We start from the raw sequence: 105,324 nt of genomic DNA on the forward strand, positions 1-105,324 counted from the left end.
CTGCTATTCAAAGCAGCAAGATACCAATGCAGAAGCTGTTACAAAGCAAGCCAATTTGACACACAACAGATGGATAGAAAGAGACCCAAACAGGCATTGCTGGCAACTGTTTTAGTGATACAATATAAACGCTACATCTTCCAGTGTAAAAAACCCCAACAGTGTTTTATTATAATCCCCAGATGAAAAAGGAACGGCACAAAATAAAACTTCGTTGTGATGAGAGACCCCACAAGGATGTCTTCAAGTGTATGATGGACTAGATAAATAGGACCATGGGGCTGCAATCTGGTGGGTACCACTGCCACCTCCCGAAGTCGCTAGGAGCCGGGGACCCCCAGTACCCACAGCCATGATTTGCCGGGGCTCCACACCAACCCCCGGAATCCAGGGCTGGTGCTGGTAGTCTGCCTCACACCAGCACGGCTGGGTGGCCCACACCAGGCGCTGCCGACAGAGCCGGGCTGGCTGGGTGATGCTGCGGGTTCGTCCCGCACGTAATGGGGAGAGGAGTGGGGGCAGGAGGCACGTTGGGTGTGCAGAGCTGCACGGGGACACGTGGCCACGCGGCAGAGGACTGTCAGCAGGCAGCGGCTCTGCTGGGGCAGACGCTGGGTGCCGGCACAGGGCTCTGCACTTGCTAGAGCTGGCCCTGGGGAAAACAAAACACTTGACAGCACCGAAGGCGAAACAACGTTTAATCTACCCATAAACTAGGGAGGGCTACCATAACTAGACCTTGTGTTACCCTTTCACGTAAGCATCTGCTTGCTCAGTATTAATGAGTCTTGCTTTTGTCAACATTTTCCTTTTTTATGCACATTCTGTCATCAGAAAGAAGTTCCAGATTTCAGCTGCAAAGGGAATCTGTGACGAGAAGAAAAATGACCAGAAGAAAAGCAGCCTGTGGTAGAGTGGTAATCTCTTGTCAAAAAGCACCTTTCATTCAAGTACAGCAACCTTACAGGCATTTCCATCTATTTCAGTAGAGTCCTTTAAATGATGGAAAAGGAAGGTAGTTTATCCCTAAATGGATGTTCTTCACAGTCTACTTGCTGTTTATATTCACATTCACACTGTGCCAAGAGTACAGCTGTGCTTAAACTCAGAGACCTTTAAACATCCCATTCTCCCTGTATATGGCGTAATTCTCTCCCACATGTTATAAACTGGTGGGAGAACCTGTCAACATTGGCCCAAACATAAACAATGCTGAAAGCAAGGTCAGAGAGGGGAGTGGGCAAGTGTTGAAGGTAATTATACAAAGTGCACTATGAAGATCATAGAGTTACTTCTAAGAAACCTTCCTCTCATCCTCCATTGACTGTCCGTATGCAGGTTCATGCTAAGAACAGTGGTCCCATGGTCATCAGAGTCCTCACCCAGAAAACTGGGGAAAGCAAGATTGGACCAACCTCCTAAAAGGTTTCAGGTGAAAGACTGTGCCCAAACAGCACTCCATCTAGCAGCTTTAGAAATCTGGAAGTAATTTTACATACAGAGCCTGTGCCAGGTTACAAACATGAACTACACAAGCAGGTTCCACGTTTGCTGTATCATTGCAGGATGGTCTTAGACACAACCTGCTAATCTCAAAGCCCTTCCTGTGACAGAAGCAACGACAACTCACTTTACAGAAGGGAGGAGTCCTTATCAAGGGATTTTTAATGTTTAGTGCATGTAATGTCCTCTGCTGGGGACAAATAGAGTTTGGGAAGAAACACAGAAGGGCCATCCTTCAGGACAAATACAACCACGGGTGGAGACTTTATCCTGAAACCTTATGCTAGAAAAAAAATGGCATACGAAAGATTAGCCACAAGAGTCCCCTTAAGCTTTTTAACTCAAACCCCGAATTTAGATTTACAGTGGTATGGGACTTCCAGATGCAAGAGCAGATGCCTTTAAGCAAATGTACTACAGAAGCACGGAAGAAAACCAAAACTGTTTCTACAAGCAGGCATAAAGACAAAAATGACTGCCAAAATAACTTTTACTAAGTTAATGGAGAGGTTCCAAGTTTTTAGATTTTCCATATATCCTAAATTGACATGGTGAAGGTTTCCCTGGGGACAAAAGATCCCTGCCCACACACTATCCCCAAAACTTATACCACTTTTTTTATATATGTACGCCAAACAAGGTCTTTCTTGCTGTAGACACAGATATTTCTCACAGTGAGTGAACAAACCCACTCTAATTGCCTGGACCACCCTGTTAACTTTCCACAATATGAAGATGCTTGAGTTTCAGGGACAAGACCTTAGCGATTGCTATCAAAAGCTAGAAATTGTGGTGACTGCATACAGGAATGAAAGATGGAGTGACTACATCAGCGGACATCGAAAGGGCTACAGATGTCGTCTATCTGGACCTCTGTAAGGCCTTTGACACGGTCCCCCACAACATCCTTCTCTCTAAACTGGAGAGGTATGGATTTGATGGGTGGACTGTCCGGTGGGTGAGGAATTGGTTAGATGGTCGCATCCAGAGGGTACTGGTCAACGGCTCAATGTCCAGATGGAACTGGTGATGAGTGGCGTCCTGCAGGGGTCCGTATTGGGACCAGTCCTGTTTAATATCTTCATCAATGACATAGTGGGATCGAGTGCACCCTCAGCAAGTTTGCAGATGACACCAAGCTGAGCAGTGCAGTCAACACACCAGAAGGACAGGATGCCATCCAGAGGGACCTGGACAAGCTCGAGAAGTGGGCCTGTGTGAACCTCATGAGGTTTAACAAGGCCAAGTGCAAGGTCCTGCACCTGGGTCAGGGCAACCCCCAGTATGAACACAGGCTGGGGGATGAAGGGATTGAGAGCAGCCCTGCCGAGAAGGACTTGGCGGATACTGGTGGATGAAAAGCTGGACATGAGCCGGCAATGTGCTCTCACAGCCCAGAAGGCCAATTGTATCCTGGGCTGCATCAAAAGAAGCGTGGCCAGCAGGTCGAGGGAGGCATTCTGCCCCTCTACTCTGCTCTGGTGAGACCCCACCTGGAGTACTGCATCCAGCTCTGGAGCCCTCAGTACAGGAAAGACACAGACCTGTTGGAGCAGGTCCAGAGGAGGGCCACAAAAATGATCAGGGGGATGGAACACCTCTCCTCTGAAGAAAGGCTGAGAGAGCTGGGGTTGTTCAGCCTGGAGAAGAGAAGGCTCCAGGGAGACCTTATTGCGGCCTTTCAGTACTTAAAGGAGGCTTCTAAGAAAGATGGCGGCAGACTTTTTAGCAGGGCCTGTTGCGACAGGACAAGGGGGAATGGCTTTAAACTAAAGGGGGGTAGATTTAGACTAGATATAAGGAAGACATTTTTTATGCTGAGACTGGTGAAACACTGGCACAGGTTGCCCAGGGAGGTGGTGGATGCCCCATCCCTGGAAACATTCAAGGTGAGGTTGGAGGGGGCTCTGAGCAACCTGATCTAGTTGAAGATGTCCCTGCCCACGGCAGGGGGGTTGGACTAGATGACCTTTAAAGGTTCCTTCCAACCCAAACTATTCTATGATTCTATAAGTAGAGGAAAGAGAATTTCGTGGGCACGTGGAGTAATTAGGATGCTTAATTCCTCACCTTCTGTAGTGCCCTCAGACTGAGAGGGACAGGGTGGAGGCTCCTGCCAGATAACCTCATCCTGGTATCAGGAAAGTGTCCGAGAGGTCTCAAAGACAAGTGCAGGGAAAAAGACCTTAACCTCCTAGCTTTCAGAGAAATTGATATGAGGCTATCCCCATGTGGAAAATGATCTTTAGAGTATTGTGTCATTACCCATTAACGATCTGATCGTGTAAAACATAAGGCTGCCTGCTAGGTGATGACAGACAGGAGGGTTTGGCTCCAGCCATGTGGCGTCCAGAGATTCACTGTCTCAAAGAAAATACCCCAGAGTCACTGTTGAGTTGGCTTTGCCATAAGCATAAGGTAGAGCCTTCCACTCCGCTTGTACTTTGAGGACATTTATATGCAAACATTGATGTATGAGCAATCAAACATCTGGGCTTTTAGGTGACTGAAGGAGGCTAATTTTAAACAGCTTGGTTGACCAGAAGAGCATGACTAATAAGTCAAATGACACTATTCTTACTGATTTTTGCATGATCAAGAATTTTGCAGGATAAGGATGACTTCAAGTCATTAACTTCATTGTTGTCTTCTGGTTTTTCATTTAAAGTTCTTTCAACTACTTACTCAATAAATCCCATATATGGCCTTGGCATTTACTCTCTTTCAACAAGCTGGAAAAGAGAGACAACATTTATTTTCACAACTTATTTGATACAAGCTTCTATTCAGCCCTGGATCATAAGACAATAGGTGGGAAGTAGTGAATACTGTTTCCACAATGCTGAAAATGAATGCAGATCTTGAATATGACAATTTGGCAGAGAGTTGTTCAAGCTGCTGTCTGCCAGTACTTACGAGCACACACAGAGCACAAGTGAAACGAAAGTAACTTTTGGAAACTTCCTAATCAATTTTGTCGGGCTAGATGGATTCCTTCCCAGAAATGACAGACAGAAGGGCCTTATACCAGTCGCTAAAATAAAAATTTTGAACTTCAATCATGCAATACCTACATAAAGGCCTTCTTTTCTGATCAAAATGATATTGGCAAACTGAAACTGGCAGCCAGAATTAGAAACGCTGACTGAGGAGCAGAAGTAGAGGTAAACATAATTCATGTATCAGCCAAAACTTTCAAATCAACGATACCCTACACATGCAATGTGCAGATGCTATAACAGTCAGTTTACTGAAGTTAATGTGCTCTAGAATCATAGAATATCTCAAGTTAGAAGGGACCTATAAGGATCATCAAGTCCAACTCCCTGCTCCTTGCAGGACTACCTAAAACTAAACCATATGACTAGGAGCATCGTCCAGATGCTCCTTGAACTCTGACAGGGTTGGTGCCATGACCGCTTCCCTGAGGAGCCTGTTCCAGTGACCAACCAGCCTCTCAGTGAAGAACCTTTTCCTAATGTCCAGTCTGAACTTCTTTGATTGTTGTTAAATCACCTTAGAGGTTACTAACAAGAGTAACTAAGAGAGAGAGGATTTTTAAGATATATTAGCTATGAAAAAAAAAATTTAGAATTACATTTGTATTTGCATCAGAAACCTTATTACACAACGTCTTCCTGCTCCGTCAGGAAACAGAACACATATCATTTACTATCTAGTGATTTCTCTTAGACTAACCACAGACCAACACTTAGTGATTAAATTATTCAAGCAGTAATTTCAAAGAAATGTTTCAGAAAAACCAACATTCTTTCCTGGACGTATTCACATAGTTGGAATGGCAAGGAATAAATCTTAAATGGATCCAGCTTTAGCTGGGATTCACCTTAGCTCACATTAGGAGTCTGCACTGTGGCACTTGCTTCTGAGCTAACTTCTTAGTCTCATCAGTAGGGAAAAAACAACTGCTTCTGGAGTACAATTTATTTGATTTACATTGTATGCCTACCTTAGGATGAGATGAATCATGTTGCAGAATTCTGGAAATCCCTATTTTCCTCCTTTCATTTAAATGGTGGTCTACCATCATTGTTTAGAGAAGTTTGATGCTATGCATCCAACATATGTCTTCAGTAAAGGAACTATAACATTTCCTCATGCATGGACTCCTTCGTTATTGTCGTGGTTTAATCTCAGTCGGCAACTAAGCACCACCCAGCCGCTCGCTCACTCCCCCACAGTGGGATGGGGGAGAGAATCGGAAGGGTAAAAGTGAGAAAACTCATGGGTTGAGATAAAGACAGTTTAATAGGTAAAGCAAAAGCCGCGCATGCAAGCAAAGCAAAACAAGGAATTCATTCGCTCCTTCCCATGGGCAGGCAGGTGTTCAGCCATCTCCAGGAAAGCAGGGCTCCATCACGCGTAACGGTTACTTGGGAAGACAAACGCCATCACTCCAAACATCCCCCCCTTCCTTCTTCTTCCCCCAGCTTTATATGCTGAGCATGACGTCACATGGTATGGAATATCCCTTTGGGCAGTTGGGGTCAGCTGTCCCAGCTGTGCCCCCTCCCAGCTTCTTGTGCACCTCCAGCCTTCTCAGTCAGTAGAGCATGGGAAGCTGAAAAGTCCTTGGCTAGTGTAAGCACTACCTAGCAACAACTAAAGCATCGGTGTGTTATCAACATTGTTCTCACCCTAAATCCAAAACACAGCACTGTACCAGCTACTAGGAAGGAAATTAACTCTATCCCTGCCGAAACCAGGACAGTTATGTAGCACCAAAGAGTATTTGAAAAGCAGTACCTGGCATATTGTAGAAATAACAGCCAAAAAAACCTTCTCTTGCATTACAAAGTTATGAGTGTCAATATTATTGAAGTGAGAAAAAAAGAATTGAGTGGTAGCTAAATTTTACATGGAAATAACAGAAAAAACTACAGGCTACTTAAGAACAGGTTATCCAATGTAACTATACATAGACCATTAGGAATAACTACATATTCCTGTAACAATACAAGGTTATAACTTAAAGGATTGCCACGTAAAAAGTAATCTTCTTCAGGCCAATTCAAGGACACTGCAGACAAAAGCTAGGGCACTCTGATGGAAATAACTCTGTACCATTATTAGGATTTTTTCCTTCACTGCAGCAGAAACATTTGCATGGAAAGAACATCTCCATTCTTCCAAAGTTCATAATCTGTTTATTTCCTAATAATTTGCTGAGATATCATAATTAAGACTGTTAACTTTAAGGCAAAAATAAACTGCAAGACACAAACTCTGTTCTGAAGCAGGTACTAGCCTGGCCAACAAGGTTTCTCCTTGTTGCAGTCTGAAGGGAATGGGTGTCACGCATGCTCTCTGAAGAGTTTGGTTTTCAACAATTTTAACAAGAGATAACAGGCACAAACTGAAACACAAGAGGTTCCGTCTGAACATCAGGAAACAAGTTTTTTACTGCAAGGGTGACCAAGCACTGCCACAGGTTGCCCAGGGAGGCTGTGGAGTCTCCATCCTTGGAGATATTCAAAAGCCATCTGGACACGGTCCTGGGCAAACAGCTCTAGGTGGCCCTGCCTAAGCAGGGCGGTTGGACCAGATGACCTCCGGAGGTCCCTTCCAACCTCAACCATTCTGTGAATTTTAGAAGTTCTGGGAGCTACTTTGCTTGTTACTATTCCTAACCTGCATTGGGTCTCTGCTGCTTAGGCTCTAAGATGTATTTCTTCTTATTCAGTTTACCAGCTGTTTTACATCCATGAAAAGTGGGTGCAGCATTTGCCAATATCAGTCATTCAAGTCTCAGAAGTTACTTTTTCTCTGTCATGCCTATGTTCAATCAGGATATTAAACCATTAGAAGCTGGGGGAGGGAGCGTTCTTCCTTGTGTCTTTGTATTGATCATCCTACACATGTACAGGCAACTTTTTGCACAAAACGAAGACAATGGGGTAGAGGGCATTCATTTTTTGTTTGATTCAATACCACAGCACAGCCTCTCTCAACCTTGTAGCATGACCGCAAACGGAATAAAGGACTGGGGAATATCCTCTTTTTGACAGGATGTCAGACTCCAACACACCTCCAAGACATTAGCTCTAAGATGATATTATGGCATCTGCACTTGCCAATGTGAGCTGACTTGAAAGAGCCATTTACCAGGCAACGCTTCTTTCCATGCCCCCCATTCACATCTCCCTTCCTCCTGCCCACAGACTATAGCAGGCTTGAAATCTGTTGATTCTCCTGGGGGAAATCTCCTATACCGAGTTGGTTAGTCTGCTTCATATTCTCTGTTTGAACACACAAGGTCAAAGACTGGAAGCAAAGGCATTATCTTCTGGAATAGTTCATGAAAGTTTCGTCAAACCTGGAGGTGAAAAGACACCGAGAGTGACTGCAGATACTCCAGCTTTGTCCAGTACTCCATCTGGCAGACAAGCATCTTGCAGAGTGACACAAGAAGATGGTGCCAAGTGAAGTTTCAGCAAGATAAAAATAACAAAAAGGCAAAAATTAGAAATCACTAAATTATGTAGGAATTACCATAATATTCATATTGCAAAATTGAGATGCATTACCTCTAGGGGGGAAAAAAAAAAATCCCTGCAGCTGACAGAATGAAGAACTAAGAATACAATGCTGTAATTTTTGGAATAAATTAAGAACAAAAGAAATAAAACTGGTTTCACTACTAATGATAATGTTGCCAATAATGCAAAAACATTCAATTAAGTCTTCTGCATTCAGAAATAAAATAGGTTTGTGTCACATGAGGATGTTGAAATACTTGCTTGTCCATTAGCAAACCGGAAGAAAGTTAAACAAACTGATTTCAAAATCAGCAGATCTAGACAATTTACAGTAGGAAACCATGAAAGAATTTCCTGAAGAATGCTGCTGTTACTAGTTCCAATAAAACTTAGCATTTTCAGAAAATTCCAGAAGATAACCTAAATAATTTTAGTATTATTCAAAATACTAAGTTACTTGTAGTCAGACTACTACGAGACTATTCCCACATAAAAGTAATGACGAAAGTTGCAACACAATTAACTGGAAGAGAATTAAAAGAAAATACTACAATCAGAAGTAATCAATGTGGTTTCCAGGAAAACAAAGCTTGTCAAACAAATCTGATATCTATTCCTGAATATATTTTTTTGTTCCATGAAGTTGAAATTATGCTATGCAGAGAAAAACCAGAAACGTCAAGATCTTGCAAGATTAACTGGCCACTCTCAACAAATAAGCTTTTATAGAAAAGTGTTATCAAAGAGCTGTTTCCAGTGATGTTATAAAGGACATAACATTATTAAAAGCTTTCATCGGTGATCTGGAAGTAAATATAAAATCATGGCTGATGAAGTTTGCAGATGACAATACCTGGCAAGATGATAAACAGTGACGACGACATCAGTTGCGCAGATGAATCTGCATTACTGTGGTGAGATGGCACCAGGCTGAGCATATTTTAACAAAGACAAATGCCACCACATCGAGGAATGTAGATCTTACCCCACGAATGGAAAGTAAGCTAACATGAGCATTCAATGTATAAATTCAGAAAGGACTAGGAAAATTTTACCTATGTATTAAAATTACCAAGTCCTTAACTATACTGAAATCCTGTATACCGTCCTGGTGCCCATATTTTAAGGAGGACTCTGGAAAATTGGTGAAGGTAGAAAAAAAAGGAGCCACAAAACTTGAATGACACATATGTTTTAGTGAAAGTGTGTTCAATTTGTTTGGCTTATCCAAAAGGAAGCTGAGAAGTGATTTGATTACAACATCTAAGTACCTCCACAAGGAGAAACTGCAGGATATTAAGGAGCTCTTTACCCTAGTGGAGAGGCATAAAAAGAATCAATGGCTGGAAGCTAATGCCAGAGAAATTCAAATGAGACACGAGGCACACACTCATCACCGTGAGAACGGTGAACCATTGCAACAAACTGGCAAAGGGAAGTATTTTCCCTCTTCATGCCTTCAAACCAGGACTGGACATTTCTCTGAAAGGTATGATTTAGCTGGACACAAGTTATGCTTTAGTGAAACAAATTACTGGGTTCAGTACAGAGGTAACAGGGAGAAATTTAATGGCTTGTGATATATGACAGATGAGACTAGATGAACTAACACACACCCCAAGGCTAAACTCTATCAATCGATTTATCAGTGCTTTATGCTGCCATCCATTGCTACAGTATCTGAGCACTTTCATATTAAATCAATAGCAATAGCAAAATCCCTCGTGGACTTCAAGGAGCTTCTGGAACTTTTGCTTTTAGGAGTAAAACTAATTAGGGGAGGATTTTTGAGGTTTTCTAGAGGAGGTCAGAAGGTCTGTATTTATCCTTCTTATTATAGACTGTATATTACTGTGTTTCCTTTCTGCTAATATAGCATTTTGAAGCAGTGAGCTAGTGATTTCAGTCAGGCACAGTACTGCTAAATGGTTCTGTTTAAGAAACAGTTACATTTATCTCCTTCTAATGCTTGCAAAAATGCCAGTGGGTATCACGACAGAACTGTCTCGAGCTCTGCTTTTCAGTGTCGTTTAGGGTAATGGACACTTGCTTTGCTGATACTAAGAAAAAATGCCTGCATCCTCAAAGAGTCATAATTTAGATGAAAAGGAAGACTAGTAGTAGGCCCAACATACCATATAATCTAGTCCTTAAAAATTACGTCTTTTCAGAGACAAGATACTGCTCTAAGAGGATAACGTGTCTGTTCTACAACAATTCTCATTCCAAAGCAATTGGATTTTTATATCTAACAATTATAGACTTATGCTACAGGATGCGCTGTCCTCAAAATACATGTATTTTGCAAAAAGGTATTAATTCAACCTTAGACTCTAAAAATGATAAAAATACAAAAGTATTTTTTGTACAAAAGTACAAAAGTTCTTCCCAATGTACTATTTGACAAGTGTACTTCAACAAAGCAACTTCTAATTAATTTAGACACTGCTTGAGGTCTAAAACACCAAGAATAGAGCAAATTCTCTAGATGTTTCATTTTTCTTACGATCGCAAACTGTTAACACTTTATTCTTCAAGCTAAATCAATTTTCATTAATTACACCCTATCCTTCTGGCCAAAGAAAGATCAAGTTGGGCAAACAGGATTACTGCAAAAATACGATATAGATCTATTTTTTAAGCAATATCCTACCATTACTTATTTTTGCTGTTTTATTAATTGTTTTTATGGACCAGTGAAGAAGGTACTTCTCAAAGCCCTGTGCATTCCAATGGGCTATTTGCAGCCATTAATTTTTCAGCTAGAACAATTTTACATACTGTGCACTCTCTATTGCGTTCTGTAGTCCCTCTAAAACTTTGTTTGGGCTTTTTGAAGTCATAAGTCAATTTTCTCTCTTTGGACGTGCACAGAAAGCAGAGTTGACTGAAGATTGCTTTTCCCTCAGAGGTTGTCCAGCACCTACAGGAACAGGGCAGAGACCAAGCCCCTCACTGCACACCAGGTGCCCTGGCTCTTGTCTTTTGTTCACGCTGTTCTCTGAAGCCCTGCTGAGCCTGTCTGCCTCAGGCAAGCAGAATGGCTCAGATCCCCTCTGTTTAATTTAACTGCTTCATCGGCCAAGCTTTCTTCCTGAACGCACGCCTCTAGTAAAAAGCCTTTATCTCTACAGAAAATATAGAAGATTAAAATTTTGTAATAGTCTACACAAAGCTGAAAAAAAACCTAAGTTTATTCCCCGAGCTACAGCCAAGAAACACACAGCACTGCTTAGGAACTACTTTGGGTCAAGATCATGCTTACGTGCCCAGACATGTGCTCATCCATTAGCACTGTGGAGAAAGCAGCACGTCTTCTCCAGGGCACCCTTCTGGCTTGAAATGGTACAGTTAGCTTATTACTGCAAACAGCCCAGTTCTGAAAGCACATACCTATTAGCAGAAGCAATATTGGCTAATGGGTGTAACGGCCACCAACATCCAGAAGGATCATCATGAGAAGAACAGATGGAGTGACACCAACTCCTGGAAAAGACAGGCAGCAAGGAGACCGGAGGGGTAGTGGAGAAAGGAGCCAAGCCAGGAACAGCAAGCAGGAAAGATGAGCGCCCATGACAGGCAGTAAACCCCCAATACATCTAGTTTACCCACTAGACTAGTGAAAAATACCAAATCAAAAGACAAATCTAGTATATAACACAACCTGGATAGCAAAAGTGGTTTTTATTTCTTGGATTTAGATCTGCAATCCCAATTCACCTTGGATAACACTAACCATGGCATAAAAAACAAAACAATAAAACATAGCAGAGTATTTTAAAATTAGAAAATAGGAGTACCAGTGACTAGTCAGAAACTGCATGACATCATACTTCTGAAGTTTCACGATATCCAGCAGGCAAGCGGAATGTCTCCTAAGCACCAGCTGCTCAGTGAGACACAGTACATTAGCATTATAAGGCTAAAACATCAACTTTAATTAAATTTAATTTCCTAGTCTTAAATCAGGAGTTAAAACTGATTATATTGCTTTCATTTTCTTGGAAGCCTAAAAAAAAAAAAAAAAACACATGCCCTAAATACTCAATTCAGCCACAAAGATTCACAGTTTAGGATAACTTCTACATCTTCTTTTGTATTTCAAAGCAATTCATATGAATATTAGACTGATTTAATGTGAATTGCTCCAGTAAAATGTGTACACAAATGACTGGCAGAACATTAAGATTCTTAAGACAGACACAAAAGAAAAAAATGAACCTGTTGTACCCAGATTATAATTCTGAGAATGAGGATACGATATTACATGACCCAAAGGAAAAACAGGAGAGAAAGTGACCTCCCAGAATATGAAGGTAGTAGAAAATGCATTAGGCTATTCTAATGAATTGTTCATCTCAGTTGGTTTTAATAATTTAATACAAACTAGATAAAATAGAAAGGCCATTTAGGAATACACAAAAAGCGTTTTTAGCAATCAGTGTTCAATGCTAGAAATAAGTGAGGAAATTAAAGACAGCGCAGTCTAGCAGCACTTCTCCAGGCAGTGAGGAAGCCACAGGCAAGTTCCACGTTTGCACTCCATGACCTTATAGAAGCCTGAAGTGCAGAAACGATCACTCACAAACAAACTTCACAGTCTCTTTCCTTCCCTAGCAAAATTCTGTTTGGTTTCAAGGGGACATTTGTTAAAGCAAACTCCCAGATTTTTGCTTTGCTCTAAGAAGACAAACAAATCAATAAACTATCTGTGGAAAATAGCACAGAGGAAAGAAAGGGGAATTTGAGTGAGAATATTAGTTCAACAGGTACCTTGAAAAGCAGGCACAAGTCTTAAAAGACTGTGGACTTAAGATTTATTATATTCTTACAGGCTTCTAATGGACTTACTCTGGGAACATAGTATGCCTGTATCTTACAAGTTTGGCGCTCTTAAAACAGCAATAAACTATATCAAACCTGACGAGTCCTGCTCTTGCAGACCTGTTTTGATAAACAGTGCAAGGAAACCGTCTTGACTTTTAACCTGTGAGTAAGGCCCGTGACCAGTGAAGGCATGTTCCTAAATGAAGGTGTTAAAGTGCCAGGAGAAGCCATCAAGTTTATTCTCCTCTGGCTTTGACCCAGATGCAGAAAGTTGGGTTTTGGTGGGTTTTTGTTGTTTTTGTTTAAGCATTATGTGGAATTCTAAAGATAGCGGGGCAGGAAATAACCGAGAGATCCCAATAACCGCATCTTTCCCCCTCCCCTTTCAACATGACCATTAGAAAAACACTAGAAACAGTTTCACTAAATAGCAGCAAGTGGGCAGTTATGACTGGTATCACAGTGATGACTTATGGTTCCTTTCCTTGGAGTTCACAGTAAAAAAAGAACCAGTCTTAAGAGGTACCTGCCCATCCCTCCACATAAGGGGCTGACACAGAAAAAGTCAAATGATTTGACTGAACCAAGGACGCTAACCCTTTCATCTACCAAATCAGAAATTGGACTCAAGGATAGAATACTATTTCAAAATTGTTATTTATTTTTCAGAAATCTGTAGTTCTCTAGGCTGTTGCAAAAAATTCTGCATTCCTTGTTATCTCTCTATTTTAACCCTACGGGTCCAGTTGGAAACTGAAACAGGGAAATGAAATCAAAGATGGACATCTAAAAGTGGAAACAGACTAGATCCCTGGTTTGTGCAACTAAGGTGGCACCCAGATACGGGATGAGCGTTTAAAATCCAGATCTAGAAGAAGTGACAGTCACTGCTTTGATTAAAGGAACTTGCAATCATATAGATCAAGTAGGCAGAGAGCAGCCGAGCATCTATCATAAGAGAGGACAGGGATAACATTAATAGATTCAGGGAAGAAACTACCAGACGATCACTCAAGGAACGTAACGACTTTACTAAATGCTCAAAAATTCCTCCTACCCGAACATCCTCAAATAGCAATCTGAAGGGGGGGGCGGAATCCAACCGCAGTAGGAGTACAGGTCCTCCTTTAATTACAGGTCTCTGCAAAGAGACGTGTAATAATATCTCCCGTAATTTTTATAAGCATTCAAATGAAAGAAGAGCTGAGTGATTATCTTTTAAAAACAGTGCAGGGAAAAGGGGGAGGGGAGAAGAAAGAAGCCTTGCAGAAATTTGCTAGCAAATATACAGGAAGATGCACATTCATAAGTTTAAATGAGGACTCTCTAAAGAATTGAACACAGCTACGCATAAAGCAACAGCAAAACTGAAGAGACACAACTGAACTTCTTCAACGCAAGAGTTTCCGATTACTTAATATTCCTCTAAGAAACTTAAAATTTTAATAGGCCCACAAAGGCTTAAAAATGCATTGGAGAACCACAAATCTTAAATTTTATGACAACCTTGGAGGACAAGCTGTTCTTATATAGATCCACTAAGTGGTTACAAGAGAGAGATTTGAGAACTACTTTAAAATGAGATTTTCTCCTCACTTCCTGAAGTGGAAAATTCACTATTATCTCTGCAAACACCTTCTGTTTTTAAACCTGACTAATAGTTTCTAGTAGTCTACTAGGACTACAAAGCAACTGTGAGGCAATCTGCCTTTCTATAGAAAATTATCCTGCATTATTTAAGATTTGGCAGTTAAATACAGAAAGCAAGTTTTAAGTGTTTCTCTGTAGAGCTAAACTTGGATCAAACAACATTTTTCTTTTTTCTAAGGGAACCTAAAGTATATACACTAGTGTTTAATTTTTTAAAATTTGACTTGCTGGGTTCATGCTTTGCCCACTTGGGCAACCTGAGGAAATAACTTGGCTGTTATTTGTGCAAAATTTTGTAGGAATTTAAGTTATTCTTCTCAAACATCTACAGATAAATTCAGGTGGACAGAACTGAGGTATCAAAAAAGAAACGGAACAGAAGATATCCAAAAAGATTAGAAACATGAAAGAAAAATACTTAAGGTTCCTTTTGAAAAATACAAGTTATGACATCTGAGTGTTTCTGTGCACAGAAGTGCTCAGACTGACAGCAACAGCCACATAAGACACATCTAAGATCTGTTCCAAGATCCATGGTGATGAGAAGTACCTTCCCATTACTTCATATTTCTACTGTCTATGCTACAAAAGAATCCACTCCCTGCTAATAAAGAAAAAGCCATACCCTCGCATTATAGTTCTCTGATATTTATTTTAATACACAAAGTTACTGGAGCTATTCCAAATGCCATCCATTCACAGAACAGTGAAGCGGGCAGGGAAGCTATGATAATTATGGTGATACCACAGCGGAGAATGTAAAAATAATAACTATTCAAAATGGATAATTTATTAAAAAAAAAAATGGAGACACAAACACGCTACACATTCATTTAAATTATACAGGAGTATTCCACTTAACCAGGTAAAAAAACAATAATAATTATATAGTCAGCAAATGCATATTGTTAAACCTGCTTGATAGTTGGAAATCTTTTAATTTCAAACAGAAACTAGACAATGAAAAAGAACTTAATACTTCTAAGAAATGGGAATTCTAGATACGTCCATGCATCTGGAGACACCTTCATAAACCAGGTAGGAGAAACCAGAAGTCTAGTGTTTTCCTACATATAAGCTAAAAAAGACGACTGATTTTACCCCTCAGTTTCACTCCATTTAATCCACCACAAATACCATCACATCCATAAATGGGAGTAAGTAAACAGTGGTGCTTCATTCCTATTTTCACTCAAAATAAGAGAGCCCAATAATGCACATATAGATAATTCATTACACCTGCAGCTTTGCCTCTTACATGTTCTGCTTCTAAACATTCCAAGCAGACCCAGACCCTTCCCTCCTCCAACCACTACATTGCAGTTATTTCCTTTTCCATGCTGTCTAGATGGGAAGTATAATTTGGGAGGAGGGAAAGAAAGACGACTGGCTTCTCAGTCATCCTGTTATGGAAAGGGCACAGACGGAAGTGTGGAAAGCCTGTGTGGCTGGAGTATGTCTAGTATGGACAGAAACCTGGTACAAATTAACAAAAATGTTGGCAGTTCAGTTTTCCAAACAACATTTTGCCAGAAGTTTATAGCTTGACCAAATTTAGGGCAAAACCAGCAAAAGGCAACTCCATATTGCTTTAAAATTTGTTTAAAATCAGAATAAGGAAAAATATTTTTTTCTTCTAAATATCTTTTCTTAACCTTTCTAAATTTAAATCAAAAGCTTACCAAAACCAATTCAACTGGCATTAAGGTCACCTTCAGTCTAAATTTTGGCAAAACTACAAATAACTGGAAAGACATTTTCATAAGGCTTATACAGCCTTATTAACAGGCAGACATACAAGTACCATACCTAAGGATGTTTTGGTCTCATTAGGGATAGATGGCCTTTCATACAACCTACAAAGAGAGATAGAATTTCATCCAAATGAGATAACACATCTTCAAACAGACCTCTTCTACCATCAGACTGTGATCCCTTTAAACAGAGACAGAATAACAGTACCGTGATATAGAGACAAATCAAGCATGATGAAGACAGATTTATCTTAATTTAACATGAATGTACATTTCCTGACGTTTACAGTTTTCTATGAAACTTTACAGTTCTATTAGCATTAAATAGTTTTATAATAAATAAATAAATAGGTAAAAAAATGGGATTTCTAAAGTTCTGTAATTTGTCAGGTCCTATTTTTTGGTTACTTACTATGTCTGCAGAAAAAGCAATGTTTCTAAAACTAGACAGCAGTAAAGATTTGCAGGCTAGATGTAAGTTTCTACACTTATGTGCATATAACCTTACAAATCTGGTATTGAAATGATTGGAGTGTAACTAGTTTCTATCACACTACTTGGTTTACCAGTCTTCTTACTGTCTCCAAATGTTTTCTTTGTAAGTCAGATTTGTTTTTAAAGGTAGGTCTTTCTAAATTTAAGACATAGGGATTACAGAACTAAAAATTTATTCGAAACAGACAAATACTCTGGAGAGTTACTTAATGGAAGCTACTAAGCACTTGCTGGTTTTTACGTTTTCTAAAGTGTTCATGAGTTAACACTCATGGGAATGGATAGTTGAGGTGAGCAGTTTAAGTTTATATTAATAAAATTTAAACAAAAACTATGGCATAAGGCAGTATATTCTGCTATTTCTAATATGCTAAGTAAACATCTCTTGAAATAAGCACAAAATAAGAATTTTTATCCTATGATAAGCTTCAATATTAACCCTTTTCGTTCTACTCCCCCACAAAAACTGAAATTTAAGTGGAAAGGTTGCTGCTAATGTTCACATTCCACTTTTTTTCTAAAATGGCTCACTGGGTTTTAAGCAGTATCTTCACATGCATACGACATACTAAAAATCAATTCAAAACTGAAAGTTTCTGCAAAGACAAACACAAAAAACAGGCCAAAAGAAAGAATTTTTAAATACAAACACACAGTACGAGTAAAAAAAAAGCTGAAGACAAATTGATATAAAATCAGTATTTATGTAAAAAAATAATGCATTGCATATTGTAAAATCAGTCAATAACAGTATTCACCTTCACACAGATTTCTAGATTTTCAGACTTCAAAAGGTTACAATGCAAGGAAAAGAGACCGTAACTACACGCGAGGCAGACTGCTTTCTAGTTTCCATCCCAGAAATTTACGCCCTGAGCCAGCAGGGAGATTAGGAGCAGAATATAAACTCTGCTTACAATGGAGTGTGTTTTTTTTTACTGCTAAAGCATTCATCCAGCTCACATGCATCTGAGAGTCAGAGCCAGCCTGCCTTTGACAAAGAAACAGCCACAAAAATTAAGCTTCTAAAACGGGGCTGGGATGAAGGTGCAAGTCAGTGAGTGGATCCTCCATGTTCAACACACAGGAACTTTTCTGGAATCCAAAAAACTCACTTTATGAAGACTTCATCTCAGTTAGGCTATCCAAGTTCAAATATACTTTACAAATATGTTTCATACCATGCAAGTTTAAATAATATTTTACTGTAACACTAGAACTCAGCCTTTTTCTTTGTGTTTTTCTCTGGAAAAAAGTATGTATTACATAAACAGAACTTTTTTTTTTCACTAAGATAACTAAAGAAAGCCTAATCCTTACCTGTTGTAAATCACTATCACCCTACTGACAGTAACGCATTCATGTAGTTGAGAGTCTGCCCCAAAACTATTTTAAAGCCATGTTATTAAAAAAATATGGTAACAGGATATATTCTCTAAGAAACCTATCTAATATACAGTCTGATGAAGCATCAGAACTCTTATTACAGCTCTTCACTTTTAGGCACTAAATACTCTATAATAATCATCAGGTAATATCTTAGTAAGGAAATACAACAGCAACAGCTTTCCACTGGTTTTTTTTTTTCCTACTTCCGAAATGCCCTATAAAGCTGCAAAACCATGTAATTTTTAAAAAGTATTGTAAGACAGACAACTTCAAACTGAATTTTTGCTAAAAAAACCCTCAACTCTGCTCTATCTTTTGGCCATGATGGCTCAACAATGTTGAAACAAATGCTGTATATCAAAACATCTCCATATCTACCAGACAAAACTAGTATCACACACTAGTTATTCATGTCTCAGAAAATCGTATTTATAGTGTGCAGTTTACATCTAAGATAAGTGAAACAAGATTGTCAAAACAGTACTTCAACATGTAAGAGATGAACATATAAAGGCACATACAGATTGTCAACGATTATATCACATTTCTTTGAAAACAGAGTATTTTCTGCACTTGTAAACAACTTTGTTTACATAAAGGCTCACATCTTTAAAGTGAGGTTAGTGCTGCTGACTCAGTTATTGCTACATTCACAGTTTAACAGAATTTTAGACAATATGAGGTACACTCCCAAGTAGAGCCATCTTCATTTCTTCCTTGTTCATTTGATCATTAGATAACTGAATTATGCAGACTAAAACTACTGACCATAGAAGCCAGTAACACCCAACTCATCGGATCCAAGATAAACATTAGCAGTGATTAAACTTCAAAAGAGCAAAAAGTCACCTTTGCAGAAAAAAGTTCCTGTTCTTCATTACATGACTATTTTCTTCATTTTTAAGTATGCTAGTAAACTTTTATCTGGACACATTAAGAGCCGATTCAAGCCATATTAGAATTTTTGCACCTTTCGACCAGTATGTTAATTCAGTCTCTTGATTTAACAGCCTGGAGTAAAAATCACCTTCCTTTTGATCTTCTGGCATACAAGTCTCTTATGCTTTTTGTTAGCTGCTTTACGAACACTTTGTATACTCTTCCACAGTATGTATGCATGGTTTTCCGTAATTCCAGTTCTAGGGGCTGCAACAGGGAATGAACCAGATCATCTCCAAATGAATACTGTAAACAAATTAAGAAAAGAAGATTTAAGGTCAATATGGAAGAGTGTCATTATTCAGAGTTATTAAAGAGTTTTATAAAAATGCCTTTGAACATCGTATTTGCTTTCTATAGCTTTAGTAAATGTTTTCAAGAACTTGGAGAGCTTCTGAATGCAATATTTGAAAGCCACCTCTAAATAGCAGAAATATTCTCTAATGCTTTCAATAAGTCTAACAAGCGAGGGTTTTTTAAAAAAAAAAGTAAGCAAATTAACATATCCAGAGAGGCAAGGAGGAAATTTAAAATTACCTTATTAAATTAAAAATGTACAGATCTAAAATGATTTCTGGTTATTTGTTTGTTGAACAGTAACTTTCTTGAATGACATATAACTTTTAAGGAATACAATTCTTAGCAAATTATAATGAAACAACAGTGTGAAAAGTGGTACTACTGAAGTTTCATTAAACTGAATGATGGTCAAGCACGTACTATGTTTAACATGGACATGAAATAAAGAAGTCATTAATTCAACAGTGCAATATTTTTATAAACAAATGATAAGCTAAAACAACATTTCAAAGTAACGTAATTTTGTTCATCTTATTACCACTGAATCAACAGCATTTTACATACTTTCTCTGACATATTCATAAACCAAATGGGATCATAAATAAAAAGAAATAATTTTTTCTTCTGTTTTTGACAATGCTCAAAGGAAACAAAGAAATTGTATTTTTATGGAAACGCATTCACTTTCCCTGCAATGTATTCTCAGACCCCCAAAAGTACTTTTCTTCATTTTTATATCCATATGACATGTAATAAAGCACCATTAAAATATACTATTGATTTTTGAAGGTTATACACACACAATAGCCTGCTACATTAAAATGTGCATCAGTGCTAAATTTTACAGCTCTTCAGTGAGTATACTGATGTAGTGATAAATAGTTTATTAGATGACTTATTTGCAGAATGAAGAGAAGTCACTGGGCTTAGTATTTAAAGGAACAGCAACATATTAATGCACTGAATCTCTAGAAAAGGTCAAAACACAGTATAAAAAAATATTTTCTACAATCCAAATCTAGCTACAATTAAATGTTAAAATGTTGCAGTAAATACACACAAGCTTTGGGAAGAAGGGTTTTTTTTTCTGCATTCTAAAATCTCCAGAAAAATGAAGCTTCTGGTGATCTCCAAATGCTCATACAAACAGTTTACTAGATGTATTTATTAAAGGAATGAGAATAAAGGCTTTTAAATAGACATTGACAACTACAGGCAATGTTTTAGAATCCTAAACTAGACATAGTCTACGCCATGTTTCAAAAGGTGCTCATCACAAAAGGAATACACTGGAATTCTTATCCAAGCAGTAAACGAAAAATTGGTGAAACACTTAACAACACTTAAAAGAGAAAAAAATTACTTTGTTGCAATCAAGGTAAGCATCAACAAAACCTACAAAATACATGCAGCACTGCAGATAAAAATACATTAAAAAAAAAAAACTTTGCGCAAGTACAATGCTGAAAACACTTACATTTTTTATTGCTTCATAGACAGCCCTAAAAGTCGGTTGTTTATCATCGTGGTAAACACCTCTGTTTCCATGAAGAATAAATATCCCTTCTTCTTCAGCTTCCTTACAATTGCTTCCATAGATGCAGTGGTCAGGCCGGTAATTCCATTGGCAAGGAAAGACATAAAGACTTTCTGTGCAGAAAAATGAGAACTCTGGATTAAGTATCAAAATTGTTTCAGAAATACATAAATCTTCTCTCTTTTTTTTTCCTTAAGGCTGTTTCATAAATTTCTGTACAATTGTTTTGAAACAGCTAATTACACTCTAGCAAGCTCCAATGCTGTCTCTCAAAGTAAACACTTTCAGAAAACAAAGGAAGTGAAAAGTCCCTTGAATACTTTCACTGAAAAGTCTGCTGAAAGAGTATATTCCTGGATTTTTGAACATCATAGAAAAGATCAACTTTGTCATGTTAGACTTAGAATCAATGTGGATTTACCTGGATTGTGAAAAAACATAATGTTCAATAGATCCTGATCACCCCATGTTATGTTCAACTTGTACTTCTTCAGCAGTGGCATAAGAATTTCTCCCCACTGTAACCGGACTGGTGTCATATCATTCTGTTAAACAAACCAAAGCAAAACAACACAGAGTCAGGACAATTACACCTATAAAGAAGGAAATGCCCTAGAGAATCGCAGTAATTTGCTTTTCAAAGTCACAAATCTCAAATGTATAGATGATTTCTTCCTTTTAAACAAATGAGCACATCTAAGGAAAATAGTTACGGACATTTCCAATATGCTTTATTCCTCAATTATTATCTTACAAGGAAAATTATATGCGTCTCCTATTTAACTGCCACATTAAATTTTTGTCTTCAAGATTTCCCTCAAACATCTTAAACCAAGAGTTCTAAATACCAAGGTTTTTTTTATACAGCAGTAGGATCTAATACAAAAACTGCATTTAAGTGATGCGTGCAAGTAGATGGGCACTATTTAAATATTCATACTTCATGCAATTTCTCTGTCTTTATCACAGAGCGATAATATACACAGGTTTTAAAGTTAACTTCAAAAATTCAAAACAGATCAATGTAAAATTAATTATTAAATAGTTCAAACATACAGCTAAAAAATATTGGCTACAAAGTAGTGTACAAAAATATGGAAATCCTTCAAAGGTTTTCAACAGATTTTTCATTGAGTTGAACTAATTTTTTTAGTTACTGAACTTGAACTTCCACAGCAAAGGCACAACTTTTCACTAGCAAAAGGCAGTAAGACTCTAAACCAACAGCTGTTACTTAATTCCCAAATTCTTGATTTAGCAAAATCACTTCAAAGGAAAAGGAGGAGGAGTTCTTCTAAGGGTTTAGCTGAGGAGGTGCTACTTGGAGTAAGTTGGCCTACGCTGAATTCCACATTACCAAAGGGGTTACCATCTGCAGCGTAACAGGTTACATGTTCTAATTTCTTTTCCTTGCACCACGTTTAAGCTCAACTAGAACAGAAAAGGAACAAGGCTGCTCACTCTGTACCTTCTATTCAGTTGGGAGAGTGAGGATGGAATAACAGTAAGTCCCAAAGAGAGAAAATTCCCAAACAAGTACAGGATTGTACCCTTGATTCTTTTTAACCAAGTTGCCAAAAAAACACACTAAATTAGAACTCCAGTATGGTTTGGGATCTGTATACAGAAGCACCACGTTAAGAAACAGAAAAGATTACTAGGAGCATAATATTCAGTATTAGAATTATAGTATCAAAGACTTTCTTCTCCGAGCTTTCCATTGACAAACTAGAAAGTGCAAAAATTAGTAGTTCAGTTTTTAGTCTTTCCTCAAATCATTTCAGCTATCAAATATGGAGAGCTTTTAGAATTGAAAACTAAAAAAAGAAATACTATCAGATTTCAGACAAGAATTAATAAAAAAAGATCTATAGCTTATATTATGTAAGAAGCCAAATGGAATATTACAGTCCCTTCTGTCCTAAAAAATTTATGACTATGATTGCTTGCAAGTATTTGATGAGAGCAGGCATAAGAAACGCACAAGAGAATTCTTCTCTAGCAAGGATTATCATTAGGCTCAGTGCAATGTGATTAAACAAAAGAAAACACAGGCTTAACACCAAGCTAGAACCTTCCAAAAAGCAAATCAATCGGACTGAATCACAGTATGTAAAGATCACTCCCTCACCTGAACTTTGCCAGCCACAGAATATTGACCTAAGGTTTAAATTTAGTCTCAGTGCCAAGAATTAAAAACAGAATTAAATTAGTTCACTGATACTAGGATAATCATAAGAGAAAATACAGTAGTAAATAAAGTTTTAGAGCAATCCATAGAAATATTACTTTAAATTGCTAAAGTCATTATTTCATACAATTTTCATTTAACTGTATAGTTTTAATAGCAGTGAAATCCAGAGTATATCCCAAGGAGATGCAAAGCAGGTAACAGCATACATCACATTGCCAGATGTCTAGGAGCAATACTACTTGACAAACAGTGCTATCAAATTTAAGAATTGGAAATTGTAATATTTCAATAACCTTTGCATAAATAGAAAAATTAATTTATTAATACTGATGTATAATGAAGCTAGTATAGGAATCACAGAGCAAGAGAAACTATTTGAATAGCTATACAACCTCCTTCTTTAAAATTCTACTGTAACTTGTAGTGAGGTCAAACAGCGTGAGAAGTAGAACGCTCAAGTTCAATTAAAATTGATGATAGAATTGCTTTTCAAAAGTTACTCAAGTAAATATGAGAAAAATAACTCTATGATAACTTAAGGATTTCCAGAATATAAACCTCCTCTCCAACATTCAATAAGTTGCAAAGAAGGTTAAAGAGGTTTAAGGAAAAAAAACCCACAATGGTAGTGGGCATTTCTGTGATGCCATCAAGCTGATACAGACATGCTCTTATGAACCCTCAAAACTCCTTTTTTTTTTTTTTGAGTGGAAGAAAATGTGTAAGAACAAAATATACATAAGGACATTAAGATATTCTCCTAAATGTTTTTTTTGTTTAGATGCTGTGCTTTAATTAGTTTGGTCATTACCGATTTCTGTCCCAGAAGACTTCTGCCTGGCCAAGGCTGAAGTCAGACTTACAAAAGCTGTCACATTTAGCCTGTAGCAACGTAGTGATACCTCTCTCAATCCTAGTAGGAAAATATAAAGTTGAGGAAAAATACTCAAATCATACAGCAATATCTAAAGAAACTGCAGCTGCGTCCCACAAACAGTTGGCCAATTTAAATTTCCTTAATGCCAAATGAGAGCAAGCCCTCTCCTTTCTTGTTACATGACTCTCCTGTTCTTGCATTAACAGTGTAGTGCTAACACTTACTAGATGTTTTTGTGAGCTGATTTACTTCACTAATCCAGCAGAAGGATTTCTTTTTTCTACTGCCACCAAATTTAATTGAATCATTGAAGGGACCAACAAATACCAGAGGCTAGGACAAAGTAAATACGAAAAGCAAGGAAAAGCAGCTGTTAAGAGATGGGAACCTTCCTTTTAGAAGCAATTAGCTTTTGCACAGGCTCACCATATTTCTTTGAATTATAGACTTAAGCAATACTGAACGGTAAAAAAAAAGTGTATAATGGCTTAGGTCATAGAAACTCTCTGAACTTTGATCTTTTTTTGTCTAAAGCATACCCATGATCCACTCCTTTGCACACACTATCTGGAGTTATTTTGTTTGGGGCTGGTTTGATTTTTTAAGAGCTCGTTCCTTTCCATGACTGCCCACGTCTCAGGCATCACAACAACTGTCTTAATAAATTTGACAAAAGTAACCGTTCTCTATTCACAAAGCCTCACTGGTCTAGGACTTTTTGTTAAAACACCGTATCTGTGGTATTTGCCACATCTCTTAGAGTTTAAAAGTATCTATATGTATACGAATATTAAAAAAGTCACCTACTATTACTTCTTCCACCTCCTAAATACTCTTGCATGTTTTCTAATTGCTGCTTAGCAAAGACAACAGGCAGGCGCTATCCATCAGAAGCTTCATTACCAATTCTAGTCTTATGTCCAGTTATGCACTGTTTAATGACCACACTATATTCAATAACATATATGTGCATGCATATGTATCTGTATATATGTATACACATGTGTGCATATATATGTATATATACAGTGCATATATTTGTACTGTATATATACACAGAGTCTCAAAACACACAAGACAAATAACATAGGACCAGGAGTGACAACTTCCATTAGGCACCATAGATAGCCAAGTAGCTAGGATGCTTGTCTGAAATGAATAGACCTGACAGTCCTGAGAAGATTGAGGCTTGGATAAAAGACGACTTAATCCTGGAGCAATACATGGAACTACAGGTTCTCTGCTACCCAGGTGAGCACTATAAACATTGGCTAAAGTCTCCGGTTCTCCTTTTTCATTTATTCATCTTCTGGTTCCTCCTGACTCTTACAAATCAACGTGAAAATAGAATAAAGATGCTTAAAGGCCTCAAGCAGCTCAGCCTGTAATTTTGGGCTTAAGAAACTACAACATACAAAGAACGCACAGTTTTAAATCCATCTTACCGGAGGAATATCCTGATCCGAAACTTCCACTGTTTAGACAAGCACTCTAGCCACTAGATAGTCATACAAAAAGGTCTACACGCAGCTTTTTAAAGATACAAAAATTCCCAGAACATATATACTCCTTGATGAATTTGTTGAGTCTCCTGAATGAACATAAGCAAATTCGGACCTTCCTGTAAGACAATGAAGCATTTTCTAGTTCTACTGTATTTGACTGGAATAGTTAATGGGACATGACATGGGACAGCACCTGTAAGGTCCAAAAGCATCTGCAGTGTTGCTGGCAAGGGGTATTAGGATAGTCTCTACCACTGAATTTGGTTTACCTCTCTTCTAAAGGCTTGAGACTATTAGCTCCTTTGCCATCAGTAACAAGGGAAGCCACGCTCTCTCAAGCCTACCGTATATGGTCTAAACTATACTAAACCCTTTTCAAAGTTTTGCTGTGAGGCTTGCAATTTTTCATACTGACCAATCATCCTTTTAAGACATTCAAGGAACCTGAAGATGAAAACAAAGTCTCTGCAAGTCTCCACGAACAGCAGAGTTTCTGTAACAAAGCTTGTGCATCTTAGAGCCCTGTGATGCTCCGCAAGCTTGTGGGACCACACTCTAGGTACTAGGGGAGTATAAACTAAATGGTTCCCCTGCTGAGTGTTCTCTAAGCCAAGATCTCAAAAATCAGTATTATGTAAGAGAAACTCATTTCCTGCTTAGTCATTACCCAGGCTGCACTATCTAGCTATGATGAGAGGAGAACAATCAAGCACTATCATTCCTAAGTTTCAGGTAATTTAGTAGCTCTCTGATTAGACATCCTCAAACTGTTCTGACTGGGCTGAGCATGCCACCACAAGCCTGATACTATATGACACTTCTCCAGTGTGTCCAATAGGTAGAAGGACTAAGTCAGCAGCAAGGGTTAGAAATCATGAGGTAGTCTCCCGTCAGAAACAATTCTGAGCCTTCCAATACCAAAAAGTCTCCACTGATGAGTATGTTGGTCACCGGCAATAAGGTCTAACGCAGAGTCTTAGCAAGCCAGTCACGCTGGAGAAAGTATCTATCTCTACAAATTCAAAGCCTGAACAAATAACAAACATTACACTTGCCAGAAACATAGAAAGACAGAGGCAAACCACCTGGATGCTCAACTAGATGCTCAGCATTTGTTATACAAGGGCCTGAAAGATACCGGGGCAAGGTTTTAAATCAAGAAGGGTATCCAAAGAGGGCATTTCAAAATGATTCAGCTGAACCAGAAAATCTGTATGTGTCAAAACACCATGCATCCAAACATTATATCTGTGCTTCTTGCTCAAGATAACCAGACTACGACTCCAGGAAAGATGTACAGGATGATGAAAGCAGGGGGAAAGAAGGTGTAGGAATGGAAGGAAAAAGATGAAATTCATACAAGAAATAAATTCTCAGCAACCATGTTAAAAGCTACACACATTAAAAAAAACCAAAACCACCAAAAAAACAAACCACCCCCAAAAAATCCAGGTATACAGAACATACCGTATTTTTTATTTCTTTTTTATGTCTTACTATCAAGCAAGAGTGAAAGAATATTTCACGTGCACCACTAGTCTCAAATGTTTGAGGAATAGCCACAGTGCGCACACAAGCATTCCTGGACAAGTATGAAGTTCAGAAGACAGGCGAAAGCAAGGGCCAGAAGTACATACGCATCAGACACGGAAGGGGAAGTCTAAGTTGGAAGTGACAATAAAGAAGGATGCCAAAGATGATGACTAATGATTAAGGGCAGAAAATGCTGTATTTCTAACATTTAAAACAACTGAAGTAGAGCAGGGGAATGGGTTAATTGCTTTTTTTAATTTTTGTTAACTAAAGCCATCAAAAAGGGCTTTGAATCATGTGCTTTGCTATCAGGAAGCTTTGCTCTGTTTCTGCCTCCCCTTCTCAAGTGCCCTTTCATAATTCTGAATATTTAGTATACTTGCACAGCACTGGGTAGCTCACTCTAATCTCAGTTCCTTTCCTTTAACTGTATGAATGCTAAGCCTGCAACTCATCAAGCAGACTTGCTTAGTACAGTATATACTGAACAATTTGAGAAAGAGCATTAAGATGAATGTTTTCAGGACAACTCAAGACTTTTTTTGTTCTGATTCCCCATACGCGTTATGACGCACAATCTTCCTCACTACAGAAAGAAGTTCAGTGGCCCACCTAGCCAGAAACTGTACATCATGTTAGGTGTAATGAAGTTTGCCACCAGGATCATGAGAAAAGCGTATGGATGTGTGCCTTGCCTTACAGCTGAGGTTTTATAAATTACAGATATTCACCCCCATAATAAAGAGCAATTATTAAAAAAAAAAAAAAAATCACTTCCTCCAAGGCTGGTTTTGGTTCAGCAATCTGACATGTTTCATTGCATAATAAATATACAACATGGCAACAACAGGAATATGTAGCAGGTATTTTCAGGACCCGGAAAATACTCCAGCCCTCTAGTACCAAGGGAAAGCAGCAATATTCCATTTTGCATTTCCAAATATTCATGAATAATCATTCATCTACTTAAATCTGTATATATAGCCTTGAATTAAGAAACTACCTGTTTCAGGTGTTAATGAGAAAGGACTTTATATTGTCCTCTAGAAAACTGCAGGTAATTTGAAAGACAATTTTAGTATCCTACATAATCTGTATACTTTTGAAAATTTTAACTCCTATTTTAGTAAAAATGCATAAAGTTTCCAATAAATTGATAACCTAGGTTGTACTGAGAAGCCCAACCAAAATTCTGGCACAGTATGAATAAAAGACCAACCTTATCTCAAAGTTTACCACACTAAAAATAATTCAGTACACAGAAATGCATTGTCAGAGGTTAAGATACACGCAGTTTTCAGCCCCATATTTTTCTTGTTATACTTTTCAATATTTTCATTTCTCCAGATCAGGAAAACAAATAACGAAGTAGACAATGCAAGATTCCACTGATGATATATACAGAGAAGTTTTCTTCTTAGGGAAACTACAGCTATATACTATAACTACTATAACTTTCTACTTTAACTACAACTGAGATAATCCATTCTCCATTTTTCTTAATTTGTCTGTATTTCCATAACAAAAATACATAGCAAAAATGTTAAGATGAAAACTAAGTCCTTCTTAAATTGGAAATGGGGGAGAAGTAATGTCTACTGCAAGTTTATGTTACACCTTTTAAGGGTACACCTTCTAATAGTTTTTGACTGCATGATTATTTTTCCATAATCAAACTTCTCTTAAACAGAGAAGTACTTTTTCCCCTAGCATAATCACACAGCACTGCTTTTGTACTTGAGTTTCAAGTACATAAGAAAAAACTTCCCATCTGTGAAGCAATGACCATTTCTGCTGCTGCACACACTGCTTTAGTAAGTACTTTCATGATTAACTTAATTCTCTACAAAAACTACGACTTCAAAGTAAATCAAAAGATATTTAAGGTGATAATCACCTGGTTACAATGTAAAAGATCAAAATTTGGAAACTGTACAGTTAAAATAACTTACTAAATGTTTTAGCACCACCTCCTGGTCATACTATTACACACATTTTTAAAGTTAGTTTGCAGTATACATTAACTGTTTTCTGGGATCTCTACAGTGAAGAAAAAATACCAGAATATCTACTGACAAATGTAATTTACAGCAGACTGTATCAAGACACAGGATCTCTCAGGACTAAGAAAAATTAAAACAATCAAGCACACTTGAAATTCAGGAATTCCAAGTCTTACAGTGAATGACACTTAAAAAACACAAGTTAGATACCATTTTAAATACAGCATATTTTTAGAGCATTATTCCAATTACAAGAAAAATATTTTGAAAAATACTGTCCCACATGAATTTGAAAACAGGATTAGAATTAAAAGATGTAAAACCACAGAAAATGCAACAAAGGCAACACACATACCTTGAAATACTTTCTTCTGATACGTGTCATATTCATTAACATGACTCCAGAATTTATCCCAGTTGCTCCATAATAGGGATGTCTAGCAAAGCGATTATACCACCCGATACGAGGCTCTTCATGTTCCGGTGCCATTGCAGCAATTTGTGTGGAGTTGAACTTTCCCAGAAAAGACCAAATGTCATCAACAGGTCTCAAAAACAGGATGTCAGTATCAACATACAATAGCGAATCCACATTTTTGAGGATTAACTGTGAGGGAAAGAAATTTAAAACCAAACTTTTAAGTTTTATTGAGCTTCTCTTCATAAAACAGAAGTTGCTGCCATTACACAATAAAGTTTAATAAATTTTTGTCATATGCAAATAAATTCACTTTAGACCGACAGTTTGCAGTCAATAAATTTGCCATCATTCCCTCTTCTCTCATTTTAGAGAATTTTTGCAGAGTGAAACAGAGGTTTTACATAGAATAGTAATGCAAAGGCACTCAGTCTACATTTTATATCCTGGGGCTCCTCAGGAGCAGGTTGCAGGCCAGGTGAAACATTACCGTAACAGGAGCGCCTATCTTCCCCCTGTTCCCTTGCTTTCCTATGCATCTAATCAAACAAGGGAGAGGTGTGAGGGAGCCCCAGAAGAGACAGTATTTGGGAAATAGCTGCCACTGCTATGATTCACCTAGCCTGAAGTATGGTTTCTGAAGCGTCTTAGATGAGCAAAGAAAAGGCTGCACAAAACACTCTGGCAACAATAGCCCATTTCTTGTTTCATTTTCTCTAACACTTCTCAGACCCACGCATGCAGGAAACTTTCCAGCTAAATGAGGAGATGAAGTGCGATAAATCCTTCTTACCTCTGAGAGGATGACATGACCTGTACCCCTCACTGAGGATACTGTGCCATCATGCAGCAAGTGAGAAAGAGACTTTTATTCCATGGTGTATTAGTGCCACAGAAGAAGGTTAAATTCAGAGGGTTTTTTTAGGATGTCATAAAAGTAACTTTTAGGAGTAGCAGTAGTTCTTAATTTAAAACTAAGCAGAAATTAGATTAACAAGGACAGCTTGATGCTTCATAAACAGGCTTCCGTATTGTCCTATTACAGAATAACTTACTGGCAAGAATAGCCTTTGTGAAGCACATGGTTTAAACAATTTCTTCCATTCTGCTGCACTCTCAGTTGGAAATGTTATTGGATATAATGTGTAATTAACTTTTCCTTCATAGGGGAAGTCATCAAGCTACATGAAAAGAAGAGATCACAAAAATTACTTCAGTTCAATTCTATTACAAAAAAGAAATCAATCCCCCATTCAAACTGATAATTGAACACAACTGCAACACCTCTCTTCCGTAACAGAAATGCTTCCTGAACTACAAGAATCTGTCAACTATTCAAAATGCTTGAACAAAAAGTGGCACCTGCAGGCCACTATGAAGAAAACACATCGTATCAGATCATATACAAAAGTAAGAGCAAGTAAAATAAGTTATTTACAAAAAGTAAATATATCAAATAAAACTTTTTCCCCTCTTAACTAGTTTCCACAGTAGAAATACCAATTTAGTCTTTCTCAATTTAAAATAACCTTACCCAGTTTTTGCCACAATTACTGTTCACATGACATTAGTGTATATATATTAGTATGTATAACATACTAATGTCATAGTTAGTATGACATTTTAAGCACAAAAATAGTAAAACCCTCCACAGCTATATACTAGTCAGCTTCTAACACCACTACTCCAGTCATAATGTTATATGCATTAACTGGAATTTACTAAAATTAGACATAACCATATCCACCATTTTCAAAGACTGATGTTTCACTTTGTTTAGACAACATAAGGCTGACTCATACTGTAAGCACAGGGACAAAAAAGGACAGATCTCTATTTTCTCTTGTAAAACCAACTTTAAATAAGCTCGCACAAGATAACTGGTTTGTGTTCAGAACATCAGGTTTGTATTTAACAGATTCAAGGTGACAAATCAGGAAGTTTTGGTCTGTCTCTATGAAAAGCTTTGATATCAGCAACTGGCATTTTTGCGCAGGAAAAAAATTCAAAAATCCACATCCAACATTATGAAAGACTTGCATATTACCTTATTTTTAGGTCCCTGCATTTCTGCCACTATATGCAACTACTACTACCCAAGAAGCAGAGAAATTGCTATATATTACTCTATTTGTACTACAAATTGATTAAATAAATTATTTGGGTACTTACTATGTCTTTGAAACTCTCATGCAATTGGTCCTCAGCAAAAATATGAAACTGGAGGGGTTTGATGCTGAAAATAATGGCTGATCTCAACATAGTAACAGTCTCCTCCAGTCTCTCACCACAGGCAACCACTGCTAGATGCATTTTCTCAGAAGGATGTGTTTTCATGTAATCATATCTAATACAAAAATATTTTTTCATTTGACATTATTTCTAGCACAGGCTTAAAGAAAAGCTCTACTATTTACTGCAGCATGTAATTTAACAAAATATCCTTCATCAATATTTAAACCAGCAAAGGATAACTCAAACAGAACATACAAACTACAGCATTACAACTCATATGTAGGCTTACATTTAACCTGAACTATTCTCATATTCACTCCCACCATCCCAGCCTATGAGGGAAAAAGCAAGGCATGGAAGAACTATACAGAAACTAAACAAACAAACATTTATTTTCTTAGTAATCTTACTATCCATTACTAGCAAGGAATTCCATCAAAATAGCTATGTTAAAAGAAAGATCACATGAAGTTACATCAAAACGCAGAAGGCTGACAGCACATTAAGTCTATGCATTAGTTCATTTTCTCCTCTTTCCCTGGACTCAGTAGAGATGAGTAAACATGATAGAGTTAAACTCAACAACAAAAGTGAGATAACCCCTATTTTTAAGAAGTTCTGTTAAAAACAGTTTTGAGTGATCTAGGCGTTTTGTCCATTTTCTGCTCCAGTAAGTCCTTTTATCACAAGCCATACTTCAGGACTTCTCCTAAACACTGGCAAAATGCAAAAAGCTTTCTCCTCTCCTTCCATCCTGCTGGAGTACAACTCGGGTTGGAAGGGGGGGAAACTAATAGCTCAGATGGCCTTGTGGGATGTCCTGGTGCTCCCAGTGGTTCTGGAAAATCCCTCAGGTACATTGACCACATGCACTGCCTGTGTCCTTGGGGCTAAACCACTGCAAGGTGTGGGGATCGGGAAGTCCTTTCTTCCTGAAGACAGCTGTCCGACAGTTATGGTGAGAAGTGCCTGGTATGTATTATACATTTAAAAGTTATTTCATTGTTTTAATATAATAGCCTAAAATTATCATCGGGTAAATACCATTAGCTTGGTGGCAAACACAGTGGGCATACTAAACCTAAAACCATGTTCTCCTGGATTTCATATATTTAATTGGTCAGAAAAGCTTTCAAAGGTTTTAAGCATATGTCAACCCAAAGTCAATCTTCAAAACAATATTCTGCGCTTGAGCTATTCACACGAACTATGGGAGGAGGGGAGCTAACAGAACTAAGAGTATCTGAAGGTTTAAATTACAAGTTTAATTCCAAGTTATGCAGACAAAAAAAATTCTCAAGTTAGAAAAGACTTTCCCAAATTAGTAACAGTAGGGAAACGCTTGGCAAACATACCACCCATTCTTAGAAACTTGCCAAAGAGAGAGACACCTCAAAACAGAAATTAAAAGATGTGATTCTTAGCACATAATCTCCACCCAATCTATATAACTAAAACAGTTAGATGCATACAAGTTTTCCTTTAAATTGACAAATATACTATGCTAATATGCCTTTCTTTTCTTTAAGGCACAGAAGAGCAACACACATTATTTTGAGTTCCACGAGGCAAAATATAAGCAAAGATATCACTGTAAAACTGCTGAAGTTTAATGCCATAAATAATGGCTGCATTTAAAAAACATTCTGAGTTTTGGAAGAGTTTAATGCCCTGGAACTAAAAATCTCCAGCATTCCAGGGATGTAAGATTAATACAATTGTAATTAGAACATGCAGTCAGTCTTAAGTCAAGGTTTGGGGCATTATTAAAAATCACATGGATGAAAGACCTCATAGGTAGGATTCAGATCCAAAATAGGACACCTAAATGAAGATCCTGACATACGAGATTGTGTCCAAAGTCTCATTAAAGCCAATGGACATCTAGTGAGCACGGTATGGAGCATAGACAGCAATTCATCTTATTTCAAAGTACCCAGGCTTAATTTAATTTTTTAAAATAGGTATAGTGCCATTTAATAAGCTCTAGAATATCCCAACTGACCTCCAGGCGCCAGTCCAAAAGGACTGGGTGTCTCAAAGACCATGTTGTATCTACTAGTCCTAAGAAGACATCTAGGATACCCAAGTGCTTCTCAATTAACACCAGCCATTTATTTCTCAGCAACTTAATGGCTAGTCACCTGGATCATTCTCTATGCTCTTTCAATTTTAATGACCGCTTAAGACCTACTTGACATAGACACCTATATGCAGACATCTGTATTCAGATGATTTAATCCACAGACTGAAACCTTTTGTAAGTCTTGCAGCAAAACCTGAAAAATGAGTTCAGGTTAACAGGAGGAAAAAAAAAAAAAAAGAATCTTTAAATGTAACCGAGGCATGCCCATTCAGACCTTTATACAAAAAGCTAATTTAAACATTACACCATGTAGTAAGTAGCTGATGTAAAAAACACAAAGCAAGCTGAATGTGATGACGGTAGCTGAAACCCACAAATAAGTACACTACTGCAGTCTGAACAAGCTGCAAGCAGCAGATTAGCCTCATCACTAATCCGCTGAAAAGGGAATTACAATAATTAAGCCCTGAAGTCATGAGAGCCTACAGTGATACTGCAAGGTCATGTGACAAATAAGGGCACAACCTACACAAACTGCACAGCTGACAGCCAAGTTCCTGAACCACATGTAACACACATGGCTTTCCATGAATAAGGTATGACAAAAATTATGCCAAAGCAACTCTAAAATACATTGAGATTCAAAGACTGTATTTTATTATTTCTACATCTAGTGACATCTGTGAATAGAAGAACATTTCAAGCCACACAACAAAAATCAGACTGATCATATTACAATGCTTTTACAGTCACTCTGTTCACACAATCTCTGTTCTATGAGTTTCTGACTTCATGACTTCAATTTTTTAAATCTGTGCTTAATTTTTTGAAAAGGCAAAAAAATATTTAGAAAAAGCTAACAACAACAGAATTTCAGATTGCACAATATGGGGAACAGCTGGACTCAGATCCGTAAGTCCACAACAGAAAGCTTTATCCCTGAAGCAGATGGAGCAAGAAGCTATTGGAAAGAACAGGCCACCATTGCATCTGGGGACTCTCCACTAAGAAGAGGATGAGAGATTTTAGGTCTCAGAGACATATTATGGCAGGAGAACTTATGAGACTCCAGAATTGTGGTTCTTACTCCAGACTCCATAAAGAGACATCCTTTAGTGATTATAAGCTGCATTTGACTTCCCTGCATACAGACCACTGGTAATCACAGCTTCCTTTTTAATAATCAGGCCTCAGTGCTGCTCCTCTCCCTACATACACATCTCTCTCTACTCCCATAGGGAAATCATTGCCCCATCTTCCTTCAGGGACACTAACTACTTACCTCTTGTGCTAATCCTCCAGTGCCAGCATCTTTCATCACTTCCTGCTCCTCCTCCCACTAGAAGCAGCATAAAGTTTAAGTTATCCAGCAGAGCTTATCAGCTTCAGCTCTGCAGTCTCACCTTCAATATTAACATGCCCCACCCACAGAGCCAGTTACCTATGCCATGACTTGTCTCACTCCCTTCTTCAATATTATGTCTACATGACTTTGGTCCTTCCCCTAATTCCGTTCAAAATTATCTGTTAACTGCTCCCTTCTCTACTTCTCCTTCCTGAACTTTCCAGCCTCTGTTACGCTTTTCCCCATCTTCCCTCCACTGCTCTCCACTGCAGTTAGTCATGCAACTACCTCACCAGGAGACAGGGAAAGGAAAGCCTCGTTCATTTAGACAGCCCTGGGCCTGGTACAACCTAATGACACAAGATTTTTCAGCAATACAGATTTTTTTAGCAGTTCAGTAGCTGAGTTGACCATGAGCAAAATAAAATGTATTTTACAAGAACTGTAACTTGTCTGAACCTGAGCAAGCTCTGGTATCAGAGCAATATCCTTAGTGAACCTCAAATCCAGGTTCTGAAAGTGTTAAGACACTTTCAAAAGTGAGGAGATACTTTCAAAAAAATGGAAAACACAAATACAAATGCAGATTTTTATATGCACATTACTAATTACTAGCGGCCTGGCATTTTGGTGTGGGAGAACTTAGTGCATAAGCTGGAAAGAGCAACAATAGAGTGAAATATAAACTGTATTTTAGTAAGGCTTTTGGATAGACTAACAAGGAAAACTTGACAGCCCTAATTTCTAAAGCAAAAAAAAAAATTTCAATAACGTGGGAGTCCTAGCTCCTGTAGAGGGAAAAAACCCTCTGGTAATAAAAATGGAAGAGCAAAGAATGCACCTGTAATCCAACAGGAGATCCCGAGCAGGAAGCCATGACAGGATTTGAGTGTTTAGGGACAAACAAGAGAACTTCATTTGTCTGAGGATACTAATTACACATGGTAGGGACAGTAAAAATAAATTAAATAAAACACTTGAGAGAAAGCATCACACATACTCCCATGAGTTTAGAAAACACATTTAAAACAATCCACTTTGACACTGTGAGAGCAAAAACATATACTTTAAAACATGCTGCTCAGCAGCAGCATAAGGCCAGGTACAAGCCTTGCCCTGAAGTATTTCTGTGTTGAAGCGTAGACCTTCATTCTGTACTGATTACTTCTGCTGTGGGGTTAATAACTTCTGACAGAGGAACATAGCTGGATCTGCTCAATCAATCTGCTACAACCAGATTTTCCAGAGGCTGTCTGTCAAGACACTGCCTTATGTTTAAAGACGGATACCATGACACACCGTATATTAAATTAGCATTTCTAGGTCAGTTAAAATTATGAAGCAATAATTTGGTAGTAAGATACAGAGGTATGTTTTGACGGGTCATACTCTTCCAGAACCTTCACTGCATCCCAGCTGAACTTCTTGGAAAAAACCCAAAACCCAGATGATATCGTCGCTAAAATACTCATCAGCTCCAAGAAAATCTTAGCTCTGCCCTCTAGACTTGGCACAAGGTACTGCAGCGGGGGGGTCTCCTGCATACGTTTAAGGTAGGATTCTATTATTCTTACATAACGCATTAAGAGCACAGGTGAGAGGGTACTAAACCCTCAGGAACACCCAGACATAAGGAATCCTGTACACAACTCCATCTAATTTGTGATCATTAAGCCTGTCCCAATCCTAGCCTGCTTTACTGAGGTCACAGTACAACAGCTTCTGCTGCTGCACACACACACTGCCGCCTTCCAAGCTCCAAGCCTTCCAGAGCTGCCGCAGTGTTACAGTATCTAGTATGACCCGGGTACCGTTCAAAGAGTTGTCAGTGTGACCGAGGGCAATTTTATTTTTCTCCCTTTTTTAAGCCACATTCAAGTACAGTGGCACTGTTATTACGGAAAGCCACGAAGGAACCACAGTCAGCCTTAATTCTATGTTAGAAACCTTGTTCATTAAGAGTTCCTTTTTCCCATCCGTCAATGTACTACTAAGAACATGCCTAGGGATCAACAGGAAGCTCCCTGCCCAACTTCACTGGCAATCAAGCTGTCCTCTCCTATTCCCTTAACATGGCTGGGGAAGCCAAGGAAAGAAAGATTAGCATCCAGGTAATGAGAGCACAGTGGTATGAATAACTGAAGCAATAAATTGACCTCAGTTGTCCTTTCAAATTTTACTCTGGCCCATTGAGGAGTTACCATTTTTAATATAATTGCATGAGTTTTGAACAATGTAAAAATATTTGTTATTTTCTGAGAAAACTGCTGTCATCCTAACTTGCACCCCTAGTTTTTATGTACAACCACCACCGTATTACATAATGGTAATACAAGGATGTAAGAATTATTTTGTAGGTTACGAAAAACATTTTTAAAATTATTCTACACCAAAACAAGTTTTCCTACACTGGTTCTGATAGAGCTACAGCCTTGCTTTTCTTTGATCTTTTCTCCACACCGGCTGTAACACACAAGGCATGCAATATTTAGCTTCCTAAACAATGTTGCTTAATAAAGTCTCTCAGTTCTTCCACAACATCATCAAACTAACTTTCCCTGATATTATAACCAAATGGACTAGGTTGCCAGGCTCAGCTGTGTTAAAGTTGTTTACACTTACAAAAAGAACAAACAGAAGCCTACTGCAAATGTATTTTCTTCTTCAGTATAAAAAGCTAACCGCATTATCACTGCAAATATTTTACCCACACAAGTTTTTTGACAATTAGCATGGAAAATGCAAATTATATTCATTAGAATATGCAGGGAAAATATCTTCATATGATCAACCTGTATTATTTCCAACCTGGCACCACGATGTGCCTCAGAAAAACAAGTGGTAGATATGTAAATACAATACAGATGCCTTACTTATCGCATCCTTTTTTCTTTTAATGCTTTGTGTTTGATCTAAATCAATCAATCATTAAGGAGCCTAACTCAGCAGCCTTTAGTCACCAGAAAAAGAAAAGGAAATAGGCAGAGTGAAAAGGCAACAAAGCCTACACTGATTAAAATGCAACTGTTAAATCATTCCCACACTTATTAGATGTAGGGTCAAGGTAGCTACAGAAATTATCTGGATTTGAAAGTGATGAAAATTCTAGTTTTTACTCAGCTTCTTAACTTTCTACTACTGCGCTGAATTAAAAATAGGCCATAATCAGAGCTTACTTTACAAAAGTATGGTACTGATACCAGTGCATATGATGTCCAAATGTCATCTATTCAATTACAAACTCAATTAGTAGATTAGGTTTGAAGTTACAATATATTAGTCATTTAAAAATTGACTACAAAAGTCCGAAGCCCCATCCTCCAATGAGCTAGCTAGTTTAGAGGAGAAGTCCTGTTTTTCAGGACTGTCACAATTCATCTCAATATATTCACACCACCAGGACCTCAATATACTCAAAAAATAGCAAAACTTGTCTTTTTAATAGGCAACAGAAGTTAAAACCCACTTAGAAGCAACATCCAACAACTGAAATCAGGCAGGTCAGATAGCCATAGTAATGACCCCTAAGAATTTCTTCTTAATCAGTCTCAGTAGGAGATAAGCAGCCATACCAGCTAGATGACACTGAGCACCTTAAAAGGTGTATTAGAAAAGATACGCATCATCTAGATCATGAGAAACCCGAGCCTCATGCTATCTTTACCAGCATTTTTTAAGTTTTTGATAAAATCTATACCACTCTATGTAGAAGTGATCTCATGCTTCCTCTATCAGTGTGAAAGCTAACAAATATGCTGTACCAAAAGCACAACACAAGACATTCTGTCTCAGTAATGTTGATAATCAGAATGGTGATAAAATTGTGGTGGCACAATAGCTCCAAAATCCTTCCCACATACAGCACAGGCAACAGATCCTACTCTGACTAACTTAAAGAGACAAGATCCTTATTATCCATTATTAGAATCAGCAACTGCTCAGAGCTCACCAATTTCAAATGATGCATTTCAAATTAGCTATAGCATGAGTCATACTGAAGTCTATATATACACCTCTCTCCTAAGAAATTTCCAGATTCCTCTATAGGTCTCCAACACTTCTATTATACTAACTTGAGTCTTACAAATATACAGAACATTAGTTGTCACTTCACACTTTATACATTTACAGCTACTCAGAGGAAATGACGTAGCAAGCTGCATTTCAAAAATATCTAATTCAAGTTCTTTCTCTCACGGATAAACAAATCCCTGTGGTTCTCTCATACAGGAGAAAAAAGCCAACTGGAGTTTCAAGTTAGAAACAGAGAGAAAACAAGCTAAGTTTTTTCAAATAAAAGACTTAAAAATCCAAAAGCTGAAGGACTACCTTCCAATGTTTGAAAAACTTCACTGGTACAGGGAAAGGAGACATTCTAACATTGAGATAAATTTTATGAATCTACTATTGGCAAAGAAATTCTGGCTATATGATCTGCTCCTTTGAACAAATTCATTTGCTTAGTTTATTGAAACAGCAAGGATAGAACACCAGAATCTTCATTCACACACTGATTTATGATCTGGATAGAGAGTGTTGTTCTCTTTTTATGGATTAAACCAGGCCAAATAGAAGATTCAAGGTAAGTGTTAGTGCAGTTCAATGACCAGACTGCCACTTCTATTAAAAGCAAACTCACTGGCATTCCCATTATTTTGTTGGCACATCTATAGGCAGTGGAGTTAGCTATGCTAAGATTTCAATCAGATATGTAACTCTTAGGTTTTTCTCATATCCCTCTCCCTATCCCAGTCTCTTCAGAGGCCAGCTTTATTCTGCACCTCACTACAACAACTGCACTTAAGAAGAACACAAAGGCTTAGTCAACCCAGGATCAAATTATTTGGAATAAGACACTATGGTAGAACTCTTACTACTTTCTATTTCAAAAGATACCCAATTTAGAACCACATGTTGCCTCTTTACAGAAAAAGCTTTCAAGAGGCTTCATCTTCATGAAGAATCTTGAAGTGGCCCTACACATACAATCTCAGAAAACAAGAATGGTAGACTTCATTTGCTGTGGTTAATAAACTTGCATGGAATTAAGTTCATTCCTCTGCCTCCAAAAATCTGACTGCAAACTTGACAACAACTATCAAGTATCACGTTCGAAGCATAAGATGATATCAAAGGTCTAAACCCTTCAGCTTCTCAGTGCACCTAGTACAACGCACATAGTTCGTCTGAGAGTTAAACAAAATTATAACTCCCATCCAAAGCTGAAACTGCACTGCAACTATCTTCTGTTATTCCAGCACATACAAGGAAATGAGGCTTAGGCAGCAGGTTCAGAGGCTGAGCTATTGTAATTGCTTGCTGCTATCCGAAGAGGGAGCACTTTCTCCTCCTCTCTGCCGTCTTCCCCACCTCTCCTCTTGCACAAACTCACTGCACCTCTCTGAAACCAACTGAACTTATTAAACAGACCAAGAAATAAATAAAGTTTGGGGGAGGGCGAGGGGGCCCCCTCTGAAGTTAGAGCATCTCACTGAGGAATTCAACAAGCACCAGAGTCAGCACAACATATGGGGATTAATTTAATAGTAATATATTGATAAAATAATCAAACTCAATCTGAAATTATTAATCTGAACACCACATCCCCTTTACACATTTAAGCAGCTTTTTTTCTTTCAGTTTCAAAATGTATAGACATGAAATTCTGCAAATATTGGGGGTTCACCATGATAATTGTTTCACCATGAAAGAAACTGCACTCGCCCAGTAATGTGATAATCAATACATACTTCAACAGACTTGTCTTCACAGCCACTACGGCATTCTTAAAGAATAATACAAGTTACAGCTTAAGGTATGTGCAAAGGAACTGCATGGGGTTTCTCTGCTTCCGGTTCCAAGGTCCCACTTGCCTTAAGCCTGGCAGAAAATCCAGAAAGGAAGTTTTCTGCTATTTTAGTGCATTACATTGTATTGTGGAGAGTTCATGGACATCATCACGGTCAATGGGGTCAGAATACAAGCGAGACCTTCTCCTCTCTCAGCACTACACAACTGTTAGACTGGCTCAGTTGTCCATGGATGAATGAAGCTTACAATCACATCCTGTCCCTCCACTAAGCATAGGCTAAGCCCCTATGTGCTCCACCACAACAGCACTCACATTTGGTTTACCCCCCTGTGCTAAACTTCATAAAGCTAAACTCCCAAAAGCTAATCTTTAAGGGGAAAAAAAAAGTGAACTGAGTCCATTCAGACAGCTACATTTGCCAAAGGGAGAGTCAGATGGAATCCCTGTGGATTGACACACTGGCTACCAAGGACAGCGAGAAAGACTCAGCAGTCCCAAATTACAGGTGCAGTTCACTAACAGACTAAAATCAATCTAAGCCATCTCTTTAAGTAACTTCTTGGCAACTGATGAGCTTAAAAAGCACTGACAGCACACAAGCAGAGAGTAATAGGGGACAGATCTAAAGTCTTTCCCACAATCATAATTTTCAAAAATACATTAAGTCTTGTGAAGCTAATCTTTTTTTTTCCTTTGCTTCCCTAGAAATATTCAAGCTTCAGACTAAAAGGAAGAGATAACCATATCAAAGGATGATCAGTAAAATTTTAAATATAAGAAAAACTGACTTACAACTTTAGTTATATACTGAAGAGAACTATGCAGGTTAGAGAACATATCTGTCAAGCAGCTTAAGGCTTCTTCCATTTCTTTTCAAGCTAATTCCATCACTGACAGCCTAAAGCATCTGCACAACCACATCAAAACATTTAAACTTATTGTTAAAGATGCAACTTTAAGGACACAGTCTATGCTTTAACGTACTGTATCTTACAGCACATTCTAAAATGGTTCTTTCAGTGCTTTCCGATGAAGTACCCTCCTCAAATTCGGTAAAACATGTAACGAATAAAAAAGTCTCTAAACTTAACTACTAAGCATATCTACCAGTTTTTATTGCAAGTTACATCATGGGTATTACTGTGCAGCAAGTTTTATTTATCAAAAATAATTAATTCATCAGTAACTTTTCAGACAATATTTGGATAGACTTTATACCAATGTTGGCAAGTCTCTGTTTAGTGAAGCAACATAACTGAAAAAATCCACTCTTTGTAATAACACTTGAGTCTACAATTTTAAAAACATACTAGAACAGGAGAAAGCCCAGCTAAAGGCAACCATAATATAAGCAGGTGAAATACATGTGAAGCAATCAAAATATTTTGCTTTGTCACCTTGCTAAATAGCAAAAAATACTTATCAGCTATACCTGTCTGCAGTCAAATAATAAAGTACTATTTAATAATAGATCCTACCTAAAAGCAGCTTCCCAAAAGCAGTTCATTCCACAAACATCAGAGGGCAGCATCCAATAGGAATTCCAGAAAGATACAGACAAATTCTTACACCTAACAGGATAAGACAAAAATAACCTATATAAATGTTACTGATTATATGGCAAAGTTAAATGGATTATTTTCTAGCTCAAACATAACTTGAATATTTAATTACCTGGCAGAAGACTGGCTATGTAATGGAACTTGGATAATACAAAAGAGGAGGTATTAGGTGCCAACCACGAGGATTCTTTTAAGGAAGAACGGTCCCCATCCTTTAGCCTTTCCTCTCCATATATTTTCAGAGTGAGAAAAACAGAGGGACTGGGATTTTTGAGGGTCATTCTATGCCCTTGGCTTAGTATAAGTCCACAGGTAATAGAGTGAATGGCAACATTTACTGCTGGAAAGAATTCCTTCACCTTTGCAATACCTTTGTCTACTTCAAGGAGAACAGCAAGTAGAACATTTTATTTTCAAAGTTACGTTGTCCATTTAAACACAATCCCTATTCATCCATGACTCTATTCGGTGCAAGCCTGCAAAGCTGATTTTTAACAAAAAACAGGGCTTTGCAGCACCAACGAATTCCATTGTTTCATAACAACAGGTTAATGCAATACAGAAATAATCACCACATCTGGCAGGTTTTCCTTCTCCATACTAATCACAAGACTAACAACTAAAAAAGCAGGTTTTACTAGTCCACCACTACATTTTATGCAACAGTAATACAGGAAATACTTAAAAAGAGCAACAGAACTGTATTTTCCAAGGTTCTGGTGAGGAAATCAACATCAAGACTTAAAATCTTAAATGAGCAAACAGAATTTTGCAAAGCAAGGGGTATACTCTTGAGTGACCTCCTCTGCTCCGTCTTCCTGCCCTGGTGACACAATGCCAATAGTGTCTATCCTCCTCTGAAAGTTGGTATCTGTGAACAAAAGACATGTGCAAGAAGAAAACCCACACAAAACCTTGATGATGAAAAGGTATTTGAGGACTACAGCTCAGAACTCTACTGGAAGTTGGCTTTCCAAGTTTGAAATGAATTAGCATCACCTTGGTAGGGTTATCTGGTACCTGGAAAGGCCAATGTTTTGCAAATACCGGATTTAATAGATTAATGTAGCATCAAAAATGGCAAGCTGTATAATTTCTTTTTTTCAACACTTGAGAAAAATGACCTAATAAACACAGTCTCACAAAGCTTTATTAAGTGTTGGGGGGGTGGAGCAGTTCTTTGGTAGAGATCGCAGGAAATCCTCATATCCTGTAGAGACATGCGTTTGCAAGAATTAGTCAAGCAATTCTATCTCATGACTTAAGAATGGTCTCCACAAACAAATATCCAGGTACAAAAAAAAGGATAATGTAGATTGCGACTGGGATATCTGCACTCCTCTGAGGAAAGTAAATGGTATAAAACCACAAATTCTCTCTGCCAGATTCTTTCTTACATTAATCTTTGTGGCTTTTGAAGTTTCTTAAAAACTTCAAGGCACATTAAGACCATGCGCTTCTCTGAAGAACAATCTTTACGATCTCCACCTTTTTATGATCTCGTACCTTTTTGAAGTAACTGTTTCTCATTACTTTTAGGATAAATTAATAGACTATCTCTCAAAAACAGTTTCCTGGTTTGGAAGATTATTATCATATTAGTATTATTATTACAGGGGATTCCTCTTCCAGCTGTCAAGAGCTGTGTTTTTCTTAGCTGCCTTGAGCTACTATCCTATCCAGACTACCAAGGCAAGAGGCAAGCTTGAATTAATGCCTAAGTCATTTCTCTGACACATTAGGCCTTTCCAATATCCCATTTAGCACGATGATAAGGTTGTCAGCCTTGGATTTGATTCATAAATTTCATGTTTGAAACAAAAATGTTACTAGGATACATATGTATGTAATTTACCTAATGTTAGACTACAACTTTTTTCCTGCCAACAGAAGTCGCTCTCAACTGACCATATGCTACCATATTCCATAAAGCTTTCACACACAAAGGATTAAGAGACTGGAATCATCATTTTCTTCTTGTTAGTCACAGTAAGATCATACAAAATGCCATGCATGAAGATTTTTTTTTTTACTTGAAATAAAACTTGAAAAAAGCTTAGACTACAAATAAGTGTCACAAATGCTTTACAAAGCTAGGGAGATGCATTGTATCTGTTCATCAAACAGGCACAATCATTGTTACCTGAGCGAGGTTACTAGTCAGACAGGAATAGTCACCTTCAGCATTAGGGAGGGATATTTTGCTCACATCTATTATAGGTTATGTGATTAAAGGCCAGTCTCCACAAATAGAAAGCAGAAAATAATGTCAGGTGAAGGAAACCCAGCAATTTTAACCCACACACATGGAGCACCCTGACCCAACCCCAGTGCAGGAGAGCAGTCAGCCCACGGGCCAGGCAGAAGATCCACCAGATGAGACAACAGGAGAGGCTCTCCAGACCACCTTATCAACTGCCTACAGGGGTTACTGCCTGCAGGGGTGTGGGGCTCACTGTGGAATCAAGGTGGACTGGGGAAGAATGAGAATCCAAAAACGGAGAGAAGATAAGAAGGTCCAGTCACGTGTAAACAGGTTGGCAGTCAATACAATTGGCCATGTTGTGTGCCTGATCACCGGTCTTATTAAACTCAATTTCTATTTTCCTGGATGAAGGGGGGCTCCGTTCTGTGTGCATGTGCAGAGGTCCAAGTGCCAGCAAATGTAAAGGTGGCTACAGATCATAAGGGCCCAAGAGCCTGCAGTGCCAGAAACTGGAGAGACGTGTACACACAGTGTGTGGGTGTGCATGTTGATGCACATAATCACTAGCAAGCATCAAGGCAGACTAGCCCGCAAGTAGGAGCAAGAGGCTTGGGAGCCAGGTGTCAGACAGGCCATAAGGCTGGGCCAGACTCTGCAGAGATCAGAGGGTCTGAGCTGCTGAAAGAACCTCTCCCTTAACCTAGCCACAAGAGACTAGGGTCTGAGGGATGGCTACTGGAGGGACCAGAAGGTCCAAGCCAGCCACCAGAGAGGCCCTGGGGTTTGAGGGCTGGCTAATGTTAAGGCCATAGGTCTGGACCAGCTATCCAAAAGACCCATTTGCATGAGGCAATCCCATGGTCAGCTGCCATACAGACTAAGGCCAGTAAGTGGAAGGATCCATAGTGTATGCATCTGTGCACGTGTGTGCATGTCTAAGAGGGTCTGAGTACCAGCAACTGAAGTGGGGCTGCAAGCCTCGTAGGCTTGCATGCCCAGGCCAGCAACAGGGAAGACCAGAGGATCAGGAGCCAGTCCTGGATAGAGTGAGTATCTAAGGTCCGTTACTGGAGGGATCCACACTGTATACATTAATATATTTTTCACTAAAAGCCTTCCACCCTGATCAGCCAGAGAAGGGAACAGGATCAGGTCACTTGTGTTGTTTGTGGTTGTGCAAGCGCTGTTTTCACTGTGTTGATCTCTCTGACCAGCCACGTATGTATGCACTGTGGGCATGTGTGCCCATTGGGAATAAATGCTTAGCTTTGCTACTGGCTGGACCCAGGGACATGGAGCTGCAGCAGCCTTGCCTCCATCACACTACTGGGTTGGACAACTCCTAACACCAACCACTGTCAACAATATAAAAACAAAGAAATACAAAGTTTTAAAAATCACTGGTATGATAGGCAAGCATTCTCAAAGATCTGTTTGCCAGTTCAAGGTATCTCTCCCTGAAGTAACCAGCCATTTAATAATTACCTTTACCAGGTAATTTAGCTTCAACACAACTGGATAGTAAAATTTTCAGTCTTGCAGACATAGCACAGGTGTCTGTATTGTGACTCGAAAAGAAGAATTCTTTTCAGAAGTAAAGGACAATTTTAAATTTGTGTGCAAAATATATAGCAATGCACAAGTCACATTCACGAAGACTGAGGCCTGGTGCTCAGGCAAGTCAAGCTTTAACCATAAGGAATCCCACAACAATCAGTGGTAAAAAAAAAAAAAAAAAGTCCTTTTGTTAAGCACACTGGTAGGCTTACTGTTAATGGAGATCATAGCTTTCAAGTATACTTTTCGGTCCATGTGGCATCTTTTATACTACTGTAACTTCACAGCAAATTTAGCAGTATGTCCAAATGGTGAGGGTTGCAGTCAACTACCTTGAGTAATGACTATTGCCTTCCTGTCAGTATTGCATTAACAACCTAAGTCTAATCAACTGCAAGAATCAACTAACGGAGCCAGACTGGTGTCTCTCCTACAGCATAACCCACAACATGCAGCAAAACAGGAAGGATGCATTTTTTAGTTCCTTCCTCTCATAATCACAGCAGTAAAAATTTGGGAAGATAAGAGATGCTCAGTTCAACTCCCAAATGCACTGGGAATTTCTGGTTCTTCTGAATAGCTTTTCCTGAACATCTGCAGCAATATCACGAATTTGTTACGATGTATTTTGTCAGAGAAGCAATGGCTTTATGAGATAGGAGACAGCAGATGTAATGTTAAATGTCTGACACAGGACAAACTTTTTAACTGGAAAAATCTTGATAATGTTTCATTAATTTACAACATTTCTATGTAAAATAACATTTGCTAGTCAACTGCTTGACAAATTCAGATTTTTTTTTAAATGAAGTTTCAACTTCAAATTGTTCAATGTTTCATCCTTTTAAAAGTTTTACTCATATTTTGAAATTATTAGACAGCTTCTAGACCAATGTCTTGGGGCACGAGAGTAGCTGAGAAGCGTTCTGGTGAAACTGCTGGTTAAGTTCTGACACAGACGAAAACAGCTGCGTACAGTGCAAGGAAAGAACAAACTACCTATTACAACGACCCTCCTCTGCTGTCTAAGCTTGTGGGTATACTTCCTACACTTTTCCATGCACTGTAATCCACTTAACTCTCCCTTTGCCAGGGCAGTTAGAGAGCAAGAGACAGATACAGTCAGATATCAGTGTCACACGTAACAAAACAGTATGGCTGGCTGCACAAAAATGCTAAACTACAGCATAATGGAAAAATGTTTCATTTTACTAGGGTCAAAGTCATTGACCTCACGGAATTCACGGAACTGACGACAGACTGATTCCTGCTCTATTTCTCAAAATTGCCATTAGGATAGCACTTTTTTTGGATCTGAATAGAAAGATGAACGTTATCTGCCTAACTGAAGTGGCAATATTGATAAAATTAACTGAAGATTCACTTCTCATAGGCACAGTCTGCTAATTAACTGCTCTGAAAGCATGTAGAGAAAGACTGACTTGAAAGAATACTCCACAGACAGCAGATTATAGTACTATTAAATGACATACATGTAGCAAATATGCTTTTATTAACTCTGTTTTTTTCATTTTTTCACAGCCTTCTTCCTCATCCATAAATCATACTAGCAAAGGAAAAAAGGCTGACTACATATACTGGCTTTTGACTGACTTTGTATCTTCTGGAAGTAGACACTTCAATATTTTCTTTTTTTCAAGTTCAGATCTATTGTTCATTTAGCTCCTATATATGACAGTACTGACATTCATTACTACTTTTCTTGCTGGAATGAATAATGAGGAAGACAATTTACCTTCAACATTAATCTTTCTTCACAACTAAAACCCAACCTTAGGATTTAGCTAATAAATTCCTGAAACGTTTTTCAGCTATTTATATCAAGTTTCAAGATACAAGCCTTTAGTTTCCAGTCATCTTGTTCCTCAGGCTACTGTAGCCTTTGAAACAAACAACTTCTTACCGAAGTGATTACCCAGCAAGCTCCCCTGAATTATTATGTTTATTGGAGGATCTTGCCTCAACCTGTAATTCTAGTTTCAATATGGTACTTCCTTTTTAATTAAAGATTTTCTACTTAAAGCGTCATCACTATTGCAAAATTCTTCCAGGTGTGGTATGCTTAAGCTTTATTCAAAGCTTGCAGTTTTCATGTTTGCATGCTTCTGAAAACTACCAGAAATCTCGACTTTCTTGGCCCCCCCCCATCACAGAGTATGACTGAGCTCTTTCTGCCCTATGTCATATACTAAACTAGATTATTCAGGCAAAGAAAACCCTTCTTGGCTAAAGAGAAGAGGAAATCACTGCTGAGTGCGTAAATGCCTTCAAATGGCAGTTACATTTGCTTTGCCAAACTGTATTTTAAAGCTATCAGTGAAAACAGCTGAAGCAACCCATTACAGAAAGTTAGTATTAATGCATACGAAATGTTAAACTTCAAGAAAGATTAGAAGGTTATCTGAACACAATTTACTCTATGAGGTTATGAAAGCTTTAGGATATTACATGATCACAAGATAGTCAGAAGTGGGCATAAAACAGCCATGTGGCCATCACGCTCAGTCTCTGCTAAAGAAACAGCTGAAGTATAAGAACTGAAAAAGGCCAATACGTTCACCAAGATGTGTGTATCAATTACACAAGAGAATGTAACACGATTTAATACTTGAGAATAATTGAAACACACATCTAAAGGAACATTCAGTGGGGCATTTCTTACTGCCACAGGACACATTTTTTTCCTTAAACGAAAGCCTTTTAGGGACTGCTGTAAGGGACTGACTTGCACCTGAGTTTTGCACACGCTGTTTCCACAAACAGCATATAAAACTTCAACAATTTACAACAGGATGATGTTCATCCTGAGCCTTCAGTTTGACAGCAGTTGATAGATAAAGGACTCCCACACAGGTATCAAACAGACACTGATTTTGCAAGGAGATACGCCCCCATGAAACTGTATGCACAAGGAATTATTTACAGCACTTAAGACCTTTGGAAAATAACTTTCTCAGTTTGTAAAGCTTTTCCACATTGCAACACAGGGCAGACATATTCCACCTCACTCCAGCAAGCAAGAAGCTTCTTGCACCTCGTTGGGGTTCTCCCCCACCAGTATCTTTGACTTAAAAACTACACTTTAGTACAAATACTAAAAAAGGAAAAAGTACAGCTTTTAAAATAAATTTGGTTCTTCTTTTGCTAACCAGGAGCATGATGCACCTGAAAGTAATTTCGATGTTTACTAATACAATTTATTTAGATTATCATCTTTTACCCAACAAAAGTTTTCTTCATGTAAATTGCGTATTTTCTTTAGTAAAACAAATATTACACATATGATTTTTTCCTCACATTTAAAACTGATTTATTAAACCAATGAAATCTTACCTAAAACTGTTAACTCTTTTATTCCAGTTATCGTGTTCTTTAAAACTAGCAGATTTCAACTTCTCACAATGAGTTTTTAATCGTGAACTAGAAGTGAGGAACAAGCATCCCCACGTTTTTTCAAGTCATAATCTGTATCAATGTGAACTAAAGCAAAAGCATGGGGAAAAAAAACATTCTCTGAAGTATTTACAGAAGCCAAAAGCTGGGTTTCACATTTCAGCTGACTCCACCCCTAGCAACTCAGAATACTGTTTCATGATCTATTAAGATCATTAACTCAGAGCTTCTGTCATACTGCCATCCTCCCTAACTCCTTTGCACCATCACCAACACTTTTGTAATTACATGATGAGCCAATTCAGAGCGCTGAGCTGGCCAAACACTAGGTAGTTTTCAGGCAGGTCAGCATGCCAGATCCATTCACTCGCCTGATCAGAGGAGCACAAGCAGAGCAAGGAGTGGGGGGTGCCAGAGCGTGCGCAGCACTGGGAAGGAGGGTCAGTCTCCAAACCATCAAACTTACATTGCTTTAAACTGCTGTGGAACCTAAACAGAGTTGGAGGTAGGCTGGCCTAGAAAGGCCCGGTCCTAATTTCTCCTCCAGCTTTAGTAACAGATTTCTTGTCATCCCTTTTTTCCTGGCATTAGCATTCTGGTAGCCACAGGTGAACAGGATCATGAAACTAATCTAAAGGAAAACTAGTATTTTTTTCATTCTGTAATCTCACTCACTGCTTGACCACATAAAAATTTCTGCTGACAGGAGGCAGGCAACAGAAACATGCAGCCATGCAGAGTGCGAGCTGTTCGGATTTACACCACTTTAACTGCGGAACTGAACTCACAGTTCACTGTGAGAAGACTGGCTTTATTAAAGTATCCCATAATAAATATTTTTGCCTGAAGTTATATTTGATAATCATAAAGTTATCAAGTTTCAGGACCGAGTAACACCCTAAAAGTACCTTAGCTTGGAAGAAGAAAATGCACCCTCCTCACCTCATCTACCCTATTCCAACAAGGAAGCAGCCCGATTTTAGCACGGGACGACCGTAAAGTCGCAGGCCAGCTCCCGAAGCAGCACGCCAGTTCCCTCCAGTTTTGCTGTCGCCCTGCCTTGCAGCGTACATGCACGCAGAGGGAGCGCGGCCGGCGGGCAGCACGGCCCCTCCCGCGGCGGGGACGTGCACGGGGACCGGCTTCGCCCACCGGCCGGCCTGCAACACCATTCTCTAAAGTTTTCTTTCTTTGTTTGTTTTTAAGGCTTTTTTAATCTCTGTTCCCCAGTAACCGGCCCGCGGGATGCCACAGCTGCTCCGGAGGGAGCACACAGCGACACCACCGCTCCCGCTCTCTCCCGAAGCGCTTTCCCGGCCCCGCGCCGCGGCGGCAGCCTCGCCTCCGCCCCGCCGCCCAAGCGGAGCGGACGCGAGGGCGCTGCCGGCCGGCACCGAGCAGCCGGGGGCGCCCGCGGCCCCCGCGGGGGGCGAGGGCGGGCGCCGAGCCCCGCTCCGCCCGCGGGAGGGCGGCCAGCGCGCTCCCGCGCCTCCCCGGCCCTCCCCGCAGGAATGCGGGGGGAACCACCGCCCGCCCGCGCCCCCCGCCTCCCCGCCCGGCCCCGGCCCCCGCGGCCCGTACCTGCCGGCCCCCGCCTCGCCTCGGCCCGCGCTCCCCGCCGCCGCCGCCCGGCCGCCGGGCGCGGCGGGGTCTCGGGCCTGCCGCTCCCGGCCGCCGCCGGGCTCCTGCTCCAGGGAGAGGGCCAACTGGCTGAAGCCGTAGAGCAGCGAGCAGACGCCGCAGCCCAGGCACAGCAGCGCCACCCGCGCGAACCGCCGCATCCTCCCGCGCCGGCCCCGGCAGCGGCGCCAGGCGGCGGCCGGGGCCCAACCGGCAGCGCGAGCCCCAACGGGCGCGGCGGCGGCGCGAGCCCCGGCATGCGATGGGCGGGGCCGAGCGGGGGGCGGGGCGGGGTGAGCCCTGAGGCGCCCGGAGGGAGGCAGGTGCTGCCGGCGGGGCGGGGCGGGCCGGGCCTCGGGGGGCGGGGCGGTGTCGCAGTGGTGGATACAAATCCCCGTTTAATTGCCCCAAACGTGAAAAGAGCTGGAAGTTCCCTTTCACCGCTGTAAAGAGCCCGGGAGGTGGGCAGGGAACCCGGGGGGTGCCGCTGCTCTGCCTCCCTCGGCGTGCCGGCTGGGCCCGGTCCCCTGGGGAGAGCCCGGGAGAAGCTACTTGCCTCCACCGGGGCCCCTGTGGTCAGCCTGGTCTCGCCGCTCGCTCAGACCTCTGGAAAATGCGTCCCTGGTTTCTGCGTCCCTCAAGGTTTCTATTGTGGTATCTTCGACTTCCCCATGTAAAAGTTTCACAGCCGCCTCTTCACAAGGATATTCCCTCACGTTCGTTAGGCAGCTGGGGTTACACAGGCGTCCTTTCTCCTTGTAGAGACACAATCAGCGTGCGAATCGTTTTGGACTCTTCCAAGGCCCTTCCCTCCTCCGGCCTTGGCACACGGGCAACCGCACAGCACCCTGGCCTGGGGAGCAGGTCCCGCGTGGGCGCTGGGCCAGAGAAGCTCGGTGAACTGGGCCTGAAGGATTCGTTTGTGGTCACTAGCAAAGAGAGGGTTATCTTGGCTCACCAAGTCAGGCTTCTGGAGAACAAGAAGTAGGTCTGGGAAGCGGCGCACAGGGGAGAAGAAATCATAGGTGTGCGTCCTGCTAGACAGGGGGAATGTTGGTTGGGTTTCAGCTGAATCCAATGCAGTATCGCAACTCCTCTCTGTGGCCCAGCCTGCTGAGCAAAGGCCTAACAGCCTAACTCACTATTGCCAAGGTAAGCGTTTTGAAGTCATCAGTCAGTGCTTCTCCCTCAGCTCCTGACACTGGTTTAAAAAAAAGACAAATTTGAAATAATTCTGCTTAATTTTTGTCCTTATGGTGCATTTGGCTCACATCTTCTCTACTGACTGGACTTTTTCTCTCTACAGACTTTTTTAAAATAGGCGATGACGTCCCCGCTTAATCACATGAATTCAGGACCCTGCATTTTAAGAAAAATGCCAATATGATTTACAATAAAAGCTTAAAAAAATAGTTCTATTGTAGATTCTGGGGCCTGAGGGTGTATGTCATATGTGAGTGCCCATAAAACCTGAGCTGTAGCTTGCTGCTGCTCTTGGCTGTGTTTAAAAGAAGGGGGAAAACGGAATGCCAGCCGGCAACTCTAGTAGCTGGAAGAGACGTAATGACATAATTGTCCTGCCAAAATTGTTCATCGCCTCTTCTTCAAAACAAAAGTAGAAGTAAGGAAAAAGGTGGCCCTCAGAAATACTGGATACTCAGCTATGTTTGCAGTGCAGCTACCAGGATGATTACTAAGAGATACAAGCAGGGAAACTGGGACTGAGAAAGAAGAAGTAGCATCCAAGAGAAGTAAGGAACTAGGGAGGATGAGGATCAATGATGAGAATTCAGGGCCAGTGATGGCAGGGTGATGATAGGAGAGTCATAGATGAAATGGGGGAGGATTTGTAAAAAGGACTCTCTAGAAAGAATTTGCTTAATGAAGGGAAATTTATGTTAGCAAGATTCATGGGCTGGCATGCAGCACAGAAAGAACCAGCTCTGAAAGTGCCACTCAAAGTCTTAGCTGGGCTCTCTGCCCCTGTTTTCTGTTCCTCCGTGCTTTCTGCCACGACGGATGAACCCGCCGTTCTGCCAGCTTTCCTGAATTTATGTTTGTGTTCAAAACCTGGCTTATTCCTCTATTGCATATCTGCCTGCAGACCTGTATCATGAATTCGCTCACTGTCGCATTTCACGACCCCTTACATATACTACCAAGTCCATATGGCAGGGAATAAGTAACATAGCAATAGGAGAGTCAGAGTGGAGAGATACAATGGAGTGTTTACTGACAGTGAGCATAAAAGCCAAGACCAGTTGGTCCCTACTGAGGTGTGAAGCTTGCCTTTTGTATTGAAGAGTGTTCCAGTCAGGGAAAACGAGGTCTGAAGGGCATTACAGAGGGACCAAGAATGAATGTGGCAGCTGGGCAGCAATAATGCTTTCATGCTTCAGAAGAAGAAAGTGTATTCTTAGATGAAAAAAGGAGAAATCTGGAGTGCTAAGAGAGATGACATAGGGAGAAAAAAATTTTTTTTGTATTATCAATCATACCATTTCCCAAATAGGAATTTACAGGATTCTCTTCATTCAGTTCTGTCCAATAATGCCTGAATAATCAGTGAGTGAGAATGTACCTGCAGTGCTCTGAAAATATAACTGAGGCAAGGTCAGAGAGAAAGTATCCTTTGTTAAGGTATCCCATGCAATTTGGGAGAAAAAAAAACAGATAAACTTACACACACACACACAAGCCTTTTTTCACACTGCAAAATCTGTCCATTTAATCTATCAGGTCTGATAAAAGATAAAATGCTTCTCACTAGAAACTCAGCCATGTGAATAACGCAGATAACCAGAAGTGACTGAAATGTTCTACCTGGGTTATATCACTGAGAAAAAACCCTATCGGACGGTATCCAATTAGCTAATTCAGCTTTTAAAATTCTTTAAAGAGAAGTAATTATGTATCTTTATTACTCACCATAAACAGTTAATGAACAATTTATAACATTCTATGCTATAACATTTGCTAGTCTTTAATAAACTTAAAACATGAAGAGGTACAATTAGATGCAAGGTTCTCTCCATTTATTATCAATTTTAAATCTTGAAATCCTTTTCTTGACTGGAATTTAGTTACTTAGCCACGGTAACTATGTATCTTTAGGATTCAATTCTATTTACTATGTCCAGAAAATAGCTGAAATCCAGAAAACAGTAACCTTAGTGAACTACAGACGTTAAATAAGTAGTTAGTGACAATTGATTTTTTAGAAGAACCAGTATCTTGTACTTTGGCAAGTGTGTTCAAGGGTCGTAAGAGCAGTCACTGTATGCCAGAAAATGAAACCAAAATTCTAACAACTCATTAGATCAAGAGATAAATCAGATCAACTGGAAAAAAAAAGAATTAGTCACAATTACGGAAGAGGATTATGTGATGCAACAGAGAGAACAAAGAGAGAAATCAATTTCAACTCCAACTTTCTGCTAATTAAAAAACCCAGTCCTAATCAGATGCATTTGTATCATTCCTTCTGGTTTTGTTCTTTCAGGAAGTTAAGCCATTAGTTAAGTTGGCAAAGCAGTAAGATTTTGCACTGACAGGTTTGTGTCAATGCTGCCTCGTGTGCAGACCAGTTAAGGGTTTTTCAAAGGCAAAGATGCTTTCTTTGATGTTCACGTGCCCTTTCGTACGACCCGCAGTGTCAACACACTGCTACGATGGATTGCAAGGTTGGGTAAGCACGGGGAAACTGCTTTACACCATGTGTTGTGCATATGGTATCATCAGACTTCTTGGTGCAACGTCCCTTTTCTGTTGCTGCCATTGTTTTTCTTTCCTTCCAATTTATTTTTAAGACAAGGATTTAGCTTGTTACAAATACCTTCTACTCTTATTGTATCTGCTCTTCAAATTGCCCTACATCAGCCCCCAATGTTAAAAATGTTCATAAAAATTCTCAAAATCAATTTTTATTGATGACCAAAATGTTATTGCCTTCCCCCATTTCTTCCCTTTTTAGCTCTCATTGTTTTGCATCGTAGTGTGCGTTTAACCTATTTAGACTATAAGCAGGAGCTTGCAATATTTTGCAGTTACTCTTGGTATCAGCAATATACACACCCGAGGACAATAGTACACAAAATTAAATAAGCTGCATTGTAAGCAGTTTGGGAAGTGGTGTGATACTTTGCAAAATTTCTAGTTTCTTCTAATTTGAATCAATTATTTTTTCATCAATAGTACAATTCACTTCAAAATTTATTTAATGGATCCTCTGGGAACAATTATAAGTTATTAAACAGCAGAGAGTCAAAATATTTGTGTCGTTCCTCTTAAGAAAGTTCAACTTCCATGTCCTAAATAAATAAATATGCATCTATATATGTAGACTTGCATAATTTTTAGTGCTTTACTACATGAAAAAAGGGGAAAGAATACTTTCTAGGAGCATAAAGAGAATTTTCTTTTTATCTCTTTTTCTGTATTTGTGTCAAAACCTTTTTTTTTCCCTGTAAAGATTTCTAAATATGGAGCTACAAAACATCATTGGGTTCATGAGAGGCAGGTCCTGCTTGACCAACCTGATCTCCTTCTATGACCAGGTGACCCGCCTAGTGGATGAGGGAAGGGCTGTGGATGTGGTCTACCTGGACTTCACTAAGGCCTTTGACACTGTCTCCCACAGCATTCTCCTAGAGAAGCTGGCGGCTCACGGCTTAGACAGGTGGACTCTGCGCTGGGTCAAAAACTGGCTGGATGGCCGGGCCCAGAGAGTTGTGGTGAATGGAGTTACATCCAGTTGGCGGCCGGTCACGAGCGGTGTTCCCCAGGGCTCAGTACTGGGGCCGGTCTTGTTTAATATCTTTATTGATGATCTGGATGAGGGGATTGAGTGCACCCTCAGTAAGTTTGCAGACGACACCAAGTTGGGTGGGAGTGTTGATCTGCTCGAGGGTAGGAAGGCTCTGCAGAGGGACCTGGACAGGCTGGATCGATGGGCCCAGGCCAACTGTATGAGGTTCAACAAGGCCAAGTGCCGGGTCCTGCACTTTGGCCACAACAACCCCATGCAGCGCTACAGGCTTGGGGAAGAGTGGCTGGAAAGCTGCCCAGTGGAAAAGGACCTGGGGGTGTTGGTCGACAGCTGGCTGAACATGAGCCGGCAGCGTGCCCAGGCAGCCAAGAAAGCCAATGGCATCCTGGCCTGTATCAGAAATAGTGTGGCCAGCAGGAGTAGGGAAGTGATCGTGCCCCTGTACTCGGCACTGGTGAGGCCGCACCTCGAATACTGTGTTCAGTTTTGGGCCCCTCACTACAAGAAGGACGTCGAGGTGCTGGAGCGTGTGCAGAGAAGGGCAACGAGGCTGGTGAGGGGTCTGGAGAACAAGTCTCATGAGGAGCGGCTGAGGGAACTGGGGTTGTTTAGCCTGCAGAAAAGGAGGCTGAGGGGAGACCTCATCGCTCTCTACAACTACCTGAAAGGAGGTTGTAGCGAGGTGGGTGTTGGTCTTTTCTCCGAAGTAACAAGCGATAGGACGAGACGAAATGGCCTCAAGTTGCGGCAGGGGAGGTTTAGATTGGATGTAAGGAAAAATTTCTTTACTGAAAGAGTGGTGAAACATTGGAACAGGCTGCCCAGGGAGGTGGTGGAGTCCCCATCCCTGGAGGTTTTTAAAAGACGTGTAGATGAGGCGCTTAGGGACATGGTTTAGTGGGCATGGTGGTGTTGGGTTGACGGTTGGACTCGATGATCTTAGAGGTCTTTTCCAACCTCAATGATTCTATGATTCTATGATTCTATGATCAGTCCAAAGGGGATTCTCAGTGTTGGGCTTTTGTTTCCCTGCCTCATCTAAAATTCTCCAAGGACCATATCTGGCACAGGTATTTGTGTTTAAAGTACTCCCAGAAGGAGTCAGAGCAAACTTACCTAATTATGCAAATATGTACCATGTATATATATTTTTTTCCTATATATTTCTATATATAGAAATATTTCTATATTACATATAGAAATAAGGCAAGCAGGCCTGGCTTTTTGTTGGTTTGTTTGTTTATGTATAACTATACTCAAGTTTAAAAGTCCTTACCTTGTCTTGCTGTTGTTTGCTACAGCATCAAGTGCTCCGAGTCCACTGACACCCAGATCAGGGTCTTTAAGTTTCTACAATACAACATCATTTTTTTCTTGTAATAGAATAAATATTTACTAGCAGTAATCATATACAATAGCAACTTTTGCATTATGGCTTGAAAGTTCAATTTTTAAGATGAAGGACATCAACTAATCTGAATTTAATCCTGTAAGGTATTTTCTGCCTTTTCCGCTTTACAGTAACAGTGCAGACTCTACACAGTGAATTTAATGCTACTTGTAATAAGTATGCTCATCCTGGTCACTTTTTTGAAGACTCTTAGAAGGAATGCTCATGAGATCCTCAGACCACAGACTGAAAACTACTGCTTTTTTTTAGGGTTTTTTTTTCATATTTGATGTAAAAATTTATACATTTTATGTATTTATTATTTCCAAGTGCAAAAAGCCTGCATGGCTAGGAGAGTGAAACTGCATCTAGCAAACAGCTAAAATGAAAAAAAAAAAAGTTAGATGACAACTGCCAGCTGCCCCTACAAGAGGAAAGAGAGGTTTAGGAGAGTTGTCGGGGACTCTGAGAGCCATTCAGCAATGCAAACCAGATGATACGCTGGAGGCAGTGAGCCAGGTAGCCAGTTGGCCCTATTTCGAAACAGCAGCATAGCCTGGGATGGAAAAGATGACAGGCGGTCATTCAGCAAGGAGAGGTTTTGGAAAGCAGTCAGTCAGTCAAACCAGGTGAAGAGTTGATTTGTCAATTTCTAGCAAGCCCACTTGCTATTTTACCTTTTTGTTTATCTGTACCTTGCTTTTGCTCCCTGGTCCTCTTCAAGTAGGGTTTAACGTTGTAAACCAATGTAGAAGCGTGTCAAGGACAGAGAAAGGAAGTCCTAACGTTCTACTCTCCACATCCTTTTCTCTAGGGGTTGCTTTATTTCCATAACTACTAATTCAGAAACCAGATTAGAGCAGTCAAAAGTGCTTGAATTATCAGGAAGAAGAGGTAAGACATTAATACTTCCTTTTGTACTGACTGCCCCTTTTAAAACTGAATATAACAGCCACAAAACAGACAAATGCCCAAGGTACATAACAGGCTTAGGTACCAACTTGGTCAATAGTCTTAGTCATGTCTGAAGTTCACAGAAGTGATTATGGTGAGCAGTCAGCTTACCTCATACAGTCCCGTGCCACTCCCTGGAGTGTGCAGACATTATACTGATTTATCTGATCTGTCATTAGAATTGTGTTCTCAAACTATTCCACTGCCCAAGTGGCAGCAGAGTCAGTGAGTAGTTGGGATATTGTGTTGCACAGAACTTAGAGCCTGAAACATCTAAGATACCTTCAAGTGCGGCTGGCTCATGATTGCACTAATACATTGCTCGGCCTTCCTCCACCCATCCTTTATCTGTAACTTTAGAAAGATTTTTTTATTTTACTCTTCTATTTTCTTTCAGGTCAAGAAAGGGTAAAATAAAATTGGACACTGTCCTAAGCTATCACCAGGCACATAGTGGAATGCTGTGATCTCCCATGGCTGCCAAAACATTTGTGTGGAATTTAAGAAATTTGTTTTGATCTTCAGACCCATAATTGTGTAGCAGACTTAACCAAACAGTCAACAGAGGAAAGAAATGAATAGAAGGGTGATAGAAGGGCTTTACAGCTTGCTCTCCTCTTTTGAATTCCTTCTATTCTTCTAAAATAGACAAGCAAGTAGACAAAGTTAGACTCCCTTAATTAGAGACAATAGCCCCATTCTGGTATCTGATGCCAATTTAGTCTTGTACAAGTCAGTGTTTCTGCTACTACCAAGCTTGGTAGTTATGTCAACAGTTTGCTACCACTTGCTGCCTGCACTTCAGGATCCGTGCCCAACACTTACAGGGTGGCTTTAAACACATTCTGCACCTGAGGATGTATCGGCCCCACACACTGCCTCCTTGGAGTGAGGATGAGTTTACGTACTCATGGCCAACACTTCAGTCACCTGCTACACAACTGGGAAACTCCGACTGTCTTTACAAGGGAACCAGCTTCTTTCAAGAATGTCTTGTAGGATTTTAGCCTCATGCCGCAAAGCAACACAAATGACAAACAATTCAGAGAGAACTGAACACTGGATGTATGTAACTTGAAGATAACTTGGAGACAACCCACACGGACCATTTTTTTTAGAACCTGCTTTAGTGACAAGAAGAGTAGTTGTATATACAATGAGATGAAGCCTTAGACTAAGACTTCTTCTGAAGCTTCTTACCTCAGTTGTTACTTTCATTTGCAAGCATGGAAACTTGCATGCATGCAAGTTTCTTGCCTCAGAAGCAGTACTCTCAGGAGTATCTCAACTTCCATCATAGCCAAAAGGGGTAATGAATCACCGGTGCCAGTAAACTAGCAGAGGCCTCTTGGCATTTTGAGATCAAATTTCCTAAGTCTGCTGTTTATCCCCAAATTGCCCACTTATATTTCTTGCACGTTTTCCTAGCCAGTACAAATAACACATTCAGAGAATGGTTCTGAACAATTTAATAATTTTATTTACCATTTTATTTATCATAACACACCCTAAGCATAACCACTGCCAGTCAAGACTGAATATAGTGCACCAACAACAGTTTTCACCAAAAATACTTTCTTGTCAGATTCTTCACAGACAAGAAGTATTAATTTATTCATGGAGAAGGCATTTCAGTACGTGTCACTATTCTGGGCTTCAAAGACATCTATTTACACTCATCTGAAATCAACTGTATGCTTATCAAACAACGTGAAATAACTATAGATTTGTTAATTTTAAAACAATTCCATCATCAATTGTGTGGCACTTATTCTGGAAAAAATATCGTTGCACTGTGATTCCTACTGTTTCTTTCTTCCCAGCCCCTTCCCATCAGCTTTTCTGCCAAGCTTCCAGAATTTTAAATTGTTTAATAATGTCTTTGAATTGAGGCCAGGAAGAGGTCAGTTTAAGGCAGTGTCCGAATGGGTTACTAAATGCAATGTATTGTCATCTTTATTTAAAGGAGTGCTTAACTGGAATTGAACATAGTTTATCAGACAGAAAATTTGTAGCATCTCATGATGCAAACTGTATGTTCTGACTGCTACAAAGAGACCTTTTTAAGTGTAGGCCAATATACTGGTTATGTTTTTCTTAGAGTACCTTTAGAATTTTTATAACAAAATTGTATATATTAAAAAATTACAACCACACACAATCTTTTGTTCACGGAGATGTTTATTTTTGTCTTCAATGTTTGTAGGGAATACGATTTCACTACAAAAGCATCTCAGAGAAACTCCATTCAAAGTTTAGGCTTAAGAATGAAGGGAAAATATACTTTCAGCTGTACCAGTCCTGAGCAAAGTTTAAAAATAAAACAAACAAACAAAAATCCTCTAGAGATAGGAAGCAGCACCAATAAAACCAGAGGGCCTCTTACTGATATCTGCTCATGCTTTCTTTTCTGCTTGAGAATTGGTAAAAACTTAGGTAGGAATAATTTTATTAGAATGTGGACCTAAGATTCACAGTCCCAATCTCTCACCAAATACCACACATTCCTTTACAGCCAGAGTTCAGGGCTTCATTTTTACTTTCCATTAAGTAGTCAGGACTGCTAACAGCAAGACTGTTGCCCCCACGGTGTAACATTTTCTCTTACTTAAATTGGTAAATAAATATTTATTTAATATACTTCTTTTAATAAATATTTATTTCCTATCAGTATCAAGTTCCTGAAAAGTTACATTGTTCTTAGAAGTATACTACTCACAGCAGTTATAAAACTTCTGATAACATCAGGTCTCAAATTAATTCAAGTGGCTTACATTTTGTCTCTTGTTCTTTCAGTGAAAGGATTTCAAGCCATTGGTAACACTCAGTACTTAATAGTTGGTTTATCCAGGACATTCAGATTCAATCTGACAAAAGTAAATACTTCTAAGAGTCAGAACAGAAAAGGCACTTACTCATTTTGGGGAAGACACCTGGCAGGTAAGAGTTTTATTTTCAAAATAACAAGCCCTTTTTCTGACAATAAAATCCTTAAAAACTACTGTTGGATAAACATAAACCCTATGAATAAAACCAACTTACGTACCCCTTCCCAAGAAAGGTAATGCTGTCCTTGATTAAGAAACGGAGAAGTGTGAAAGCATCCAGAAATACTCAGAAGTTTTATTCACTTCTGTGATATTCCAGTAGGCTATCACAGCTGATGAGAAGAAAAAATCTCCTCCAAAGAATGTATGTTTTACAAACTGAAAGCCTCAGAAATTTCTGGACTGTTTCTTATTAGGTACTTGAATCAGCAATAAAATATAAGATTCTAGTGTGTTATAACCAGGAACATCGCCTTGGTTACAACTGATAACCTGTGACTCCATCCGGAGGAGTAAATCTTTTATCAAACTTCCTTTCAATCGAACCATTGCCTCAGTGATGCTCTGTATAAGGCACTTAGTAAATTTTAAGAGCATCTGACAGTGCTGTTGGTAGTTTTGATTTGTCTGTGAGGATGCTCTACCAACGCTTCAAGATTAACGGGCTAAGGTGTGGAATAACCACTGAAAACAGCCATACGAACTACTGGCCACAAAACTCTCTTCAGAAGCCACATCTGTTCTAGTCTGGGTTCTTATTACCCTTTCAACATAAGGTTATCCTTTTTCTAGTAGTCCAGTAATCAGGCCCTTTAAAATTGGGTAGCATCTAAATGTACAAGAGGAATCTATTTTGTTCCTGACTACCTCTTTAATCAAAACTACTGCCCTTTCAATAAATGACCTGTACCCAAGAGAGAAACGTTCATGGTATTTACTATGACATTCACAAAAACCTACACCTATCTGTAGGCCAAAAGTCACTGCACCAACAGGTATCAAGAATTATAAAGCAACACACACCTATAAGAAGTGTGGGATGCTGCCTACTTCCAATACAGTACACAGAGAAAGGAATACTAAACACACACAGAAGCCATTATATAGTGGCTTTTCTAGGTATTATTCTGAAAATACATTTTCTTTGTTCTTTTCCCCCCTTATCCTCTGTCTTTTTGTTGGACTGAGGGTTTTTGAAGGTGTTTGACATTTTGGAAACAGAAGCTACTCAGAATTTCTGTAGGAAAGCTGAGAAAGCGCTCAGTATCTGTGCGTGCTCCTCAGATCTCTTTCTCCAGCTGGCACCAAGAGCATTTTCTTGCACCTTTCAAAAATCCTCCAGGTACTGCAAGTCACTCGGCAACATTACGCCTCCATCAGTTGGAAAGCATTTTGCTTATTTTTCCATGTTTGGAAGCCTCCCAGCAATAGAATCAGACCATTTGCAGAAATGCAGATATGAAGACCAGTAATTGGCATCCCAGAATGCCAGCTACCTCAGCCAGAATGCTTGAATAGTACAGGATTGGTGTAAGTTTGCTCAGCAAGAATCTGTTCAGTAAGTCAATTATATAGAAACAAGGACAACGGTGACCAAACTGATAGATGACCTCTAAGTTCCACATACCATTGTTGGTCTTACAGAAACCAAGATATAACTGAAGAACTGGGAATAGCAGTCAAATCCCCCACTTACAAAAGCAGGCATAATAAATTATTTCAAACTCACTGCCTCCACTTATACTATAGATGTACTTTAAAAAAAAAAAAAAAAGAAAAAAAGAAGAAAAGAGAGAAGAAGGAATCAGAATGTTTCCTTCAGAGGTGGGAGTAGTGATACTCAACAAATACATGTAATCTTAAGAGGTTTCCCTTGCTGAGATTAATTCATAGCTGAAGGCTGTTACAGTAAGAGATGATCAGTCAGATGGCGTATTTTCTTGCTCAGAGATCTGTGCTGTCAGGAACTGGGCTTGGCATTGAAGCATTTTGATTTATTCTGTGCAAAGAAGGATCAGCTTCAGAAATAGATTATTCATGGATGGTAGTTATATATTAGATGCATATAAATAGCAAATTAGATCTCTCCATTCCCAAAGTGGGTGTTCAGAAAGTAGAATGGGCCTGACCACTCACTTGTCTTAACTAACAGACGCTAAGTGACTGAACAACTCCATCCTTTTCTAGTGACAAAGTACCTGCGACTGCCTTTGAACCAAAAGAATTTGTCATTTGTAGAATCTAGTGAGCTTGGGAAGGGGGTAAAGAGCCAAATTTCATTAGCCCTGGTTACATATATTTCCTTCTTCTGTATACTTTTGCTTCTTCATACAGAAGAGGAAAATTATGAGCACGTGGTTAGCAGGTTATCAAAAAATATATTAATACTCTCTTTTCCTCAGTTGTCTTCTCAATAACTCCATTGTAAGTTAGAGCTCCATTGGTCTAAAGCCACATTTCTTAAAATCTTAAAGTTTAAGGGAGCTTGTTCACTTTGCAAGCACTTTGACTAAGATCAATATTTATACACAGAGAACAGTGTAATTAAAGATTACACTTTTCCAGGTGGCCTAGATCCTGAAAATGTAGTCCTGAAGGGCTTCTTGCTCAGATATTCCTACCTCTGTCAAGATATGCCATACTTTCCACAAAATAATTAACATTTTGGAACTATTCTTTAAATTATTGTTACTGGAACAATATTTTTTCTGGTGGTAATTTGCTTTTTAAACATATGGGACAAGGAGTGATTAGATAGTGTTACCATTTTGTCTTTTCCAAACCCCAAATGGTACAGCAATCTCTCGTGAGCATTCTTAGTAATACTCATTTGAGCGATGGAATATGCTTTTGCCCTTCATCTTCCATGTTTAACTCCTTAAAAGTACAGCTAAAACTTCCTGTGCACATTAAACTGTCTCCTCTTAAAATCCCCTGTGTCAGTGGACAGAGCAAGTTCTTTCAGATGACTTTTATCTGTTTCCCAGAATAAAAGGGGCAAGATTAGGATTGAAAACATCTCCTGAGGGATTAAGTATTACACAGTGGTGGTTCATTTTAATTTTCACCAATACAGTTAAACAGAAGCTGTAACTAGCTCCTGCATTACTAAGAGTCTAGGATCTGAAACTAATTTATTTGTTCGCTGCATTTTCTTTCACTGTTTGAATCCAATGGTACAGTGTAGGCGGGAGTTGGGGGGGACACACCTGGACTCCTGGGCCTTGTTCATAGACATATCACAATCTTCTTGTGTAATGTCTTAGGAAAGTCACTTAAACATCACTTGCTGTTGGATAATACCATTTACTAGCAAGCGTGCAGCTATCCATTGCTGTTGCACCGTTTACTCCATTCATATCCATCTAGACAGGAAGTTACAATAATTTCTGAAAGCATTAATCTGTAATTAACTTGTGAAGTACTTTTCTGATTTTAATTGAGTAGTTAAATCCTGTTAATTCTTATTAAAACATGGGTTCTTCTTTAGATGTCAAATGAAGTTCACCATCTGTTGTCTTAGACAGTCTCTTAAGCCTCTTTTAACAAGAGGAGAAAGTTTCTCCTCTTGTTAAAACTTTGACAGTACAAAAGAAAACCAACGGAGCTTCCTCAGTTTGACTGATTTTACTGTACAGCTTTTCCTCGTTTGTGAAGTTACACCCTTTCAAATTGAGACTGCTTTGACATAAGTCAGGGCATAATTTCAGGTAAGAAAAACCTTTGAAAGCTCAAACAGTATTTCCAGCACACCCAAATCTTAACGTTGATAGAAGTACGCATTTGCAAATTATCATAGTCAAAACCGGCATTAACTTTTTATCTTACCTATCTTATTCCTGAGTAAGCACAGGCCAAATTTACTACACATATAGTAGCATTTGCTGCTGCCTTTGGAGAAATTAAATTAAATTGCATTTCTATTTCCATATAGTTTCTGATATTTGAAAGGAAGCATACTCAGACTCCCTAGCAGGGAGCAGAGTCAAATAAAGGCATGTGACAGAAAAAACCAAGCAGATACAGTTAAAGAACCCTGGATGTACATAAGAAGTACACAATAGACAGTTCCATGCCAAATCCATCCTGTATAACAAAAGTATCAATTAGCATAATGTGGGAAACTGTCAGGCTTTTGAGACAGGAGAGAGAAAAATTAAAGAATCTAAGATGCAGAGCCATACACTTGTGTCAAGTTTAGAAGACCTGCCTGAACACTATAGTGAACTGGTGGAAACAAATTATAAAACATATTCTATCTCACATGGCTACCTAAAAATGTGCTATCCATAATATTAGAAAAAGTAAAGTGCACAAATTATAAAATCAACAAAATTTTTGAGATTTTACAATCTATGCCATGAAACATCAAATATCTAGAGAAACATGTAATAGGTTAAAACTTCAGTCATAGTCTTAATTTCAAGACTTTTAATAGCAAGAATTTTTAAGTTTGTTAATGTAATTTTTTTTTTACTATCACTTCTGTTAGGATCAAGATTTTATATGGCATAATTTAACCTGCTACTAAGTAGAACAACTTTTGTTTCTCTCCAATATACATACTTAATTTCAGGGGAAAAAAAGGGTCATGGTCTACAACTGTATACCACCTATAATTAGTGGCAAATTTAGGAAGATAAGAGACTGAATTATTGTACACTTTATCAGTGAACTAATTATACTTCCTTTTTCCCCATTTCTCCCCCCTTTTCCTTTCTGAAACCGGACAATCAATCAGCACATAAAGGAACTCATTTACATGGAACACTATCACACTTGTCTTTGTTGGGTCACCATTTCATGAACAACCCAGGATGTATGGCTGTTGAAGACTGGTGCATATACAGAATTTAACAAGTAACAGTTCTTATGCAGCGAGCAGTCACAGAGAAAAATAGCTAATCAAAACACATTACAACATTAAATTTTCACTTTTTATAAATGGAGTAAAGATGCTTTTAAATATATTTACAGTTAGAAAAGGGACTTAGGATTACTACAAGTCAAAATTATTTAGAAATGATGAAAGTGAAGTTCATTTAAATTATAACATTATGAACAGAGTCAAATGCCATATTCTACTTAGAATTTGTCTACTCTGCTGTCAGTATTGTCACATCCCTTTAATCACAAACAGGCAAAACTTATCTTAACTTTGTTTAATGCCCAAACAGGCATCATTGCAATGTAAACACTGGCAACGTAATAGTTCAGTTAAATCCACCACAGCTCAGTTTTTAGATCCTAGCTGACTTGTGTTGTATCTGTGGTTAGAAATTGCTTTTCTATGTCTTATTCCATAAAGAACAGTGAGACCTTTCTGCATTCTTTTTGACTATAACCATACTTGTACCACAATTTTGAGATTATTCTCTAGAGACAGTTGAATCATAGTAAAATCCACTCCATCCTCCCTTCCTTCCAAACCAAATGACTACTTATTTCCGAAGATACAAAGAGACCTCTTGTTGGCAGTGCTGGGTGGTTTATTCACATAAAGTTAAATGAAAATACGTTTCCCATTTGGTGAACTACTGGTAATAGATTATTATTTGTTTGCAAGGAATTCTGAAATGTGTTAGCATTCATTACATTTTAAATTAGAAACACATTTCATAAACATCTTGCGATGAGATTTGCTATCATTAAACGGCTTACTTAAACAGTTTCAGCTCTCTTGTAATCTATTACATCAGTATATTCTGCAAATAGTCCCACCTAAAAATAAAATATAAAAAAATAAAGTTGAGAAGCATGTCTTTTTCTTTTAAAAACTAGTGTATGTTATTCTGAACACCAGCCCAGCCCCAAAAACATTTAAGAACCTTAAAATGCATTGTTTTACAGATACTAAGATTTGGCCAGGTAACGGCAATGAACAGACATCCTATTTAGTAAGATAAAGCAGAATACATAATAAACAGGTCAGTAGTTATCCATCTGAAATAGCCTATAATTAACATTTGATGTCTAAAAATTTTAAACAGCAACACCAAGGAATGAGGTATGTATGTTCTCAGATATCACATCAGACTTTCATTTTATGCAACTAACTGTATTTCACAACTAGCATCTTACAAAATAGAACAGTACCATTGTGCCTGTAGAAGTACTGCGTTAAAAACAGAAAAATACATTACTACAAGAAACCACCAAACATCACAATTGTCAGGGGCTACAAAAATCCATTGTTTTAGCTGTTAAGACGACGTATCATACGTTGGTAATAATTTGGGGCTGGATTCACTACCAAGAAGGTCCATCCAACTTTTACATGGGCTTAAAAATATATTTATTTTGAACGAAAAAGAAAAGAATCACAGGAGTGTAAGTGGACTACCTCACTAAAAGGAGCTAAATGGACTTTTGTACTGAACCTGAATCTATAATTTAAAATCTATACATGGATTGTATGTGTGTATCAAAACACTTATTGGTTGTAAACAAAAATGCAAAATCTGTATTCACAAAAATATTTTATTGGTAATTTTACATAATACCAGATGGGATTGTAAATAGTTCTGCTCTGTATCAGTATATTGCTAAGTGTGTAAATGTTGACAGTTTATGCCATAAAGTAGGGTACTGAGTTTTTTCATATGATTTATGACATAATAAATTCTAATAGGCCAAATCAAAATTAAATAAATTGATTCAGGAACAAAAAATTAATAGTATTGTTAATTCCTTATTCTTGTGCAACATCTGATATTCCTGTAATGAAATGGTAAGTGACTATATGACACTTGATAAATTTGGGGCAAGGAAACAGCACTAAGCAGAAATGAGAACCGCACTTCTGTTATTTTTAAAGCTTTTCCAAATTTTCAATATTTTCAAATGTTAGTTTTTGCCAAATGCATAGTCATCTGAGGTTCCATATTTGTTACACAACATAGAATACCAGCGTACAGTGACAATGTAGTACTTTACCTGAATTGTAAGGTTAACCAATCAATGCTTAGAATGTGTTTTCTATTTTGCTTGTAAACATTACAATAAGTGTTTTAAGTGTGAAAAAATATTGGTAAAACCATCAACATAATTCAGTAACAGTAATCTAGTAAAATGTGTCAAACATTGGCAAAAATTCATACAAATGTTTTATTTAATAACATTTTTCCTATTTAACCACACCAAGTACCAGCAGGTGTTTTTAGGAAGATAATTATTATGAAAATTCTGTTGCAGCAATAGTTGATTAAGTTGATCTCTGACTTGCATACATATAACTATGTTTCACAATTCTCAAATTATACATATTTAGGCAGCTTGAACTATGTTATAAAAATTTAAATTCAGTACATGCCAATAGTAGAGACTCCAAGAGTTGTGTTAGAATTCACTAAACTAAAAGTGAAAATGGACTTACCAATAACACTGCATAATGAACAATCAAACCACATTTTCATGGCACCTTTACACATGAAGATTTTAAAGTTGGTCTGAAAATGCTTTGTAAGCATTTGTAGATTGCATTTAAATTATTGTTTCTACCACTGCACATTTTTCTTTTTTTAAAACTACATAAATTATGTTCCAGTCAACATACCAATTGTGCATGGATAATCTGTCATGAAAATGTGGTAACAGGTGACAGAAGTTATGTATTTGCATGTTTTGAAGAGAAGAGACTAAAGAAACTGGAGGAAATAAACTTTAATGAGATTCCCCATTCAGCGATGATGCTTCTCCTCTGGGTGAAGATGACCTGGACATTCCCCTCTCTGTGTTGTCAGAGCTAGAACCACTCTGACTGTGTTGATCTGCGGAAGCAGCACTGGAAGCAGGTGGTGACTTAGTTTTCTCCTTAAAGTCTGTAATTATGACTGTCAGATCTCCAACGGTGACTTCCAAATGCTGAGCGCTACTTCGATCCACATTTTTCAATCTTGGCCTAAATAAAGCAAGTAATCATATTAAAAGCACACGCACCATCTTATTATCTTGTCTTCCTCCTACTTTTTAGGAGCTCTGGAGAACATACATGTGTACGTAAGACTGCTATGTGCAACATGCAATACATAGGAAAACAACGTACCGCAAGTATTTATGGTAGAGTGTTTCCTAGTATGTTTTACATTAAAATAGCTGAACATAATACATTATCTTCTCTTAAGATTATTTAAAGGTTGACCTTATGAATAATGTAACTGTGCAGCAATATGGATGTGTTGCACTTATGAAGGTTTTTACTTTTAAAAATTAAGTCTTTCTTTATTGTGGCTATAGAAAGTTATAAATTTGATCCAGAGAAGCATCCATCTCTGCAGCAGCCCTGAACAATTCTAAGTAGAGAATGATGTTCAACAATGAAGATGTTGGTGGCTGTCTTTTGAATTCAACAGCACAGATAGTGTTAACTTGCAGCGGGTATTTCTTCATTTCAAAACCTCACTAGGACTGCTAGTATACTATTTGAACTGGACTTTGCGTTCACAGTATAACTCTGGTATTCCTGGCATATGCTGTGATTTAAATTATGTACAGAGCTGAGTATTACACACAGTGTTGACAGGGTAAGTCTCTTCATCTAATCTTTCAATTGTTTGATTTTCACAACATAAAGACCAGAGAAGAATACTTCTTCTGCCATCATATATTTGCTAGTGACAAGCACAAAGTACTTTCAATTTACTATTTTCCTTTGACTACCATGAAAAACTGCCACCAGACAGCTGAATTTATACAATCGGTTATGAACAGCATAGCTTTATGCATTTAACTGACTCCACAGCTTTCACTAGCTCAAGCTGCAATAAAATAAATTAATGTGATATCACACGTTAGCAGGTATGCTAACAGCAAAGCCCTAACCTTTACCCTATCATCCAGCTTTGTCTGAAGTAGAATTGGTTCCCAGTCACTTCAGCTGAAACACCTCATGCCTTTCCTCCACTAGAATAGAGATAGACTTTGACTTCTTGTTCCCCTGAGGCTGAAGTAGCGTGACTGAAGAATTTTAAGAGAAAACTGAAAATCTGCTGCTCTGTAACATGGGAATGGAGAGAAAAATTCAGCATTATCAACCTGCGTAAGTGCCGTGCCTGGAGCTTATTAATCATCTTGAGCGTGCATGCAGATTTTTATGATCATTTCCAGCAATAATATACAAGTTTTCAGGCAAAGAGAAAAGGATATCCTTTTTCCAAAGGATACTGAAGAAATCTGCTTAAACTCATCAGGCATTCTTAACTTGCTATCCTACCTAGTGACTCAATTCTGTGAAAAATTGAACTGTTTGAAGCATTTAAAAAAAAAAAAAGTAGCCTAGTTATTTCAAATAGCAATTCTTAATGTGAATCTCAATACTGGTATTTCAGTCCAAGATTTTTATTTATTTTTTAAATGTTCTCCCTTTTTCCCTACCTCACTTTTGCATTTTTAATGTACTACTGCAATTCAGCCATCAATATTTCAATTCATAATATTTAATTAGCTTAACTAAAACTCACTATGTTAACTTCAAATACTTCATAACTGAAGTACTCCAGCTGCATGAGGTAAGCTAGTAAATTTGAGTATTTAAAAAAAAAGAAAAAAGAAACAAGAAAAAGAAGGAACATCTCAGTGTCCTTAATCCTAACCATGACTTTCTTAACAACTGTTCTCTCTTGACTCTCAATCTCTCCCTGGTTCTGATCCTGATGATCCTATTTCAGGCACAAGAGAAGCATCTGCTGCTTCTCTGCATAACTAATCCCAGAGGATCTTCCTTGGCTGGACTACTTTGGAGTGCTTCCAAAAAAAAAAAAAAAAAAAATTCAATAATTCCTCCCATGTCTGATTAGACTACATGTCTTGTATACTTCTGAGCTTTTTGGCACAGCTTTCTTGCCACAATAACTTTATGCTTAGACTGTGATGATTTAGGGATTAAACTTGCTACTTTTGTTTTGCAGTTTGCACCTTCCTTCCACCTGGTCTTACAGCAAGATCAAGGCTTTTACAACTGCTTGTCTGTACTGTAATATTTCATGTTCCCGGTTCTAAGAGTCCAAGGTTTCCTTCAGCATCCCAGATGTAGCATAGAGATTTTTATCACTAGGTAATATACATGCCTTACCCTGTCACATTAATTTATACCCTAGTTCAGGCCTTCAAATTTTATTCCAGTTCTGCAAGGATAGCGATGGCCATGTTACTTTCCCACTCTTCTGCAGTCTGGTACTGGTTCGCTCTCTCTCCCCCCTATTATTTTGCATGAAAAATAGTCACGCCCATCCCCTGTCTCTTCCAGAGATTAGTATCAGCCGTTTGCCTATCTACAGTTTTGTATGGTGTGAGAAATAAATCTGTAACCCTTAACAAAAATACCCGAGTCTTTCTCTCTATATTCAGCTGGTCTCCATCTTCTGGTCAAAATTACAAACTGCAGGTTTTCTTCACATTTAATAGGCATCCTAAACCAATGAAACTTCACACACAAATATTTAGCCTTGTCGAAAGAGTGTGCCACAGCACTTACAAAGCAGTAAAATCGCAGAACATTTTCTTATTTTCTTTTTTAAATTATGTTTTACCAATACCGCAAAAGTTTCTAAAATTTTTACCTGGTTTTCTTATGACTGTTCTTTTTGCTTGTTGTTTCCTTTTCACTTTTTTCCTTTTCTACTTTATCTTTTTTCTCTTTCTTTGATTGTGTAGGGGGCACGAATTGCTGAGGAACCTGTTGTGCAACCAGCTGAGAGACAGGTCGAGGTTTCCTGTGTGCACATATATATAGACACACACAATGCTTAGACTTTACAACAAGCCTCAAACTCTCTACACTTCAGTTATTAACATTAACAATCACTATAAAAAGAAATACTGCTAAAATTTATCTTGCTGCTAATACTTCATTAAAATAGCATATCAAATTTAAACCCATTACAGCCTCTTGTTTCACTTACTTGCATTATCAACAAATGAGATTAAAACCTTAAAAAAAAAAAAATAGAGACAAGACTTTGCAATGTCCCCTCTTCTCCTAGTTGTCGTATCGAGAGAGAGACTTAGAGGGAGCGAACTTCAAAAGATGAAGCTTCCAGAGGGAATACCTTACCACCCAATCCCAGCCCCCTCAAATGATGAAGGGGTCTGTTTTGAGTGTACTGCAATACTGAAGTATACAATCCATATCATAAAAAAAAAAAAAGGCTGACCTTTCAGGTATCGGAGCTAAAGCCACTGTTGGCCTTATAGAGCAAAACTTAAGTGTTTTCAGCTCAAACAAATTCACCGAAAGCGATGACAAATCCTGTTAAGTTGTGTATCATTTTTCTCAAGTTGTTCACTGGAAAAAATATACTGCACTAATAATAGCAGGATATAGCTGTCAGAACACATGTACTTTAAAAGCTGGCAACAGAAACTTCCAACCACATTCCATCAGCATACACAGCGCAGGTTTCATTTCCAAGCTTTGATCCAAACTAAAAACCAGGGTGAGAAGAGGAACAGCAGGCAAAAGAATTTCAACAGTTTATTATTTTTATATTTTCTGAAATATTATTTTGAAATTGCTTAACTTTTATTTTATTTTGTATTGGAATACAAGGATTCTAATGTGAAATTAACACTTTACTCTTTCCAATGCAAGGGTATTTCTTTATTTTGAGATTTTGGAATTAAGAAATTTCAAGTCATGACATATAAAAAGGAAGGTTCTGTGATTCTATTAAGACTTTGAAGATGCAAATTTCTTCTCCAAAAGAACGTTTACTCTGCCAAGCTCTTGGGTTTTGTTAGTTGGGTTGTGTTGTTGGGCTTTTTTAAATAGAAGAAGCACTGTGATACTCTGAAAATACAAAGTGGTTATTAAAGCAACAGAAGCTATCAGCTCTTATGCATATTTATTTATCCCAACCCACAGGATCACACTACCGCACTTCTTGCTTAGGTGAAGTGACGAGTAAAATAACAAAAGCAGAAAGTCAAGGGAACTCCCATTAGCAAGTTGTATTTTCAGTAATGATTGCAATAGTTTGTGTTCCAGAGTGAAAGCCAAATTACAAGAATCCATACAGTGTGGGAAAGGCAGTTAATATAAAACAGCTAAGACTTTGTGAGTCTTCACAGCAAGTTCTTAACAAATTAAAGTAAAAATAAAGACTATTAAAAATGTCAACACAACAGAACTTTGGAGTAAAAACTAGACTACCACATACCCACTCATGAACTAAGCCCACGCTAACTCATGGAGAGATGAAGATCAGCAACGGATCACTTAGTGAAAACTACCCAGCTTGTATCAACTGGCAAATACATGACTACATGCTTTTCAGGAGAACATTGCAACTAGAACCTTGAAAAACACACAGTAGAGTCCAAAATCACTGAAATGACTCAATGGACTACAATTGTTTACAGTAACGGAGTACATAGGGCATTTATAAGAAAACTTGCCTCAGAACTGTTTCGACCATTTGTCATAGCAGTTCATAACAAAGCAAGAAGAACCAAGGTGTAATTGATGCACAAGCTTATCATTTCAGGTGGAAAACACTTGTGATATATAAACAAAACTGATCCTCTGTCTTGAACTGAAGACTGCTCCAGGAGATGGGGATACAGGGAGTTAATATTCCTAGTGATGGCCAAGTGACAATCTCGTCATTACTACATGGTGACCTGAGAGAATAATCTGACATGTTACTTATGAAGTAAGGCAGTAGTGAACTTCTCGACACAGAATTAATTATTGCCCAGGGCTGTGGACAACGCCATGATCATGGAAACTTGTTAAAAAGAGGGGTAGAGAGGGAAAAAAAAAAATTCTTAGCCAACTATTTTTGGAGTTCTCAATTTGCAATAATTTCAATTCCTGAGGGCAAACTAGATAATTTCTATTAGAGTATAGCTGGGAAATTAAGTTTAGAACTAAGTCCTAGGTTTAGAACTACTTCTTCTAGTACCAGAAAACAAATGAGACTGACAAAAAAGGTCTTTGCCACAAGGAACAGAAGTCAGTTAAGACAAAAAAAAACACAGAGAAATCATGTTTGGGAAGATGCACTAAAAATTAATCAAGAGGTTCTATGTGGTTTTGCTGTGACAAGGAATTCCACTCAGTTATTTTATTCCTCCCAATTAAACATCTGTCTTTTTGTTGTCAGTTATTTCTACAGCTGTCTATCAATTACATCTATGTTCCAAAATTTATTATCGGCTTTGTCACTTCCCGATTTCTTAAATGAGGCATTCAATGTTTTTATATTAAAAAATTGGGGGGGGGGGAGGAGGGAATCACATCTCTCAATATTGAGAGTGTCTTTCAAGCAGTCAATTTTTTTTTTTTCCCAGGTAGTCAAAAGGGGCTACTGAACTGCAACCAAGCACTTTGCAAGCCATGCAGGCTTCAGGAGATAACTTTACCACTCATGAAGCTTTAACCTGATAGAATCGTTCACGATTTAGCGGTAGCTGAATCATGTCATTCAAGCATGAAGGTATTCATACAGAGAAGGCTTTCTCGCAGAGAAGATAAATGTAAGAAAAACTATTCCTGTAACAGGAAATTGATTTTGATGATTTGCCAAAATACAACATTTTAAATTACTGGTTTTCAAAACCAGTTAGTTAAATACTCCTTGTAATAGGCTGCTACAGATTAAGTAGATACAGACAATGTTAAGACTGCCTTTTATTTCATCAATATATTTACGGTAATTTGCTTTTTGAGCATATTCAAGAGCACCTGAGTTAACTGGTGTTTAGAAAGAAGCTCTATAAACTTCTGCATTAAGATTACAAGCATTTTTGCCTCTACCACTGGGAGTGACTCTACAACTGAACAATCCAGAACTGCAGGCAGAAATGTTAACATATACAATACATATTGCTTAGTCAGCCCCTCAAAACTTTGCATTTTTATCTAATAATTTCACTTCAGTCATTTTAAGTGGAACACTAATCAAGAGAGGCATACACTGTTACAAAAGATAAGAGCTATCAATTCTTTCCAACAGAGGTGAACTTTATGGTTTAGGCCCTAAGCACTGCAGCCGTACCAACAAACTGATTTACTGAGCTTCCAAGGGATCACTAAACATCACAGCTCCGAATATTATGCCTCTCCTTCTCTATCACTTAGTTTTCCTTTTCAGCCAGTGTCATCTTTATTCTAAGTTAACATCAGCCATACTTCTACCTACATTTCTATTCCAACCTCATCGATGATGGTTGTATTAATTATCTAATTCCAGTGTTGCTTTCAAGGTCCTGTATAAAATACTCACATACTTTATAAGCTCCTTTAAAAAATAAGGAAAATTAACTTTTTTGGTTTTTTTTACAAAGCCAACAAGACAGTAATACAAACATTCAAAGATACATTTTTTTGTCTTCCCTGCAACTCTCATTAATGCTAAACGACAAGGATGTCATCATTTTAACTCTATTCTACTTGTGGCAGGATGTGACTACATTTTATCCTATAGGATTTGATCTAGCTGCTGGTTTAGAGGGTATATTTACAGAGCCTGCAGAGAATTGTCTAGGTTTTGTGTGCAGAAACTCATTCAACACTGATGCTCTCAGAGGGAGCAAATATTTAATACTGAGAAAGATGGACTAATTTTCATTGTTGACATTCTTTAAAAAGAAAAAAAAAAAGCTTTATAGCATAGCAATTTACATGCCTAGTGATAAAAATACTCATTCAAGAATACACGCAGTACACTAGACCAAATGATATCTGGATCTTTTGCCCCCAGTCATTTCCCTCTCCCAGAGCTCAACACAATACCGTCCTGCTCATAAGCAATTTTGGACATCTCACAGCAGTATGTGCTTCCTTAATTTCCCTCACCTGGTATTCACCAATAATCTATGTAAAAAGAATTCTGACCAATTTGATATGGTGAATAACTTGGTCTCATTACAACAAAGCAGGTCCATTTTGAAAACAGAAATAAACAAAAAATATCTATGTACAATACTAATAATCAACATATGCAGCAGAAGTACAGTAAACTCTCAGTCGCCCGAGTTGTGCATCAAACATGCAGGCAACCAAACTGGCTTAATGCTGAAGCATCTTGGGGTCTGGCCGATTTAATTTATACAGGGCACAACTACATTTGCACAGTGCTGCTTCTACACCCATTACGAGTCCATAAAGCACTCTAATGTCTCCTGCTGTTGTGGTTTAACCCAGCAGGGTTAAACACCACACAGCCGTTCGCTCACTCCCCCCCACACCTCAGCAGAATGGGGGAGAGAGTTGGGAAAAAAAAAAAGTAAAATTCGTGGGTTGAGATAAAGACAGTTTAATAGGACGGAAAAGGAAGGGAAAATAATAATTATAATGATAAAAGAATACACAAAATGAGTGATGCACAATGCAATTGATCACCAGCCACCAACCGATGCCCAGCCAGTTCCCGAGCAGCGGTCGCCGCCCCCCGGCCAAGTCCCCCCAGTTTATATACTGAGCATAACATCATATGGTACAGAATATCCCTTTGGCCAGTTTGGGTCAGCTGTCCTGGCTGTGCCCCCTCCCAGCTTCTTGCTGGCAGGGCGTGAGAAGCTGAAGAGTCCTTGACTAGTGTAAGCACTGCTCAGCAACAACTAAAACATCGGTGTGTTACCAACATTATTGTCATGCTAAATTCAAAACCACAGCATTGTACCAGCTACTAGAAGAAAATTAACTCTATCCCAGCCGAAACCAGGACAGTATCCACCCCTTATTCTATACCATCTACATCATACCCAGGTCCCACACTTTCCAGTACATCCCAGTTAATCACCACCGCTTTTCCTGTCTTTTGATATATACACACAGGTCATTCCCTTAGTCTATGGGCCATCCCTATAAAACGTTTGTTGAGTTCATTCAGTCCGTGACTTTGGGCTCCATCTGTCATAACAGTCCTTCAGGGCAGGAGAGATGGTGTGTGGTGTTGGATTGTTGCATGCTGAAACCAGTTCTGGTTCCACTACCGCTGCGCTTTGCTTGGTTTTCATCAAAGTTCATTCTTCATTAATCTGGGTGATTCTGACTGTAATACCGTTGACATGGCATATCGCAACCACAGAAGTGATGATATACAGTATTATATAGCAATTAACATCACACAATTTAATTCATTGGCTGTTCTCACCCACAATCAAATCCCCTTGAGGTACACATCGGACTTCCCCATCTTCCCGCATCACCCACCAAGTGCACCCAGGTCCTTGAGCAAAAGCAATCCCATGGATGGGTCTGCCTCTGCCTGAGGCAGGAATAACCCAGACTGTCTTCCCCAGCATATTTTTTACATGCACTGTAGAGACTTTATTCCCATCTACAGTACGTAAAAGTTTTGACTGGGCAGGGCCAGCTCAATTGGCAGATCCCCTAGTGTTGACTAACCAGGTGGCCTTTGCTAAATGTGTATCCCAATGTTTGAATGTCCCAGCACCCATTGCTCTCAGCGTAGTCTTTAACAGTCCATAGTATCGTTTGATTTTCCCAGTATGGTGCATGATAGGGGGTGTGATACACCCACTCAATGCCGTGCTCTTTGGCCCAGGTGTCTATGAGGTTGTTTCGGAAATGAGTCCCGTTGTCTGACTCAATTCTTTCTGGGGTGCCATGTTGCCACAGGACTTGCTTTTCAAGGCCCAGGATAGTGTTCCGGGCAGTGGCACGGGATATGTTTCCAGCCATCCGGTGGTTGCCTCCACCATTGTACGCACATGGCACTTGCCTTGGAGGGTTTGTGGGAGTGTGATATAATCGATCTGCCAGGCCTCCCCATATTTATATTTCAGCCATCGTCCTCCATGCCAGAGAGGCTTTAACCACTTGGCTTGCTTGATCGCAACGCATGTTTCACATTCATGGATAACCTGTGCAGTACTGTCCATGGTCAAGTCCACCCTTCGATCACGAGCCTATCTGTATGTTGCATCTCTTCCTTGGTGACCTGAGGTGTCATGGGCCCACTGAGCCATAAATAATTCACCCTTATGTTGCCAGTCCAGATCCACCTGAGCCACTTCAATCTTAGCAGCCTGATCCACCTGCTGGTTATTTTGATGTTCTTCAGTGGCCCGACTCTTGGGTACGTGAGCATCTACGTGACGGACTTTTACAACCAGGTTCTCTACCCGGGCAGCAGTATCTTGCCACAATGCGGCAGCCCATTTGGGTTTGCCTCTGCGCTGCCAGTTGCTCTGCTTCCATTGCTGCAACCACCCCCACAGGGCATTTGCCACCATCCACGAGTCAGTATAGAGATAGAGCACTGGCCACTTTTCTCGGTCAGCAATGTCTAAAGCCAGCTGGATGGCCTTCACTTCTGCAAACTGGCTCGATTCACCTTCTCCTTCAGCAGTTTCTGCAACTTGTCACATAGGACTCCATACAGCAGCTTTCCACCTCCGATGCTTTCCTGCAATACGACAGGACCCATCAGTGAACAGGGCATATTGCTTCTCATTTTCTGGTAGTTCATTATACATTGGGGTCTCCTCAGCACGCATCACCTCCTCCTCTGGCAATATTCCAAAATCTTTTCCTTCTGGCCAGTCCATGATCACTTCCAGGATTCCTGGGCGACCGGGGTTTCCTATTTAAGCCCATTGTGCGATCAGTGTGACCCACTTACTCCACATAGCATCAGTTGCATGATGTGTAGAGGGGACCCTCCCTCTGAACATCCAGCCCAGCACTGGCAGTCAGGGTGCCAGGAGAAGCTCTGCTTCAGTGCTGATCACTTCCGAAGCAGCTCGAACAGGAGTCAGGGATATAGAGGATCTGAGGCCCGCTATACTCCAACTGAAAAAGAGATATTGGCAGTAGGTCTCAGGTCCTCTGCATCCCTGACTCCAAACCCTAGGGGTCGACCTCGAGTCTCCCCTGGTGCTTTCTGCCAGAGGCTCCAGGTAGGGCCATTCTCCCCAGCTGCGGTGTAGAGCACATTTTTTACATCTTGTCCTGCCCAAACTGGCCCCAGGGCTACTGCACAAACTATCTCCTGTTTAATTTGTTCAAAGGCTTGTCGTTGCTCAGGGCCCCATTTGAAAACGTTCTTCTTCCAGCTCACTTGGTAGAGAGGGCTTACAATCAGACTGTAATTTGGAATATGCATTCTCGAAAAACCCACAACACCTAAGAAAGCTTGTGTTTCCTTTTTGCTAGTTGGTGGAGACATGGTTGTTATTTTGTTGATCATATCCATTGGGATCTGACGATGTCCATCTTGCCATTTTAGTCCTAAAAACTGGGTCTCCTGTGCAGGTCCCTTGACCTTACTTTGTTCTATGGCAAAACCAGCTTTCAGAAGGATTTGGACTATTTTCTTCCCTTTCTCAAAAACCTCTTCTGCTGTGTTGCCCCATACGATGATGTCATCAATGTACTGCAGGTGTTCCGGAGCCTCACCCTGTTCCAGCGCAGTCTGGATCTGTCCATGGCCAATGGTAGGGCTGTGTTTCCACCCCTGGGGGAGTCGATTCCAGCTGTACTGGACGCCCCTCCAAGTGAAAGCAAACTGTGGCATGTGCTCTGCTGCCAAAGGGATTGAGAAGAATGCATTAACGATATCAGTTGTGGCATACCACTTTGCTGCCTTTGACTCCAGTTCATATTGAAGTTCTAGCATGTCCAGCATAGCAGCACTCAGCAGCGGCATGACTTTGTTCAGGCCATGATAGTCTACTGTCAGTCTCCACTCTCCATTAGACTTTGGCACTGGCCATATGGGACTGTTAAAGGGTGAGCGAGTCTTGCTGATCACTCCTTGGCTCTCCAGTTGACGAATCAGCTCATGGATGGGAACCAGGGAGTCTCAGTTGGTGCCATATTGCCGCCAGTGAACCGTTGTAGTAGCAATCGGCACCTGTTGTTCTTTGACCTTCAGCAACCCCACAACAGAGGGGTCCTCAGAGAGACCAGGCAAGGTGGACAGCTGTTTAATTTCCTCCATCTCCAAGGCAGCTATACCAAAAGCCCACCGGTACCCTTTTGGGTCCTTGGAATACCTTCTCCTGAGGTAGTCTATGCCAAGGATGCATGGAGCCTCTGGGCCAGTCACAATGGGGTGCTTCTGCCACTCATTCCCAGTTAGGCTCACTTCGGCCTCCAATACAGTAGCTGTTGGGATCCCCCCATCACTCCAGAAATACAGATGGGTTCTGCCCCTTTATAGCTTGATGGCATTAGGGTACACGGTGCACCGGTGTCCACTAGAGCCTTACACTTCTGTGGGTCTGATGTGCCAGGCCACCGAATCCACACAGTCCAGTAAACCCGGTTGTCCCTTTCCTCCCCCTGGCTGGAGGCAGGGCCCCTCTAGTCCTGGTCATAGTATTCATTACTCAGTTCTTGTAAATGCAAATCAAAAGTCCCCGTATTAGGATCGGAAGTAAAATCAGCCGTTCTACTCTGTCTGGAGAACTGCCCACTGGAAACTGGAGCAGCTCCCAGAGGTGATAAACAGCACAACAGGGAAGATGTACAGCAAGTAACACAACTTTGAAAGCAAATAAATCAACATTGTGACCAGTGATTATTAAACCAATATGATGAATGCTTATAACAAATTTGCCTTAACATACTCTGGTCAGATCTGTCGTTATCTCAACCCTTCGTGCCCCATGTTGGGCACCAAAAGGTCTGCTGTGGTTTAACCCAGCAGGCAGCTAAACACCACACAGCTGTTTGCTCACTCCCCTCCCCAGGGGATCAGGGAGAGAATCGGGGGGGGGGAAGTAAAATTTGTGGGTTGAGATAAAGACAGTTTAATAGGATGGAAAAGGAAGGGAAGATAATGATAATAACAACATCAACAACAACAATAATAATCAAAATAAGTGATACACAATGCAATTGCTCACCACCTGCTGACCGACACCAAGTCAGTCCCCGAGCAGCAATTGCTGACCCCTGGCCAACTCCCCCCAGTTTATATACTGAGCATGACGTCATATGGTATGGAATATCCCTTTGGGCAGTTTGGGTCAGCTGTCCTGGCTGTGCCCCCTCCCAGCTTCTTGTGCACCTCCTCGCTGGCAGAGCATGGGAGGCTGAAAAGTCCTTGACTTAGTGTAAGCACTATGTAGCAACAACTAAAACATCGGTGTGTTATCACATTATTTTCATGCTAAATCCAAAACACAGCACTGTACCAGCTACTAGAAAGAAATTTAACTCTATCCCAGCCGAAACCAGGACACCTGCACCACTCAGAGTATAAGTTCAAATTCTGACAGACGTGAGCTACTTATCTGTCAAACCAGCTCTAGGGTCCATCTGCTACAGCCTGGAAACAAAGAGCATGATGTGGACAACTGTAACAGTTTTTCCATCAACCAACCCCAAATCTACCTAGATCTGAAGTGAGTCCCGTGTCAGCATGATGCACCCCTGCATGCAGGGTTTGGAGGAGATTCATCCGTTTGGTGCTGCATATCCTGAACGTGCAGAGCCAACCGAGTAAGACTGCCAAGCAGCTCAGTGCAGCCAAGCAAATAAGACTGCTGAGAAGCACAGTGCAGAGACATCAATAGTCCAGAGCAGCCAAAGCAATCAACCTTAGCTTTGATTCAGTGTGAGCCATGCTGGACTTGGACTGCTCCACACAGAACCAGTACCCATATCCTCCCAGTATCCACAGATCTCAGAACATATCCTATGCTTTTCTATATGGAAAGCTAGATGCTGTAATTAAATCTCAGTGCTGAATACATACACCTTTTCAACCTGTTGTGGGAAAAGTGTATTGTCATCTATAATGCGCAGTTTACAGAGTTCAGATATTCGGAAGAACAGGAGACATACTCAAAGGCACACTCTTTCTTGAAGCTAAATCTCCTCTGCTTTGTATATTTTACTACTGCAGAAGTATTAAAATTATGATTTCCCAATCTTAACAGAACAGGTTTAAATTAAGGAAATGCTGTCACCTCTGCTTTCAATCAAGCTGAAAGATGCTCTTCAATAGATGACCTGGATCTAGAATTATATCTGCCAAGCAGAGCTTCCATTCTAATATGATCCTTTCCTTTCCTCTTCTCAAGTCCATCCACCTCCTCCAATTCAGACAAAAAGCCCTTGCTGGATGCTTATCCTGTCTGGAGTGGCAAATTATCTATTTTGTAAAGCAAGTGCCACATGCAACATATCTAAAAACTTCTAGAATACCACATGTTAAGCCAGGTATTTAAGTCTGCTGTTGAGCTCTGGTCACTTTACTTGCCACACTTTTCCTCCAATAACTAGAGCAATATTCTAGTCCAGTTTTACTTACCTATCAATGAGTTGATACAATTCTGTTCTCAAATTCATCTTACTCCCTGGTTTCCTATGAAATTATACACTTCTTGCCCAATCCTAGAAATCAGGAAGAAATTGCTTGTGAAACACTATTCCTACAGAAGGTTGTTACATCGTAGCTGCCCAATATGGTAGTGATCTATTTTTGGTTTGTGGACTCAAGTTTCTCTTCCAGATACTAAGAAGCTACCCTTCTGAATGACAGAAGGATTCAATGAAACAGGTAAGATGTCCATACTATCAAACAGAGCAGGTAACTATTATATACCAGGAATCATTTATTCATCAGAACAGTTTGAGCTTTCAGGCTGATCAGCAATATCTTATCTCCTATCATATTTCCATTCCCAGAAAAGACCAGTTCCTGAGCAAAACAAAGCCTGTGGTATTTCTTCAAAATTCTTCACCTGCTTTTATGTAGAACCTCTACATGGTATCCCATACATTCCATAATTTTGACTTTGCACACAATTTTTTTCCTTTCCTCCACCGTAAAAGAGCATCACTTAAAAAAAACCCCAAACACAACAGGTTTCAGAGACTTAAAGAGGTTTTATTCAAAGGCACCCCTAATCCTTAAGCAGTACCATTTATCTAAACTTCTCTTTCCTACAGAGAGACACTGACCTTTTGTTCAAGACAGCAGATTCATCCCTCAAGAAAGAAAGGTTAGAAATACCTGGAACAGAAACCTCACTGATTTTTGTATTGCCCTTGGTCACTGAATCCTTTCCTCAGAAATGAAAAATTCACATTATTCTTTAAATACAAAGTATTCTTCACTTTTGTGTGATTCAGGAGGACCGAATAAATGCTTCCAAGTTAATGGAAGTTCCCAAATCTTCTACTCTACTTCTTGTTGCTTTAAGGCCCTCACTGCACAGGACTCAAGTAATGAGTCCAAGATGTTTTTGAACATCAGCTTCATTCACACACCAGCAAGGCATGGCAGAACCCATTCTTTGGAAACCAGTAATCTAGTCAATCAGTGCCCTGAATTTCACTCTCCGGGGTTTTTCAAGAATTAGCAAAATCGTTATTGCCAAAAGGTCTTACAAGCAGTAACTAATCCATTTATACAAGTCATCTTTGGTCAAACTTGCGAAGCTGATTGCTAAAGAATAGGATCAGTACAAAAAAAAAAAAAAGCTTTGGCCATTACAAACTCCACATGCAGTTTTTTTTACGATGTCTCCTTGGGAAAGTCTTGGAGTTTATTCCAAAAGCTGCATTATAAACACAATATATGCTGATGCACTATGGATTAAAGAGTAAGAGAACAAGCTCACTCAGCTTCTAGGAAAAGATACCTAGAACTAATCACTAGGCATCAGAGAAAGTCAGTCAGCTCCGCACACCACTGCAAGTTTTCCTGTATCCTACCTTCTTCTTTGTTTACTACTTATGAAGGACAACTGCTTAAAAAGCAACCTTCCCAAAATAGCGTACTTCTGACAAAGAAATGTAACTACTACAGTATCGTAATGACAATGCCTCCACTTTCTATCTGATTTACCCCTTTGATTTTTCCTTCTATCTTATCCTATCTTAGCTTATTACAAACTTATGCAACTTCTACTTTAAGTCATGCCAAAATTCAACTTGTTTCTATTTGGATAGCTAGAAATTTTTGTTCAAGCACTTATCCTTATTTTAATTACAGAAGCTTTTCTTTCATTTACCTATAATTACACTGCTTGCTTCTTCCTTTGACAGCTCTGTTGTCCCCTGACTTCCATATAAAATGTGTTCCATGGATCCACAGAAATATAAATAAAGTATCATGGATAAACTGATACGCAGTAACCAGCTATGTGCACTCTTAAGCCACTGCAAATGCTCAGTAACTTTGGACAGAAAACAACTTTACTGTGGAGCCTTCCTGCATGCAGTTCCAACAATGAGGTGATGCACAGGAACGTGTTATATTACCGTAACAATTCAAACAGCATTAACATTTTAAGACACTTTTCAAAATTACTGCCAAATGGAAGGAAAGCATTTAACGCATTCTTCTCACATTCAAAACTAGCACCTTCCCCACAGGTTGACCTTCTAGTCAAGTAATTATATGACACTTCAAAGATTAATCACTCTTCCTATGTTTTTCACAAACCCACCACATCCACTAGTATTCATACTTAAAATCTTCTTGGTTTTGCCCAAAACTCTTCTATACTATCCCCTGTATGTTAAACATCTGATTTCTAAGGTATTCAACCATGCTAGAAGGTTCAGACACATCAAATATAGGTTTACACTGCCTGCAAGACTGATAAAATTGTTGGATACCTGAAAACAGCATACAACTTAACAGCAATATATCCCATGTTATAAAAACAGTTACCATGACACAACTAATTTCTACCTTAATTGTACCTTGTTGTCCTCCCTCCAACCCATCTCTTTTTGGGGGGTCTGTCTTCTTTTTGAAATGCAAGCTTTTAGAAACCACTATCGAAAACTCTTCTAAGCTTACTCTGCACTAAATTTAAAATTTCTCACTTCATAGCAAACCTACAAAAGTTGCGTGTATTTTGTTCACCTAGAAGTTACCACAGATTTACATCGTTATGAAAAAAATGGTATTCCTCTCTCTCTCTCTCTCTCGTGCCCTGCAGACTTGTGTATCTCCTTTCCATCTGCTACTGTGGGGCTTCCGTGTGTTTCTGACTGAGCTGATTAAGATACCTCAATATTTTTTTCAAATGGAATTCTAATTTTGATCATGTACTAGTACTTCTCCTCCACCAGCTTCTGCTATTCCCTCGTCTAGCAAGGATTTCAGAAATGCCTTGTTAACATGCCTGAGCTTTTCTAACATTCATTTCTTTTAAAATTTGGTGTTAAATTTAATTCTTGTGACAGGAGGTGGACCGAAAGTCTTTAGTTGTCTGTATTTTGTAGTGCACTGCCATTGATAATAAGAGCAATCCCTGATACAGGAGGACAGACCTTGGAATTAATTAAATTTAGTTATGTCCTTCTTATAGCTTCAGCCTTTATGCAGAAAATAACAGCTTGGGGGCCACTTCCAATGACCATTTTTTAAAGTGTGCTACCCATTTGCTAACAGCAAACGTATTTTACTTCAGACAAGTCAGTACATTCTTGGAAAATTCATAGCATAATTTTAGTACTGCATCTTGAATACAGGGTTATATTTCAGATATTTTAACTTAGAAATGCACACTGTTGTGTTACTCAATATTCTGTATCGCTCCATTGCTTCTTTGTTTATATATCTTATATCTTACTCCTCACCTACAGACAACACAAAGTCAACCTCATGATGATTATGACTGTCTCTTCATCTAAATCGTACCAAATCTTACCATTAGATACCCGATCAAATAGTTTCATAAATATCCCTTCATAAATATCACTTGACTGGATAATTTCACAAAGCTGTTAAAAGTAAAGACTCTCATACATTGGCTAGTCTAAAATTCTGCAAAACTACATTAAAAACAATTGAAACAGTTTAAAACACTTCCACAAGTGTTTTCAGAATGCATTTGCAAGATAGTACAAGACCTGATGTATCAGCTCACCAAGAAAAACCACACATGCTCATTCCACAGAGCCGTGCATCTAATAAGCCTACATACCCACCCTGCTCAACACTTCTTGGAGCTGTCACCAAAACCGAAAAGACAAACTCCTGTAAAGCTAATGTTAGAGTAAGTGCTTGTTCGGTTTTTCGTAAATAATTCATCGCCTTGAGCAAGAAAGAAGACTCTAACATTGTATTGTTTATTCCACTTTAACTCAATTAACAATATGCCATTGTGAACTAAACAAAACTACTGGGAAAAAATAAGGTTAGGTTTAACCAAACCCTAATAAAAATCTTGTTTTGCTGATGTTTGTATCATACACGTCTTTTAAAAGTCTAAACAGAATACAGTTAAGTGCATTAAAATCTTGTTGAGAACAAAGTCAAATCATTCAAATCCTACCCTGTTCTTTCATTACTAGAATGGATCATTCCCCAATACAAATGTACAGGCTTTAAATATCTTATAATTTATTTGAAGATCATTTTCCACTCACGTCTATCGTAAATATTAATGCCTCAAGAAGCTAATAGAAATTTGATATCCACAGTAATACTCTAATCTCCATTTTTCTAGTTCAGTCATTACTGAAATCTCAAGAAAAGCTTATCTTTGTATACTTTCTACTTAATCATCATATTCTTGCTAGTCCCTACTCAAATCTCCTTCACCACATGTCTTCATTTCTCTAAATACTAAGGTCCACATTCTCAAATACATCTTAACAAAGTAATTAGAGCAATCTCCAAAGCAAGTAGATGCATAAAGAGAGTCAGCTGGAAAGATGCATGATTTTACAGTAAACAGCTTTTTAAACAAACAGACAAAAAGAAGGATATGAAAAAGTGGTTTTAGATAGAAGATTTTCTAAGTGAAAGACTACTCCTGTAACACGTATTATTAGGAGAATATCTTCACTTAGGTATGAGTGTTTTGAGCAATTCTTACAGCATTTATTTCAGTAACTTTTACAGGGTACAGCTATAGTTAAATATTGTAGCAATATTATAGTATGATACACTTCCTGCATGTTTTCAAAAAGACATTAATTATGCAAAGTTCTAACTGTAACTTTGTAATAGAGCTTAGACAGGTTTTTACTCTGAAGATCACAGGACAGGTTACAACCAGCAGCTTTGGAATGTGACTTTTTCATGATGGACTGATGATGTAGATTTAGATGCCAGAAGGTCTAAATGACTCCAGATGAAATAAATATATATATATTTCAGAATTCAGTTTCTGTAACAAGTAATACAGTAATTTGAAGTAGAAGCTACTAAGAAGTAAATAAACCTTCCTCCCGTCAATTCTTTTTAATACAATTATATCCCTCATACACTGATAACGAGTTACTTTACAAATATCAAGTAATTAACATGTCCACTTCCTCGGGCATGTTTTCTCTCTTTTTCAGAAGTCTTTCTGCAAAACAGGTTACAACAACGCTAGTGATTTTTGCATCTATGCCCCTTCCAGTGTCTCTTTTCCCTCCCACTGTAACTGGCTTTAATTACAGCAAACGTAAGCAACTTCACCTAAACAGAGGGAAAAATTAAACGTATACACAGCTACCCCAGTCTTCCTTGTTTTGAGTTGACCTCTGCCTGCAAAGAGCTTAACTTCAAAGAGATTTTTTTTTTTTTTAAAAGTCTAGGAATCCATGAAAAATGTTGGAAAGCCGAGGCCTATATTTATACAGACATTGCAATGGTGTTGACAGCTTTAAATAAAATAAATGGAACCAAATTTAATTTAGCACCATAATCTTGTTATCATGGCTTACAAATGCATAGGTGAAGAATTTCCTAAGAGTCAAGAAATTGTTACTTAAGGTCTTTATAATATAGAAAGAAATCAATAGAACCGAGACACACATACATGCATTAAGTCATTGCAGTAACTGTCCTCATGTAATAATGCAGACAGTCAACAGTCAATTTGACACAGTGTATGGCAGAATCTTATTAAACTTCAAGCGAGAAGGCAAAAGTTTAAGTCCTACATTTTAGCCCATTCATTCCAGTTTATGCACAAATCCGTATCGTTAAGGTGTAAGTACGTGCAATCTGGCTGTACAGAAGCAAAGAAAAAAAATTCCCTATCTTTACACTATCAATTTCCCTATCTTTTTTACTGATCTTTCTTCATGCCTCAAGAAGACAATGAATTTTTCAAGTGCTAGTTTGACAGTAAACATTTAAAGCATGAGATTTTTTAAACTTCAACAGTGGAGGACTATTTTTGTCAAATGCAAAACACTCATTCCCAAATAATTAGAGAGAACTGTCACGTATTTCTACACACAAAATGCACAGCAGCTTTTAATATATCCTTCCACATATTTGCAGATTAGTAGCTACGTTTTGAGACTTTATTTTCTTCCATCAGGCAATTTTTCAACTAACTTATTTTATTTTTTCTAGATTTGATGCATAAGCAAAATTTACCTTTTTTTTTTTTAAATCACATTTATCTTTTAATGACTATCACACTACTCCACAAGCTCTTTGTGCAGCACCTTGTGCAACAAGAGCTTCTGGGTTCTGCCAAAATACCGAGGAAACAATATTCCAGAACAAAGGAAACTCCTTTTTCAACTTCACAAACATTTGTTCCATTACCACTGCTGATTTTTGTGATCAAGCGCAACCAGACCACAACTTACCTCCTAATACCAAAGAAAGAAAAAAAGAAAAAAAAAAAAAAGATTCATTTCTGCATAAGCACATCAGTGATATTATTTAAAGCAAATGGGAAATCATCAGGAATACTGTGTATACTAAGTAGTATTGCAAACACTGTGGCCAATTAGATCTTGCAAACTGTGGTCTACACAGAAGCTAGCAGTTCACATAATGATGCCACTCCTGATTTTTAGCAGTTGAAGTCACATTATGAAAAGCAAAAAATATTTCCTATTAACAGTTCTTGTCATGCAAGTACAATAGTTGCTAGCAATTAAATCACTAGCTGGAGAAGTAGTCTTTGGATTCTGACACAGATCAGCTCACCCTACCTCAGTCATCAGTACTCTATTAAGCTATTCATAGAATAAAAACTATCAGATTAAACTACGTTTAGCTTGCCATGTCACATGAATATGCTCGTGCTAATCACCACACAAAGCCATCCTGTGAGAAACTTGTCTTTATTTCTACATTGAAGCAGTTCATGATTAAATGTATCTTCAACATCGATAATTTACGTTGTTATCCAAAATTATTTTTTCTCATTACCATCACTTCTGTCATACCTTGGAGTGTTAACAGTACATTACACTGCCTCTGCAAATACTACAACTGAATAATTATGACAGTGCAAACAATGGAGCTAGTGGTCTGTACAGGAAAACGTAACATAGATCCATATGCATATTGCAGAGTAACAATGTGATTTCTACACATCCTACGTATATTCGAATTCTAACTTTCAGCCAGCTCTGATTTCCAGTGCTTTCATATTCCTAGCTGTTTTACAGCGTGAATCATTTACTTGGAATTCATCCATTCAGTGCATTTCTAGCAATTCTGTCTTTCAATAAAAGCCGATTCAATTAGAATAGACTTACAAGACCCATATGGTTTTATCAGTCACTGTATAAATGTGCAGAAAACTACCCCTTGAGGCAGTGTCCCTATTTAATCATTCCCTTAAAAGGAATGCCCTATTTTCCAGATGACATTTAACAGATGAGGCCAGCAAGTCTCCTGAAGACAACTAGTACACTGCACAACAGTCTGCCCTAAGAAATGTCCGTATCAGGACCTTTAGAAAGCCCAAATTCATCTTCATGGATAGTTTTTAAAGCAGCCGTCAAATGTTACTTTTCCAACAACCAGTTTTAAGGCTTCAACCTCTCACGCACTGTTGTTAGAAATTCTTCCCCATATACCACAAACTGTGGTCCACCAATGCTCAGCGTGACAGCTATATTGAAAACATCCTGTTTGAGAAACATATGGGTATCAACCAATTTGCGTTTCCTAGATGACAATGTGCTACACATGAGCAAGGGTCAGGAAGCTCAATTTCCTTAACAACATCCCCTGAGAAGGTAGTATTTGGGAGGCTGCAGAGAAGGCAGTGGTTACAGTCTTTTAGATCCCTAGATCCTTGGGATTCATGGGGAAGTGACCTCTCCCAACTTCCAATCCCAAAAAGGATTGGATCCTCCAGGCTGCTTCTCTGTCCCCTTCCTGTAGAAACTGTGATGCTTCTTGCACCTATGCAAAAAAACACACGCAAACATGAGGTTCATACTGATGCAGCAGCACAGTTACTGTGGCACAAAACAGGGTGAATACTTGGCACAGCTAGTTTTGTGACTAAACAGGAAGGAGCTTGCTTCTGACCTATCTTATTTGTTCTGCACTGCGGGTGTGATCTTCCCAGAAGGTTGCAGCATTCTAGAAACATCCTCCATTCAGAGACAGCCCCACAAAGATGTCCACCTTAAGTAGGGGAAAAGACTACATGCTTTCCGTAAAAAATCAAGTCTCCATAATGCTCTTCAGGAAAGATGTATCTTAATAGAAAGAGATGCCACGTAATCATCAGCCCTCATCTTTTCTTCTTCCCTTCTTATTCAATTACAGAACTTCTAGCTCATGACCCTAATCACAGAATTCAATGATATCTGTAAGAAACAACTTTCCTTTCACTGAATGTGTCACACCAACTTTTTTCAGCTTTTAGAGTTAGGAACTCTATTTTAAAAATAAATTTTAAAAACCCCACTCATTCACACACTTTTTTCTACCAAGCACTGTCATTTGAGCTGTGCAGTTCAGATAAAGTATATTCAAACATTATGGAAAAGTTTAAAGGTAAGTTCCAAACTTCCAGTAAGTTAGAATGGGAAAATTTTCAATTTTCATTTCCTCTACCCCCCCAACTCCTAAGAAAACAAGAAAAAACTTGTAGCAGATGTCAAGGTTTTATCTTGTAGTCTTCAATCTGACTTCTGATGGAAAGTTTGCCAGCCAAAAGCCTACCAACAACATTCTGCAGCTGAACTCTCCAAGTTCAAGCCTGCTCTACATCAACGTACCACATACCAGTGGAATGCACTTCAGAGAGAACAGACAATCCTCAGGATCTCTCTGTCCTACTTAAACCAGGATAAGCTACTGCACGAAAGCATAAAAAATGAACACTTAATATTTTGTTCCACTAGCCTACTTTGAAAGTATTTTGTAGCTGACTGTATCAGCCAACAAGACAAGACATCATTTGATACTGTGAGAAAATTTTCTGCAAAGCATACTGTCCTAACCTGACTTTCAAGATGAAAAGTACAGACACTTGTATCAAGTTTTAAACAGGTACAGGCACAGTGGGCTGTCACAACGGTAAAGGAAAAATTGTTACACAAAGTCATGGGGCAGAAAATGCAATTTCTCATTACTCTACAGGCAATACAAGAGCTTTCTTCTTACCAGCTAGACTTCTATTCTAACATACTTAATCTTATTGTAGGTGTTCATTCAAATCCCAGTAGCTTTTAGACCAGGACAGCTAATCATTTTCCCTAGAAAAGACGCAGTGAATAAAAATACCACTGGTGGCACTAAAAACAAAGATAACATTTCCACTAAAAAAAAAAAGCTAAACACATCGAAACACGCACTACTTATGCCTCAAGGAAAGTAATTAATCATGAAAATAGAAAGAAAGAAGTATATCCATTATCAAACATGGAGAGAAAGCGAATACCAGATGGCATAAAGGCTTCTTTGCTTCAGCCTCCACACAAAAGTTTAATTCCATATAACCAAATTAAACAAGGGGATACAAGTTCAAGTTAGAATAACAGACTGGGCTACTGAATGTTATATACGGCAGTCAACAGCATCTAGTGAAATTCACCCTCGGAAACATATTGTTTAGAACTACAGGAAGATGGAAGAAGTCATCAAGTACTGCAGAAGAGAAAAAGAAAAAAAAGAAAAGTAAAAGAGAAATCACAAGACGGGTAAACAAAAATACAGGAAGTAGTAGATGACTCAGCCTAACTCAAATTTCAGAAAGATACTAGAACGAGATTATAACAATTGGGAGCATTAAAGGATAAAGCCAATTGGCTTGACACAGTCTAGTTTCTCTCTTTAATGGACTAACTGTCCTAGTGACTAGGAGAAAAGCAATACACGTCCCAAGTCTTGACTTGCAACACAATCAAAAATACATTCTCCTACTCAAGCTAGACTACGATTGGGACAAAGTTGTGCAGAATGAAGTTCAAAATTAGGGTTGGTTGGTTGGTTTGTTTTTAATAGTTCTCAACCACCAGCTGTAGATGTAGGATAGCATTTATAGTGAGGTTCTACAGGTATACTATTTAATATTCTTAGTCATGCTTTGGACAAAGGAATAAGGAATAGAACAAACAAACAGCACCAGGCTGAAAGGTGGCGAGGACTACCTGCCAAGACCATCCTGAGTTAAGATAACTCAAAAATCAAAACGATGAAATCCAAGAAAGACAGCGTAAAGCACCACAGGCCCCACAATTGCATAAAAAAAGCCCTACTTAAGTAACGATGGCACACAAAAGGACACCAGACTGTACTGGATCAAGTAGATCGCAAGGCACGGAGAAGCCAACATCCTGATACTATTGCACAAAAGGAAAATCCTCATTCAGGGAAGAACCACCATCAGACATCATAATTTAGCAGGACTCTAGAAAGGCACAGTCCCATTAAACCTTACACTAGAAATGACTCAGCTGAAGGTATGTCCTCATTCTGGGCTACTACTGTAAGAAACAGTTGTGTCAACTGAAGAGTCAAGAATGAAGAATCATGATATAAGCTGAAGAAAACTGTCACCTATAAGAAAGGGATGATGAAATTTTGTTTCTGTAAGAAAGACTTAGAGAGAGAAAATGGATGAACGTGGAAACCATAACCCAATAACCAAAGAACTACAAATATAGTGGGTAATTCACCGGGGATAGGGGAAGTATAAATCAACTTATCTTACTGAACAGAAAGGTTAGATATCTGGAAAAACATCAAGGGTAAAAAGCACTATAAATAAGCTGTCTAAAGGGGTTACAGTCTCCTTCACTGGAGAGATGTTAGAACAAGGATTGTGGTAGAAGTTGCCCAGGTTTACTGATCCTCTTTCAACATGGGAGAGGGTCTAACTCACTGGAAGACCTTTTCCATCCCGAGTTCCTAGGGCAACATGGATAAGCCAAATGAGACATGTTAGCATTCTTAGAACCATCCCTATAATGAACCCGAATGTATTCAAAGCTTTTATTACTTTAGTAACTGTGGAAAACAAATGCTAATCTATTTTGCTTGGCTTTGGTACAATTCAGCTGAACAAGCCATTCTTAACTGGCAGAACCTACCTCTGACCTTGCAGTGCCCATTAACAAAGTTGGCCTTTTAGAGAGCGTATCTCCTAAATCCACAATCAGATCTGAGATCTCAGAAACAGAGGGCTAAGAAGTTTTTCTTCCTGTTCAGCAGCTCTGACATCATTAGTTATCATAGGAGGGGAAGAGAGAAAGTTTACAGAAAGCGATAGGTTTCTTTCTGCTCCGTGTTTGTTTCTTCAATTACATAAGGTATATACACACAGAAGGCCAAGTCACGACAACAGCTACCTAAATTTCTGACTGCTGATATAACTACTATTTTCAGTATGATGCAAAAAGAAACAACTAAACTAAGGTTAAATCAACTATCAAAGTTGGATCAAACAGGCCCTACCGGGTCTTAGCCCAATATCAAATGAAACACTGTTTGTTTTGTTCTGGGGAGATTACATTAAAAAAGGGAAGAAAAGAAAGAACGAAAAAAAAAAAAGGCCAAGCTATAACAGACATCAGGAAAGAGTTACAGAAAAAAAAAACAAACAAACATCAAACCAAAAATACCAAGCTCATGCTTAAAAAAAAAAAGAGCACATTTTTTCATGAGCTGTTTAGAGTAATGGATTAAAATATCTGTCAGGTTCAAAACTACAAAGATTTAACATCAGAATTAACCTTAAAAAAAAACCCAAACCCGAACACAAAACCAACTACTTATGTAGTCTTTCTAAAATACAAGCTTTATCTTCTTTGGATTGGCTGCCCATTGCATTCTGTATTGCCCATAGAAGCTATGCCTATCTACAGCATCTAACAGAGGCATCCCAATCAATAAAAATTACTTCATTGTTTTATATGGAAGAACAAAACCTCATTCACGTTGATGTGTGCAAAATTCTTAAGTTTCATTATATTTTTCAGGGAAAATAATTCCTAAATAAATTCCTAAATAATTCCAAAGGTTACTTTTAAAAACTCTTTTTAAAAATAAGACTGGAAGTCCAGAATGACTAGATTACCTGATGGCTACCTACAGAGCAAAAGAGAACTATTTATTCATGCTCCTCTTGATAATTTAATATTTAAGCTAAAACATAAAACTTGTAATACAGAGCTTAGTAAAGTATGGATTATATATGACTTTTCCACTCACTTCATTCCTGCAAATATTCCCTTCTCAAACTACCCACAAGTAACGAACAGCTCTTCAGTCTGTTAAGCTTGATTCAGTCATGTATTTGTAAAATCAGCATGACAGGCAGTTCTTCCTCCTTTTCTCCTTCACAACCTTCCCCCTGACACACGCATGCGCGCACACAGAGGCTGCATACTGGAAAGCAGAAGAGAGAGTCCTTAACAAGCTGTTGTAAAACAGACATGTTAAACCAGACATACAAGGTAAGTACCAACTCTCTGTCCTGAGCAGTACTGCATTTCAACAGAAATACAAATACCAGATTTGGTTAAATGTAACTGATTTGTGCTTATAAACATCCAGATGGTACATGACTAAACAAATTGCACATATTTTCTGAAGAAAAATGACCTTGATATCCAAGTTAAAAAATTAAACATTTTATTTATGCTTCTCAAAGCATAAAACAAACTCATGACAGCCTCAAGTAGAGACCTGTATCTCATATTTAGGAAATTGTCAGACATGCTTATAAAATACATGCACATATTGAATGGCCACGCTCTCGGGCATAATCAAGGAGCACAGACCAAATATCATGCAAACATACAAAGATGGCATCCCAGTTCCTTACACCTCAGACTCTTCTGTCTGGTATGATTTAAAGTTGGCTTTTCATACCTTAGGCTGGGAGAAAAGGTACAATTCAGTAATGGAGATGAATAAAGCATAGGACACAGAAGCCATGCCCCCGTTCAGCTGGTTATATATGTCTCTACTTCAGCAGTACAGAATGTTGAGGTATACATCCCAAATCCACAGAAATTCATCCTGACTTGAGATTACTTTCTCATTCTACAAATTTCAGGAGCTATTTTATGTAAATGATATAGCAGCTTGCCCAACATGTGTATCAGAGAGGAATATGTAAAAAAACCCACAAAAACCCCACAACTTCAGAGAAGTCACTGGTACTTGTTTTATCTCCTTATTCTCCCTCCTTCTTTCCCCCTGCCAAAAGAAAAATACTTTGGGCTTGAATAGTGTGCACCAAGTCTCATAGATTCACAGGTAAGATTAAGTTTTTACTGAATTCAAAGCACGCAATAAAAGTAGTTCTAAAAAATAAAATGAAATACAACCATAACAAGCATAAAGCAGTTAAATATTTGTACAGCAATCCTTCTCCTATTATTAGCTAAGAGAATACTATTAGTGAAAATATCCTTTGAAATTCTGCCCTTTTTCCTAATTTAAAAATAACAGAATGCTATCGACTCTGGAAAGGGGAAATTGATCACGTATCCCTGCCCCCCTTTTTTTCCTTTATTTACACAGCACAGTATCATGCCAAGCATTTCAAAGTTTAAAAAGCCAGATTTGCAGTTCCTCCTGTAGCTCCCACTACACTCCCCTGGATGCTCATCCTTCACACTGAATGGAGAAGCGGTTTGTCACAGCATGGAAAAAAGAATGGGATCCCACAACTACAGACCAGACCACAATACTCATGCATGAAAAACACATTAAGAAAAGCAAAGTGACAGGTAATTTTAGATCTGGATGCTGTCACTAACAGAATAACAAGAGCGTTAATATGATCTGAGGAAGATGGAGCAGAGAAGTGATGGAGCAGTAACGCAGGCTCCTAGAAGGCAGAAGAGAGTAGCAAACGTACATCCCTTTAGAGAGAATGCTAGTCCTCTTGCGTACTTCTTCCCAGCAACACTGGAACTCTGAATCTTCAGCTTTACAAAGCTTCTAAATTACAATGACTAACCATGTTAGCTGGCAAGAAAAAAAAAAAACCAAACCAAAAACCAAACACCTACTGAAGGACAGACAGACTGAGAGCAAATACTTGCTGCAGTAAGGTCTATCCAAGGATCCAGCCCAATTCTTGAAGGTCAACCAGTACTGGTGTACTCCTGATTGGTGGCACTCCTGGTGCCATGAAGAGCAGAAGGAAAGAAAGAAAAGAAATGGTAGTGTGCCCATGGAGGCAACTTTCTTTTGGCAAATCAGTAATCATGAGAGTCAGACCAAGTTCAGCAACCCCACTATACCCTCCCCAGGAGCCAAACAATTCCCTTCCGGGTTTTCAGCGTATCATCATTGCCACTGTTGCTTTTACAGTGATGCCGGTCTGGGCTTTTCCAGCGTTCTAGCCATTACTTTACTTTTCTGTACAACACGAGCGACAGAGGGGGAATGATGATTTTCAAGTGTTTATGTCTCAGCAAAACTTAAACAATTTCATGGGGCAAGGAAATCAAACCACTTATTTAGCCTAAGGACTCTTCCTCTTGCCAAACTTCAATGGCTTTTGCAAACAATAGAGCTTCTCAAAGAGATCATACAAATTCTTTATAATGGAAACTATTAGGCAACCTAAATATAGAGTTCATTACCAGTTCCCTCTATAACACAGTACGTTAGGGTTCTATTCAGCATTCCTTACTCATGCTTCTAACACACTTCAGCAGGAGATTTGTCCAAGTAAGGAATGATTATTACAGCCCTAGGTTCCTTACATTTATACAACATCTTTCATCTAGAAAGATTTCAAAATGTTTTAAAGGTCACATACAGAAAATTACTATATTCAGTACAGTCTCCTATCAAGAGGAACATAGTAATTTCTCAGTAGCCAAGCAACAATACAGAACAATTTAGGTTAGAAAGTAAATAAGAAAGCCATGTCTACAGGGAGAATTTAGATCCTCAGTGACGTTACCAAATTAAAGTCTAGCAACGGTTCTACAGTAAAAGGTACAGGGATTTCCAACTGGCAGATAAGATCTTAGTTTTACATCTGACTCACGGCACATGTAACTGGCACCATGCTGGGGTACCCCTTCAGTACTAATCCAAAGAAAAGAGTGCCACCTTGGGAATCAGTTACACCACTTCCTGCAGCATCCAGGATTTCTCTTGGACATCTCCCATCCAAGCACAGCCCAGTTTAACCATTCAAGGTGATACTGCCATGGACAACGTTAATTTAACTCCATGATCCAATCTGCTTTGAAAATTCAGTCTAGAAGTATATTAAAATATAATCAAGAAGTCATAAGAGTTATTTCCACTAATCTTAACAATTCCACCAGTTGTTAAAGATCATAATCCGTGTCTAGCCTCTGGCATAAAAGATAATTCTTTCAGAGAGAAGAAATTATTCAACAGTGACAACACCCACAAACCCTACCCTGCACCAGAAAATATTTCTGTAAAGTTAATTGTACATGATTACTATAAAAAAATGCAACTGTTTTAATCAACTTTGCACCTAATTTCCAGTGGCCTTCAAAACCACTGAACTTGACTATGATTGCCTGTTTTTCCATCTGCAAATCTGGTCGCATTTAGTGAATTTTAACATGCAGAAGCAGACATTAAAGCGTCCACCACAAAGAAACAGATTTCTCTGAAATAAGAAAACAGTGCTTTACAGTGTCTTATAGACAAAGCTCTCATCAGTAAAAAAATGCAGTGGAAATTTTTAAGCACACCAAGAACCATGCTGAGGCATCAACTCAATCTAACATTAAGCTTCAAAATGGAAGACTTAAAAATAAATAAATAAATAAATAATGCATTCACAGTGTCATCAAAACACCGTAGTATTGTTATGTTGTATAGGCAGCACCAGCAAATGTTTTAACAAGGCCCCAATTTGGTCTCTTAGACTCAAGCTCCTTAAAAAAAAAAAAAAAAAAAAAAATCCACCCAAACGGCCTTTTGTGTCTCTCTGGCACCCTAATGATTCTCTCCATAGACACAAAGGTCTACTTACTAGCTCAAATCTAATTTCAGAATTGGGGCCTAAAACCTCAACCTGTATTTATCTCATGCAATGTGTAAATCCTGGACTTTGCAAACACGTGAAAACGCAACCCATTTAAACCTTATGGGAAAAAGAAACCCATAAACCTACTCAGCTACACATTGTTTCAGAGTTTAAGCAGAGAAACAAAAATCAATGTATCAAGAAAGCTCTGCATACCAGATCACTGTGGGGGAGAAAGTAGAAACAAACAAAAAACCAAACAACAATAAAAGACATTTTGTTGCTAAAATATTAAAAAATTATGAAATATTCAAGCAGGGAAAAAAGAAGGCAATGATAATACTGGCTTCTCAGGACTGTTTATTTTTTCCACGCTCTTTTTTGTTTTTTTTTGTTTAAGTTTTAGTGCTTTTATCCAACTGAGTTTCCAATGCAACAAAACATAATTTTAAACTGACTTTGCCTATCACACTGACTGTAGGTTAAAGAGGCTTCATTTGTGCTGTTTTAAAGATTTTGCATTCATTAATTCAGCAGTATTATTTTGCTGAATATTACCGATCTGTACACATCTGTGATATAAACACAATGCCATTGTTATAACTCAAAACCACACTATAGGTGATAGATGCAATTCTTCTCAGCGCGTTTACCTCACTGATTTCCTTGGTTTAAAAAGAAAAAAAAAATTAAAAAAATCAACTAGTATTCAAAACTGAAGTTATGAGAAGTCCTTTCAACATTCATTCTGGTTTTCAGAAGTCTAGGAAATCAACTCTAGAAATAAAGGTGAATCTTTTTTGTCAAGTAATTGGACCCAACCTTGCACTTACAATTTCAAACATGCAACATTTGTTGCAAGTCATATTCAGCACTGCTTTGAACGATATCTAGAACGTAATTGCTGCTTTCGATAGGATGGCAACTTTTATTGCCACTTAAACTTCTCTTGCTGACGGGATTCACCCATAGGTATGATAACCGTAACAAAGGATTCTTTAGCAATGCTCCCTTCAGTTAGCATGCAACGGCTACAAGTGCACTCCTGTCGGTTTTATAAAAAAACTTCCATTCCCCAAGCATGCACGTTTAGGCCACAATACTGAAAAACACCGGCAGACACTGGAACCAGGTAATCCACCGCAAGCTTTGACGGGTTCACAGAGACAAAGTCCTCCTGGGAAGTCACGGATACGCAGGGTGGCACCTCCATACGATGCAATTCAGCTAATCAACAATTCCTCCCTAAACAGCGGAGCGTTATTATCCACCCCTACAGCCCCGGAAACCTGCACGGTGATGCTCTGTGATGAAAAGCGAATTAAAAAGATAATAATAATAACAAAAAAAAAAAGGGGGGGGGGGGAGTATTTATGAGGCAAAGTTAAACTCATAGAAAAAACGAGTTTAAAAGAAAAAAAGAAAAAAGCACTAAAGGGTGAGTGCCTTAGCAGGCCCAGCCCGGGGACGGCTCTTCTTCGTGCCAGGGGCACGGCCGCTCCGGGCTCAGGCTGCGCAGGCAATTCTGCCCTTCCTGGTATTAATTATTTCTGTTTCCACACACGCCGGCGCACCGCTCCTCGGCATAGGTCACGTTTACCGGGGAGCCTCGGGCCGGGGGGGATCCCCCGGCCCGAGGCTCCCCGGTAAACGTGACCCGATTCCTGTCACAGCCGCCCTCCCTCACACCCCGGGGCGGCGGGAGGTCGCCCAACGGCTCCCCCCCCCCCCGCCCTCGCTTCCCCCTCAGCCGCCGCCGGCGACCCACCGTGTGGAGGTGCCCTTCCTCACGTCGCACATCATGCACTTGAAGGCCTCGGCGCTGTTGCGGAAGGTGCAGACGCTGCAGTCCCAGTAGCCCTCGTCCGAGGAGGGTTTCGGCTGCCGCTTCGGCCTGCGGAGACACACGCGCGCCAGGGGCAACACCGGGCGCGTCGCCCTCACGCCGCCGCCTCCCCCCCAGGGGCGCCCCGCCGGCCGCCATCGCCGCCGGCTCCGCGCACCCGGCCGCCGCGGAGAGGGCCCGAGGAAAGGAGGCGCCGCCGCCGCTGCCCCTACCTGGTCGGGCTCTTCTTGTCTCCCATGCCGGCTCCAGACGCGTCCCCGGCCCGGCCCCGGCGCGGCCCTTTGTGTGTTTGTCAATAAGGAGGAGCGCGGGGGGTCTCTCGGCTCTAACGGGGACCCGGGGAGGAGGAGCCGCCGCCGCAACCTCCAGCTGTCGGGGAAACTCCTGCCGCCGCCGCTGCCCCCTCCCCCCTCACGTGTCCCCCCGCCGCCAACCAGCGGCCGCCCGCAGGCCGCGGCGCCCGGCGGGCCGCGCACGGCGGCAGGTTCGCAACCGCCGGCGGCTCGGGCGCTGCGAGCCGGGCGGCGGCGGGGCCGGGGCGCCGCGGGGGCTGCTGGGGGCGGCGGGAGGGGAGGGGAAGGGCGGGGGGAGCCGCGGCGTGGCGGCGGGCCCGGCGCTGAGGGGGGCGGCGCCGAGGGGCGGCCCCGGCGGCGGTTGGCGTGCGGGCGCCCCGCGGCCATTGTCCCGCCGGGGAGCGGGGACGGGCCGCCCCGGGGGGCATGGCGGCGTTCCGCCCGCCGCGGCGGCGTCGGGGTAGGCCGGGCGGCCTGAGGGGCCGGGGGGCGGGGGTAGCGCGGGGCCCGGTGGGGAGGAGCTGCCCCGCGGCTCCCCGCCCGGGCGGAGCCGGCGGCCCGGTACCGTCTCGGAGGCCGCGACCAAGGCAGGCCGCGGGGAGCCGGCGGCCCCGCTGCGCAGCCCTCAGCCGGAGCGGCCCGGGCGGTGGGGGCCGGGGGGCCCGCCGGGCGGCGAGCGTAGAGCCGCGGAACCGGCGGAGGGGCTGTCCCCGGCGGGGAGGCGTGAGGCGATGCTGGGCAAAACGGGCTGACCGGGAGTGCGAGCGCTTTAAACTGGCCTGCACGGCTCTCCGCTGGACAACTGCTTTTCTGTTCCCACCCGGTATTGCTTGCAATAGCGTCTAGGTTGCCTGTTCTCCTTCCCAAAGAAATTGCTCCAGGCCGTGCTTTACAGTAAGAAAGAAACGGGGGAAAAAACTAAACACGAGGTTGTGCTTAGAAACCTTGGTCTAAAGCAGCCTGCTAGCCTGGGGCGGGCGGAGAACGTGAGGGGTACCGATACAAAACCAGGAGAGAGCGGTGTTACCTAGTACCCGTGTGCAGCACAGTGCTTTTGCACTTAAAAAGCTTACAAGTACAACGTGGTTCACATGCAGCGTTAGCAACGTTAAACAGAACAGTGGTGTTTATTACCTGTATTATCTTAGTGCACAGGAGCCCCAGTCACAGGCTAGGATGCCATTTTGCAAGATGCTGTACAAACAGAACAAAGAGCACATGTCCTAAGTACGTAACAAAAGACGGCAGTTAGACGCAGGTAGATGGCAGAGTGCAAGCAGACAATGAAGTGCTATTGGTCAGCATGGTAGTGGTCAAAGCTATTTTTGCCGCATTGTCTTTGTCAAGAAACGACGGATTTCGAGAACAAAGTATACCCGAGGGGATCTTTACCCAAGTGTATGAAAAAACATAATTGAAGATGTAGACTTATTTGAAAATTAAGCAAGTGGATAATGGAGAAACTTTCTGATTCTGAAGGCAAAGTTGTCAAAAAGAATTTCAGCTGGAAATACTGGGGTATGCCGAAGAAAAGGAAAATGTAGGTGAAGTGCTTGATGTTGTCTCAGGGAAGCAATGAAAGACCCATTAGTTGGGACATCCCATTTATGTAAAAGTACTAATACTTTTAAAAGATTCACAGTTTTCTGCGTCTCTCTAGCAATCCTGTACACCAGCAACTTGAAGGCTGTGTAGTATTTCCTACTTGTGGTTGGCCATTTATCCTAATTTCCTTCTGCATTCACATCTTGCTTCCAGTATTGTAATTTTCCCTGCCTTCTGGGGTTTTTTTTCCGTATTTGCCTTGCCTTTTCCTTTCTTCCTCTATTGCAATTTCTTTCTTCTCTTTTTATGCTTCTCATAGAGCCTTCTGTAAATTATGAATAAAATGTATGAATCACACATCTGAGGATGTGCTGTCTGTGCTGACCCAGACAGCTGGCCTGGGTTCGTTTGTATTGAGTTAGACATCTACATGAACTAGGTGCCCAGACCCAACCCCCAGCAGGGAGAAACAAGCTCCTGCTGAAGGTGATTGATCTGATGCTAAGACAGGCATACGATTTTTCTCATCTATGGGGACCATTTCTCTCCATTGACTATAAGGAGAGCTTTGCACCAGTAGTCCAGAACCGGACACCTACCCTTTTAAAGTTACAGAATTATATGAGGTGACTCACCTGTGCTTGAACCTCATGCTACGTAGAAATCTCTAGGCAGGAAGCAGTGGAGAAACCTGTCTCCTTGTGCCCTTTTCCACAGTGCACTCCCGCTACTGTATAAACAAACATATTCTTTCCCCACTTTCAGAAAGCAATTATTTTGAAACGACCTCTTTCTCTTGACCTTTCCTCTGTTGCAGCCTACTTTTTCCATACCAATTGTGAGAAACAAAACAGAACTTCCACTGATGGTTACAAAATGCTGGGATATATTGTAATCCCGCAGGAACCATTCTTGGAGAGAACCATTTCTAATCAGCAGGGGGAATCGCAACTGCCAGCCACAAATGTTATCCCTAACAGCCAAGTAATCTTTCTGGTTGTCGTGTTCCAGACCTTCTGCTGCATGGCCATCACCCAAACCACTGTGCTTAAAGATCGCAATGTTTTCCCAGCAGTGTTGGGCCTGTTTCCCACTGAACTCCCAAATAATCCTTATTTTGGGAACTGAAAGGTGATTCAGATGGTGCATTCAAAAGTTCAAGCGGATGGTCATGGTGCCCTCCATGTGGTGCCGCCTGTGGTGCCCATGGGTCTGTGCAAGGATGGGTCTCATTCTTGAGTAACACTGAAGGGGCAAGAAAGGCCATTTTCCTCACACCTTGTTCTGTCCTCAAACAGGAGCACAAGAGAAGGCCAGTGAAAGCACCGAGCTGTCCCATGTCATCTCTGCAACTGAAACAGTGGTGGTTTGTCACAGGACCGAGGGCAAGGAGCATGCAGTGTTCAGTTCACAAGAGGCGATGAAGAAAACCAGACAAAGCAACTCCAACCAAATCCTGAAGTTCATCCAGTAAAAGGACGTTACCCCAGGATGGACAAAAATGTACCACATCGCTGACAAGTCTGGGTGAGAGTACCCGTGTTCCTCAGAGAACTGTATTTCTTTCTTCTCTGAAAAGTACTGACTTTTGTCCATTTATGGAATCATGTTTCATTTCTGAAATAGACTGTTTGAGCCAATGATTCCATTTTCAGGAAAGCATCTTTTAGCAGCAGTGCAGGAGAGCACATGGAAGGGGTGAGCGTAATAGTCAAACGCTTAATCAAGAGATTTAGGAGGACTTTGCTACAAACTGACAAAGTTGGGACTTCTGTAGCCAGACATTTTGTCATCCAGTGATACCCATGTGAACCCAGAAAACTCATCTGTCTTCTGCTGAATATTTGTATGCCACGTGACCTAGATAGTTTGAATGACAAAATTGATGGCGTCAGTATTAGCAGTCCTTAAAAAAATATGTCAGGGGAAGAAAGGGGATGAATGAACCTTCATTTTGAATTTCTTTAGCTTTAAGTTTGATTTCATCTAGAAGTACCGTAGTTCCGGAATAGTTATTTGCACCCTATTTTAATTCAGCTGAGCTAAAGTAAACACATCTTTAAGATAGAAGGGATGGGCAATATATTTGTCTCTCTGTACATCAGGCATTCACTCTCTAGCTAGTGTTTGGTCTCTTACTATCTTAAAATTGACTTTTTTATAGCATTGTACTAGGGAAGTGCTCGCGGTATGATTATGATATTGAATATGATATTATGCTGATAGCTTTGTGGAAGTTAAAGATCTAATAATATTTTCAACATCTTATGGTATAAATGTTCTGGCATGCATGACTTGTCAGTTAAAAGTTTATTCGTATTAAAGAGGATGTGAAAGGGGGTGGTAGCAATTTCTAAGTATCTTTTTGTGTGAAAATTCTTGCTGCAGAGAAAATTACAGTTGTTCCTGAAGAAAGTGTTCACATATGAGGTTATTTAAGAATAGGTTGTTGCTGTGTAAATCCATATGAAGACTTGCCATTTAGTCAATACTTGAACCATTGTTGCGCACATCAAACCTATGCCACTTGCTGCATTACCAGCAGCTTAGGCAATCAAGTAATCACTTCATCACTGCTTGAATTTAAAAAACTCTCCACAAAGACAATTATCATCGTATTGTACATAAACCACCTTTTAATCCCTATTTATAAAAAGGAAAACTACATAAGTATAAAATTGCACTGGAACAAATGCACGTTATTCCAGCACGGTATATCTGTTTTGCTTGGGTTGCACTGATACAATAAAATCAACACAATTAAATCAATTCATGGGAATTTGTCTGGTGAGTTTTTTTAACATGCTTGGTATGATGAGGCCTGAATCCTGTCTGGGCTTCCATAAAGACAGTAGGATTGGTGACGGGGAGAACTGCCCCTCCAGCGTGTGTTTGCTCAGCCTTGGGGTAAGCCCAAGCTGTCAAAAAAGTATCAGTGGCTCCTGGCGGTCCACACTTCTCTTATTAGCGTGTGGAGGCAGGAGAGTGAAATTCTGCTTTAGAAAGGCTGGGGCAGAGAGGGACCACATCTAGAGTACGTCATAACATCAGAGAGCCTAAAACATGTGGTAAGTAAGTCCAGGAGTCTTTCTAGGACCATAATTTGACAATTTGGCTCCAAACACAAGACAAAGAGTATCGTACACAGAACACTCGCAGATAATAGTGCGGCAGCAGTATATAGTTGTCTGTGTAGATGATCATTAGATCAAGAAAAAATTGACCATAATGGTTATTTTTTATGTTTGCCCTCTGTGTACTGGAATGAAATTATCAAACCACTTAATTTCAGGTGCTTGTTAATTATCAAATAATTATTTCCGTTACTACCTACTTCTCATTTACTCTACTGATTTGGC

At 39.5% G+C, this 105,324-nt stretch overlaps 2 protein-coding genes and 1 long non-coding RNA gene across 5 annotated transcripts; 1 reads left to right on the top strand and 2 right to left on the bottom strand.

Moving 5' to 3' along the window:
• Positions 1–17,413: 17,413 nt before the first annotated feature.
• On the bottom strand, positions 17,414–42,611 carry GXYLT1 (glucoside xylosyltransferase 1). The gene is made up of 8 exons (XM_076331338.1): positions 42,577–42,611; positions 42,381–42,473; positions 31,597–31,771; positions 30,480–30,605; positions 29,362–29,613; positions 21,316–21,439; positions 20,835–21,007; positions 17,414–19,303 (listed from the first exon to the last, which is right to left on the bottom strand). Exons 2-8 carry the CDS (start codon positions 42,431–42,433, stop codon positions 19,142–19,144), a joined length of 1,065 nt encoding a protein of 354 aa, XP_076187453.1. The 5' UTR covers positions 42,434–42,473; positions 42,577–42,611; the 3' UTR covers positions 17,414–19,141.
• A 17,219-nt stretch (positions 42,612–59,830) lies between these two features.
• Positions 59,831–100,539, bottom strand: YAF2 (YY1 associated factor 2). Of its 2 annotated transcripts, none has more exons than XM_076331349.1 (4): positions 100,340–100,539; positions 100,050–100,175; positions 71,758–71,910; positions 59,831–69,101 (listed from the first exon to the last, which is right to left on the bottom strand). In XM_076331349.1, exons 1-4 carry the CDS (start codon positions 100,363–100,365, stop codon positions 68,864–68,866), a joined length of 543 nt encoding a protein of 180 aa, XP_076187464.1. In that variant the 5' UTR covers positions 100,366–100,539; the 3' UTR covers positions 59,831–68,863. The 2 variants fall into 2 exon arrangements, with proteins under 2 accessions (XP_076187464.1, XP_076187472.1); XM_076331357.1 differs by lacking the exon at positions 100,340–100,539 and adding an exon at positions 82,435–82,517 and having other exon boundaries at positions 100,050–100,134.
• A 261-nt stretch (positions 100,540–100,800) lies between these two features.
• On the top strand, positions 100,801–104,734 carry LOC143157012 (uncharacterized). 2 transcript variants are annotated; one of them, XR_012994727.1, is made up of 2 exons: positions 100,801–100,880; positions 103,264–104,734. It is a non-coding gene; the product is annotated as an uncharacterized LOC143157012 (long non-coding RNA). The 2 variants fall into 2 exon arrangements; XR_012994726.1 differs by lacking the exon at positions 100,801–100,880 and adding an exon at positions 101,131–101,960.
• The last annotated feature ends 590 nt before the right edge of the window (positions 104,735–105,324 follow it).

This window comes from Aptenodytes patagonicus, chromosome 1 (genome assembly GCF_965638725.1).
Source record: "Aptenodytes patagonicus chromosome 1, bAptPat1.pri.cur, whole genome shotgun sequence".
Classification (NCBI taxonomy): domain Eukaryota; kingdom Metazoa; phylum Chordata; class Aves; order Sphenisciformes; family Spheniscidae; genus Aptenodytes; species Aptenodytes patagonicus.

What these genes read in the sequence shown, in the direction of transcription:
- YAF2 (XM_076331349.1), bottom strand. Translation starts at nt 100,365, where the DNA reads ATGGGAGACAAGAAGAGCCCGACCAG. An exon ending in GACAAGAAGAGCCCGACCAG is followed by an intron (nt 100,176 to 100,339) that starts GTAGGGGCAGCG and finishes GTGTCTCCGCAG; the next exon opens with GCCGAAGCGGCAGCCGAAAC. An exon ending in AACAGTCATAAGAAAACCAG is followed by an intron (nt 69,102 to 71,757) that starts GTAAAAATTTTA and finishes TGCTTTATTTAG; the next exon opens with GCCAAGATTGAAAAATGTGG.
- GXYLT1 (XM_076331338.1), bottom strand. Translation starts at nt 42,433, where the DNA reads ATGCTGCCCTCTGATGTTTGTGGAATGAACTGCTTTTGGGAAGCTGCT. An exon ending in ATGAGAGTTTCAAAGACATA is followed by an intron (nt 30,606 to 31,596) that starts GTAAGTACCCAA and finishes CTTTTCATGTAG; the next exon opens with CTTGATGACTTCCCCTATGA. An exon ending in CACAAAGGCTATTCTTGCCA is followed by an intron (nt 29,614 to 30,479) that starts GTAAGTTATTCT and finishes TTTCCCTCACAG; the next exon opens with TTAATCCTCAAAAATGTGGA.